General features: G+C 41.1%; 3 protein-coding genes across 5 annotated transcripts; 2 read left to right on the top strand and 1 right to left on the bottom strand.

Moving 5' to 3' along the window:
• Positions 1-15,346: 15,346 nt before the first annotated feature.
• On the top strand, positions 15,347-62,588 carry mboat2a (membrane bound O-acyltransferase domain containing 2a). Of its 2 annotated transcripts, none has more exons than XM_039786569.1 (13): positions 15,347-15,783; positions 40,301-40,446; positions 44,946-45,023; positions 51,416-51,511; positions 52,616-52,671; positions 54,726-54,780; positions 55,904-56,090; positions 56,670-56,862; positions 57,328-57,431; positions 57,524-57,588; positions 57,997-58,129; positions 58,815-58,966; positions 59,966-62,588. In XM_039786569.1, exons 1-13 carry the CDS (start codon positions 15,562-15,564, stop codon positions 60,147-60,149), a joined length of 1,671 nt encoding a protein of 556 aa, XP_039642503.1. In that variant the 5' UTR covers positions 15,347-15,561; the 3' UTR covers positions 60,150-62,588. The 2 variants fall into 2 exon arrangements, with proteins under 2 accessions (XP_039642503.1, XP_039642504.1); XM_039786570.1 differs by lacking the exon at positions 15,347-15,783 and adding an exon at positions 39,069-39,087.
• An 855-nt stretch (positions 62,589-63,443) lies between these two features.
• On the top strand, positions 63,444-110,865 carry kidins220a (kinase D-interacting substrate 220a). 2 transcript variants are annotated; one of them, XM_039785816.1, is made up of 33 exons: positions 63,444-63,590; positions 68,307-68,465; positions 69,063-69,161; positions 69,871-69,969; positions 71,869-71,967; positions 72,422-72,520; positions 72,761-72,859; positions 74,266-74,463; positions 74,594-74,654; positions 74,994-75,130; positions 75,571-75,669; positions 75,844-76,021; positions 76,276-76,440; positions 76,663-76,842; positions 77,308-77,473; positions 77,747-77,898; positions 78,483-78,583; positions 78,690-78,875; positions 79,061-79,201; positions 81,375-81,612; positions 81,744-81,829; positions 84,653-84,797; positions 85,340-85,502; positions 98,657-98,835; positions 101,552-101,763; positions 102,321-102,428; positions 103,045-103,104; positions 104,971-105,003; positions 106,292-106,408; positions 106,634-106,732; positions 107,612-107,830; positions 108,615-108,836; positions 109,233-110,865. In XM_039785816.1, the coding sequence occupies exons 2-33, from the start codon at positions 68,334-68,336 to the stop codon at positions 110,151-110,153; spliced, it is 5,193 nt and encodes a 1,730-aa protein (XP_039641750.1). In that variant the 5' UTR covers positions 63,444-63,590; positions 68,307-68,333; the 3' UTR covers positions 110,154-110,865. The 2 variants fall into 2 exon arrangements, with proteins under 2 accessions (XP_039641750.1, XP_039641749.1); XM_039785815.1 differs by lacking the exons at positions 63,444-63,590; positions 68,307-68,465; positions 69,063-69,161; ... (5 more) ...; positions 74,594-74,654; positions 103,045-103,104 and having other exon boundaries at positions 74,978-75,130.
• A 1,402-nt stretch (positions 110,866-112,267) lies between these two features.
• id2a (inhibitor of DNA binding 2a) lies at positions 112,268-114,806 on the bottom strand. Its single transcript, XM_039786893.1, has 3 exons — positions 114,323-114,806; positions 113,951-114,011; positions 112,268-113,068 (listed from the first exon to the last, which is right to left on the bottom strand). Exons 1-2 carry the CDS (start codon positions 114,674-114,676, stop codon positions 113,955-113,957), a joined length of 411 nt encoding a protein of 136 aa, XP_039642827.1. The 5' UTR covers positions 114,677-114,806; the 3' UTR covers positions 112,268-113,068; positions 113,951-113,954.
• Positions 114,807-121,043: the final 6,237 nt, after the last annotated feature.

The following is a 121,043-nucleotide window of genomic DNA, read 5'->3' as shown; positions in this document are numbered from 1 at the left end:
GGATAGCTCAGTCGGTAGAGTGGGCGAATATACAGAGGTTCATTTCTCGACGCAGAAGGTCCAGGGTTCGAGTCCGACCTGGGACGATTTCCTGCATGTCTTCCCATTTGCTTTCCCTATCATTAAAGGCGGAAATGCCCAAAAAATAATAAAAAAAAAAACATGTGGCTTAAAGCTGGTATGTGTAGTGTTATGTACATTTAGAAAGCATAACTGACACTAGCCTACTACTAAATACGTTTAAGTATCTCAATAACACTGACAAACACTGCTACTAATGTGGGAAATTTGGTACATCTTTAGCTTTTAATGGATGTGACCAGAATTTTTCAGCAAACAACAAAAGTCCGACAGTCAGCACTTTAATATCTGTATTAGAAAAAAAACATAAGGAAGAACAGATGGTATAAAAATATTCAACACATCAAAAATGAGGAGAACGCCAGATGAAATTTAAAAATGTTCTCCATCTCACAGTGTTAACATTACTTTTCTGTAAAACCTGTGATTACGTTTTGTTATAAGCTTAATCGACTTTCAGTCTTATAGTGGTGTGTCTTAAACATGGTCTTAAAGTGCTTATGTTTATGTTTTACAGCACTGACTAACTGTATGTTTAACTGTTTCATAGTATCAAACTATTGCAGTGCAAATAAGCAAGTTTTAAAGTTTTCTTGACTACTAATGATTCTAGGTCTGATTCCCAGTGGGGAAAACACTTTAGGACCTGTGTTTAGTTCTCACATTGCCAGACCGTGTTTTGTGACTCTGGTGCTGTTATGGTCATCTGTGAAGGTGTTAGCTAGCAGCAGTAGGTTAGGCTACATATCCTTGGAGTAAATAACAGTAGAGCTGGGCAATATATCGATATTATATCGATATCGTGATATGAGAATAGATATCGTCTTAAATTGTGGATATCGTAATATGGCATAAGTGTTGTCTTTTCCTGGTTTTAAAGGCTGCATTACAGTAAAGTTATGTACTTTTCTGAACTTTTCTTACCAGACTGTTGTAACTGTTCTATTATCTGCCTTTATAACTTAGTCATTGCATCCACATTACTGAAGATTATTTATCTAAAATCTCATTGTGTAAGTTTTTTGTCAAAGCACCAATAGTCAACACTACAATATCGTTTCGGTATCGATATCGAGGTATTTGGTCAAAAATATCGTGACATTTGATTTTCTCCATATCGCCCATCCCTAAATAACAGTGTATTTGTCTGTAGACAACGTTAATGCCCCCATTACTATGTGCATTCAAAGCACTTTTGGGGAAAAAAATAGAGCCTGTAATAGTGGTAACTTGTAGGTTGCTATTCAGTATACTTTCCAAATCAATCAGTACAGACTAACTTTCTGTTGTAGTGTTGGGAAGAAGACACTTGATGAAATTCAACTGATGTTTAGTTAGTTTATTTTCCAGTTGTTGCTACTTATGTGATAACCTATGTTAAATGAACAATTTAAATTAAACATAGGTTATAAGTAACAAAAAGAAAATACAATATACAAGAGTATCAAATCTTTACATTCGTTAAACTCACACACCCTCCATACTCTAAGAATCACAATTCACTGACTCAGATTCATTCATTTGGGCACTTGATTAATCCATTGCAATACAGCCTGTATTTAATCAAAATATTTCCGAGGGCACTTAAAAGCAGCATTTTGATTACAGCACCACTAGTGGTTTCTTTCTTAAGTTGGAGATAAAAGAAACAGCACTATGTGAAAATTATGCAGTGCCATGGTGAAAGTCTGTGTTTCTGTGAAAATGTCTGTGATGTAGACATTATACACTCAATGGACATAACATGTATCAATACAGAGACCACAACAACACAAACTACTGCCTCGTCTTTATGCATAAACCGCTGCACAATACTATAAATTATGCATGCTTCTTTTTAATTTTTTGCATATTGTCAATAGATTTGTGTCAACATTTATTAAGACAGCTGACTGGAGATCATTTTTATTACACCTTTTTTAAAGAGATGAAAAGGATCCAGACTTTTGTGACAACCCTAAACAGGATCAGCACTGATGCTGGTGTTCCATCACTGATAGTGTGCCATCACAATGTATCAGCTAAAAAGGCTTATTAGACCAGTAATGAGCAGAGTACTGTCAACCTTGTGTGTGTGCTCCAGAGTTTACATGAAAGTAGATACTGCATTATGTGAGAATTAGTATTACCAAGTAATGTTACATTTAGATTAATATGTTGTTGCTTGATTGGCTTGAGTTTGCCATAGTATGCTTTCAGCATAATGTTTGAGCATACAGTACTGGTGAGGTTATGCTGGAGAATATTCTAGACAGTCATGTGTTGTGTCATGTTTTGGATTGTCGCAAAATAAATATACATGTGCATAAAGCAAGCATATTTGTCCGCTCCCATGTTGATAAGAGCATTAAAAACTTGAAAAATATAAGTACATTTAGAACAGATAAAAAAATATGCAATTCATTTGTGATTAATCTTGAGTTAACTTTGGACAATCATGCAATAAATTAAATGTTTTTATCAATTGGCAGCCCTAGTGAGAATATGTTTAGTATTTTGTGGGCCACACAGCCAAGACTAAATGTAATGTAATGTAGCCAAAATCCTGTTGGGAAAAGGCAGACGAGAAAGAATCTATCATTAGGCGCCGTCTGAAACTTGTGAAGACTCCAGCGCTTCAATTTTTGTTAACAGGAGCTTGAAATAACTGCAGCCTCTGCTCCCAGGGCGCTTGTGTTTTTTACTGGGCTTTGGGATGAAAAATCTGCTGATGCTTCCCAGCTCATTCAGCCCCGGCAGGACAGCTACCGGTATAAATAGTATCACAGCGGCCGAAGCAAAACCCTGGGCAGCCTTTAAATCACAAACTGGGCAGTGTTCACACATTCTTTCAGCTTTGCAGCGTCTCCTGGCATCTGCTAAATGAAGAGCCTGAGACCCAGGCTGACCCTGACTGGCTACTCAGGCCTCAACTCCCTTATGATATGAATACACACACTCCTGGCGAACATCTGCTATACAGAGACAGGGTGGCTCAGTCAGTGAAATCAGCAGAATCAAACAACACCAGCCTTCCTTTTCACCACTGACATGGCTTTATATTTCCAGCAACATCTGCCTTTTCTAAATGCAGGTCTTATCCTTTAAATCAAGACCAAACCAGCCTAAAAATATCTGAACCATTAGTGATGCCTCAGTTGTATTTTCCCTTTTCTGTGGCTAAAGAACAGCACTGGAAACCAAGGTGAATAGGGTCATCCAGCAGGTACAATTTGGGAACATAATATGAATAGCACATTGTTTAATATTTTATGGGGCCTGGAAAAGCACAACCGGGCATATCAATGAGGGATCATAAAAATGCAGCTCAAGGAAACAGTGTGAAAATGTACTGTGTCATGTGATCTTTGCATAAATAATCTATACTACTTTTATTGTATCATATAATTATCAAAGCCTCATAAAGTTTAGATTTTTAAATTTTAGCCAAGGTGTATTTGATGCGGTCCACCAAGCAGGAGCTGTCATATGCTTTGTTAAACGGAACATAAGCCTCATTCCAGCAGCGCCCATCTTCAATATAGACCTTGTTTGCATGCAATAACAAATAAGAGTGGTAGTTGTTGGATGTGCTGTGGTCAAGGCTGATTAGTGATTTAGTGAACCACCAAACTCAAAATGTTCATATTATTCACTGCTTTGGTGCACAATGTGCTATTTTAACTTTCCTTTAAGCTGATTTGGTGATGAAAAAGTGAAACCCATGAAAACCAGTCAGCTGCAGACAGAGCAATAGCCGAAACAGATGTCAGACTGTACACAGAAACCCTCTTGCTTGTAGATATAGATGCTTGTAATTTTTATTGTGAAATTCACCAGAACAAAACACAGGGTGTGTCAAACAGCCATTATTGTTTTGGCATTTGAATGTTAGCAGGAACAGACAGCATTGCAATAAAGGGGACTGAGGTTTTTTTTTTTTGAGTTGGAGTCACTTTTTCCTAATTGCACTGCCATGACATCATGATTGTGTAACAGGTGGGATAACCTCACAATCCAGCTTTTTATGTTTCAAATAAGTGGAATGAATGACTTCTTTGTTTAGAATAATTAGCATCTAATGCTAACCATTCTGCAGCTGAAAACTTTCCAACACACAATTGGATGGAATGGTATATTCTGGGCCAAGCTCATGTCCACTACTCAAACATTATCTCAGCTTCTCATATATCATAGACAACATTACTAACTAAATACAATAAAGAAGGAGCTTGTTACACAAATGAGGTGGCTTCACATAGGCATGAACTGAACAAGCAGTGCCTGGTGAACCTGAGCTGTAGCTGCACACTGTGGGACTCCTAATGTAAGAGGGGGATGGAGAAAAGAGGGGAGGGGAAGGGCAAAGGAGCAAATGGAGGGAGCGGAGCGCTAAGGGAGGGCAGTGAACTGTAACCAACTTTGTCCTTTCTCACAAACTTTCAGAAAGGAAGCCCAATAATGAGTTCAGGCAAAGGTTTTTTTTAATCAATGCTCGGTACAGGAGTAGCTTTAAAGAGAGTAAGTAAATTTACCACCACATGTGGCTATTTTTGTTGCTAAAGGGCAATGCGCAGTGTATTTATGTGACTGGAATAAAGAATACACTGAGCTATTGAACTGTGGTATCTGGTAAGCTGCAGATGTTAGACATCATTTCATCATCACCAGGTTTTGGGTTTTTGCAGTATTCATCCTTGCATGTTGTACTGACACATGCCAATCACAGTTCTGAGAACCAGAAATGGAAGAACAATTATTTTCTACTGATGCTTTTGGGTAGTTTGACTTGTATCAGGCCTGCACTGGTATGTTCTGTCTTCAGGAAATAGCCGCATGCTCGCACCTAAAGTCCTGCACTGACAAAAGTGCTCGCATGAATAGTTTTCCCCATGTAGTAACTTACTGCAGTAATTCAACGGTAGTGATGAATTCTAAGTCACTCACAGACTCGTACATTATTTTCAAGCCAGTTGAAAACGTCAATAGGGTCAAAGGTCAGTGTTGGATGTAATTACACAACGTTCAATCAACAATGGAAATTCAATTAGCTGGTGAAGATTAAAAATGCTCCTGTGCTATGTGGCTGATGGTAATATATGACCTGTACACTGCAATGCATGATTGATTGTGTTTAATTTTCTTCACTGGATAGCACAGAAAGGTGGTATTTTGATCACCAAGTGATTAACAATCAACCAAACTATCAGCAATGATAGACAGGTTTTATAATGCTAGCCTAATTCTGAGTGCTACATTCAACAAAGTGTCAGGTTTTTCTATAACATCCAAATCTGAGCACTCCCAGACACTTCAACCAAAGGAAGCCTCTGGCTAATGGTTTTCATTTAACCTTGCCACCCTGAAGGACACCAAGAAATAACCTGTGAAATAATTGCATGACATCTTAAGCCAGCCCCCGCCACACACACACACACACACACACACACACACACACACACACACACACACACACACACACACACACACACACACACACACACACACACACACACACACCACACACACGCCCGCCCCCCCCCCCCACACACATTCTGAGTGATGGGGTTTGCGCTGCTTAAAATTAAAGGTAAAGTTAATTATTGCTCCTCTTAGGATTTGGCACTATGAGCCTGAGCGTGTCGACTGTCCCTGTACTTCATTATACCCTGACAGGCAGCGTCTCAACCTGCCCCATCTTTTCTTGGTTTCCTCTTTACCATAACTCGAGATGCTTAATCAAGCATTTTACTTTCACTTCGCAGCCTTAAAAATTCTCCACATTGCAAGAATGTACATTTTGTCTTGTCTACTGCAGCAAAAATAGTCCCAATATTATTTCATTGTATAGTATGGGATCCCTTTTTATATGTGCCCTGAGACTGTATAAGGATTAGGACACCTCTGGTGTACTCTCACTGGAGTGGCTTTGAATTCTCCCACTGTGTATATTCAGTATATTGCTGATTATCTCCTCTGGTCCCCAAACAACAGGATATTAATCGTTAAACCACAGGACAAAAAACACAAACACACACACACATCTTAGCATTTCATTCCATGTGCCCCTGTGCTGGGAATATACAGCTGGTCACAAACATTGCTTTGTATTGAGCAGGTAAACTCCTTACATACCAAAGAATACAGATTAAAAATGACATTACATTCATTTGGCAGATGCTCAAGAACAGCAACAGCTGGATATAAAATAATGGACCTTGCCAATAAACAATTAAAAGTGCATGTGCAAAAAACTCATACGCTATACACTACAGGATCTAAAACATCACAAGGTCAGTGCAGGTAGCCTATTTGAATGTATGCTCACCAAGCAAAGCATCTCCCTTATCACAGCATCATGTTTTTAATGTTCACAATTAAATATGCATTCCTCATCTTTATTTTAGCTTAACAGCCACACTGAACACAGTGCAGGCTCAGTGGCTCTTCTACATCAATCTATGTCAGGATGATGGAGGACAGAAAGAGATGAGCACAATCGTGACAAAAAGTGACACTCTTGGTCTCTCCTGAGTCAAGTCACTTAGAAATAAAAAAGATAATAAAAACAGTCCTGTACCCAGGACCTCTGAGAGGCGACCTATCAGGCTCTTGAGCTGTATCTCTCTAGGTCATTCACACACATTTAATTTAACCCAGGCGTAAACATTCAACCAGACTGTAGGATCTCTGCAGCACAGTGAATCCAAATCAGCCTCATTGACAGTCCTGCAAACTCACCAAGAGACTACTGTCACGGTGCAAATTCCCAGGCTGTGTTGCATCTCTTCTGCCACCACAACAGACGGGTGGAAAGCCTCTCAGGCATTTGAACTAGCTGTGTTAAAGATCCAGAGTGATGGGATCATGGTGGGAGATAGTAGTGCATGAAAGTGTGTTTGTATTCTGCTCTGCTTTGCCTCAATAAAACAATCACAACCTTGTATCCCAATTCTCATATCATTTAAAATGTCCGGTGAGTTCAAAGAGAATGGCGAATCGAGGCTACAGTATGGAATGCCACACACAGGAAATAATAAAGTATAACCAGCATCGTGTGTGTGAAGCGAGTCTGTCTGTTTCCTCTTGGGAATGCTAATGGAGGGGCGGTGAGTTCAGTCCATGTAACTCAATGATAGTGTCTGTTCCTCCCAGAGTGAACCGTTCAGACAGACTGTGTGTAGAGTGTAGCATTCACATCCATCAAGTTCATCTATCTTCCTGACTAGATAGAATTTTAGCTATATGGAAAAGCTAATCATGGAAAATCAGTTATGCAGTATACAGCAGCAAGGGAAAACACATAGTGATAAATCTTTTCTGTATCAGATCAATAAATAAGCCAACGGAGACATTTTACATCTAAAAATGATCCGGGATGACTTAATTAGGCTCATCAGGTTAGCCCAAAGATTAAGCTATGTGACTGACATCAGCTGAATCTCTATGATAAATCATTGCCTTATTGGCCTATTGCTTTTATTGCTGCTTTTATTGCTTAAAGTCACCTTGAATGAAAGCTGACTATCTGTCATTAATCTTATTCTGTTATTGGAATGAAGCATCAGTGAACCCCAGCAGTTTTTTTTGCCCAATTTACAATGACATTTAAAGGTGCACTATGAGTTCCTGCATGGTTTCAACGCAATTTCATTTTGGTCTCAAATGGTAGGCATCTCTCATTGATCCGCTAGCTGCCTGCCCCCTGAATACACTGTGAAAAAGCCCGGTCTCAGGAGACAACACAGGGGTCGTAAATGTCAAACAAACACTAGAGGCAAAGGATAGGCACCAAAATACAACAAAGCACTCGAGCCAATCACTGACAAGATGGTTGGGGGAGGGGGTGATTGTTAGTGACAGTTAAGGTCGTTTTATGCTTCTGCGTCGAATCGACGGCGTACCCCTGCAGACCCCTCTGCGTCTACGCCGTAGCCTGACGTGCACCTCTCGAAAAATGTAACTACGTCGCAGCGACGCACGTCGCAGCGACGCACGTCGCTCGGCCGTGGCTTGGTAACATTGCATTTCCCCCGACTCATTTCCTGGTTCTCCTTCTCCATAAACAACATGAAATCAAGGAGAGGGTTAACTTTTCCTGCTAAAGATGTCTCACCTTGGAACGCACAGGGGAGACACTTTATTTCTCTCACAAAATACAAAAACTCACAAAAATAAATACATTTTTAACAGATACTGTCCTGTGAATATTGCCACAGAGATCAGATGTCCCGACCCGGGTTCGGGCAAATATCTTTAGCTCTAACTGTTACTCCATTTTAATTAATTAAAAAAATTTTTTTTTTTTTACATGTTTTTTTTTTTTTTCTTCTGTTTTTTTTTAAGGGGGGTTTTTTTTTTATTATAAAAGCCTTGTGATAGCATTAAAGGATGTTGTTATTAATGAAACAATTAATATTGATATATTATTCATAGTTTGCATAGACACTGAGTCCATTATAATGTGAAATAGCTGATAAGTCCAGTCAAACATAGCGGCATTGCATTCCATCGCATGTGAACACATTCAATATTACATTTAAATGATTAAAACACTGTGCTATTTTTCCAGATTGTCAATATTTGTCATACTGTGGGGTATATTGTACTGTAGCAGAGCATGTTAAAAGCATTATGTGCAGGATGGTATCTATAGCCTCTTTCCGACCAAGTGGTTACAGGAACATAGTTATAGGAAGAGTCCATTTTTTAAACGGGTTCGGTCAGGAAATCTCATCTCTTTGGCAATATTCACAGGACAGTATCTGTTAAAAATGTATTTATTTTTGTAACAGTGTTATTGTTATGCATTGAATACAATAAGGTATATCCATGAAATATGTCACTTAATCAGGAATCGTCAGTTTACCCAAGGATAGTAAAGGGGTCACAAAAAGGTTGGGAACCACTGAGGTCCCCCCTCCCTGTGTAGGCCTACAGGTGATGTGGAAGTTTCATAGTATTTGTGGTTGTCACTCTTCGTTCTTTGCCTTAATATTATACTTCAGGTAGTATTGTTGGACTTCTTGTCAAAAAAAAAGACAACCCTAGCTTTTTGAACAGATTAAACAAACATGAAACATGATATATATTATGTTATTTAGTATTTAGCTTTAGAGGTGCTGATAGGCAGAGCCAGGCTAGCCGTTTTCTAATGTTTCTAGTCATTGTGCTACGCTAAGTTAATCGGCTCCTCACCGTGGCAGAGGAGCCACACAAATGAATTGACAATATTTATACGATTATGATTATCAATAAAAATTCATTCAAGATATCAAGTAAATGTGTGAAACTTAACAGGTCTCCTTAAATTCTGCTACGCTCCCTCCCATTTACACTCCCATTCCTTCACTCCCCTGCATCCTCTATTGTGTGTCCACTCTGGATGCTGCATTGGTTTGTGCAGTGCTGCCGAACTTTGGTGCGCTGGCCATAGAGCGACTATCATCTAATCAGGATGTGGGAAAAACAAGAAAATAACTGTCTGAAATTGTCTATGGTGTTAAATTTTATAAGTAACCATAGCTTTGTGCATTTGTTGCCAGAAGCCATTTAAAAGTACAGGTAAGTGTGGAAAATCTGGCTGAAAATCAAGCTTTAGAGCCATATTCCTGTTTGGGAATATAAAGTTTTTTGATCTTAGAAGATATTTTTCTTAAAGCACCCTGAAAGGGGCCAATGTGTTGTTTATAGGTGGCCAAAGACAGAATAAATGAGAAAAAGAGAAATAAAAGAGAAGAATAAGGCATTAGGATACATAAGTTCATTCTGCCCCGCCCTTCAGTTTACTGTGGGCAGAAAATGAAACAATGAGCTGACAGAGCTCATGTTTCTGCCACTGAAATAGATGGTGGTTACGGAATTGACTCCACACTTTCCAAATGTATTGTTGACGTGGGAAAAAGACGGGAGTGCATGTTTTTATGCACTCGGCAGTCTAGCTGGGTTAAGTAATTTAGGGTCTCCTCGCTTCTGGACCATGTTGTGAAATAAGCAGATCACATAGTGGCCAGCAATTATGTCAAGGGACCTTTGCTGCCTCATTTATTATTAATGTAAAGTAATATAAGTATATTTCTTGGTTTTGGATATTACACTTTAAAGTTTAACAACTTTAACTTTATCATGCTGGACAGCAAAGTCTTTACACTGATATTCCCAGTATCCCAAAGCTGGGATTTGTCAGTAAGTAAGAGCATATTGATTGGGTAATAATGTTTATTGATTGAAAAATATGGCCCTGGTCTTAACCAACATCTCCCGCAGGTTGTACTGCTGAACTAGTTTGAGTGATGATGATAATGTGCTCCTGGAGAAATCCCAATGGGAATGCAGAACCATTAAATGGTCAACAGTCTGCTTGCTAAGTAAGCTTTCTGTTTCTGCAGGCATTGCTAAACCAAGATGGAAAGGAAGAGAGGGGAGGGGAGAAAAAAAGTGCAGAGTCATAACATGATTTTTAGACATACAGGATTGTTTTGGTAGATAAAAAGTGCATGTTCATCTCTGCGGACGTTCTATTTCAAGAAGCCTCATCCACTAAGGGGGGGGGGGGACGACTCTGGCCTGACCCCCAAACACAAAGACACTTCCTGTCTGATCTGTAAAGAGAAAGGCTGCATGTCCCTGGAGGAGCAAGCCTGAGTGCAAAACATGAACTATTGACTATAGAAGGAGCTTATGAACTTTGTCACCACAATACAGATCAGCCATACAGCTTATCTTATAAACAAATGTGAGTCACACCATGATAGAGAGTATTTTTGTAAGAGAAAAAAAAAACAAGAAAAGGAAAAGCGAAATGCAAAGCTATCACACATGTATACACTTGTGAGCTGCCTGACCTTCATTATGTATGAGTGGGAACCTCCGGTAACTCATCCACTCATTCACATGCTGCTACAGCCTTTTAAATAGATTAGCGGAGGCTTTGTCTCGCCCTGCTCTTTCTCACCGTCTCTTTTCTCCCCTCTAAAACCGAGCTCTTTAGGTGGAGTATCAGTCTGTGAGAGAGGCAATGAGAAAGGGGATGGGGTTGCCATGACAATGCCAACTTAACGAACTGTGTCTCGCTTCATGATTGTGGGTTTAATTGGATATCGTTGAGGAAGGACAAAAACACAGTTGAGTGAAGTGACATGAATGCAATGAAGCTCAGTCTCCCTAGCCGACTTAAAGTCATACTCTTTCTTTCTTTGTGTAGTTATTATGAATTTAATGCTGACTATATAAGAGCTGTAGTACATGAAGTGCATGGGGAGTGTTTCAGAGAGTGTAGTGATGTAGTCCATGAGGAAGAGAGAAGGGACTGCTTGGCATTAATGAACACACACATGCACACATACACACACACACACACACACACACACACACTATGCGCTGAATCATTCTTCCACATACAAACAAATTGACTTGGATTCAAAATCAGGTTCCCTTAAATGTATTGCTCCACAGCAAGTTGCAGAATGTTTTGACACAAAGTCATTTAAAACAAAAAGTGCAATTAAAGCAGAGTGTTGGTGTGGTGCACAATTACAGGTTATATCACCACTGGGACTGCAAGCACAAAATAATTGTGCAAGTGTAAGAAGAGGGTGTGCCAATGCTACAAACACACAGACTGTTAATGAGAAAACACAAGTCTAACAAGAACATTCCTGACACACACACACACACACACACACACACACACACACACACACACACACATCTTTGCTTCACAAATAACAGCAAGAAGTTGAAAACATATTGCACAAACACAAAACAAGGCCAAGGTAATATACATTTTTCACAGCAGACGTTTGGACTTGTCATAGTAGGAAAAGCACAGCTGAAATTGATAACCTTAACGATGGCTCAATTCCATCAAGTGTCCCAGTAAGCTATTTCAGTGAGTCAACATGCACAATACCAGGGCCTCTCCTAAGTGGAATGCAGCCATCATTAATGGTTTAATACCAGGGCCTCTCCTAAGTGGAATGCAGCCATCATTAATGGTTTAATACCAGGGCCTCTCCTAAGTGGAATGCAGCCATCATTAATGGGTTTGAATACACCTGTGCATTTCCTACTATGACATGTCAACCGTGTGCCGTGAAAGAGGTCTATTCCACTAAAGCTGGCTCTGCCATCATTACATCTCTATGGTGAAAATATCTGATAAAACATGATGCTTACAAACACACAACCATACAATGTGGCGGTCACGTTTATAACAAAGTATAGGCTAATGTATATCATTAATCTTAGCACTGCATGCAAATGAACAAATGTTCTGTTTTGCAGTAGTGAAAAAAGTTATGATACTGTTAATACCTGGCCATTTCTACTCATGCTCATTCAGTATATTGGTTTTAATTATATAAAGTCATGTTATTTGATGTCTTTCGAGGGCATATACTGGTCATCAGCCAGTTTTTAAAGAATCATTTTCCACTAGCTTGAGCTGTTTACATGTAATGCCCTGCCTTACGTTAGCTCATTTGATTATCTAGTTGCTTTCATTTATTATGTGGTGGAGCTTCACTTCCTTATTTTACTTGAATTTGAAATCACATTAAATTTGAGTGTATTTGTATCAAAATGCTACTTGTGTCAGTGTCAGTATGACAAATCCATCTACATTCAGAGCATTTTAAAGTGATGTTTTGCTGATGATAAGCATATTGCAACAATGATGTAGTGACAGCACAACGCATGGTGCAAAACTTTCTGTCTTGATTCACAAACCTTATATTATTACCTTTCTGTCTTGATTCACAAACCTTATATTATTACCTTTCTGTCTTGATTCATAAACCTTATATTATTACCTTTCTGTCTTGATTCATAAACCTTATATTATTACCTTTCTGTCATTGTACATACTTTTGAAAAGTTCTAATGTTGCAGGAACTCCCTGCCCTAAGTGAAAGCAGATGAGTTGGCATTGGTAAGGTATAGTGCTGCCCTCTATTGGCTACTGCGCCTTGTTGCAAACCTTCTTCAAACTAAACATAACTAGTATATCAGAGATAAAATCTTCAATTACAAAGTCACAACTTCAGAGGAATAATGCAGAATTTATGGTAAAAAAATAAATAAAATCATAGTATAAGTTTAAACAGTTTGATGAATTATGAATATGGTATAACATTCTTCTGTGAATGTCCTTAAATTTGAATTGTTTCTTATGGAAATATTTCCTGTTTTATTAAGGAAATTCAATATATGTATTTACTAAATTGTATCTAAGTAGGTTTCTGGGGAACATACTTTAAACCATTAGGTGGTTCTTATAGACAGTGAATAAATGAAAAGCTGCTGCCAGAGGCTATTGCATAACAATCCAGATAACCAGTAGCTATCTGATTGATCACAATAGCTTAATTTTCATAAACAAACTGTAGTGCTCACTTTATCCTGTCTTTGCAGCAACTTTATTTTCAGATTCATTCATTTACTCTTAGACCATACATTGTGGTATGGAGTAGAAAACATCAGTACAAAGATAAATAGCCAAAATAGATCCTTAACACAAACTAAATCATTTAAAGAGGGGCATGTTGCTCAAAAAGGCAACTAATCCACATACTAGCCTTAAATCATATACAACACAAGTTTAAACATGGACGGGCGGCTTATAAAGCATTTAGGCAAATATTGCTTGTATTTTCACATTCGTGCTGTTAAGGATTTTAATTAATTAAACTTTACATTTTCTGGCCAGCCCCCCCATTAATGTCCAAATTTCCACACCAGCCATCACTGTTCATGGGAGTGTGGAAGCCCTTACAGCGCAAATAGTAGCCGTGTAACAAATAAAGCCTGATAACGTAAAAACCGAAGTAGCACACATTTCTTTTAACGGCACAAATCAGCACAAACGTAGCACAAACGATTGAGACCATTTTGGGGTTGATCTTGAGGTTTGTATTAATACCCAAAATATTTGTAGGTGTAAGTGGAACTGTAATATCAAGTATATGTTTAATATCGCTCATTAACCTTTGCCAGAACACCTGAATTACTGAGCAAGTAAAAAATATGTGAGTCTGATTTGCTTTTCTCTCACCGCATCCTCTCCAGCAGCTTGTTCGCTCTGTTGCTGTGTTTGTTTTACATCTATCTGGAGTAACACAATATCTTTGGCTTATTTTCCAGGCATATTCCTTCCAGGATTCTCTCCACTCTTCATCTGAAATGTCTATACATAACTCTTTCCACCATTGTGTCTTTTTCTTAATTTCCATAGCTGTTGCATTTTGCAGGATTGAATAGATACTTGTTAATTTTAGGGTGCTTTTATTTCTATTTTCTGCTATGAATTGTAATATATAATTGTCTAGCTCCCCAGTGCAATCAATATTATGCAGGGAAAGGTAACATCCTGCCCTGTGTTTATGTTTATTTAGCTTCTTCTGTCTTACAACAAAAAAATACAATGTAGATTTGAATATTTTTAAATATTAAATTTGACACAATAAATGGGTTGTGTCCTATGATCTATTGACAAAATACATCTAATAAAAAAGTGTAATAGGCTATATGTTCATGTCTAGATTGTTAAATGTTTGCACAATGTCAAAATGTGTGTGTGTGTGTGTGTGTGTGTGTGTGTGTGTGTGTGTGTGTGTGTGTGTGTGTGTGTGTGTGTGGTCACCATTTAAGAGCTCTTGATCTCTTTTAAACAGCTAAAGATACCAGTGCAGATAGTGCAGATGCAGGTATTTCGCTTTGAACAACCATCACTGGCCTCATTGTAGTAATTTCCTCAAATAAGATTGCCAAATGCCCCCTTACATCACACTTTTGTCCTTCATGTGTGGAATGCGAATGTGAAAGGGGTGGGGCAAAGGGTGGGGAGTGACGACAGTCACCATTATTCAGTTTCAATTTGCCTTGAGGACTGTAAATCAAGACCCTTCTTTCATTTACAAAGTGGTATTGGCTGATGGATTCCCTGTCTCCACACAATAGGTCAAAATATATGGTTATAATAACGGAGGGTTGGGCCGCCATCTCTCCACCCACATTATCGCCATTTCTATTGTTGTCAAAGAGACTCTGCTATTAAGATAGTTCATGTCTTACGCTACTATCATAGTAACCATGGTCCAGTCGTGGGTAGCGTACAAATATTTTAAAAACTGGATGAGTAGGCACCAAAAAGGGTAGCTAGCAAAAGGCATGATTTCTTTTTTCATGTAAAAACCGGCGCAAATATTGCTTTTTGACACAAGACATACTACAAATGCTCAAACAGGAACGCTTTAAAACGAGAAATTGAGTATATGTTAACATGTTGTTGTCAGTAGAGTAGGCTGCTACCTAAAACGTCACCGATTACGCTAATTCAAAACAAATATATGTGCTACAGCGAAAAAACTAAACAAAAAAAAAACGCCACTCTCGCCGACTCCTATTTAACAATACGACGTATTTTGCTCCTGACGAACGTTAGACCGAAGAGAAAGTGGTCGAGCAGTGAAAATCTTGTCGTGATTTTGTACTCTTTGTTGGATGTGCGCTGTGTATGACAACCGAGCAGCCCGTCGCAACAACAGCAGCAGCAGCAGTGTATTTATCATCGCAGCAGCCGAGGGGAGCGAAAGGAACAGGAGGAAGGAGAAAGAAAGGATTTGCGGACACCGACCAAGCATGGCTACGCAAACGACAGCATCATGCACTGGATCTACTCTTTTGCAGCCAATCAGCGAAATTATCAATCTCCCTGTTGACCAGGTATGTTTTAGGATGGAGAAAATATCAATACACGAACCGCCTGACTTGATAATACATTTTACACAGCACATTCATCGTAGTTAGCTAGCACAAGTGCATATAACAGCAGAGACTGATAATGCGCAGCGCTGTTCTTCCCAAACGTTATCTTAGCCTTTAACGTCTTATCGTTACATTGCGGATTTATGAAAACGAGTGCACAAAATCAATGATTTGTTTCACTATCATCAGCTAGCCCCCTTCCAAAAGCTACACTACAGCTAATCCCTTTTGTCTTTTCCCATCGATGCCCAAAAACCTAATCCAGTGGTTCCTAAACTGTGGTCTGAAGACCCTCGGAGAGGCTTTGATCTGCCTTTCATTGGATCACTTAATCTAATCTGGATTAACTAGTTAAATTTCACCCAAATTAACGTTAGCCATAATAGTGTGTAGGCCGCAATGACCCATCTGCTATATTGTAACAGTTTTCGCATTGCTAAGAAACGGACAACAAACTCTACTTTATGTAAAATGGTTTCCAAAGAATGAAAATGTTAGGAACCTGTAACGTTAGTTGGTGATGAAATCAGATGTTGGAGTTGGCATGACACTATTCAGTTCAAAGGCACCTGAAGCACTATTTGGAGAAAGCCATGCAGTTTATATGTTGTTTTCAGGCAAAGCCTATGTTTTAGAAGTCCAATCCTGTAGGAATTACAGCTCATGTAGGTTTACATTTGCAAACCTAAACCAGGTCAAAAGATAAACATGTGGTTCATGGTTACAGATTACTTTGCTGGTCACCATTGCTCATCTGTAATGACAGCGAGCACCACACCTTCTCTGTCTCTGTCTTTTCACATTTTGAGGCAGCGATGAAATGGGTTGAGTTACCACTGTAGGTGAGATTAGCCTGGAATTATAATTAGCTAGCGATAATTTTCTGAAGTGGAATTCATTGCAAAATGTTTGCATTGCAAATACAATTTCGTTTTCACATTCACAGGCACCACACCTACACAATCGCACATGCAAATGCAAAGTACATTTCCATAGCAATGATTCCAAAGATCACAAGAGGCTGTGGTGGTGTGTGGAAGCGTACAGTCAGGGTTTGTCTAGACAGGCTTCTGTGGATACATAAAAACAACAACACAAATTTTAAGTGCCTCTTTGGCTTGTTTAATTTAAAGATATCCCATATTAACTACAGTGGTGTCCTCCAGTTATTATAATTTTCATTGTTTTAATATGGTGAATTCTAAAATGTCCCTCTAAATGATCTGATACCTAAAATGTGTTAGCCACATAGTAGCAAATATTGTTTTTATTGTAAGAACATCAGGCGGTGTTCTCATGCACTAAAAGTATATTTTCTGGAATGAAACTCAATTTATGTTTCCCAGTATAGTCAATGTGAACACCAAGAATCCACTACCCATCAGTATGAGTAACCCTTTCTTGTATAGAGCAAGAATAGATTTTTCCTCACAAATGAACTTCTTTTTGATTCTTCTTATGCTGGCAATGTTTTACCCTGTGTCATTAGCGGCAGAATCCCTTATTTATGTTACGCTTTCCTTATCAGCATGAGGTCACATACAGATGAGTCTCTTTCCTGCTCCTGCCAAGCACTCTTAGATGCAAGCCTCATGACTCACTCTTCTCTTCGCACTGGAACTCCGCAAAGCCTTGCTGTACATATTTATATTTGTATTCTCAACTCTGTGATAGTAAAAGTTTGCATATTTGAAATCATTTGAAAAAGTGTGACCACCGCTTTTGGATAGAATGATTTTAAATGTAATGTTCAAAATCGTGTTAATTTGCCAATGAACTGTGTGCTCATGTAAACGTGGTCTCTTTATCAGCTCACAATGTACACACTGTGACTAACCTCTTAACTACTTGTCTTGTTGTGGATCAAACAGCAAACGTATGCAACCATCTTTCATTTTCCATACTACCTGCTTGTGCAGACTGGAATGTTTGATTATGACTCTCTCCAGCCCGTGTGAGGAATATTGCTGAGAGAGGATTCACCTTTTTAAAGTGATCTGTCTGCATCATAAACTCAGAAAGAGTTCAAGTGCCTTCGTTACTGTGCCTCTAATAAGTCGAACAATGAGTATACATTAATGGAACCCCACAGTGTCCTCTACTTTGTTGTAATTTGTTATTACAATAAATACTTACAATAAATAAGTATTACACTCATTATTATAATGTCATTTGTAACAGTTTGGAAAAAAAAAAACTTATTAAAAGCACTCTCTAAAAGGACACATAGCCAAAGTTTATGTGAGAACAAACTTGTGTTTTGATTAAGCTGCTGCATCTACAGAGCATGCCACTTTCTAAAGGCCTTTTTATGCTTCTGCGTCGAATCGACCGCGTACCCCCGCAAACCCCTCTGCGTCTACGCCGTTCACCTCTCGAAAAATGTAACTACACGTCGCAGCGACGCACGTCGCAGCGACGCACGTCGCTCGGCCGTGGCTGGGTAGTGTTGCATTTCCCCCGACTCATTTCCTGGTTCTCGTTCTCCATAAACAACATGAAATCAAGGAGGCGGTTAACTTTTCCTGCTACAGATTTCCAGACTGATCTCATAAAGTGGCGTATGTATGACACGCCAATTAGTATGCCGTTTTTGCGTGTTATCAAGACGCATAATCGCTTTTTAGCGTGTTTATCAACGCCGTTTGGCCTCCATTTGACCTACATTACGTGTGAATTTTCGCCATAGCGAGTAGTATGAAAGGACGTAAGTCCGCGGATGGGTAAAACGCAGGACTTTCAGAGAGCCGGGATCGCGTCCCGTGTGTGGTGTTTTTCAACTGTTTTTCTTCTTTTTTTTGTTAATTGTTTTTTTTTAAGCCTTCCTCAATGTTTCTTTCCTAAACCCAACCATTTATTGTTTTCCGAAGCGTGTGACGTTGGTCACCGTCGTGTTTTTTTTTGTGTTACTAAAACCTTTCCCAATGTTCTTTTCCTAAACCCAACCTTTTTGTTTTGTTTTTTAGGACGGCACGTTCTCGCGATAAGACGCGTGTATGTTTACATCCGCTGTATACAGCGTAGACATACACGTGGATAGCTCAAAATGCGTACAGATAACGCGCCATTTGGCTTTAGGAAAGTGGCGTGTATGTTTACGCAAAGTCATGATGCCATGTTGAGATTTCCCACCGTGGTCAGAAAACACAGGGGAGACACTTTGTTTCTCTCACTATGACTCTAGAGTCGGTACTCATTCCGAAGCTAATTGCCGTCACTCTCTCACTTCTCCCTCGCTCTATAACACACTCCCCACACACACACACACATGCCGGCTTGACACACACACCAGCGCACAAGTATAAACATCAGGCCACTTACGTTGGCTACGGCGAAAGCTCTGCGTGGAGCCTGCGCAGAACCATAAAACGGCCAATAGTTTTTGCACGTTCTTAAGCTTATTTTATGTCTAGACAGTTTCCATGCCCTTTACTTTAGTGCCATAGCGTTGTAGTCCGAGGAAGTCAAGCAATTGCCATTCAGGAAATGAAAAGTCACCCACTGTGTCATGTATTTGTTTATTGAAACATTCATATTGATTTATTCTTGGCTATGCTTAGTTGTTTCTCTATTTTAAATAAATCTTGGCTGAGTGGCATTGTACAAATGTGACAAATAATCACGAGTCAGACTGCTTTGTTGGACAGGTGTCATCCTTGCGAAAGTGTGGTTTGTTAGCCTCCGGCCAACTGGGTGCCCTACTGTGCCAGGGCCGCTGTCAACACCACAAAAAATCAATACAGCCAATCGGATACAGTATGATCTGTGTGTGCCACGGACATTGACACTCATTTTTATGAAGCTGCTGTAGTGTGGCAGCTCACTGTATGTTGTTAGTACTGTATGTATCCCATGGGAGAGACAGGCCTGGGCATTGGCCTGTGTCAGACTCAGAGCTATAATGGGAGATGTGAAATCTGAACTGACACTGTGCTTCTCCTTCTCTCTTCTTATCTCCCTTTCTTTCTCTTTCTATAACATACACAGCCTGTCCCCTCTCAGTAACATGCTGTTACTACTTTGACTAAGTCATCCTGCATTTTTGTGCACCCAGACTGGTTTAGGGGTTCTGGTATGAAAAATGTGATTTATAGGCTCAAATTACGTATATCTTGATCCCGAACTGTGTCTAACCCAGATTTGGTTGTATTGAGCTGTTGTTCTGCTCGTCATAAACCTTGTGGAGTGAAGGCCATACACAGTATGAAGTGCTGCTCATAGCCTTGAAGACATTGACCTGACAGTGTTCATCAAGAAAATCCTTGACATGTTGCTGTATCTCATCTGGCCTCCCTCCCACCCTTTAGTTTAAACATCCACTTGTTTGGCTACTGCTGTAGAACTGTATATGTCCACTGGACTCGCAAAAGATAAGTTTAGTTATATTTAAGATCACCACATGGCACGCAAAGACTTACTGTACTGTTTTTTTTTTTTATCTCAATCCCTTTAGGACTAGAGCTGGCCTTGTGACTTAATCAGGTCCAATTGGGTGGAACTTTTGCTGTCAGTGTGGATGATGCATGTTAATATCACACTGGTATTCTTTTCATGCTGACATAATTTGTGCTGTGCTGCAAGGATTGCCTTTAGGTCCATTTTTGTCCCCCGCCCCCCCAATAGTGCAGCCAACAGGCCAGACATCTTAAAGAATAATATTGAGTTTTATTTGATAACCAGTTGACTCATACAGCCTCATGTCTTGCAGTTATCAAGTGTTAAATTGTCCTATTACATGACTCAAGCAGTCCCTCTGAAATGTAAGAGTCCATGCCAGAAACCTGGGTACTTTTATTTAATTATTCAAAAGGTTCCGAAAGTTTAGTATCCAAGTGAAACATCGGCATTTAGCTATTTATTTAATATTGATTGATCTTAAAATGTTTACTTCCTCCGAGAAGTGACTTTTGTATCTCATTAGGTTGTAGCATCAGCTGAGAAGTCCTGCCACAGCTGCAGCTGTTTCAATATGCAGCCGCTGGGCTGCTGATGAATCCCTCCACTGGCACATATACAATGAACCTTAACAACTTGTTGTTTGTTTGCGCAGCTCTTCATTGTCTTTGAGTGATTGATACATGCCCTTCCAAATTGTCCGTTGAGATGGTATACTGTATCTTTTGTTTGATGTATTGAATGCTCTAGGTAAAGGTGGTTTGACTTCATGGAAGCTTGCATCCAGCAGGTTGACAGCACTACAGGATGTCTCGTTGGAGCATGGCAGTGTGGAAATTTCCACCTGCACTGTGTTGTCTTTGCTAGACAATCTACACCTCATAAGCTGACATTAATGATGTGGTTTAACCTTAAAAAGTCAGGTTTCTTTGTTCTCAGGGTTACTTCTTTTGACATAATAATTATAAATGGTAAATATTTAGTATTTTGGATGATGTGATGTTTGTAGTGTCAGCAATGACCTTAAAAACATCCTGATTATTGTTGACAAGAGTGTGGTGGTACTGTAAACTGGCTATACCTGACATATACGTTTCTACCTCACTGAGAAATGATGTCCAGTGGCTGGCACATTGTTCTCTCTTGTGTTGCACTATTAAATGACAAAACAAAAGAAAATATCAATTTCAGCTTCGCTATTTTATCTCAGAACAGCAGAACTTTAATGTTTCTATTGAGGAATATGCAGTCGGCATGCTGGTGTTGTAGCTCATACATCATTTCATTGTACCAACAATGTCTGATCCAAAGATGCAGTCTTATTGGCACTAGCTCGCATTGTACAGGCGGTGCTGCTGCTGTGTGTGTCCTGTGGTCACAAAAGGCTCGCTGCCCAGCTGTACAATCGGTCTTCTGTTTATGTGACATATTGGATTGCAGTTTGTCACAGTCAACGGCCATGTATTTTATCACGATAACAAGCCCCCTTTTGTTGTTGCTGTTGCATTTTCTGCCAGGCTATTGTACTGCAGGCCTCTGAGCCCACACAGTGCTAAGGGTTTGACCCCCCAGCTTTTCTTTTATCCACTGACAATTCCCTGCTATCAGAGACACACGTCTAACCATAGATATAAGATGTTTCATATCTATGCGTCTAACGCTGTAACATACCGAATGGATAGGTTAAAATGAGTTTAACTGAAGTTTGAAATAAGTAGTGAAAAGATGTAGTGGTGACTGGCTGTTACTGTAAAAATCAGGATGCTGATATCTCTGGATCTTTGTAAAACAGTCAGAGTACGTATCTCATTAGCGCTGTTAATAGTTTCCTTCAATAAGTGGATTTGAAGTGATAAGGTTTTGGGGAGCTTTACCTAAAGAATCCCATTTTGGCTTCCCTCTGAGGTACCCTGCTGCTGAATGAGTCCCCAAAGCCCCTGGCTCGGGACCGCTGGTCTTAATTTTAAGCCCTCTGGTCCCCTTTGGCTTTAATTGGCTCTCTCTGGGAAATCTTATGCCTTCAATTGATTTCTTTCCCCTCGGCTCTCTCTAATAAAACGTGCTGGCTCCTGCCATTATTATTATTATTATGGTACACAATCAACACAAGCGTGTGTGATTTCTCCTGGGAAATATGGAAATATGTGGCTATGTTGTTAACATTACTGGGTGGTTGACAACAGGCTACACAGTAGTGGTTTACACACAATGCAGATCTTCATGAAGGTGGCTTAGGCTTTATGATTATGTGTTTAATTAGGCTTGTCTGTGTGTGACATTTAATCCAGGGAAAGAGAAGAATTGATCATAGAAGAAGAGTCAGTGATATCTATAAGAAGGCCAATCCACATGTTTATCCAGCACAAATAGCATTGTGTAATAATTTATCTTGGATATAAAGATAAATATTCTGTATTGGCTGATTATGGTTCATTCCATAATATTAGAGTAGATATGTTTGCTCCAGTGACCAGTGGATACTGTAGTATTCATAATGTTGTTACTTCATAGAGAGCTGAAGCCCTGACATCACATTCTTTGTAATACTAAGCTTCTGTAACTCAATGCAATCTCCCATTCAGCATTTCTTTCATTGGGCTTTCTGGAAAAATTAAGCATATTCTTTAGGTTTATTTTCCATATTCAGCATCCACTTGCTATCCAAAATTGAAGCCTTCTTGATTTTAACAAAGTTATACAGCTATTAATTTGTTAGCATACAAAAAAACTACATCACCCATGAAAGGTAACTGCATTTTATTTCTATGGTATTCACCATTTTCTTGCCGTTATACTAAAAGAATCAATAAAATGTTAAATGAGGCCTGTGTTATGTTATGGGGGGAAAAAGTATTCGTTTCTGTATCTTCTGCAGTGCATTGTCCCTTGTGATCGAACAAAACACATAGGCGGGGCTTTCTTAAAGTAAAGATAGGCAGGGGCATCTGTCATTCCTCTTCACTCTGAAGTGCTCTGTATTGCCTCGAAAGTGGATGTCCACATGACTCAGCTTACTAACTTATTAGTTCCGTTGGTAATGCTGTCGTGTTATGGATTTGGTTTCTGGTCACAGCGCATGGTTGGTTGGTACAGAGAATATTACAGCTTCAAATTACAGGCCAAGCAACTAGACAGATCTGATCTTGTAGATGAATGCTAACAAGCAAGCCCAGTGTTGAAGATTTGCCTTTGGGTATGATAGGGCCATCACAGTTCATATTCTTTCTTTGATAGTTGTTAGGCATTTTACAGTCTGAAATGTTGGTAGCTATTATGCTCAATTCCCGGCCAGGCCACCAGTGTCTATGTCTAGTGTCTAGGCCTATAATTATTTTTATATAGAATATTATTATTTATTTTTTTTTTTTACAAAACTCTTATGTAAAACATCTGCTACTTTCTGGGTTATTCACTGGTTAGCCAGGAGTCCAATGGGATCAAGGAGATGCATCCACTATAAATGAGAGGACATGAATATTTATCAGTCGGACTTTGCCCTGTCACTAGTAATTCCATTGAGGTAAGTTAGTAAGGGCGTTCAGCTCATTGTCCTTCACAGGAACAGATAGACTATAACACATTCACCAAACCTTTGTCACCTTACTTTTCAGTGGCTCTACGCTCCAATAAATGGTCAAGCTGAGTATTGATCAATCACTAACCACAAATTGCACTGTTATCTGAAAAGTCAGGCCACTAAATGCTGAATTGATTCACGATGTTTACTCCTCAGGGCTTTATGCCATTGATTCCCTTGAATCTGGTCACCTGTGCCACAAATGGCTATATAATCCGTGCTTTAAGTGGTACACCACTCAATTTAACGTTTTACATAAATTCTCTCTATAGTCTAAACGAAACACAATCAGTAACATTTAGGCTAGATGATCAAAAATGCAAGGCAAGTTTACTTGTATAGTACCTTTCAAACTGAAATTCATGGTGGTTTACATAAGACAAAGAAATGCAATACTGAAAATATAAATATCGCAATGCTTTCATCAGTGGGCCATAGGCTCAATATGTGTGTGTGCCTGCTACTTCTGTGTTTCTGAGTTATATCTTCTGCTACTTTTAATAGAAAGTGACCGCAATAAAGTAAAGACTGACTTTCAGTATCGGTTGTTGTTTCAGTATTGGTGTTGCACTCGTTCTCTCTTGTGAGGTGTGAAATAGCGAGAGGGATAAAAAACGTACTGTAAATGATTTGGATCAAGCATGTGTACCTAAACCAAACGGCATGTTTTAGTGTGCTACCCCATGTCGTTAACTCCTTCTTTTTTTTGGGCTGTAAATCACACTCATAAAATGGGACACGGCTTCAGATGAAACCTCTTCCATTGGCCGTTAAGGGAAGTTAATGCTGTCAGTAGTGACGTATCTGAACAGTGCCATTGTAGAACAACTGCAGAACATTCACCCAGCCAGCAAATGTCATTTGCTTAACATGCTTATGTAACATTTACAGTCTTTTGTAACATTACAGAAAAACTTGCTTTTTGTGCTGTGTTCAGTTCTGATACTTGAGCATTATTGTGAAGTTTTGAGTACTGGATTTTGAGCGGATTTTTGCTGTGAATTACATATAAAGTCTGCATGCTCCACTGTAGATCAACACTTACAAACTGAGTACTTGACTACAGATTCTTGCCAGAGTGCAAAGTCATTTGTACAGATCAGCTGCTTAAAGGTTGTCTCCTCACTCTTAGCGCACCATTGAGGACTTACTGCATATTCGGTGCTGTATCATAGCAACTGACTGCTATATTTTTTCATCTAGGTAGTGGTTGCCAAGGCTGGGAGTTTATTCTCTGAAATCAATGCCATTTCCAAAGTCATTAATTCACTCATCCTACCTGAGCTAATGAGCAGATAAACACCTTTTGTAACACACATAAAACCGACCTTCAGTTGGAATAGGGCAGAAGTAGTGATTCCAGTGGGATATGGCATGTTTATATTGTTGAGGACTTGGGCTTCAGATATTGTACTATTTGTCTTACTATGTGTCTTTTTGCGTCCGTGACTTGTAAGTTTTCACTAATCGTCACAAACAGGCAGTTGTTTGAGCTTGTAATGGTCTGCTTTACTGGGCAAAAAAAGACTACTCTTGAGGATTTAAATGAATGGACTACAATAGTTCTCAAAGAGGCTCAGTATTCATTAATGATGCTTTATATTTTTGTTGGGAGTTCGGTTCGTGCGTCCAACCCCCAGGGTACATTCTTCACCATACCATTATTCCACCAATCCCTTATCTACGATGTTTGACGATGTTTTTGAGATTACAGAAAATTGTTCTATTTTATTATTTGAGGCTGAACAGTTTCAAAGCCTGATAATTGGACCACTGTCTTTATATGTGTCATGTTGAGGAGCCTCAGCCGAAGCCCCATGCCATGTCCAAACAACATGATAGTAGTTAAAGTGTGGTTAAAGGCTGTCTCAGATGTTGCTGGCAGAGTCCTGGCTAGCCTCAGTAATTTTGCCCTTGGTGAAGAACACTCTGACTCACTGCCTTTTAGCTGCATTCACCTCTCGCACATCCGCTGCTACTGTACCTATCATCACAGCAAGAAAGTCCACCATATAACTCTTTTTCTAAATTGATAGTTATAAAGTATCTTGCATTTCTAGCCTAACATTTTTGGTTTGTTTTTCTGGTCAAATGTAGATGTAACATCTTGTTGAGATATACATATTAAATGTCAGATTTGTAGTCCCTCACATAAAAAGCAACAGCTTCTTTTTAGACCACCCAGTACCAATGTTCAACATGGAGAAATCAATCCGCCACAATAATGACATGTTGCACTTTGCAGAAGGGACACAACTTGTTCAGCTGTTTGTATTACTGATTAATAACAGCAGGAAAGTATTTGCAGGGTATGAGACATGGCCACCTGGTGATGTCTTCACCCGTCTTTGGCCCCATGTACATTTTTTGGTTATCTGCTTATTTGTTACATAGTGAACATAAAGTATACATAAGACCTGGGTGCCGTGAGTATCCAGTGACCCTCTTTTACACTAGCCAAGAAAACCGCAACCGTATCATTTTCATGGTTGTCACCCCAAGTCTGCATGGCCCACACAGGACCTTTTCTAGAGCATTGGCTAATTATGCATACAAGATTTTTTTTCTTCCCTTCTGTTGCTCTGCATTTGTTTTTTCACTGACATTGTAACCTACTGTTTTGTACAAATGCCTGAGTGGATCAAGCCAAGGTCACTCATCACTGTGTAAATGCATCCAGCTGTGATAACTTATATTTATATAAAATATATTTTATATATTTCATCGTTACACTTTCCTATTGGGCACCAGGATGACTGCTCAGAGCACAGATGGTGTCTCTGACCAAAAGCAGCCCTGTAATCTTTGCTTGCTGCTTGAGTGAGGTTCACATGTTTTAAGAAAGTAGACACCGGTTCTGGCCCGGGTAATGGCTGATTGTTTAGCTTTTAATAGCCAGTCTGACCGTAGAACCTGACTGGGATCTGTGGATCAGCTCAGAGAGGAGAGTGCCACACTGCAGGCTTTAACACTCCACGTGTGTGTGTTTCTGCATCAATGAGTGCTTCCTTTTTTGTTGCTATCTGTTTGGCACTTTTCTCATTATTTCTAGCATCAACACCATACCACATATTTGTGATTCCAGTAAATCATTGGCTGCATCTGCGTAAACGGGTCAATGATGAATAAGGGTTGTCAAGATGAAAAATCTTTGAGTTTTGTTCAAATGTATAATTTGTGTTATTGTTCATTTTATCTCATTTGAAATAGGATTTGCACCATTTTAATTTTTTTTACAAAAGGTAGGCTCAAATGGACCTAAAACTGTCAAGTGGTGTAACCACAAAAGAATGATAAATATTTACTATTTCATCCACCACATTGTATGTGAATGTACTCATACGAATATAACTGTGTATGTGTGAACAGTGTGTTTGTGTGTGAGAAAGAGGTAGATGTAGATGGGTCGTCTCGCATTGCCAGACCTTCCTCCACAGTAGAGCTGTCAATCTTCCTCTATAATACCATTTTTTTTTTTTTATATTTAAATAATATTCGAATATTTAATGCTCAATTGCAGCCTGTAAAATAACTACACTACTCGGGCATTGTCGATGGCATTACAAGCATGTGGTTGTTGTTACACGTTCCGTCCACTAGAGGGGCTTCCAACATTAGCCTGGCCTTGAGGGGACCTGCTAGCCTAGAAATCTAGACGCACCCTATCGGCAGCAAATGTAATTTGCAGCCAAAATCTTGATGTGGGTCTGGCTTGTCAGGCTAGGGACCTGCATGCAACTTTCTTTACATTCATTTTCCACCACGCACACAGCTACAAACACAAAGTGTAGTGAAGCGGCTCTGTTGTAAAGGCTAACAGTGCTCTGTTAGCACAATGACCTCATGTTAGTTTTGTCATAAACTAGCTAGCTAGGTAAGTAACAAACGATGCTAACTGCAGTAATAACGCCGCTGTCACTATTATTTTTGTGATTTATAAGAAACATGTTTCGACTTGGTGGAAGTCGATTTTAAAGTCATGTTAAAACTATTTCCCGTCCTTCTTACGATTTCCAGCCACAGCCTGTCACTCCCCCGTGTACTAATGTTAAACGGTATGTAACGTTCGCTCCGAAATGTTGTACTAGCTAATGTTACTCGGTACGTAACGTTAGCTCCGTAATGTTGTACTAACGTTATCTTAGACCTCACAATGCCTTGTGTTTATCACTCCCGCTAAGTTATTGTTCATAACGTGACATGCGGGTAGGCCAAGGCGAGAAGAGGGAGATTAGCTAACGTTAATCAACATATTTATAAAAAAAGTCACATTCGAATAGTAATTTCAGCATCCAAATAGTATTGATTTTTTTTACTATTCGAATTTCGGCAGCCTTCTTCTTCAGTGCTGCAGAGAAGGGTCTGGCTAGTCCACACAACATTCTGTGATGGGAGAAAAATGTGCTAAGGTTTCTAGGTATTTATTTAAACAGGTCACAATCGTCTTGGGCGGCGCTAAGCGTTGGATGCAGCGATGCAAGCTTAGGAAGTTAGCTTGACTGACAAAATTCCCCAAATTATTAGAATAAATATAAAAATGACTTTTTAATTATATTTATTATGCTTATAATAATCTTTAATTTAGGGTTATGCCAAAGTAGTTTATTGGATGTATTATTAAAAAATGTGCCCATTTTTAACAATTTTTTGGTTACACTTACACCACCTAGACATTTTTGCCATTATCCTCCAAGTGGTGTATGTATGACATGCCAATTCGTATGCCATTTTGGCGTGTTATCAAGACGCATAATCGCTTTTTAGCGTGTTTATCAACACCTTTTGGCCTCCATTGACCTACATTACGTGTGAATTATCGCCGTAGCGAGTAGTATGAAAGGACGGAGAGCCGGGATCGCGTCCTGCGTGTGACGTTTATCAACAGTTTCTTTTTTTTTTTATTATTATTATTATTTTTTTAATAAAGCCTTCCCCAATGTTATTTTCCTAAACTCAACTGTTTATTGTTTTCCTAAGCGTGTGACGTTGGTCACCGTCGTGTTTTCCTAAACTCAACTTTTTCCACGCGTGTGATGTTCTCGCGATAGCACGATTCAACGCCACATGGTGTGTATGTTTACATCCGCTGTATACAGCATAGACGTACGTGGAAAGCTCAAAATGTGTACAGATAACACGCCATTTGGCTTTAGGAAAGTGGAGTGTATGTTTATGCAAAGTCATGATGCCATGTTGTCCAAATATTCTCTCAAAATTGATTAAAACCCCAAACTTTAGAATGCAGCCTCTAAAAAAAAAAATAATACATTTTATTTGACCTTTTTATAGACACAAAAAAATGTGCGTCACGTCATTGACCCAAACACAAAACAATCCAACCAACCCGTAATTTTCACTTTCTTAAACATGGGTATCCTAAAGCCCTTATTCCACTATCTTTATGCATCCACAGTTTTATCAAGCAGACAGGCTTGTGGCTTTACTTGAGGTGAAGAACTTTGACAAATTTTTTAATTTTTCTTTGTGTTGTGTGTGTGTGTGTGTTCAGTGAATACACACACACACACACACACACACACACACACACACACACACACACACACACACACACACACACACACACACACACACACACACACACTATCTGCGGCCAGACGAAGACACAGGTAATGTGATGACTACTTTAGTCCTGGCTGGCCAATAAATGTGGCACAAGTCATTCAAGTCATGACTCCGAGAGACAAATGGACTTTTGTGTGTGTGTGTGTGTGTGTGTGTGTGTGTGTGTGTGTGTCTGTGTGTGTGTGTGTTCAGTGCAACTAGATAATGCTGACAGCACAACAGTATTCTCGTTCTTTGCACCAATACAACAAAGCTTGACTCGTTCCATGTAACTGGTGGTGCCCACACCAACACACACGCTCACATGCACACAAAAGTCCATTTGTCTCTCGGGAGTCATGACTTGAATGACTTGTGCCACATTTATTGGCCAGCCAGGACTAAAGTAATCATCACGTTACCTGTGTCTTCGTCTGGCGGCAGATAGAGAGTGTGTGTGTGTGTGTTCGCACGCGCATGTTTGCGAGTGCGTGTGGAGAGGAGAGAAATGTTACAGTAAATGACAGCATAATGCAGTAAAGACTCACACTGAGCAGAAATGGAAACACTATGCTGCAACATGTGTCTTTCGATTTAATTAAAGGTTAACATTTTTAAGTTGGCTACAGTAATAGCTGCCATGCAGTTTCTATACCATTAGAATAGAAGCATTTATATATAAAATAAATTTAAAAAACAGAATACTGAGATATATATATATATATATATATATATATATATATATATATATATATATATATATATAGATAGATAGATAGATAGATAGATAGATAGATAGATAGATAGATAGATAGATAGATAGATAGATAGATATCTCAGTATTCTGTTTATTAAAAACAAATATATATATATATATATATATCTCATTAGCGTCAGTGCTTCAAATTATACCGTGATGTAAAGTTTAGGCCATATTGCCCAGCCCTACCATATATGCTCCACAGCCACTTTTTGCCTAGAATGCAGAGTTGAGTTTAACTTCAAGGCTTTGAGTCCCTCCCTCACTCTGTGAATCTGCATGAGTCATTGTGGACCACAGCTGATGGAAATGAAATGAGACTGTGCAGAACAGGACTGTAGCGTCACATGGGCTGTGCGGGGGGGAGGAGTGGGGTAGTGGGGGAGTGGGAGGTAAGGAGGGGTGGTGACTTAATGACATGGAAAAATGGGTTTTATGCTAATGACCATCTAAATGTATCTTCCACTTTGTGCAGACACACAAACAGATGCAGGGACACATTTACAGACAGGTACCCACCAGTCAGTCACAAGTCAGGCTTGTATAGGAAGCCCCATACTGCTCTTTGCAAAAGGAACTATTTTAGTCGCTGGGTGTTAAACATGGACCATGCACAGGGAGAGAAGAGAGGAGTACTATATATATGAAAAGTAATATTACCCCAGTAGCATGGGTGTGTTTGTGTGCTCATTGAAGGAGTGGAAGTCATTACGCAAGCAAAGCAAGAGAAACAGAGAGCAGGTCAGACTCAACAAGCCAGTTTTATTGAGATGTTTATCTGTCTTAGTGCCATATGGAAACCTTATGCACTGCTTTTTCTTCAGGCCTCTGATCATACACAGACTCACACAGACTACTAAAGGCTAGAAAGTGTCAGTAGGCAGGTTAGTTAGATTGGATAGGGATCCTAAGATTTGTTTGACTCTTTTTAGACTATTGGATTAACTATTTATTTCTTTATAGGCCTTACATAGATTTCCACACAAACACTTCAAAATGATAATACTTTTTGTACCCCCCCTTGAGGTTTTTTAATATTAAGCCACTCTGTCGTTCTATTGGTCAGTCATACCACCGCTTTGGTCCAGACTGAAATAACTCAACAACTATTGGATGGATTGCTATGTACATTTTCATGTAGTGCCACCAGCATGTCAAAGGTTTCACTTTTAATCAGTGAAATAGCTTGACATCCACTCGATGGATTATCAAAACAATGTGTACAGACTAGGCCTGCACGATTCGGGGAAAAATATGAATCACGATTTTTTAGCTTAGTGTTGATATCACGATTCTCTGCCACGATTATTTTCTCACGAAGTGTAGGCTAATGTTTATTGCACACATGAACCATGACAAAACAAAACAAATTGGCAGTACCAAACATAGATTTATTTATTTTTTTGGCACCTATAGCACACAAAGAAAATAAAGTGGCTTACTATTTAAGTACAGTAGACTACCAAAAATAGTGACATATAACACATTGAACTACATATGGCCCTGATGCAGGCTCTATCTGAACTCCTTGAACATGTCTTTACATAATTAAAACATGTCAATGTCAAATGCTTTCAATAAATTAATTGAAGGAGAAAAAAAAAAAATCTAAGTCATTTTAAAAATGAAATCGCGCAGGGGTGAATCAAAATCACGATTTTATAACGATTTATCGTGCAGGCCTAGTACAGACATCCATGGTTCCCAGATGATGTATTCTACTGACTTTGGTGATCCCCTGACCTCTAGTGCCACCATCAGATTGTCAATTTTTGTTTTGAATGAAATATTGAAACTATCGGATGGATTTGCGGTGAAATTTGCTTCAGATATTTAATCTCTCAAGGATATGTGATTTGTTTCATTTAGCGCCACAATCGGGTCAACTAAGTATTTCACAAATTAAAAAAATTGTGAAATACTTTAGTTCCAAATAACTGCAGAACTAATGACATTATCTTCAGCCTCAGCTCTACTTTGTGTTTAGTGCTAATTTGCAAATGTCAGCCTGCTAATTAGCAAATGTTGGTATGCTAAGGCTGCGTTCAGACAGGGAAACGGCGATCTGGCGGTTTGCTACAGGGTTGTGTGGCGGTGTGAGTGTCGATGAAATGGCCTATTTGTGTGACGACCTGTTGTGTTCTTTAACCCCCCAATGTAGCACAAGTAGACCTTATATTTCACAGCTACTGTTTTCCCTCAGATCGTTTATAGATCTCGCCGTTTCCGACCGCACTTGAAAGCAGCTTCATTTCACGGAGAAAGAGAGAAAGAAAAGAGGCGAGTGAGACAGATGGACTGTGCTTTGTTGTTTTGCAAACATTCAGCTGTACCGTAAACATCTGGGCAGTTCAGTGCTTGTGTTTTAAAACTTTCTTGTGGCAGCGATAGAAGCCGTGAGGTTTCCTGTTTACTGTACGGATTTCTCACACCGCCTCAAAACCGACTCACAAGTCTGATCGGCGGTTACATGATTGGCCACTGCAGTGGGACGTAGGGTTGCGTTTTCTCCGCTGCAGTTTTTTTACGTCTCCCCCCTGCAGCAACCCCCGCCGCAGCCTAAACGCACTACCCCCATTCAAAATGAATGGAAAGACCTGCTTTTTTGACCGGTGGCCGACGCAGGCTGTGTGAATGCCCACTAACACTAACTAACGTCAGTGTGTTAGCATTGTCATTGTGAGCAGCATTGTGCGTTATCATGCTGACTTTAAAATTGAGCTCAAAGCACAGCTGTGCCTACGTACACCCTCACAGAGCCTGACTGTAGATTCTTGGTCCTGTTTTTATAGAAAAGGAAAGAGGAAGCTATGCCCAGACAGGGTTTTTCCTGGCTCAGAATGGGCTTTTGGGGGGGGACACTTACTAAGCGGGGGGGGTCATCCCCCAGGAAACGTTCAGCATCAAAGACTTAATTTCCTGCATTCTGGCACATTTTTAAGCATCAGTTTATGGTGAAAATGTCATTATTTATGGTAAACCCAATATTCTGTTGGCAGCTAACAATTCAAAATCTAAAAATATAATGCAGTAAGGGGGCTTTCACATCCTGGACATAGGCCCAGATCAGACTACACTTGACCCCAAAGTCCAGTTTGTTTAATTAATATGAACAGGGCTTTATGGTAACTTTTATGGCACGTTTTGCTCCTAAGTTGAAAAATGTAGGAGTGACTTACATAAGGTAACTGAACTGTTGTAGCTAATTTGTACAATAAAACAATAGTGGAACGAATACAAAATGTTATGAAGTGTAATGTTTTCTATTTTGATTCTATACATTTTTAACCGGTTATGAAACTGTCTCAATTTAATACTGATGCCATCAGACGGCAGCGCAGCCCGCCGCTCAGACAGACAGCCGTTGGAGCTCCAGTGGAAGCAGCTCCGCTCCCGACGGCAGCAGGTTCTCGCTGCGCTGCTGGTCCCCCGGGGCAGCATGATCACTGGGAGAGTCCGGTACAGCCTGACTCTGCAAACGAAGATCCCATTAGCGCTATACAGCGGAGCGTTCAAATCCAGTCAAATCAGCGCCAGCCGCGTGGGTAAAATATATATAATATGGCATGTGGATGAGAGGCTGGCTGCTGAAAATCAGACGCATTTTCCTTTGGCGCTGGCTAAAACCTCTTTGGGGGGCGCCAAAACTTTTTCTATGCAGTAAAAACCCTGCCAGAGGAAACATGACTTGTCATGTCATCCATCTGTTCCCTTCTGCGCCACCACTCCTTCCTTTCTTCACATCCTGGCTGATGCTGCTCTACAGCATGACCTCTTTAGCTAATAAGTTAGATTTTAACACGAGTAGGGACAGAAGGAGAGAAAAGTTGGGTATTAAGTCCCCTTTAAACTTTGTAGTAAAAGCACTTACTTTGGTGCTAATTTCAGGACTAACATATAGAAGAAAATCAATGGGAAGTGCAAGCCAAAAGGATAGAAAAAACGGAAGAGTGGTGTCAGAAGGTCATGAACATGAGCAGTGCTGTAGCCCTGAAGGCCTTCATGTTATCATCCCGCACACTTACACAGACTGAGAGGCACACGCACTGTATTTCACTTCACAATGAGCTTGAGGAAGCTGCCTTATCTCTGTCTTCCACTGCATCCACAATGACTTCCTCAGCTTCTTTCCCTCTGCCAGTCTGTGTGTCAGTCTATAATGTAGCTTCTTAAAGCTGAGCTGAGCATAGGGCCGCAGCTGCCAGGAGGAACTGCCCGACAGCTTATTGCCCTTTAGGCGTTAATCTCTCACTGGCGCCTGCCACCATCAAATCATCTGGATTTTGTCTGTCTCCCGTCTTGTGTCTCTGTCTCCATACACACTGTAATGATGTGTGATTGATCTGCTAAGACACTATGGTCTGGTACGGAGATAAAGTGATGGTGTTGAAGAGGAAGGGAGGAAAGAGCTCTTGTTGTAGCTAAAAGGGTTTATTTGAGCTTTTGGAGTAAATATTGTGTTAATGTGGTTTGTTAACACAGGTAAAAATAACGGAATAATGGTCTCTGTCCTCTGCCAAGGAAACATTTATGGAGTTTATTAGAAGTGAGAGTGGCAGGTTACCAAATCACGACCAACGTTTGTTTACAAGCCTTGGTTTGCTAGTATTTGCATAGTTTAATGGTTTGAACCACTGTCACACCTAACATTCATTCAGTGTTTTTGGTTCTCCCACCCTTCCCAAAATTCAGTCCTTCTCCCAGTCTATTTGGTTGTTTTTCCCAGTGACATATTTCAGTGGGTTTGCTGCAGTGCATTTAGGCTAACCAAAATAGTGGCTTTTCTTATTTCTGTGGCTCTCTTTGAATCTCTTATAAACTGTTCTGCAGCACTGCTTTTCTTACATTCTGAAACAAAAAGAGCGCTCTACCCCAGGGTAAGGTTGACTTCAGAGTGAATCAATAATGGAAAAGGAGATGCATGTAATATGAATGAACAAACAACGCACCCTGGCACAGGAGCTTGTCTATTGCAAAATGTTTATTCAGTAAACTGCTATCCCAACACTGGCGACAGTTTGACAGGAAACACATTTAGCCTTGCCTTTTAACAAATCCAGTGAATATTAAGAATGATATTGTCTATTTAGACTTTCAGGTCGTATTGTTTTTGTCATGCAGTGCAGTATCTAACATTACCACAACTTGGCTGTAAAGTAGAGCATGGACCCATCAGGCAACAGTGGTTGCTAAAAATCCCTCAAGTCTTTGCAATTATGTGGAAGGCCTCCTTCATGTCAGACCAAATTCACAGCCAGGATGCTATGGTGTTAGTTTACAGTGTAAAATCACATCTGTGAGTGGAATGTAGCAAGTCGACTAGCATGTGGTCTCATTATAAAACTGCTGCTCGACGAAAGAAACAGTTGTGTTTACTTTGACAGCTGATTTCTCAACTGACGGACTGATGTCAGTGTACTATATCACAGCGTTTTGTTGATCTAATGAATTTAGATCCATTCAAAACACTGATGAAGTGTTGCTCTGGCATTCGTTGCAGTGAACACTTTGACATCTCACTAGCTGAGATGGGCCTTGAATAATCTGAATCCCTGTCATCTACTTTAAAAGCAATTATCTCGCCAACTTTCTGCTGAGCTGAAGTGACGCAGAACATAAGGTGGTGAGAGATACTGCAAAGGTCTGAGTACCTCCAGTGGTATTGATATCAAAGCACAAACACTGGGAATGGTATGGGAATGGAAATGTTAACATGTGGATTGTAACGAAAGTTGGCATGCAGTTGCTCTTCATGATATGCTAGTATACACAGTGAGTGCTCATGCACGTGTGCTAACCTGTAGCTATAAGTATGTTCTCATGCGTAGTGAGATCATATGTTTTTTTACAGTGAACAAAATAAGATTTTTAAAGTTGTTTCCCATTTATTTTGGGTCGGGAATTCAATTAAGTGTAGAAAAAAAGGCAAAATCCAAGGCACTCTTCTTCAAAATTATTTAAAAAGCTTTTATTTTACTGGCTATTTCATAATGGAAAAATGAAAAGACATAGGGAGAAGCAACCCACACATAGCGGCACAGACAGCCTTCTTCAGGGTGGGCTTAAGAGGTTTATGTTGGAAGGTAGCATTTTAAAGTATTGTTCAATATTTATTGTTTGCCCCCGTCCATATTGACTTCAGTTGCTCCTTTTCACTGCTCTTTTTTTTTGGACTGATATGTGCAGTTTTGGGCAAACAGCTTCAAATCTGCTTCAAAATCTCCAGTTCCATGCCACAAGTATTTGTTCTACCACAGTCCTCACCCTGATTAAGTGGAATACTGCTCTACAGGTTTTTCATGATGCCAGCTGCTGTTACATAGTTCCAAGTTCTATTTTACTCTATGTTATAGTAGAACTATTTATGCTTTATAATCAAAATGTTGCACCTGTAAAAAAAAAAATACTGCAATCGTATTTTTCATATTACATGAAAAGCTTAAGAATAGATAATTCACAGTTGATACATTGCTTAGTCAGAGCTTTTGCCACAGAGTTAGCTTTCAAGTATTCACCCACGGCTCGACTTTGCTGCTGCTTTGAACAATGCAGCTCCTCTGTCACACCCTTCCAGTCTCTCACATGAAATTCCTTCCTTACAAAGCAATGTGTTGATAACCAGGGAGGGGCTGATTTTGCACTCACTTGCTATCAGGCTATTGCAAAGACAGAGTTGTAGTTCCTCAAGTTCGACTTCAAGCTTTATAAGTTCTTTTTTTAAAATCTTTAAACAACATATTATATAAGATATGTTTTTGTTTGTTGATGTCTTTGCTGTGGAGGCAATGCATGCACATGAATATGCACAGGAAAGCTTGATTCATGTTGCAACCATCTCAGTTTTTGCCAATGCTAGCTATTTTTGCCTCTGTGGCTCACATTGACAAATCAGTGACTGTAATGATTGTGGGATGTTTGCTGGTTTGCAAATGAGCCAGTCAGTCATTATTAGTGCAGGCGCACAGGCTGGCAAGTCAGCTTTTCATTCAACCAACAAGCAATGTCCTCTTCACCAAGAGAGCAGCTTGAAGTAATCAAAGCGTGAAATGACATCCAAAGCTGTGGGTTGGGTAAATGCTGTTTGAAAAGGAGGCTCACGTGAGAAGGGGTAGCCAGAGGAGGTCTATTTGATGTGACAGGTTGTCATTTCCAGGCCATCATATGTTATTTTTAGCACTATAGATTTAAAGGGGGGATTAGACCCAGAACCTGGGTCTAATTTTGCCAGATTTGTACACTAGGGACTACCAATAGTAAATCAGCACAACACTCAGTTATTTACAAAAGGAGGAGGAAATGGATTGAGACTAAACTAGGCCTCCTTACTGTATTATGTCTATGGTTGAATGATTGAAATAGCTGCCAGTCTGAATAAACACTAACATTTGGCACATAGGTGGATTGGGTTGTTTGCCTTTGATTCATAACCGCCAAATAGGTGACTGGTAGTTTGCTTTAGATACCATAGGAACACTATCTGCAGTTTAATTGACACACCTTGACAGCAAACAATTGCCAGTGGTTACTATATTTTGTTTGCTTTTGGTTTAGCTCTGACAGTAGCACCAGGACCTGCTCACAGCCTTTTTGTTTTAGATTATCCTGCTGGATAATTTTAGTTCCAATATGGGTTCTTCCCTTAAACAATACCAGCCACGACAATAACGGAACAAAAGATGCTGGCTCCGGTTATCAAGGTTCCTGCGCTTTTTGTGTGTGTGTGTCTGTGAATTAATGTATACAAAAACCCCAATGTTCTAATATGATACACTCAGGCTAATGCTGCTGATGATTTGTCACCACATCTGTTAGTTGTGCAGACTAAAGGACCTAGATACTTAAAGCTATATCTGTTCCTCTCTCTATCTCTTTCTCATTAATCATGCAGGATCCATAGATAATGGATGGTGCTCATGGTGTCTGTAGCCTTTCACTGCTTACTGGCCAGACAGATCTGTTAACACGACCTATATACATGGATTGGCCATTGTGCCTTCAGACATGCATCACTGAATGTGACATCAAACAACAAATCTAACTTATTAGCTAAAACAAGTGTTAATTTCACAGTTTTCAGTATTTAGTATGTTTTTTTCCAATTAGTCCTGTGTCTGCTATGCATTTTCTGTTTCTCGTCTATCCCAAATCAGCCTTTAAATACTCTGTAATTTAGATAGGGTTTTTAAAAAGATGTGCACAGTCACTGCCCATGTATGACCACAAATGTGAGGTGATGTCATTGCACTGGAATAACCGCTTCTGCAAGGCAATAAGTCATGTAACCTTGGGTGTTATGGCTGTGTGTGTGTATATTTTCAAATTTAAAGGGAGATTGCAGACAAAGAGAATGGAAGAAAAAACTCTGGAAGCCTTTATTTTGTGCTTGTATGTGTGTGTAGTTTGATGCTGAGAGTGATGAATAGCCTAGCCCCACGGGACATATAGATCCTCAAAGGAACACGCCGACTTATTGGGGTTTTGTTTTATTCACCGTATCCCCCAGAGTTAGATAAGTCCATACATACCCTTCTCATCTCTGCGTGTCGTAACTCTGTCTGACGCACCCACCGCTAGCCTCGCTTAGCACAGATCCTGGAGGTAACCGGCTCCATCTAGCCTACTGCTCCCAATAAGTGACAAAATAATGCCAACATTTTCCTATTTACATGTTGTGATTTGTATAGTCACAGCGTGTACAAATAACAAGGTCACATGAGACACAGTCATCTTCTACCGTATACATACTGGGAACTATATTCTCAGAAAGGCGAAGCACTTCTACTTGGGCGGAGTGATTTGCTCGTAGCACCTGAGAAGCCCCGTGGTGAGGAGCAGAGAGTTGTTGGCATTATTTTGTCACTTATTGGGAGCAGTAAGCTAGATGGAGCTGGTTACCTCCAGGATCTGTGCTAAGCGAGGCTAGCGGTGGGTGCGTCAGACAGAGTTACGACACGCAGAGATGAGAAGGGTATGTATGGACTTATCTAACTCTGGGGGATACGGTGAATAAGCTAAAGTCCCAATAAGTCGGCGTGTTCCTTTTAACCGCAAGGCCCATCAAACATCATACCTGAGTCATCACTGTGCATGGGCTGGAAGGACATATGCAGACATGTACACAAACGCAACACTGTGAGTAATAATTGTCTACAGAGAGGTAGGCCGCGGTCATAATGATAATAAATCAAATATTAATTAAATAGATAATCAAATTTATAGGATAACACAATCCAGTCAGATCAATAGGACATGATATATGTGCCCACATTTATATCTTACTCCATATGTTTCAGGATGAGTGAAGATAAAGTGTTAGTAATCAAACAGAGAGGTTTTCTCCTCCCCTCGATGGATCCAGTCAATCTCACTATTGTCTGGAATAAAGCCTCTTTACTGTGCCATTTGGAGACATTAGAAGATGAAATAAGGTCTCAAACCCAGCTTTACTATGACCTGTTAGACAGTGTATTTTCTAAAAAATTAATTTCTATACAAATACTGTATAACGCAATTACAGTATTATTAGAACACATTGATATTAATGCAGATATTAAGGTATTGTTGGTTTTGAGTTTTATCCCATTTACTACAAAACCTTCCCATATGAGTGAAAAAAATCATATGGATGGCAGTCCCATTACTCAGAGTTGTATTGGTGCACTACAACTGAATTTACCTAAACAATGATTGTACTATTTGTTTGTTAGAATTAACATTAATTGATCAAATACATTACCAGTATCTACAAGGTGCCTAACTGGCTCATACATGCAACATTTTAGATTTATTAGTAAAGTTACTGTCAAGAGACTTCTTGCAATCTTAAAGTGACAGATCTTGAGAAAGATAGTTGTGACTTTGCAAACGAACGTAGCTTGCTACCAAGCTAGTTATCCACTAGCTAGTTACAAAGACTTAATTCCTGTTTCAACTGACATCTGGGATTTGCCTTGCTGTTGTGCATTCACAGTTCTGCTAATAGCCTCTGTTTTTCTACAATTTCCACCTCTCTACCATAGAGGTCACCTATGCGGCTTCCTCTCTCTGATTACATTTCTGTATTTCTTACTATTCATTCATCCGTCTTATTATCGCTCTAATTCCAGAACAGAAGAGGAGTCTTTTTGAATCCATCCTGCTTTCTTACTTCTATAACATTGCTTTTGTGTCCCTCTATGCAGGTTAACTTTGTGGCATGTCAGTTATTTGCCCTGCTGATGGCTGTGTGGTTTCGGATCTACCTCCATCCTAGTAAGACCAGTCCTTTCATCAGACATGTGGTGGCCACTCTGCTGGGCTTCTACTTAGCTCTCTTCTGCTTTGGCTGGTGAGTTACTCCTCTGTTTATCTTGCAGCTCTTTTCTTGTCATTGCTGTCCTTTTATACTCTCCTTCCTTCCTTCCTTCCTTCCTTCCTTCCTTCCTTCCTTCCTTCCTTTCTTTATTCTTTCACTCACTCACTCACTCACTCACTCACTCACTCACTCACTCACTCACTCACTCACTCACTCACTCAGGATTTGGATAGAAAACTGACACACATTTTGTAATAATTAAAGTAACACGCCGACTTATTGGGAATTTAGCTTATTCACCGTAACCCCCAGAGTAAGACAAGTCGATACATACCCTTCTCATCTCCGTGCGTGTTGTAACGCTGTCTGACAGCTCCAGCATTAGCTTAGCCCAGCACAGATCCTGCAGGTAACTGGTTCCAACTAGCCTACTGCTCCGAATTGTGACAAAAGTGACAAAATAACGCCAACATGTTCCTATTTACATGTTGTGGTTTGTAGAGTCACAGCGTGTACAAAACACAACGTAACATGAGACACAGCCATCTTCTAACAGTAAACAAACTGGGAACTATATTCTCAGACAGGCTTGCTACGAGCATATCACTCCGCCAAGTACTATATTCTTCCGCCTGAGAATATAGTTCCCAGTTTGTTTACAGTTAGAAGATGGCTGTGTCTCATGTGACCTTGTTTTTTGTACACGCTGTGACTCTACAAATCACAACATGTAAATAGGAACATGTTGGCGTTATTTTGTCACTTATTCGGAGCAGGATTACTGGAACCATTCACCTGCCTGTTCTGTGATGGGCTGATGCCACTGGAGCCGTCAGACAGCTTTACAGCACGCAAGGAGATGAGAAGGGTATGTATCGACTTGTCTTACTCTGGGGGTTCCTTTAAATGCTGAGCAGAAAGTGAATGATAAGGCAGTGAACTATACATTTGTCAAATGAAAAAATAAATTGTATATATTGCATTCATAATGTCACATTCAATTTATTTTTTTTAAGAATAATTTGTATTATAATGTTTGATTTATAAGTTGAGTTATACATTCTTAAATTGAAACAGAATAATGAAACAGAATTATGACTTAACACATTCCCTAATTGTGTCATTTAATGTGAATTTAATTAACTGCTTTCTAATAGAAAGCTTTATATTTCAGTGTTAATAATTCATTAACCATTCATTAATCACTTACACTGTCTGAAATGGCTCGTTGACATTATTCATACATTTTTATCTACATTTGGTTGGTCATCTGTGGGAATAGATATGCAGTACTGAACAACATGAAGGGATAGTAGCTATTTCTTAGAGGAAGAGTTTTAAGTCTCACAGGGGCTGCAATGATTATTTTCATCATCAATTAATCAAAAATTTTCAGGTTCATTGTTGTGTCATTGGTGATAGTTGTTTGGAGTAATAATTATGATATGTTTCATTCATTGTCTTACTTTTAAATTCAGTATCTCTATTGAGTTTGCCATTTCCTATTCTGCTTCTGTTCTCCTGTCATCATCCTATAAAATTTTCTTTGTTTGTTACTTGTCTGCCATCACTGTCCTTCTCCCCTCTCATTGCCAACCCCTTCGCTGACCTTCCCCTCCTCATTCTCCCTCACCCAGTCATCATTCTCTTCATCGTCGCCAAAGCAAATAGTTCGATCAAGCAGTAATGGATATACAATTATAAAGCTATTGCCCTGTAATTGACAGCTCACTGTACCTCTGGCAGAGTGCCTCTCAAAGTGTGTGTGTGTGTGTGTGTGTGTGTGTGTGTGTGTGTGTGTGTGTGTGTGTGTGTGTGTGTGTGTGTGTGTGTGTGTGTGTGTGTGTGTGTGTGAATAAATGAGTGCAAATGCAAGTGTGTGTGCATAGATGCATTCATGCATTTCACAAGAGCAAGCTGCACTGGAGGAGCTGTATAGGATCCTATAAACAATTAACATGTGCACGGCTCTAAGTTACAATGACCTTACTCTGCTTGAGCAGTTTATCAAATAATTTGCACGTTTTTTTCATTTCAACTTCTGCATAATACTATGGTTTGGTATTGTAAAATCAGAAATTTAAGTGATAAGAACACTATCATTCCTGTAGTTAGGGTCGAACATAAGATCCTTAGCTTGGATCACTGTGCCAACCCCAATGAATACCACATACTACCTTTGTTAAGGGGCTTGTGCTCTTTTAATTGCTGTGGCGCATAAAACTCTTTGGCAGGCTTTCACAGACACACATGTATTAATTGTTAGGCCCACGTGGAAAAGGAGATGTTAAGATGAATGGTGTTTTTCAAATTGAAGAGACCGCAAACATCGGAAACATTAGCCAGACGTCTAGGTAGTGGGAAAATGCTAACCTGGTGAAATCTTACCTGGTCATTAAGTAATAGGCGATAGGGTTTTGTTACATCACCTCGCAGACAGACGGTTCGACCCTAACTGCAGGAATGATAGTTTTCTAATCACTTAAATTTCTGATTTTACAATACCAAACCATAGTATTATGCAGAGGTTGAAATGAGTGGTTACAAAAAAAAAGATGCAATTATTTGATAAACTTCTCAAGCAGAGTAAGGTCACAGTATCTTAGAGCCGTGCACATGTTAATTGTTTATAGGATCCCAAACAGCTCCTCCAGTACAGCTTGCTCGTGTGAAATGCATGAATGCATCTACAACTTGCATTAGCAATCTTTATTCACACACACACACATACACACATACCCCCCCCCCCCCCCCCCCCCCCCACACACACACACACACACGCTTTAAGCTTTTGTTGCACACACATTGTTCTTTCTTAGAGGGCACCTGGCTGCAGCCCTAGAGGATCTGCCTTGCAGATGCAGCAGAGTGTTGGTTTATTTTAGGATGTATTCCCTCTCTGTCAGACGCACAAGCTTATTTCTGGATGTCACTGGAGAAAACAATTGAACAGTTAACATTTCCTCTGTCATAGGGGACTGAGCTCATTTTAGCTTTTGTTGACATATTGACAGATCAGTTGATACATCCTATGCTAACCGGTCAGAAGTTAACAATGTCGTTTTTTTCTCTCCCTACATCAGATATAACTGCATTCTTAAAACCTTTTATTTGCTAAGCGGTTCATCTAATTCACCCAGCTTGTGCTCCTTTGTTCTCTGCCAACCAGTGATGCCCTTGTTCTCTTTGTTGAATCACTACTAGTCTATATCCTTGACGTTCCACTTCCGGGATTGCTCCAGTGCCACAGGAAATTCCGCTGGATGCATGTATTTTCGCCGATTTCAGTTTGCTTCCGCTTTCCGCTTTCTTCCCTAGCCCCTAGACTATCTGTCCAATCTGAGTTTTCTCTCGCATGACTATTTTGCAGTGGCTCCATGCGAAGCTTAGCACCGCCCATGACAATTGTGATTGGTTTAAAGAAATGCCAGTAAACCAGAGCACGTTTTTCTCCCATCCCGGAATGCTGTGTGAGCCAGACTCTCCTCCGCTCCGCAGCGTGTGGATGGTCTGGCAAAGCGAGACTAAATCACTACTAACACAGTGTGGCATCTCTCCTCTCCTGGAGGGCCTGACGTGGGTAGCATCACACACGGTGCCCTTCAAAGACCCATCTGGTAGCTGCTGCCGCTGTTGAACTGCATGTTTGTGTGTGTGCTTCACGAGAAGGGAGAGAGGTGGACATAAGTCAGAGTTAGGTCAACACACACACATGCACAATTCACTGTAATGGTGCGATGTAAGGAAACTTGCAGCTTGAAGGCATGGAAATCAAGAACATAGTGTGACGGTGGTCATCACTATCCTGCCCTGTGACTGAAGAATGACACGTTACTGGTTACTAGGGTTGGGCATCGTTTGGATTTTAACGATTCTGATTCCAATTCCGATTCTTCCTTTCGATTCCGGTTCTTATCAGTTCTCGATTCCAATTCTTTGAGGGGTGGAGTTGAAACGGGTCACATGCCTATTTTCACAAATAAGAGGAAAGATTTATTTTGATTCAAAGGTGGTTTGCGGTTTTACAGCTTTTTCAATGTAAAATAAAGCCACACTAGAGCACCGCTTACTGTGCTCCATGGCTGCAACACAACAAGCACCTGGCCGCTACGGAAACCCAAACTTGCGCGTGTTAAATTGGGATGTGATGATCGGATTTGAAACCAAATCCTCCAAACGATTCCAAAACGATTCCAATAAAGAAACGATTCCGATGGAATCGTAATTTTTGAAACGATTCCGATTAGGAATCGGTTCTCGATGCCCAACCCTACTGGTTACACAGGTCAGGCTTGACATGGCTGATGGTGTGACTGTGGTTTCGTAATGCTGTAATTTCCTCTTACTAATGAAAAATGAAAAAAAACAGGGTGTGGATGGTAATAAAGGGAGCAAATAAAGTCTACTATAGGCTATAAGGAAGGGCCTTGTGTGTTAGTGGGAAAATGTTTTCAGTAAATAACAAACCAAGGAAATGTTAAAAGTTGAATATGAGATCAATTAAGTAATTTATGGCATCTGTCTCTTCACAGGTATTCCCTCCATTTCCTGGTGCAGAGTGGTCTGTCCTACAGTGTGATGGTCTTTGCTGGCCTGGAGCACATGCACAAGTAAGTGCACAAATGAAATGCAAAATTTGATTAAATAATATACAATGTTATATTGCCTCATGGTTCCTGGAAGTGTCAGAATCACACAGAATTGTAAAACGCCTCATCATTTCCCACATACTGTAATAGACCTCAAAAGGGCAAGTGGAAGCACGACAAAGACATATGTCAAAGCCATTAAACCAAAATCTTTTCATGAGTATTAGATGTTAGATATTGCAAATGCTTCATATCAGTTGGAACCATCAATTATGGAACAATCTTCTATTGTTATATATGTATATGTAGATGTGTGTGTTTTTGAGGCATATGAGCCTGGGTAACGATGAAGATGCCCCCCCACCCCCGGCTTCCATCTGTGACCATGGCTCATCAAGACACACACACACACACACACTGTCTTTTGACTTGTTATTTTTTTACCAGAATTCAAGGTCATAAGTGCAGGTGTAAAAATGAGATTCCCTCTCGGGAGAGCACTTTTAATAGATCGTAACAAAACAAGAATTACAATAGCCCTCAGAAAGGACTCAAAACTCAGTGACGGAGACCTAACACACAGGACATGTTCCTCCAGACTAGAATATGGGATTTCAATGTCAATTTCAATATGTTCAATAGCAGTGTTTTACATCACATTATTCCTGGATGTCTAACCCTCAGCATTAGTGTAATTTTAGCCTGGTGTTCTGTCCCTTGTGTTTGTGGTTGGATATGCTGCTCCGTCTTACAGTGGCTCTTATGAAACTGAGAAAACTGTGGCTGTCACCCAAACCAAACTAACACACCTCCATTTCATTCAGAGATAAAGTTCCCCCTCAGGGGCAGAGAGGAGGAGAACCACAGAGGCAGGGGACACTAAGATGTTCATGTATGCAGAGGGCGTTAAACCCACTGCCTCTGGTTTTGCGTAACAAATTTATTATTATCTCAGCAGCAGGTTGTGATTTAACTAGGGCCATGGGCTTTTGGTGACTCAGTGTTTAATCCATGGCCTTTGCTCTTTGAGCTTCACTCGAGTTGGTTACATAGAAGACTTGCAAATGTTTCAAGACATATGCATGATTGTGTCATGGAAAATGAGGCCTCGGACCCAAAAATGCAGAGTAGAGGATTCATTTAACAAAAGACTTGGAAATGACGTTGTCCTGAGGCAGGCAGGCAGACAGGCAGTCAAAACCAAGACAAACCAACAATCAAAAACCACTAGAAAACCAGAAGACATGAAAAGGGGAAAAACAACCAGGAAGAAGCGACACAGGGAGGGAAGACAATGTATCGACAAGAGACAAAGACCGAACAGAGACTAAATACACAAGGTAATAAGGGTGAAACAAGGGACAGGTGAAACACAACTGTGGGGGGTGGGGGGTGGGGCAGACAATCACAAAGGCGGGAAAACACAAGGCAGGAAGTAAAACAAGACATGACAAGGGAGAAACAGAGACTACAAAATAAAACAGGAAAATGAAGCATAAACATACACAAGGATGAAAACAGGGTAACACGCAACAGAGAACACAAGAGACAGTAAACAACAAGGAACTATAACAGACAACCACAACCATAACCGCATGCATATTCATATACCTAAATGAGACTTACTATGGTTCCCTTTCTCTATACAGTTTCTTTCTCCTTTTATAATTATTTGTTTGGCTCTCTTTGGTTATTTGTATGTTCACTTCAAAAAGACAAAAAAGAAACTGCCAATGTAAGCCCAAGATATAAACGGTTTAAATGGTCTATTCTCTCAATAAAATATTTCAAGAGAAGTAGGCCTTTGGTGAAACCTTCACTTTGCTCCATTTTAACCCACGTCCAAAATAGTACATGTCCCTTTTAACCCTGCATTTGTTCCTAGTGTGCATTCCTTTTAATCTAATTCTGATAATTAAGTACTTTATCTGTCATCTCCATCTCCCAGTCAGCCATCTCTCCTCTTTATGTTTTTACAGTATTAACAAACACACTGTAACCCTTGCTAATGATAATACTGCTGAGTAGAGATACAATTAATGAATAATGCTTGAATTATGGTTCTGCGTTGAATCTACGGTGTAGGTACGTACAAAGGTACGTGTAGATACGGACCCTACGCCGTACCCTACGCCGTACCCTACGCCGTACCCTACGCCGTACCCTACGCCGTACCCTACGCCGTACCCTACGCCATACTCTGATGGCCTCCCCAGAAATGTAACTACACGTTGCGGCAACACAGACCGCAACAACTGTGATTGGTCTGCTTGGCTGGGCTTGGAAGAGTTGTATTTCCGTCTACTTATTTCCAGGTTCTCCTTCTCCGCGAACAACTTAAAATCAAGGAGAGGGAACTTTTTCTGCTACAGTTTTTGCGACCGTTGTCGGAAAGCACATGGGAGACACTTTGTATCTCTGTCTCTTCCGCCGAAGTTGGTACTCGCTCTGAAGCTAATCCCTGTCTCTCTCACTTGCTCTACCACACACTCCCCACACATGCACACATACCGGCTCTGCTATTCTCTCAAAGACATACGTTAGAATGACGCAGACACACCAGTGCACAAGTATAAATCCTCACAACGGCATAGGCCACTTACGTAGGCTACGGCGTAGGCTCTGCATAGAGCCTCTGTACAGCCATAAATCAGCCTAAACATCTTCCACTATGAGACTTGCTTGCTGCACTTGGGGAACACGCTCTGAACAGCTCACCACTTCTAAGACCAGTGTACTATGTGTTGTTCTTTCACTCAGATACCCGATCCTTGGGGTGGAGAAGTGTACAGTGAGTGCAGAGTGACAGCTTTATGGAGTTGCTAAAAGCTCTTTTTCTGGACTGTGGGAATCTGTGATGTGGCTGACCACTTTGTTAAGCAGCGAGGCATCGTATATCATCTCTCACTCTTCCCCTCTTAACATTCCCTCACTCTCTGACAGTTTGTCTGTTGGAGGGAAGAGACCTGTGAAATCATATGGGTATGGTGTAACCAAAAAAGAAGGCTGTGACAGTAATGCAAGGGCCCTCTTTTATTGATACTGAAGAAGAACCATAACTAAAATTATAAAAAGTCAGGCTGACAAGACGTGCTATCAAGCGATCATTGTACTCTATAGCCTATTTTGCTTTATTTTTTTAAGGGATACTCTGTCAGTTGGTATCTTTCTAGGTCAGTGGTTTCAAACTTTTTGGCTTGTGACCCTTAAAATGAAGCAATGTCTGTTTGCACCCCCTCGCCACATGTCTACTGGTTGTAACCAGTTTAAGTTTAAAAAGAGGTCAAATTAGACTGTAATGCACCAAGAAATTAAAAGCAGAAATTATAGGAAAGTCTGAAAAACCAACACAATTATGTGTAGTATAAATATCTTTTTCTTCTTTCTCATTCTGTTTATCATCTTGCGACCCCTCAGATGTGTCTTGGGACCTCTTGTTTGGGCGCTGACCCACATGTTGGTTATCACGGTTAAAGCAAACGATGCTAGTATATGTCTGTTCGAGTCAATTTGACATGTGGACGAAAGGATAATATTGACAGTTCAAATTCGAAACAACTTCATTAATCCCACCAGGGGCAATTAGTTTTTGAGCAGCTTGTACAGAGAGAAACACAGTAAAATACAACTTCAAACAAACATACACAGTGGAGACTTAGCCATCTAACTATTTATCAAGTATCTCAGCCCTGCTCCCATCCTAGCAGCTGAAGAACACTAAAGCAGAGCAGACACTTTGCAATGCAGGAGCACTGAACTTCAGCTGTCTAAGAGGGTCTACCAACTCATGAAACCACTCTACTACCCTATAGACATCTCCAGCTCCAGTTACAGCTGACTTATCCTCAGGAGGGCCTGAGTTAAGGATTCAATTCTGTTAATTGGAATTCATATTAGTTTTGGTGTGAAAACATGAACCTGACGGTGATAAACGTGCAAATTACTGACTCAGTCTGTGTATGCATTTGAGCAAGCATGAAGTGTGCCTCGAGGCATTTACTATGGGTGCACTGCCTTAGAGAGAGGTCTTGGAGTGTTCAGACATGTATTTATAGCCAGTCTTTTCATTTTCATTGCGCGATGTGCAGTGTGTATCCATACCTGCGGCTCCTGCATGGTTCCTTGTCTGCACGTTGACCTGTATACTGCTGTCCCACAGTGGGGGGGGGCCAGCTACAGGCTGCATCTGATGCCTCTTGTGGAAATGGAACACACACCCCCCCCCCCACCCCCCCTCTGAGCTGTGAATTACACAAACACAAATCAGAGGAGGATAAAGACAGGATCCCTGGTGGGCCCACTGCAGATATAGCACATATAGCTCATATTCTCACTTATGACTACAGCTGTGTGCTGCCAGTAGAGAAAGCTGCTCTTGGTGAAATAGGATTGTTGCTAAGGATTGAAAATGTTAGCAGAGTCAACAGAAAACCTTTAAAGCGCCCATATTATGCTCATTTTCAGGTTCATAACTGTATTTTAAGGTTGTACCAGAATAGGTTTACATGGTTTAATTTTCAAAAAACACCATATTTTTGTTGTACTGCACAGCTCTCTCTCACTGCTGCAGATCCTCTTTTCTCCTGGTTTCTGTTTTAGCTACAGAGTGAGACCTCTTTTCTTCTTCTTCTTCTTCACTACTATCTTTGATGGCACTCGCACATGCTCAGTAGCTCAGATGTAGAGCATGTCAGCTAGCTAACTCTAGAGACAGTAAAAGAAAGCCTGTTTCTCCAACTTTGGTCAGTTACAAGGCAGGATTAGCTGGGAGACTTCTAAATGAGGGCACACATGTAAGTAGTTCTTTTGTAGATTATGGTGAACTTGTGTGTGTTGTAGCAGTGCTTTGCTATTGAGAACGACGTAGCATGCTAGCGTTAGCATGCTAACGCTAACGCTACGAGCTAACGGTTGTGGTTAGCCAGCTCATTTCGGACTGTGACGTCACAGTCCGAGCCAATTTTGAACAGCTCACTAGGAGACTGAAGGCAGGACACATTCAGAAACCTTATCTCACTCAAAACAGCATGGATGGATTTTTTTCAAAGTTTGTATGTGTGTGGAAGCACCAGAGACACAAAAGAACACCCCAAATCCCAGAAAAAGTGATTTTTTTCATAATATGGGCACTTTAAGCTTTCTTGCACTGCTTGTGGACAATGTTAGCAAAAATACCACTTAGGGTGTCCAGTATAGAAAGCTCCAGAAAGGGGTGCCCTAGTAGCCTAACGGCATGACACATAACTGCTTTGTTCGTGGACCTGTGTTGCATGCAATACCCCTCTCCATCTCTTCCCATGTTTCCTGTCTGTCTCTCTGACTCAAAAAATAAACTTAGAAAAGAAGAAAAAGGTCTATAAATCCCAGGATTGTTCCAAAAGTAAATGACCACCATGAAATTGACATTTTAACTACTATTACTGAATGTGTCCATGTGGTACATTTAAATGAGCCCAGTTGCTATAGGGCTGGTCTGAGAATATAGAGGTCTTTGTAAAAATAAAACATGTAGTCTTCCATATTAGCAAGATTCTGAAAAATAGTTTGTACACTGAAAAACATGCCAAGTGTGGGTTGGAAACACAGAGCACATAACAGGATTGTATTATACAGTAATTATCTCCCTATTCACAGTGCCTTCTCTGAGGATTCTGTGATCAATAGTAGTATGTCATCTTTGAGTTTTTAAAGACCAAAAAGATCTTGAAAGGTCTGAAAATATTTCATATTGCACAAGTGTGATTGGTTTATTTTATTTTGTGTTGTGTTATAAATGCATGACAGTAGAGATCGGATGATGTCTTCAATGCAGATACAATAATAGGCTCTCCGAATCAAGAGGTCCTGTTGTGTTTTTATCAGCAATGCAGCATAGCTGGTGTGTTGTATTCCCTAACACAGCAGCACAATCCTCTTATTGTTGGCAGAAGAGGAATGCTATCTAGCTAACTTTGACTTGGGCTGACTGCAACACCTTTGCACAACAGGCTTTAGTGCTGCTCAGTCCTCTATGTTGTCCTCTGTCTTCAACCACTGACCCTGACACATTATTGGAGCCTCCTCTGCTCTTTCATCCATTTTTTGATTCCCCCTCCCTCCCTCCCCTTCCCATAGCTCTGCCCTGATGCCATGGCCACTGTCTTTTGTACTGTACTGGGAAAAAAAGTCCTTGTTCGCCACAGATATGAGAACAAAGGGATGGACTAAGAAATCCGAGGTTAAACACTCACAATATGTGTATGAGAATGGCAATTAATGTTAGAGCATATGCACCAAGATTTTACTGTTTTTGACTTTTAAATGCAACATTTCTATATATATTTTTTTAAACAATTTTTTCTTTCTTTTTCATCTACATACATTTGTAATGATGTATTTCTCTAATTTCTCTTTTTCTTCCTTTTTCTGCACAGGTACTGCTTCATTGTGACGCTTGGCTACCTGCTATTATGTCAGATCACACGAGTCTATGTGTTTGACTATGGCATGTACTCTGCAGATTTTACTGGGTAAGCTACGCTAAGGCTACAGAGCTCTTTATAATCTTTTTGGTTGTTAATTTAAAACCAGATACCTCCATTGGCCTTCATTTTGAATGCTATAAGGAGTACAAAGCTAAAAAAAAAAAAGAAGTTACCAATAAGAGCCAAGGGAATATTGGCTATGACTCAACCAGTCCCTGCTAAACAGAAACAAGAGCGTGTCACACTGCTGTGTCCGCAGGAGGACATCGATAGCGACTCTTGTGGTTGGTTCCCACTCCTCCAGACTGTCTGACAATTCAAGCAGACAGCTGCACTCCCAGCAGGGTGGGGGTGGCTAGTTGCTAAGCAACCCAATGCAAACCCATACTGGCTTTGGGAGGGCAGAGATTTAACCCTTTCAACTACCTTGTCTGCCATCCCTCTGTTTTTCTTGAAAAAGTTCACGTTTTCCTAAATGTCAGTGTAACCCTTATAGTCAAATGTGCTTTGTTCTATAGGGGCAGATAAGTCTAAAATTTCACTCAAATTTTTATTTGAAGACCAGAAAATCTCTGGTCTGTTTCTTGTTTTTGACTGTGTGGCTTAACTTGATGCTGCCACCAGCAGTTTGTGTTTTAATGTATAAAATGAGTCAAGAACTTGTACTTGCTGATGAAAAGAATGGTTGTGTATATTTAAAAGCAGGTTAAAGCACACACGACTTAACACTGTTCTTAGAGAATGGCTTTATTAACCAAGAGGAAAAAGGCTGAGTAGCATTAGGACCGGATTGATCCTAAATAATAGAGTGAGTAAAGAAGAATAGAAAGAATGGCTACAGGAAGTTCAAAAAAGGCTGCAATTATACTGGAGGAAACTTACCATTGTGCAGATACCACTGCAGCGGATAGTGTTACTATTATTACTGGGTAAATTGGCATCTAAGGCCATTAGTTACAAGATGCCACCAAAACTTAAATATGGGCTAGCAGTTCATGATAAAAAACAAGCATGTAAAACTATATTTATCAGAGAACGTCAAACAAAACACAGTGATAAGCTTCTTGCTTTTTGGTGCTGCACTGAGTGGAGTGTTTTTGAAATTCTCAATATTAATATTGCCTTTTTCTGTTTGATGCTCTTTATCAGGCCCATGATGGTTATAACACAGAAGATTACCAGCTTGGCGTTTGAAATACATGACGGTAAGACAAGCATCAAAGTGTCTCTAAAGTGTGTGTGCGTGTGCGTGTGAAAAGTGGCAGAAGTGAAAATGGTTCATTTCTCTTTGGAGTTTCCAAACAGATCACATGGCCATGTTTCCAAGCCAGTAGTCAGTTCTGACAATGGGCTAGTGAAGCAGAAAGATAGCAAAAACACAGTTATGTAATGGAGCAATGACCAAAAATGCACTCTCTCCCCCTTCTCTCTCTATCTATCTATCTATCTCTCTCTCTCTCTCTCTCTCTCTCTCTCTCTCTCTCTCTCTCTCTCTCTCTCTCTCTCTCTCTGTATCTATCTATCTATCTATCTATCTATCTATCTATCTATCTATCTCCCTGGAACAGTTTAAGGACTTCAAACAAAAGCTGATTTGAACTAGAGCGCACACTGTTAAACATTGGATATTAATGCTCTAAACTAGGGGTCTTCAACGCTTTTTAAGCCAAGGACTCCTAACTAAAATTGTGACGGAGCAGGGACCCTCTACTACATACATATATTATTTTGAAGTTGCATAATGAACTGGGCCTACAATAACGTGTAGGGGGACCTAAAGCCTTTATACATATTTTTTTTATATAGAACATCAAGCTACTAATAATTGAATGCATGATTTTATAAATCATGTTTTAATGTTAAACATACATGTAACACAGTGAATCCTTAGGATTTACTGTAGCTGTGGATGGCCTTAGTGACTACCTTACCTATAGGCCAGTAAGCAGTGGCTTATATTTGGTCAAATATGTTGGATTCATGGAAAAAATAATTTGGAGGCCCCCTATCATTGACTCTGAGGACCCCCTAGGGGTCCCGGACCCCCTGTTGAAGATCCATGCTTCAAACATTTATTAGCAAAATGTAAGCAAATGTACAGTATATGTAGTTGGCCAGTCGGGTGCCGTGCTAATGCTGAAGTCAGCTTTTTTGAATCGAGATTGACACTAAGGTTAATATAAACACGTGTGATCAAGTATCAGAGAAGCTTAGAGATTGAAAGAACAATCAGCAGTCTAATAGCAGTTTGTGTATTGATGTGTATGTTGGCGGGTTCATGCATGTGTAGGCAGTGTAGAGTAAAGTTGTGTTTTAAATTCTGTTCAGGTCATTGATTCTCCTTGCAACTGTGAGTCTAATGAGATACTAAGACTGTAATCCCCATCCCCAGAGAACTGTCACACTCTGATACCTGCTCTCTCACACACACACACACACACACACACACACACACACACACACACACACACACACACACACACACACACACACACACACACAAAAATTATTTTGCAATATATTTTTGTGCCATACAGTAAAATACTTATGAGACTTCCCAGTTCTCAAGAATACAGTTACTGTATTAAAAGCACAGTGAAGCTGCTTCACAATTCATCTTTTCACTAATTTGATTGGGATCAGATGTTTTATTGTGGCCTTGTAACTAAGCACAACCTTGCACTATGAGCCATACACTCAACCTTACATACACCCAATGATGCCAAAGCTGGCCAAGAGTGTTGCAAAGCTGTAGGTCTTCATAAACAAGAGCAGACTGATTAAAACTAATTCACCCAGACATTTAGCCCAAAGAATAGATAGCAGAATTTTACTAACCTTCTCAATAACAACAGTAACTGCTATCAGGATGTCTGGCCAAAATGTGATTTGTTATGTTTGAGTATTTATCAATATTGATCTTCCTCTCACTCACTCTACTCTGCTAACTCAGCAGATGTTAGTTGGCCATTCACACACGTCCTTCCTGGCCTCTGAACCTATGTGTTGCAATGACAGGTACCTCTGGCACTGGCTAGGTTTGGTTGATATACCTGCAAACATTGAGAGTCAGCACTATTATGAACTTCAGAGTTGTATCAGAATGTAATGCCTGTCTGTGTATTCTGTACTATTATGCTGTTATCCGTACCCCGTTACCATTGGATGAGACGGATTTTCAGAGTATGATTGGCAGGTGTACACATACATAAATTAAGTATATTCTTTTGGAATGTGTCTATATTGTGTCTGTCTCTAGGTTTGACCAAGCGGGAGGGGCAGCTGACTCCCAGTCAGAAATACCTAGCTATCAGGTACGTGACTCAGGTATGTTTTTACCGCTTCAGATGATGGGTTCATTCAATCTAGCTGAATTCAAAATTTGACATGGTCTTAAATCATCAAGTTAATGAACTCGGTCTGAACTCGGTCTAAAAGAAATGAAGGTCTTTATTTTAATAAAAGCTTCATTGCGTTCTGCATAGGAAATCGCCACACTGCCCCCCTTTCAGGCTCTTTCTGGTGTTGTCAAGCAGTTGGTAGGCACTCGGTATCTAGGAAACCACACATTCACCACTCTCATGTGAACTGTACTGTAGGAATGCCCTACCCTCCACTTGTCCTGCATGACAACTACAGATTCCTTTCCCTGACAGTGACTATTGGAGGTGGTAGTGCAGCTGAGCTGCAGAGACTATGTAAAGAGCAGGATTTGAGTGGGGAGATGAGTTGCTACTGTTAGCTAACAGGGAGCTAATATGTGATTAGATAGCTGAACAGAGATAAGAGACGGAGCAGAGAGCAGCACTGACATCATGACGTAGTTATTGCAAAAAATTGTTAAGCACAGCTTGGAAATACACTGGACTAAAAAAACAAACAGTAAATGCACTGATCAAAAGAAGAAACTGTTTATTATTCACATACAATTGTACAGTACAATGTAGGGAAATTCAATCCCTGCATTAAACCCATCCTAAGCTGAGCTAGTCAGTGTACCAATAAGGTCCCAGATATGAGGCACCAAACCTTTTGTTTCATAAACCTTTGGTGGGCTACTGTGAGTCAGCCGCTACCTCTAAGATGGCTACTCGGAAGGCCGAGGAATTAGCAGTCGAAACAAGAGCTCCTCTTAAGGGCAGTTAGATTGCTACCTCACCCAGGAGATTCAATTCAGCAAGGAAGGGTAAGATACAACAAAAGCTTCAGATTCAGTCAAAGCACTCCGGCCCTCCCTGTACTATATAATAGACCAGACTGGTTTCTCAGTGGACAGGAAGCCATCTCTACACATGGTTATGTGTATGTTATTGCATTATACTGTATTTTAGATTGAAGGATTGGGCACTACGTGAAAACCTCTTATAATTATAATAATATAATTTCAGTTTTTCCCCCTAATATATCTGCTCTTATATCTTCTGTGTGGCCCTTAAGTCGGATGCCCAGCTTACTGGAGTACTTGAGCTACAACTGTAACTTCATGGGCATCTTGGCAGGGCCCACCTGCTCTTACAACGACTACATGGCTTTCATCGAAGGCACTTGCTACCAGCCACGCCACCAGGAGAACGCCAACGGCAAAGAGAACGGGAAGTACAAGCAGAGCGAACCCTCACCCAAGGTACAACATCGTTTTTATCACTTTAATAGAAGTGCGTACATCACGTGACAAACACTATGGTAAAATATATACCGACGGGGTGTGCTGTGGTGGGTGAAAACATTCTAAAATGTTTCAAACCCTCAAAGAGAGTACTTGAATGAGCTGTTATGATATTACAAAATATGACTTTAATAGTAATAGGACTATGCAAACCCCCTTAATTGCATATTTTGGGTAATGTTTGAAGGCCCATGCAGTAGTGGAGCCGTTTTAAGGTTTGCAGAGTAATTAAAATGTTTTTGGATCCCTTTAGAGAAACAGAAACTTACAAATGTCTATTTGTGTTTTCTTACTTCATAATGCATTCATAATTTAATTACACTCCAAGATTTGAGTGTGTATTCATCTCACAACAGAAAAGAACAGAGTGGAACACAGACGTTGCTGAACATGAAACACTCAAGGACTTGAGTTTAACCTTGAATCAACTTAACTGAGTACAAGTATCACGCCTCCTAATGTTGTTCTTGAATATGGTGGTAATGGGTTTTAATAGGGCTGCTTCTTTGTATCCCACTATCTTGTTTCACCACCCAGAATGACGTCATTGCCAAGCTGTGTACATGTGCCATCTCGCTGGCCATCTATCTGTCGCTGTGCCAGCTGCTCCCAGTGGAGCACTCCATAGACGATGACTTTGTCAGCTCCACACCCTTTCACCTTCAGGTCATCTACCTTTACCTGGCAATGTTAGCTCTGAGGCCAAAGTACTACTTTGTCTGGACACTTGGTGAGTTTCTTACTAGAGTACAAATTTATTCCCACCCATTCTATATTAGATCCAAAATATACGTATATTTTAAAAATTGTATTCTGTTGTTGGTTAATCAGACTGGCAGCGTGACTGTGATTTGCCACTGCTTTGGTTTTTTTCAATGAATGCTACTGGTTAGTTAAGTGGTATGAACTCACTGAGCTGTTCTTGGTTCAGAGAACTTGGTTATTTTTGAAGTAGTCTGCACAGTATGTTGAGATGCAGCCTAAAAAAAAACTGTTTCTTGACGCAACAGTGCCATCTAGTGCTGAGTGGAAAACTGCAGCTCTTCATTCTTACCAATGACAAAATGCATGTGATGCCAGATCTCCATCTCTTTCTGTCATTGCTTCACAAAATGTATTACAATGATATGGAGCTGTTGCTATCCTTTACTGTTGCTGTGTGGTACTCAGAAACATATGTACCTTTCTACTGCAGCTGATGCTATCAACAACGCTGCCGGATTTGGCTTCAATGGATACAACAAAGATGGCTCCCCACGGTGGGACCTGATATCAAATCTCAGAATTCTGGACATTGAGGTTAGGCTCTCTTTATGAGACTTATTATTATATCCACATAAACTTCCTTTTCAGCTAAAGCCTAAAGTATATTGTTTTGGGTCCAATTTCAGTTCGCCACCAGTTTCAAGATGTTCTTAGACAACTGGAATATCCAGACAGCTCTCTGGCTCAAAAGGTAAAAGCATTCCGATTGTAATACTGAATCTTGCTCAGTTTGTGTGGCTGGCTGTAGACGGTTGCTGAAATGTATGATGCATAATATCTGCATATCTCAAGTCTAGCATTTAGATTTTTAATCCTACTTGACTGAAACCACAATTTTAACAGTTTGATTGCAAAAATGCCACATAATGATTTTGCAAATGTTTACAAGTTTCATCATAAAATGCATACAATACACAAGTGATTCTGTTTTTATAATGAAAACAAACATTGATGACTTATATTGCAGTACATAGTGTGATTCAATTTGATAACAGCTATCCTGTTTTTGTGTGTGTGTTTTTTTGTTTTTTTTTCTCCAAATGGCCGGTGGCTTTTTATTTATTTCCAATTGTTTTGACGATGTCAATCTTTTCCACAGGGTGTGCTATGAGCGCTGTCACATCAACCCCATGGCTGCCACCTTCCTGCTGTCGGCCCTGTGGCACGGGGTGTACCCCGGCTACTACCTGACCTTTCTCACTGGCATTGCCATGACCATGGCCGCACGTGCAGTGAGTGCACACACTGGTTCTGTCTATACAGTACCTATTGTTGAAGTTGTTCCTAGTCAGATTCAGCCAGATATCATTAATGGATAAAAATCATTAATTACATTATTTACATTATACTCTTGCAGCTTATGAATCACGATATTGAGTTTGAATCCTACAGTCGTTTTAGACCGCTTCACTCTAGTCTTTTGAAAGCGGGAGACAAGAGGATATTTCTGTAGAGACGTATGTGGAGTGGTGCTACAGGGGGAAACTCGCACTGTAATTCTGGATAATCGACTCACGATGATTAACCGAAACGCCTGCACAGTAAATTTACTGTGCAGGTAAGATCCTGCAGGGACTTTCTTCTTCTTTGTCTAAAGGAGGACAAGGAGAGCACTGACCCAGTTAGACTATAAAACCACTGGCCACTGCCCACACAGACATGATCAGAGATAGATTTCTCAGAAGAGTTATGAGATGGAAAAAGAAGCGAGAGAGATTGGGGAGGATGAGCAAATTGCAAGCAGAACTAGGCAGTAATGCCTGCTGCTGAAATATTTCAGGAACTAGGTCAATTGGTTCAATTTGAGTCTATTCTATTGTACAGTAAAATGAGTGGGGTGCAATTTAAAGTTTACAGATTCATTCACCTGAAAATGATGTTGGCAAGTTCACACAGGATGTTTTTCTTCTCTTCCAGGTAAGGCACAACATCAGACCATACTTCCTGGTCTCAGACTCGTATAAGCGCATCTATCATATCATCACGTGGGCATGGACTCAGGTCGCCATCAGCTACACAGTGGCGCCATTTGTCCTACTCGCTGTGGGACCCTCACTCAAATTCTACAGGTTTGTGTGTTTGACTGACTAGTATGTTGATATTGAAACAGTATTGCTTCCAGCTGTATTATTGACACTCTGAAGTCCATTAAACAAAAAATCTGAGTTCAACAGAGAATACTACAGCCTGTGCTTTTCTGTGAAGTAATTAGTGGAGTGAGTTGTGTACACTGCTGTTGTGTGTAAAATGATTGTTATATTAAGCATGTAAATGAAGTTACTGGCCACAGTGTAGAAACACTTCACTTTCATTAGCCGGGTTCCCTCTTTTCAGGCTGTAACAGTTAACGAGACAGCTTAATGAGCGAAGTTAGGGGAGGATTGATGTAAAGGAATTAAAATGAGCAGCCTTAGCATTACTCGGCCACTGCCATGAAATAAAGGCCCACCAATGCTCAGCGTCATTCAGATGGGAACTGCTGTTAAATCACCACCTGGCTGCTAGACAGACCGTATAAACAGACTCATTAAAGGATAAGGCAGACCTTTCCATATTTAAGGTAATTTGACACAGAGCTGTATTGTCTCAGCAAAAATTAGCTATTTAGGTAAAAAAATTTTGTAACTAAACCTAAAATTTAAAAACAAATTCTCCTCATATGAGGCTGTATTTAGGTACAGCGCTTATACTAACATCAACATGCTTACAATGACCATGCTAAAATGCGGCTGTTTAGCAGTTATAATGTTTAACATGATACCCATTGTAGTTTAGCGTGTTACGATGCTAGCATTTGCTAATTAGCACTAAACACAACTCTCATGGTGCTACTAGAGGGAGCATGAATGTCTGCACAGTTCATTCAATAGTTAAGATATTTTAGTTTGGACCAAAGCGATGGAACAACTGACCAACATTGCCATCCCTAGTTTTTTTTAGCTAGTTTTTAGCCACACCATGGTTAAGAAACTGACTTACAGTTTTATGGCCTGCACATATTTCTGGTTTTATTCTACAACTACTACTTATAATAAACTTTGTTGAGATAAATTGGGATGTCTCTGCAGGTCCTGGTACTATTGCTTACATCTCCTCTGCCTCCTGGTGGTACTGGCCCTACCTGTCAAATCGAGACGCCGGCAGGCCAAAGAGCAAGAGGACGGCACACAGAAGGACAGCCTACAGGACAACCAGACAGACCACAACAACAGCACAGACAACAACTGCAACAAGAAAGACAAAGCCACATGAGGCTCGGGACAGCGGGCAGCAGCAGAAACACTGAGACAAACTAGAAACCACTCAGAGCTGGAGTGTGGCGAGTCTGTTTACCTGACAAAGAACCAAATATCGGACGCTCTGAGAATCCTAACAGACAGACAACACAAATCAATTTTCTGTCAAAACTTCCAGTAGCAAGGATGACAGCAATCACAGTTTCTGACATGGATAAGAGACCAGGATGTAACAATGGCCACGGGGTAAACTTATGAGAGATAGTGGTTACTTTACATTACATTAGTGGAAATGAAGACTTCAAAGCTGCCTTAAACCCTCTATGTACTCAGCTAGTGAAATAATAGTTGGGTGGCACGCTGCAAGAACCTAAATGTAGTTTCACCATTGTGGTGCCAGGTTAAATACAAACAGATTAGAAGTGCAGTATGTGGAGGGTTTTTGTCATTCTCTGGTTAAAAACCTCTGTTAGGTGGAAATGGAAAATGTGTTCATGTAAAAGAAACATAACCTTTATCATCAGCTGCCAATTTCAAACAGGCCTTAGGATCCTCAGAACATTGTTTGATTTCTATGTCTTTTTTAAAATCTTTATTGGAGAAGAATTCACATTGTACATTTTTTGTATTTAGATGTTCTTGAAAACACTATTTCAAATCCATTCTTAATGTTTTTTGTTTGTTTGTTTTTTTCCTGGGATGAATTCACCGACATAGAGAGTCCCAAAGTGGAATTCAGATCTCGTCCGTCTCCAGCAGTGGAAAGTCTAAAAGAGGCACTAAAGTGTTATTAAATGGATTTCTTTTTCTTTTAATATTTTTCATATCTGCTGCTTTTTTGACAAACATGACTCATCAGAAAAATGTGTATGTTTAAAGGGAGTTAATTTACCCTGTTTTGAATTATGAAAATGAAAGATTTTTTAAGGATTTCTGACCTGGTTTCACAGGGGTGGCATTTTGTTTTAGCCCTTCTTTTTTTTTTTTTTTTTTTACACAACAGGTTTCCCTGTGTTTAAATGTTTTGCCTCTGTAATACAAGTATCCAAAACTATTTAATTAATACAAGTCCTAAGTAATGAAATTGTATAATTGGGAAAACACAGTGGATTGTTACCATCAGTGTTGAACACTCGTACAGTTTAATTCATTGTCTTAAATCCTACAAATATAATGTAAATGTAGTCAGATTACCACAGTCCCTGAAGACTGATGTAACTGTCAAAAGATTCTGTAGCCATAATTATTACAAGCCAATCAAAATGTAAAAAAAAAAAAAGTTTCCAAATTGTTGCACAGTGCATTAAAGCACATATTGTGTTCAAGCTGCAAACTATGTATGTGTGCAATTAGCATGTGTCTGCGAGGAAATCTGATTGGGTTATTTATGTATGTGACATAATAATGTAGAAAATTCACAGACATAGACCAGCTGTTGTGGTAAATGGTCTTATTTCATATTGTGTGAACTTATGTTAGAATAGGAGATGTTTAAAGGTGCATTTACTGTAGGTTGAAGGAGACACTGGTTCCTCATGTTGTTTTGGTTTGCACCTTAAGCCTTTCAAATCATCCAGTTAACTCTTTATAACATGCAGCAGTTCAAACAGCCACCCCTGTGATACAAGTATGTATCATTAGACATGTTTAAGGACTTGAAGAAATGTGGTAACCTGAAAGGCAACCTCACTGTTGTTTAGACAGTCAAAAGTCACATTTTTACGTATCTATTAGAGCAGGAAATAGTCTGGGAATTTCAAGCCCACAATATCATAAACGCTTTGAAGTCGTACTTTTTCTTTTCTTCTAATTGTCAGTAATTTGAGTTGGTTTGGTGCATTTGTGTTAGGTAAAATAATAACAAAGAAGCAGAGGTGAGCTTTTTTTATTTCTTTTTAAGATTTTCTAACATTTGCATATTCCTGCCATAACTGTGTGTGTACAAGTATTCATGCGATCTGTACATGTTGATGTGGTCTCAACTATATTTGTAGCCTGGGCCCTGTGTAGGCGAGTGTGGCCCACCTAAGGGAAAGAGATGTCATTCTACAAACATAGCGATTATTGCGCTGCATGGCCACCCAAACCAGCAGATCAATGCAAAACGGCTCCACATGTCCAAAGTGCCAAATTCATGAATGGCGCATTTTTGTTTTGTGTGTGTGTGTGTGTGTGTGTGTGTGTGTGTGTGTGTGTGTGTGTGTGTGTGTGTGTGTGTGTGTGTGTGTGTGTGTGTGTGTGTGTGTGTGTGTGTGTGTGTGTGTGTGTGTGTGTGTGTGTGTGTGTGGGGTGTGCACGTGTGCAAATGTGTCCATGTAGTATGTGTGTGTGCGCCTGTGTAACATAACGGTTATTTTTCTGTCAGAAGGAAATTTATTGAAAGATTTGTATAACAGTACAATAAAATTCTGATTTATGTGGCAAAATAAAGAGAAATTATTTTTAAACACTAAAACTGATGTTTGAAAATATATATGTCTAATTGTTTTTTTCCAGTAATGGAGATTATTATTAGGCGTAACACTGATGTAAAAATGTTAGCATTTGATCCAGGGCATGCTCATGCAGCAAAGAGAAAATCCCCAAAAATGGGCAGCGTATATTGTAATACAATGACAATTTTTAGGTCCCTCATGTATTTTAATACACGCATGTACATAATAGTAAATATAGTATAGGCTTGTGTGTTAATCAGAAATTACTAACCAATACAGAGCAGAGGAATTATCAGCTACATTTACTCGAAGTATAAAACGTATGGATTATGCAGAAAAGTTACCTCTATGAGTGTTGTATAGGATTTGATTATTGTCACTGATTCATGAAGCAGCATTTTAATGTTGTGGCTGGTTGGCTTTTCCGCCTTTATTTTGATAGAGGACAGCTAGGTGAGAAAGGGGGAAGACATGCAGGAAATCGTCACAGGTCGGATTCGCACCCTGGACCTCTGCATCGAGGCATAAACCTCTCAGTATATGTGCGCCTGCTCTACCCACTGACCGTACCCGGCCACAAGCTGCAGCGCATTTTAACTATTTCATACACTGACTATTGAGATTAATGTACTGGAAAACAAATAATCATATTTTATAAAATATGAATCTGCTTCTTTCTTTTTTTTAGGGAATCTGCAAAAATAGTAAAAAGTACAATATTCCCCACTACATTTAAAATGTTTAGTATGAAATCCCAATTGCCAACAGTAATCCTGTCAGATGGGTTCCTTGTTCTAATCTAGACAAAATACGGTGGGGGTTCCTCTCTGACCCGCTTCTGGCTTCGCCGCATGTGACGCCACTGTAACCAGGGCTAGTAGTAGGTGGAGCTATTGACGTTACTGTAGACGCTCTGTTAAACAGACGCAAAGAAGCCACACAAACATGAATAAAAGGTATTTCTGACTATATTCTCCGGACGGTAATCAAAATACAACAGGTTCCAGAGCAGCCCACCCTAGGTAAGAGTACTTCAGGTTGTGCACTGTACTTTGTTTTCCTTTTGGAGGCGATAAAAGTTAGTACCTGTTGGAGAGTTAGCTAGCCACTCTGAGTTAACGTTAGCCTGTTAGCCGTTGGGAGTTTGGCTAGCGAGTGTTTTGCTGTTGCTTCCTAGTGATAGCAACGGGAAGTCAGTCTGCTTGTAACATCCTTGTCAAAACCCGTCCATTACAAACCAGAGACACGAAAGTATATTATGACTTTACTTTCTTTATTAAGTCACATTTGATGCCACTCGTGATGTTTTCTCTGTGTGTGTGTGTGTGTGTGTGCGCGTGCGCGTCATCCAGATGTTTATTTTTGTTGACAACACGAAGACGGGCTTATCCGCCATAGCTGTTGTGAACTTGCAAGTGCAGGCAGGAAACATGCAGCACACTGTTGCGAATTTCTTAGAAAGGAGAGGCTTGGGTCCAATGAAGATTTAACAAAAAGATTTAGTAATGAAATGACTGATCAAAACATGAAAGTACATTGATATAAAAAATCAGCATTGTTTTAGCATGTTTATCACCACTATGTTGAAACGGTGGTTGGCTGTTTGTCAGACCTTTACAGTAGTTTCTCTCCAGCAGCTCCTGTGACCAGGGATTAGTTTCAAACCGAAGGGTCACGACGTACTTAAATGCATAACCTAAAAGTAAGTAAAAACCGAGTAAAACCCCAAACCGCCTGAACTCTTGGCCATAGGCTGATGTAAAAAGACCAGCAGGTTTGGTTTGGTTTTAGAAGTTTGCAACACAACTCAGTAAACCTGTGTTTTGGAGCAGGCCCTGGTATGTGGCAGGGAACTGAATCCTCAGCAGTTTCATAACCCACGTGACAAGCCATGAGGAGCTGACTGGTTAAATTTAGAGATCCTATCCAGTGTTATCTGGCAAGTTCATGTTTGTGTGTTCAAATAACAGCACAGCTGACAAGGAGTTTTATGAATTTCATGATGATATCAAGTGGTCTGTGATTTTACATAAATACTAGGGCTGTGCTTGATTGAAGAAATTCTTAGTCGACTAACACTCATTCAATTGTATCGACTAATCGATTTGTTGATTTAATCGACAGATCTGTAAATCTAAAGCACCACTTTAACTCTTGTGTTTACCAGAGGTGTGCTCATACGTTTCTTGGAAATAAGTCATTCAGCATGAAAAAGGGCATAAAACATGACTAATCGACTAAAGAAATCTAAGTTGACTAAGACCAAAACAACCGATTAGTCGACTAAGAGGGAGCAGCCCTAATAAATACTGGACCATATATGACCTGAAAGTAGATAGATGAGTATTGATGTAGTACAACCAGACAAGATATCATCTGGGATTTTAGTTGCCCTACATTTGTGTTTTCCTGAGTTATGTAAAGTTTTGTGAAGACTGGAAAAACCTGTTTGGTCATTGTTTCCACTTTACAACTAAGTTCTAAATTTAAAATGTCTTTTTGTGTGCCTTGTTCTAATTTCTTCTTGTTCTTCTTGTAAATGTATGCTAAAAGCACTAATACCTTTGTATCAGTGCATTGATTGCCCTATTGTAACCACATTCTGTTTGAAACAGACACATATAACTGTGTCCTACAGGTTGTTTGAGGCAGTCCACTTCATTTGTGGAAGTGTATGTGCCTGATATGACAATGAAGGCAGAACAAAATGAACAAAACAAAATGACTTTCTGACAGTCTGCATTTATTAAAAGTGAAAATAAATACAAAAATCTATGCATGCAATACCTTTCTCTATAGAGCTGAAATTATTTGTTAATTAATCCATAAATTGATAAACAGAACATTTAGTAACCTGAAGGTTAAGGGGTTTCTTGTGGCCAATGGTAGTAATTAGTTTAATTAAACTACAGTGTTTCAGAATTAGTTTAACATGTTGGCTTAAATTGGTCAGCAATTAAGTCATTGTATGGCAGTGGTTGCCTAAAGGTTAAAGAAGCACGCCAAGTCAATCCCCAGACCGGCAGGATAAAATGTGGGTGGGGAAAGTGAAAGAGCATCGCTTGTCCCTCCCTCATTACCACCACTGAGGTGCCCTTGAGCAAGGCCCTTAACCTCCAACCGCTCCAGTGGAGCTGCTCAGTGGCCATCAGATCAGACTGTGGTTGTACTGGGCAGCTTCCAGGTATGAATGTGTAACTGTGTAAATGTGACTGGTCGTCGTTGCAAATGAGAAATTGTTCTCAATCGACTTACCTGGATAAATAAAGGTTAAAAAAACAAACACACACACACACACACACTCAAGTGGCAGGAGTGATGATCTGCCAGGGACAGTTCCCATTGATATCAAACAAATGTTACTTTATTGTGTTACTCGTTGGATGAAATCACACAAATAAAGCCAGCGCCTTAATTGTCACTCCCCTTCTATCTGTGTAATTTGGTGCCGAGCCAGTGCATGTAATGAAAGGAAATCTGGTCGCGTGTGTCTATTGTGTTGGGAAGAGATGGGCGTAGGCCAGCCCCCTCATCTAATATTCAGTCTTGAGTGAAGGGGGGATGCTGAGCGTGAGCCCGGCAGTGCTTGTTGATACTGTGTGCGAGTGAGCACGGGATAGAGATTGGTAATAGCAAAATAGCTTAACCCTACACCAAGGTAAGGGGCTCTTCTGTTCACCTTTTTAGTGTTTTCTAGAGACCATGTGTCTCTTTTAGCAGCTTTAATTTATTAGTTTGAATGGCTTTCACTGTTTTTATTGGTGTCTCTGCTGTTTTTACTGGGTGTGTGTTTTGTTAAATGATGTGTCTGAGCTCCCATCTGATCATTGCTCAACAGAGAGCGAGCTAAATGTTTACTGATTGGTTATTGTGTGGTGATCATCCACCCATTGTACCCATTTGAGAGACAAGGAGCTGAAGAGGGTGTGTCAACAGGCTCATATTTCCCCCCTATTGTAACAACAAAGGATTTTTTTTCCCCCATTAGTGTCTGATATGGGAGAACAGTTCCAAGAAAAAGGGTCAGACTTTAGAGAAAGGGGGGGAAAAAAGAATATGTAGTTATTTATTGATTGGCTGCTCTAAATTTGACTGAACTGAGTGTTTTGGGCCTTTGTACTGACAACCCAACAGGCATGTGACATTTAAGCGTTTATTGACCTGAGCCTGAGCTGCTTGTCTCACAGATTATGTTGAAATAGAGCAGGAAGTTGCTAGTTTTTTATTTAAAAATCCATTGCCAAGGCAACTTGCAAAGCAATCAAAAGCAATGAATGCAACTGATTAATTATGTGTTGCTCTGCCAGGAAGTGAGTCTGACCATGATGGAAGAGCCCAACTTGATGAATCATTAATGAGTTTTTCATCGATTGGTTGAATCCCTACTACAGCTCAAACAACAATGTTTAAGAGGGGATTCTTTTGTCATGTGAAATTATACATGTAATGTCTGTGAAGTTTTGATGTTTTACAGTATATTAGAGGAGAGGAGATCTAGTCAGTGCCCAATAATTATAGAAATGTCATGTGTGAGTACTACTGTTGGACTCCAGGGTAAAATGGCTAAAAATGACTCAGTTAATAGAGGAACTAGTAGCTTAAATAGTTCTTTAGAGTGGTGGAGCCTCATTATAGATAATCTCTCTCCAAACGGGGCTGTCTGCATTGATATACTGTATGTCAGATGCAGACATTTGCCTAACTGCATCTTACTGCTATTTTCCCATCAATGCAGCCGTTTCAGCCACAATTTTCAGCAGTTTCAGTGAAATCGTGTGCACCTATTGTACTTTCAGGCACTTAACAAAACAGCACTTTTCTTGTTCAGTGTACACAACTTCCACAAAGTCCAATTTAAGGCAGCGGAGGAGGGTAGATCTGAGGTCGGTCTAGATATAATTGGAGCACACAGTTGAGTGCACCAATTGTCCACATCATCATTCCACCAAAGAATCAAAGTTTGAAGACTGTTGTTTTTCTTCAGTGGTATTTGATGACCTAGTGGACTTTCTTGAGCGGAGCATTGTGATTGCTCTGCCTTCATTACTGAGCAGAACACATTTCAGTTCAAGTTTTCAGCATGAGCAGGCAAACTTAACTAAACTGAATCAAGTCGTGCCCCTTTTAGCTCTTGTGTAATGAGCATGTTCAGTGCATTGATTGCCCTATTGTAACCACATATGAAACAGACTGTGGTAACTGTGTCCTACAGGTTGTTTGTGGCAGTCCACTTCATTTGTGGACGTGTATGTGCCTGATATGACAGTGGAGGCAGAACAAAATGACTTTCTGACAATCTGCTTTTATTTTTTAAAGTGAAAATAAATACAAATATCTATGCATGTAATATGCATATGCAAATACAAGCCATGAGCACACAAAGGCAAACAAAACTGAGGCAGAATTTCCATGTTTTTTATTTTCCAATTAGACTTACATGTTTTTGTTTTTTTAAATATGACCCTCTTTTCTGATTGCATGTTGTGATGTTTAGAGCAAAAAAATGCAGCCTGTTTTTTTGTTTCTATGGGTGAGTTTGTGCGTGTTAGCTGGGTTTAGACTGTACTTGTTTATTGCCTTGCATCACTTCAAAGGTGAAGCACCACACCCTCTTCCTGGCTTCAACGTCTCTGCTTCTCCCTTTGTAGTGCTGTACATTTAGCTGTGCTGGCCAGATAGACACCATTAGTATCTTAAGCCTTCTGTGAATGCTAATCTGCTTCTCTCTCGCTCTGCAGTGGTGTACAGGTGGTTAGCAGTCAGCCATGGATACCACCACCTCCCTGAAGATGACCTCTCTGGCCATCCAGAGTCTGTTCAGCTACGTGGAGGAGGAGAACCTGGCTGCCATCAAAGCACATTTGGACAAGTTCAGAGATGTGGACAGCAGGAGTGATGTAAGTCAGCCATATCACAACAGCCCTCCGGTTTGCTCAAGTTGTTTATTTTGGGGAGCAGTATGGAGTAACCAGAGGCTCTTTGAGATCATGTATCAAGTGTGTTGTGATAAAAGGGATACTACCTACTGAAACTGATTGTAAAGCCGTTTTGCAAAGAGAAGACTTAGTGCTTGATATTGTGTTTGGCATGTGAGGGTTATTAGGTAGAAGTATTTTCTTTTAAATTGTCCAAGTATGAGATATAGTGCCTATAAAAAACATTCAACCTCCCCCCCTCCAGGCAGTTTTAATTATCATTGTCACTTTGTGGAGATCTGATTTCACTTTGCCATTTAAGTCTCTTTTTCTGTTGATCAATGTAAAAAAAAAAAAAAGAACATAAAACATTAAACCCCTATTTAATTTAGTAAAGAGATAAAATATGAAGACTTATGTGGGTGATAAATATCTTTTGTAGGCACTAAGTACTCATGCCATTTCTTTTCCTAATTATTTCTCATAGGGTTACAGATAAAACAGTGTAATTATTTGCCTTGATGGTGTGTTAAAATCTTTATCACATATTTAGTTCCTTTGCTGTCTCCTTTTTTTCAGAATGGACAGACTCCCCTGATGGTGGCGGCAGAGCAGGGCAATCTGGAGATAGTACAAGAGCTCATTAAGAGAGGAGCCAACGTTAACTTGGATGATATTGTAAGCACGCACACACATCATACCCTCACACACAGGCCCACGTGGCGTTTTATTAAACATTGAGATCCAGGCACAGGTGAAAAACAATGCGGTCATTTCAACCACATTATCCACTTGACAAAGAAGACGTAGCTGAACTAGTGGCCTTGATGTTCCATCTTGCTGAACTCACCACACTCAGGCTTAGTCCACAGCTATTACGAGCAATCATGAGCCATAATGACAACTTATTACATACTTTTACCTTCGCTCTTTTGACTAAATGACAGGATCCACTTGCTGGCCAACACCCTGTGCCTTCAGAAGCCAGCCCCCCCCACACACGCACACACTCACACATGCATATACCCTCCCACTTAGGCACACGCATGCATGCTCACACCATACACCTCTCATTAACATCTCACGTCCATGTAACCTGCTATTACACACGGAACACTCAAACTTGTGCTCACTCTCCCACTAACGCAGAAGATAAAGGAGAAGCATCACATACTATAGTTGCACTTGTCTTTCACACTTTACTCTCTGACACTCCTGTCTGTCAATGCGACACCGTGTTCCCATGAGCACCTGGTATGACCAGCTGGTAGGTACAGTGCTTTGAGCATTCCCGGTCTGTCCCAGGTAGAGCTCGGACAGACGTTTGTCCAACTGGATTTGGAGGGTGATGGGAGTTCCCACGGTAACAGGTTGTCTGTGTGTGCAGGACTGCTGGACAGCGTTGATCTCAGCAGCTAAGGAGGGCCACATCGAGGTGGTGAGGGAACTGCTGGAGAACAAGGCTAACCTGGAACATCGAGACATGGTGAGAACGTGGAGAGTTAATAGAATGTTTTTTCAATCATATTAATTTCAATTCAAATCTGCTGTATTCTGCTGTCTGCTAATTCTTTTTGTTTTAAATATGAAAAAAAAAAAATCCTAACATGCCAGTATCTAAAACGGTATACTGTACAATAATATTATATAATGATATCATTTTGTAAGGAAAGGCCATACAGTTGTATCAATATTATATAAAAAAATAGTAGAAAAGAAAAGTGAATTAGGTTTGAAAATTGTGGTGTAAAAAATCTGGTCGGCCATCCTGTTGGCCAAGTGGGTAAGATGCATGATTATGTAATTACGTAATCGCAACGTCCTTGGATTGATTCTAGGTACTTTTTGTTGCATGTTCATTTGTCTCTCCTTGTTTCCTCTATGTCTATACTATGTACTATCAAAAATTGGCTGAAATGCCAGAAAGTTGTGTAGGGTGGAGCAAGACTAAAGGATAGTAATGTATCCTCAGTGCCAAAAATATATGTTTTATGGGTATGTGATAACTAATCAACATAGAACAATAGGACAATGTGTCAAACTTCTAAATGTACTTGAAACATTAAACTAAAACTTTAGAGGTTAATTAACAAACTGCTCAAACTTTTAAGGTAAGGTGACCTTTAATATGTTGCCTTTATACAATTCAAAACATAATAATGTCTTGATTGTATGTGCATTAGTGGTTTCCGTAAAAAATGTAATGACCCCAGTGTTGCTTGAACAGGATGATCCATTAGCTTTGAAATGGACATTAAATGAAATTACTTTATGTGTGATGGCTCCTCTCTACTAGTAATACCATTTGCTGAGCTCTGGTTGTCTCTGCATCGGGCCATGATATGATTTAGTCTTAGGATCTTAGTCTCGCATTGCCAGACCTATTTCCACAGCGCTGTGGAGTAAGATCTGGCTATACCACAGATACATTCAGATGAGATACACATATTTATTACCTGGGTGCTGAGCATGTTTGGTATTAGTTGTGACGTAGATGTCCCAGCGTAAGAGGCAGTGTGCATTTCCAGCACCCAGAAATGCTAACAATGTAATTCTAACCATTAGTTGGTAGTGTAAGTGGTGTATTTAATTTCTATATTGGCACTCAAAGATGACACTTTTTTATGACCTCTGCTATTCTATCATGTGTGATGAGACATTTAGAGTGAATTTTACATCCTTGGTCTCTGTGACTCAGGACATCAACTGACTCGTGCATCACTTGCCGTGCGAGGCTTGTCTAAGCTGCAGAGGACAGATCACAGCCAGTCATCACAGTGGGATTATAATAAACCACAATGTGTGATACTGTTCACTCACTGGAAAGTGTGTCACGCCAGCTGTAAATAGCACATTTTCCTACCACAGAATCTGCTTTGATTTGTTGCTTGAATTTTATACTGTTGTTACCCTTACACCTTATTGTGATAAAATAAAGAATATTACATACACAGTATAAATTATATATGTCCTGTAGAGGTTAGGGGTGGGGGAAAAAATCAATACAGCATAGTTTTCCGTGGCAATACTGTGTCGATACACAGACGCCAAGTATCAATCTTTTATTATACTGTATATGTGTTGGTCAGTTTGTCTGCTTGACAATCCCATTTTGCAGCAATAAAATTGAAGTGAGATCGACAAACAGAGAAATCAGATGTTGACAAAGTTTTCTTTTGGGGAAAAATTTGAAGTTGGAAAAAAGGTAATAAATTGCAATCTATTGCAAAATATTGCAATATTTTTAAAATCGCGTGATGTATATATTGTGATGATATCGTATCGTGAGGCCTCTGGTGATTCCCACCCCTAGTAGAGTTTTTTAGTCATGAACAAATTATCTTTTCTCCAACTTAACTGTGTTCTGTGTATGTGTCCTACTCAGGGAGGTTGGACTGCTCTCATGTGGGCAGCCTATAAAGGTCGTACAGATGTGGTCCAGCTGCTCTTGGAAAAAGAAGCTAACCCCAACATCACTGGTCAGGTACTGAGACCAGACACTGTATTTTTGTAGTTCCCCCCCATAATAATAGCATCATTTGCATCTGTTGTTCCTTTATATCAGCATAAAGATAACATGTATGTTTACAGTACATGAAATAAAAAAAAATATTCTCTGAATGAGGCAGATTATTTTAAAGAAAGTATTCACATGATGTGTTTTACTCTGATCGCTCCATGTAAATGTAATCCATTGTTTCAGCTCACTAGTTAAAAACTGATAGAGTTGTAAATGTCAGTACACATAACTTGAATTGTGTTCACAAAAATGTGAACACAACTACAACCCTGCTCTTCACCTGCACAGTGCGATGCCTCACCCATCACCTGCTGTTTCAGTCATGTAAGGTGGCTTAAAGCGTTAGTACGACCGCAGGCCTGACACTGATCATTAGTTACTGTCAGCATGACTTCACCCCTCTCCTCTGGCCCAACAGTACAGCGTCTACCCCATTATCTGGGCGGCAGGTCGAGGCCACGCAGAGATTGTCCATCTCCTGCTGCAGCACGGCGCCAAGGTCAACTGCTCGGACAAGGTAGCTACATACTGACAGATGTTCAACATTAACTTGTTTTTAATCACACAGAAGATATATTTAGCGGTATGAGCTAAAAATATTTAAGTGGTCTGCAACCACCTTCCAGATCTCCAAGTCCCTCTTCCTTTTATTTGTTATTCCTTCATGATTATTCACAAGTCCCTTGGTTGTTGACTGAATAGTATCTTGCCACTCATGTCTAATGCACTCTATCATATTTTCTTATTTTCTTTGTAGTATGGTACCACTCCTTTGATCTGGGCAGCCAGGAAGGGCCACTATGACAGTGTGATGCACCTTCTGGCCAACGGAGCTGATGTGGACCAAGAAGGAGCGGTAAGCAGATTGGAGATGTCGTGTGAATGGTTGTAGACTATACGTCAGTATCATTCAATAGAGATCCAACACTAGTAGAGTAAGTAGAATTGCAGTTTATAACTGTAGTGTACACAATTCTAAATAAGACCATATTGATTGATTCCTGTACATTGTCTGTCAAGATATTGATTAAAGGTGCTGTAGGTAGGATTGCGAAGATCCAGGACTTAGCCAAAAAATTTGAACATCGATAACTTCTCAGTCCCTCCCCCTTTTCTGCTAAAGTCCAAAACGGTCTCCTAAACCCCTCCCCCCACAAGGGAGAATGAATGCATGTGCATGAGCAGTGATTGACACAAAGTTAGACACTCCCCCCAACCCTGATTGGTGCATCTGAACAGGGAGCTGTGGATTTTTGCAAATCACACTACAGGCTGTAGGTGGTGCCAGAGGAGCCGGATTTGTTTTATTTTGTATTACCTGCTTCATGTAGTTCTAATAGAACATAGGGTCAGTTTCAGCAAATATGACATAAAGTTAGTTTTATAAGTCTTACCTACTGCACCTTTAAAGTACAATATGATATAAATATAATAAAATAATAAATATTGTTGATTAATAAGTTTGATCACAGTATCTACACAATAATCTAGATTATGATTGCAGTTTTTATTATCTGGTTGCTTAGATATGTCTTTGAAATCCTTTAAAAGTCTGGTGCCGATACCCACATTACAATGTCTTCTGTATGGCTTTGCACCCACAATTGTTTGACATAGCATACTATTTGGCAGTGTTTCCTAAACAATGTTAATATTTGATTTGGTAGTCTGAATAGACATCTTAGCAGCTGAACAAGTCTAATTTTGTTTTGGGTTCATCGTGGGTGCCATGACACACAAAGCGGCCTGTTCTCGCCAGTGTAGTTTTCACATAATCAAGATTTAATGCTCCCAAGCACCACAAACTCATTAGTAAACTGCAATATTAAATAATTGATTGCATCTATGACGCAGCACATCTGTGCTCCTTCGAGTCATGTTGCATCTGTGCTGTCACAAATTGAACGATGTGATAGTTCGATATGTAGCATCAATAATCAGATGCAACTATGGTAGCTAATGTTGCAGAGCAATTCACATGTGATTTAGAAACTCTAGTGCCTGGAAAAATACATGAGTTAGCGGGTTTGCTAGACGATATAGCAGTGATAAATTAAGCCTGTAGTGTCTCCCAGAGCTGCTGAAATAAACTGATAACATTTGGGAAATACAAATGGTAATCTTCACCCGTACATTATTGAATATTTCTCATATTAAACGCCAACTAAAATCCTAACCGCTAGTTAAGCAGAGAGAAACTGTTTGGGTTAGATAGACCCTGAAATTTGTAAATTTAAATTCCTTGTTTCTGTGTCTTTTCAGAACTCAATGACGGCTCTGATTGTGGGAGTAAAAGGTGGCTATACAGATGTTGTAAAGGAGCTCCTGAAGAGAAACCCAAATGTCAACATGACGGACAAGGATGGCAACACAGCCCTGGCCATTGCTGCCAAGGAGGGTCACACCGAGATCGTACAGGACCTGCTGGATGCCGGCACCTATGTCAATATTCCAGACAGGGTGAGGCCACCATACAGCAGCCTTACAAGCTTGCTAGTTGAAGATGTAGAAGAGTAGTTGATAAGAAATACAATGTGAATATAATGCAATTCATACATCTGTTTTTCCTTTCTTTCTCCATCTCTGTCAGAGCGGGGAGACAATGCTGATTGGAGCAGTGAGAGGAGGTCATGTGGAGATAGTCCGAGCTCGGGGGGAAAAAAAAATATATTGGGGGGGGGGGGGGGGGGGGGGGGGCCCTTCCCCCTTTTTTTTGCGCTTTTTGTTTTTTAAAACATGCATTAGTTTTTTTTTTTAAAAATTTGGGCCTTCTTGTGTTCTCTATGTGATATGTCACACTGCTACTCAATACTGTTTAGTTCTGTTGTTTCTTGGTAAAGTGAACTTTAATCCATAGGATTAGACAAACTATTTCTACATAAACAGTCTGTTACACATATGCTACAATAAGTTTACTATTCACAATACAAAATACATTCACTGCATTCTCAGTTATGCACACTTGTCCACATGATGTTTTGTATGTACAGTTTGCAAGCTAGTATTTGCCTTGTCCTTTCCACATCAGGATGGAAAGACTGCCCTCTACTGGGCAGTGGAGAAAGGTAACGCTACCATGGTGAGAGACATCCTGCAGTGTAACCCTGACACCGAGAGCTGCACTAAGGTACGGCACACTCTTTAGTAAAGGGGTAAAATGCACTCTTTCTTATCCATGACATTTCTTGACTGTTAGTTTGAAAGCACATTTCTTTATTTCTCCTAATTTCTTATATACTAAGTTTGAAATGTAAAAGTATATCCATCCAATATATCCATTCACTGTATTTAATAAGAACATTGTTAACAACATAAATCTGCTGTTTCTAAAATATCTGTAAAAATGCTATTGAACAAAAATGCAGACAACTATGAATATTGCCATAACAGCCTAAACTAGGCTTTCTTTAATTCTAAAAGACTGTGTGTTTGCAGTGGTATTATTTTTCACGTGTGTACTGTTGATTCATTGAAAATGTAAAGGTCCAACGTGTCTGTTCAAAATGAAATTCAGAATTTGTATTGTGTGAATTGTGGGATGTAATGTTGTGTATCTTTGCGTTTTAGGAAGGAGAGACCCCACTAATCAAAGCAACAAAAATGAGGAACATAGAGATAGTGGAACTCCTGCTGGATAAAGGAGCCAAGGTGTCTGCAGTGGAGAAGGTACTTTTATATTAAAAACACACTTCCACATTACACACACTTGTACATATAAATCTTGTAATAACAGTACTTTTATAGCATTATTTTGTTAAGTAATTTGGAGGTTTCAATTTTTAAAATGTTTTCCAGTCAGTAAGTTACTTTTCAGTCAATTCAGTGTAACTCTTTCTTAAGAAAGGAGACACGTCCCTCCACATTGCCATCCGCGGGAGAAGTCGAAAGTTGGCTGAGCTGCTGCTGAGGAACCCTAAAGATGGCCGCCTGCTTTACCGCCCAAACAAAGCTGGAGAGACACCATACAACATTGACTGTACCCACCAGAAAAGCATCCTCACACAGATATTTGGAGCCAGTATGAACCATTTTTCCATTTAATTCAGAAAAAATAGTGTGCCAAAACAAGCTCATTGCTTTGTTTGTTCAGAAATCACAAAATATCCTGAAAACTGCTTTACTTTGTATTCTCTTATCTTCCTCTGCACTGTTTAACCTTCTCTCTCTCTCTCTCTCTCTCTCTCTCTCTCTCTCTCTCTCTCTCTCTCTCTCTCTATATATCTATCTCTCTTTCTTTCTTTGTTTCTTTGTTTCTTTCTCTCTCTCTCTCAGAGCACCTCTCCCCCTCTGAGTCAGATGGAGACATGTTGGGTTATGACCTGTATAGCAGTGCTCTAGCAGACATCCTTAGTGAGCCCACCATGCAGCCACCAATATGTGTTGGACTGTACGCTCAGTGGGGCAGCGGCAAGTCTTTCCTTCTTAAGAAACTGGAGGGTAAGTAAGCCCACAGCATAAAAAAATATCTCAAACAAAGACGAAAAGTACCGAATTGTCAAAATTAGCTTTTTTGAGAGTGCCTTTCCACAGTTCAATCAATGTATCCATTTCAGTTAGGCTGTTAAATGGGTTTATTTTCATATTGCTTTATATCCTGACTTAGTGTTTTATATTTTAATATTTTCTAATACTTCCTTTCTTCTTCCTCTTGTCCATCAGATGAGATGAAGACCTTTGCAGGCCAGCAGATAGAGCCGTTGTTCCAGTTCTCTTGGCTGGTGGTCTTTCTCACCCTGCTACTTTGCGGCTCAGTAGCCGTGGTTCTGGGCTTTACTGTTGATCCCAAGCTGGCAATTGCTGTCTCCCTCACCCTCCTCACTCTGCTCTACATCTTTTTTGGTGAGGAGACAGATAAGCTAGAAATGCAACACTGATACTATAACTGATGACTGTATAGAAATTCAGTTTTCATTTGACCTGCTCCACAGGGAGAGCAGCCTCCTTGGAAGTGTTTGAAATACATAATGGCATATTTTTATATTCTGTTTTTGTGACAGCAAAATGAGTTCCACACAGAAATGCTTACACATATCCTTATACAAATATAAATGCCCCCTGAAATATATTTTTTTAATTATTAAGAAAATAATGCTTGATTCATTTGTACAAGATGAACCTTAGCTGTATGATGCTTTTGAAACTGATTTGCTCACTAGAGCATGCCATTATACAACCAATTTTAAATATGATGACATGAGCCTCCTAACTTACATTTTTATTGATATTTAAGAGATAATTTACTGATGTGTATGAATATAACTTAACCATTGTAATCATGAAATGAGGATTTTCTACTCTCTCCAGTGTTGGTGTACTTTGGAAGTCGACGTGAGAGGGAGAGCTGGAACTGGGCGTGGGTCATCAGCACCCGTCTGGCTCGCCAGGTCGGTTACCTGGAGCTGCTGCTCAAACTGATGTTTGTCAACCCCCCTGAACTTCCTGAGCAGACCACCCGCGCACTGCCTGTCAGGTGACACTGACTTACACACACACACACACACACACACACACACAGTCAATGCTACTGAGTTCCAAGATAAAAAATGTAAACACTTTGCAATTGCACTCTCACTCTGCATTTATTATTTGAACCTCAATTGGTGGGTTAGTACCATTCACTATTCCATCTATTGCAATGTTAACAACATTGCTAAAATGAATACTTTAGCCCCAGTCCCATCTGCATTTTGCTGTGTAATTGAGGAAATCACAGCATCATTTCTGTTTCTCACATTTCACACAGGTTCCTGTTCACAGACTATAATCGTCTGTCCAGTGTTGGAGGGGAGACCTCCATGGCTGAGATGATTGCCACGCTCTCTGATGCCTGTGAGAGGGAGTTTGGCTTCATGGCCACCAGGCTCTTCAGGGTTTTCAAGAAAGATGAGATCCAAGGTGACAATGCTATCTTTGGCTTTATATATCAGTCATGTAATGACGTTTCAGCCAGCACACAAAGTCACAATCAGACCTGTAATTGATAATACAACTCTTATATTTGCAATTACGAGCTTGCATTAATATCTATTAATGGCTGACAAATTAAAATATGTATGTGCGCTGTACAGTTTTTGAAAATTTAAAGAAGAGAAATATATTTCTGTTTAATAACACAATAAACCATCCATCCAATCTATCCATCTTCGTCCGCTTATCCAGTAACCAATAAACCAGGTCCCCTTATTCAGGTCTCTGTCAACTGGTGTTTAATCTAATTTTGCATCACCGAAAATGTAGAGAATTCTGTTTAAAGAATGACCCTCTTAGGCATAACATAGTAACTTTCGAAGTTGTAAGTATACCTAGTGCTTAAAATGAACAGTTTAGGCAGTCTTTTCTCTATATACTACATCTGTCCTCAAATCATCTTAATATGTGCGAAAATCGGGTAATTCATGTGCATAGAAAATATTGCTTTTCTTAGTTTTGTAATCTAAATGCTCTCTCACATTATCCTCTAACTTTCTCCCATACCCCAGGTAAGAAGTGGAAGAAAACATGTTGTCTTCCTTCCTTTGTGCTGTTTTCCTTGACACTGGGATGCCTGATCACTGGTATGGCCCTGTTGGCCATCTTTAAGGTGGGTTAGAGCAAATTAAACGGTGAATTTGTGTTTAAACAGTATACCTTCTAACCACTTGGTCACTGGACGCCTTTGTAATCCTTTTTAATGCTTTTATTCCCAGGTGGACCCTGATAACTTGACAGTAAATGCAGTGCTGATAGCCATGGCCAGTGTGGTGGGCCTTGCCTTACTGCTCAACTGTAGGACATGGTGGCAGGTGGCCGACTCCGTCCTCAACTCCCAGAGGAAACGGCTGCACAGTGCTGCCAACAACTTGCATAGACTCAAGAGTGAAGGATTTATGAAGGTAGACTAACACACTTTATTCATTGTACCTAATCAAGGACGAATGCAAATCCTTCGACATCCTGTTGTCATGACTAAAGGGGCATTCCATTTGTCTATGAAGTTATGAAGCTGTAGTTCCTTATCCAATCAATTTCCTTTGTCCTTATTTTGAGCCATTGATTTTCTATCCCTATCTCACACCAGGTTCTGAAGCATGAAGTGGAGCTAATGTCACAAATGGCCAAAACCATTGATGGCTTTACTCAGAACCAGACACGCATGGCTGTCATCATCGACGGACTGGACGCCTGTGAGCAGGACAAAGTTCTGCAGATGCTGGACACGGTGTGTGTTTGCACATGCTTCTATGCGTGGTAACATAAATGATGAGCACAGCTTCCTCTTGACTGATAACAAGATAAAAATGAAGCAATTAGATTTTTTTAACATCTGTCACTTAAGCAAAATTCTAACCATGAAACAGACTATTGTAAAGCTGCTGCCATGTGGCCTCCACTTTCTGTGGGCCTTTCACCTGTGCACACAGATCCCACACATCTCCAGTATTGGGCAGCCATCCTGGTGTTCCCAGCTGTCTCAGCACGCCTCCAAGTTTAGATTCTTCCTCCCAGATGCTGTAATAAAATTTCCTTTAGCCAAATGTTATTATTTGATGGAGTAATCCCAGAGAGGATGGCAACCTCCTGTGTGCTAATGTAATCTTCTCATCTCTGCAAGCACCTCCCAGTCACTCTGAAACCATCTTTTGTTCAGAGATTGAAACACTCTGAAATCAATTTTTTGTAGGTTACACAAATTTTGTCTTTTTTTTTTCTTCCGTTTGTGTACTTTTCCTACCAGATTATAGCCGCTTTCCGACTGGAGGGATTTTTGCAGTTCCTAGAACATAAAATTCCTAGAACCTTTTTTTTTTCTCGTGTTCTGATTGGGCCAATTTGGGGATTTTGAAGTTCCTCTGACCGCAGTTCCTGTAACTCTTTCAGCTCCTACTTCAGGGAAGGGTCTTTTCGCTGTTCCCTTTTTTGCATTGAAACCTAGGTCAACGAGGTTGGGGTTACCGGTACAGACAGACCAACAACGGGACAATTTTAACAATTTTCGCCATCTTATTCATCACTAAATTCCCTTCTGACAACGTTTTAGGCGAGAAATTAACTGTTTAGATTTCGAATATAGGCAGTCTTGGGATAATTGATGCCGAATTGACAATTTGCTTCAAAGTTGTCGGAGTTGAGAAGCTCCATGAAGTGAGGCGACAGCCAGCTAGTGCCTGCCCCTGGCCGCTCATCGCTCGTCATGCTTAGAGACCCCGCTGTAAGCTGGAGGTCTCTCAGACCGGCCTCGTAAATAAGAGGCTTTTAAATCGCCGTTGACGGTTCGTTTGTTTAAATATCACAACACATGTCCATCATAAGATTAACGGGAACCTGTGGTTAACTGCCTTTTTGGAGTTAAACTCCACAAGCATGCCCTGCGGGCTTGACAACCTCGCTGCCCGACGGACACACACACACACACACACAGTCAGAAACACACACACACACGTCCACAGCACAGCAGACAGAGGCGGGGGAGAGAGAGATACCCGTTTCTCTTTGGGAGACTTGTTTAAATTATGACAAATATGATATATATATATATATATATATATGTATATATATATATGTATATATATATATATATATATATGTATGTATGTGTATATATATATATATATATATATATATGTGTATATATATATATATATATATTATATATATATATATATGTGTATATATATATATATATATATATGTGTGTATATGTATATGTGTGTGTTTTCTGATTTCAACGCTATAGATAGACCATTGCCGTGCTTGCATCACTCCCTTACCCCTCCTATAGTCCCTATGGCCACTTGGCCTTTGCGAATGCAAATGGGAAAAACGGTTTTGGGGGAGAGTAGTTAGTAGATCTGCTTAGAAGTGGACTTTTCCTATAACTACGTTCCTGTAACTACTTGGTCGGAAAGCGGCTAATGTGCGTTAAAGATGCAGATCATGTGATGGCGCCTTAGTTTATGGTGCTAACAGCAGCTGTAGGGACAGAGGTTCATCATCTTGTGGGGCAAGGCTGGGGGTGGTGGCCAGGGGTTAACAAACCATGTATGCATAAAGCACAAATCAATGTCCTGTGACACTTAGACAATGTCCCTTAGTTAGAAGAGTGGAAATCCCCAACACCATGTGCTGCGGACAGTAAGCTCTCACAGGAGTCATTAAGTATAGGTACTACAGCTGACTGTTGCCTCTAGCTGTGATGTTGTTGTTGATTGATTAGATTGTAAACTACCCATTTTGACATTAATTAGTGGACATGTTTTTCATGTTTTTCACATGACTGAAACAAATCAGTCAAGTTTGTTCATTTTATAGTTTGAAAAACATTACATGGAATAACACAAAAGGTGGTGAAAGATGTCATTACACAGTAACTTATGGTTCCTTTCTCATTCCAGGTTAGGGTACTTTTCTCCAAAGGCCCTTTTATCTCCATCTTTGCCAGTGACCCCCATATTATCATCAAAGCTATCAACCAAAACCTCAACAGTGTGCTGAGAGACTCCAACATCAACGGACATGACTACATGAGGAACATCGTCCACCTGCCAGTATTCCTCAACAGCAGAGGCCTCAGCACGGCCAAAAAGCTCTGCATGGCAGCCCCCATCAATGGAGAGCCATTGCCTGCTGAAGGTAAAGGATAAGGGCTAATATACAACGTATTGTACAGAATGTGTACACATATATGGAGGATTGCACACAGTTTGGGGCATTAATTGACAAGTTATCGTTCTCTTTGTCTCTTCCTCTCTCTCTCTGTCCAGGATGGCATGAAGACATCGACAGGAGGATGTCTCAGACCAGCCAAGACCAGGCCAAGTTGGGCAGCAAGAACGCCTTAAACCGCAGGGTAACAGCTTTTCAAGTCAAGTGTATTTGTATAGGCCAATATCTCATACAAGCTCTCGAACTAATGAACACATGGAGAACCATGGCATATAGACAAAGACTACGGGAGAGGCAATTCAAAGAGAATGTAGAATATCCATGTGTAGGATTATGGCAAATCCAAATTAGATATACCAACACCAATATATCAAGCACTGTTTATTCTACTTGTCACCCTAAGTAGACACAGTTCACACCCCCACCCTAACCCATGACAATCATAAAAGCCAACATATTGCAGAAAAGGTTTTGATACTAAATTTAAATGGAGACAGATGTAACGTTTATAGAACAATATAAAATCTATTTGTTTTCCCACCACACTTATTCCCGCAACACTCATGTAATCCGGAAATATCATACAGCTGGAAACTAATGCTTGCCGTCTTGACATTAATCAAACAAAATTAAAATGCAATTAGTTCACCATAACGTGACTAGAAAACCTTGGATAAGGGTTAGAGATGCTGCTTAAGAAACCCTCACTGCTCTCTCTTTTTGGCCTCCTCCCTGAAGCGGTGGGGAGGGGGGGAGGCGTTCTGTACAGTCGTGGTGTTGGCAGGCAGTGTGCAGGCCAGAGGACAGAAGGAGACACACAGAGACAAAAAGAGAGGTGCTCGGTGTGCGGCCAAGGTTCCTGGTGTAATTGATGTAATGACTGTTTATCCTTCCTGCTGCGTTGCCACAGCCTAATGACAAGGCCTAGCAGCAGTGGGTCCCTGTGACAAAACACTGGCACCAGGTCTGCTGGCAGGAGGCTAAGTGACTCTGCTGCTGTCGCTGATGCCTTCCTCCCCCCTGCGAGACCTTCCCACTACCCCTTCTTCCTTCCCGCCTCCCTCTCTTGTTTGTTTGTTTGTTTGACATTTGTTTGTACCTCGGGTTTATCTAGTACCCTCAATTATTGGTGTTGGCCCTTCTATTATGGGGCGGCATGCTCTTTTTATTTGCCCTCTGCCACTAGCTAGCTCTTGGCAGGAGGGCCCTCTTTCTACAAGTGGAGATTAAAATGAGGGCAAGAGGGGAAAATGAATTAGTGGCTCTCCATTTTCATGTGGCTTCTCAAGTTGTGGATGACATTAGGAGAATCTCTACCATTTATTTCCATGTATTAAAATTAAATGAATCCCCATTATAAGAAAAAACATTATTACCTGGAACTCTGCATTCAGTTTAAAAAAAAATACAAATAAAGCAAACCACCTTTTTCACAGAATGGTTGAAATGTGTATCAACCATAGACTGTATATAAAATTAGGTATCAGCAAGGAGAGGAAGAACCAGTAGACATAAGCAAATACAGAAACAATCGTCTAAATTAACCAATAAAGCTGTAAAGCTACAGTAAAAATCAATATATATTGGAAAGTCAGCCACACAGGACTGTCTTTATGATGGACCTTTTCAGTTCTGACTGAGTGATGGCCATATGTTTCATCTCTCTGAGAAAGAGGTCATGAGACTGGCGTTACGACTTCAAAGTCAACCAAAAGCCTCGCCTTGGCTCATGACCATGGCAGCTGTTTGATATCATCACAGATGTTCTCTTCTAGATCTGTGTCAACAGCTTGCCTGCTTGTCATGACTGTTGCATTGGACAGTGGCTCTTTGATTTTTATTTTCAGTCACAGGGAATTATACGTTTTGCTTATGAAAAGATAGATGACATAGAAGGGAAGGCGGATGAATCTGATCGTTAGAGTGATAAAATTGCTTTTAATTGGTTTCACTCACGCCCTATTCATAAGGTTAAACTGCAAACCTTTGCTGGATTATCTTTACAGTCAGTAACTGCTGCAAAAGTTGTACCACTGACATGCTAAAATAAAGTAATTTAATTTTGATTGAGAGCAAAATAGACCATAAATGTATAATTGGTTGGTTGGTAACTATTTCCAATATACACTTTTTTATATATTGTTTAAAATGGTCTTTACACCCCGAAAGCAATAAATAACTTATAGGCTCTGAAAAAAGAAGCGAAAAAGATCCGTCATCTGTAGCTGCTGTAATCCTGTAAAAATGCCCACCAATCACTGCCTTGCGGTCCGCTTGGAAAGAACCAATGAAATGTCTCCCTTCCCCGCTGCGAGTAGTCTACCCCTCCTGTGTACAAGCCTGAGCTCAATGCGTGTCGTTGCAGCATTGCTAACATTAGTGATGTTTGTTTTAAACATTCGGTATGATTTTAGGTGTTTGCTTACTGGTGAAAGAGACATGAAGTAAAACTTTCTCTGCTCTGCTCTGAATCAGCGATGTAGCGTTGCTTGTACACGTCTGTGTGTGGGTTGGAGCCCCGAGGGCAGGGGGAGGGGTTAGACGGAGCCCCGAAGAGATGCTACTTTCAAATCTTACTAGCTTTACAACATTACCAACCCTGCCTTTAATACAGTTAAACATGAATAGTGTGCACAGGAAGTCAAGAATATGATAATATGAGGCCATATCCTCCCATCTACATCTAATCTTGACTTTTATCTTATTTTTAAGACTTCCCCGTGTAGTATTTGGCTGGAAATGTCTCCTCTGGCTGTATTGGTTTTACATTTGTGACTGTACAAACAGTGCCTGCTTTCCCAATTTTTTGACACAGGATTTAATTCATAGAGTTCTGATAAAATGGCATTATGATCCTTTTCAAATGTCTGATACATTAAAGTTGCTTTACAACAACAAATGAGAACGTCTTGGAGACATATTAATCTTGCCAAGCCAACTGAATCCAAACATGTAAAATGTGAAATGTGTTTTGTTCTTTCTTTGTTTCCTTGTCTTTTCTGTTAAGGACACATACCGGCGTCGGCAGATGCAGAGGACCGTCACCAGACAGATGTCCTTCGACCTGACCAAGCTGCTGGTGACCGAGGACTGGTTCAGCGACATTAGCCCACAGACCATGAGGCGGCTGCTCAACATTGTTTCTATCACAGGTAAAGAATAAACCATATTCTGCTTTAGCACCACCCTCATCTCGTAATATATTAAAAATTACATTTTGTTTATACAGCGACATCGAAGTGATTTACTTCTAATTAAGCTTATTGAATGGTTCCCATTGGGAAATGTTACTTGAGATGGATTAGGGGAAAAAAACACAAAACAAAGCTCTGATGGGATTTAATTCTAGACCAGCAGGAGTCAACGTGTGATTGTAGAGGCGGGCATTTAAATTAAAAATAGATATTATTTTCAAAATGATGGACACAAATCCCCCAATATATAGACAACACATTATACAAGGGTAACCGAACCGAGCAGCAGTTTGAGGAACAGTTAAACACTAGTTTGATGTTGGCCAGCTTCTGTTAAAGTTTAAACAGCAACCCTCCATAGCAGATTGGTTTGTGAGATGTTTAGGGCAGATTATTAAAGCGATGATCAGGAGGATGCACAATCCTGCAATGCTGGTTTTCTCAGGCAGAGTAGACCAGTGACTTCCAAGGCCACTAATCCTCTGCACCATTGTTTACAGGTCGTCTGTTGCGGGCCAATCAGATCATTTTCAACTGGGATCGTCTGGCATCATGGATCAACCTGACAGAAGAGTGGCCTTACAGAACATCGTGGATCATCCTCTTTTTGGAAGAGTCTGACGGAGTGTCTGACCAGATGGCTCTGAAGACCATCTATGAGAGGTACACACACACACACACACACACACACACACACACACACACACACACACCCTCTTTAGTTGCTTTTCTGATCTGTCTTCTGTTCTGATTTCTGTCTGTACAGGCTTCTTCAATACACCACCTTTCTTTGTTTTATTCTTTTTACCTTCCTTTATTGTCTTTCCATCACTTTCATTCTAACTTGGGGCATGACATTAGCAGAATGAGGCGACCTGTTACATAAGATAAAATGGAACTTATGTATGATGAGTTTAGCGTTGTTGGTAAACCGCTAAACCCCTGCAGAGTTGCTCCTGTGTCCTGACCTTTCTGAGGAGACCAAAAAGCCAAAACAGAATTTAAGAGCTGGAGTCAATGAATTATCACATTTCTTGATGTTCTGTCTTTGAAATACTGAAATAATTACCTTTGACCAGCAGGTGGCAGTAGAGGATCTTTGTTTTCTGTGCGAGCTACATTAGTCCACAGTCACTGCCAATGGCTTTGAGTGCCACATTAATTGGCAACTGACAGACATATTTTGTAATTGATCACAATGCACTTGTTTTGTGTCTCTGTGTGTGTATACAGTATGACTGTCCATGTCTTTGTATGTGTGTGGTCACGGATGCTTTAAGGCGTGCTCACCGCAGACAAGAGGAGGAGACCAACTCAGGCCGAGTCACTGGGTTTGGGTGCTGCTGTGCATCAGTCGATGGCCTTTAAAGGTTGCACTCTGTCACAATACACTAGTGCCTACGACTCCTGCGGCAGGGAAGCGTCACAGGCAGTTACTGTCAGCCAGTCAGCCAGCTAGATTCAGCAGACAACCCTGCCTCCCCCATCTCCAAGGCAAACCACTGCCTCATTAGACCAGGTTTTTGCGGTTTGGTTTTCAGAGGACAAAAGGCAATACCTTTTTTTTACCATTTTTTTATATGGCAGTGAAGTGTTTCATGGGATGTGTACAGTATGAGGGGCGGACAGAGTATGAGGTATTAGATGAAGCATCTTAGTCAGAAGGCTGTAACTGATTATTTTGCTGGATATGACGATCTCTGCCTTTTATTATTGTTAATTTATGTGGAAAAAATATGTCATCACACTTCTCTGTTGTATATCTTTATCATGTTTGAGTATAGTGGACATCCTAAACGAAATGCCCTCACTTTTGCCATAATTATTGTGGAAAATGAAACTGTGAGATATAATTATACACTAGTATAGCCATAAAATTCTGCAGTGTTTCTACATCTCACCAAAGGCCTGGTTTCAAGGGCCTTCACCACAGCATTGCATTGTGCTTACACTGCTCGTTAGACTTAATATAGGCATCATCTTGTTTTTGACCAACGGCCCTGTCTTTCTTCATCTTCCTCCTCACTGGGTGTCTTTCCAAATGGCTGCTCTGTTCTGCAGTGGCCGTCGGAGAAGCGGCCTTAATGATGATGACAGGAAGCCTGAAACAGGCTAAACACAACGCCTTGCCTAGAGGCCTTATCTCTTGCACTAATCTCCCGCTGATAAGACTCAAGCCTCTGTCTGTGTATCTTTTTATGTCCCTCTGCTCCTTTCTTTCCCTTCTTTATGATCTTGGGCTCTTTAGTCCCTGTTTTGTTCTGAATGAGATATTCTGTCTTTTTCCCATAGCGATGGATGAGCACTTGACTGGCCTCTCAGAACCTCAGGCTCCTTCTCCCAACTCTGCTTGAAATGGATAGCTACTTGTCTTTGCTTTCCTTTTTAGCAGTGCATATGAATACGCACACACATATCTCTTCTTATTTGATAGCTTAAATTTAACCAGTGAACCATTTCCTGTAACTTTAGTTAGCATCTTTTTTTTGTTTCATTCTGTTACTGCAACACCAACGTGGTTCAGACCTCATGTCCGTGCTTTGTTTGTGTTTTAATATGAATACATGGGACGACTTGTTGTGCTCAACCATTTTTACACCGCAGAGCTGCACATCCCCTGAGCATTACTAAGTGAATATATTAGTGGTGAAGTGAACGTGGGGGTGAGTCAGCCCCTTATAGGTCAACTGTCGCCCTGCATCTCAGTCACAAAGCAGCATGCTCTTCCTCTCCTTTACTAAGGCTTACTACTGCTCAGTAGGCCACAGTTCACAGAGCATTAGAAATATTATATTTTGTAAACCATAGTCTAATTAAATCATAAAATTAAGGTGGGTCTAAAAAGATATTTTCAGTTTCCATCTCCATCTTTTTAAATGTAAAAATAAAATTCAGGTTTGCCTGTGGTCCTTTGAATTTTTGCTCAGTGTCAAGAGATGGTCTCAGTTTAGACGTTATGCCCTACCTAGCCTACTAAATTGAAAACAAATTGACCCATACACTACTAAACAATGGTAAAATATAGCATGAGTTACATAGAGTGCCTCTTAGTGATGAAGGTGACAACTACTCTCTATGGCATGTACCTGAACTCCTGGAAAAGAGAGAAAAAATAGAAACACTCGCCCACCTTCCCTCATATCTCACACAAACACACGCTTTTAAAACAGCTAAAAGCCATTTTTAGCAACTTGCCTGGCAATAACAGGTTCCATGAAGGGCTGTGAAGTGTCATTGTAGGACAGGGCGTGAAGAGAAATGTGTTGCGCTAATTCCCGTAGCGGGAGTGGGGCCGGTACAGCCTTCCTAATCTGATGGAGAATGTGTAATCGGTTAATAACCTTACACACACAGAAGAGTGTAGCTAAAATGTTTGTCTCACTAGTTCTGCAGGGAAAACTACAAATTACACCTCGAGCAGTGAGCCAGCGTTGCGGTCTGCCCAGCACAGTGAAGCGGAACAGAAAACAAAACAAAAAATGTTTTGGACCGACCCTCATATTTGTCGCTGTCAAATTAACAGTCTAACTCTGTGTTTTGAATGTTTTTTTTTTTTTTTTATCACTAGCAAATTCAATTTGGAGCCTGCAGCCTTGTGACTATCATTTTCAGCTGTATCATTTCTTCCATCTCAGTATCTAGGTCTCTTCTTAGGAGTCAGTTGTTCCTTGTTTAGCTGCCATTAGAGACTTAACGACTATAGCTAACCTAGCTCTCTCCTGCTTCATGGTTATTGCTTTAAAGCAGAACTGCCATTTCCAAGGACTCTTAATGGGCTTCTGTATGTTTATTTCCTTGATGTTGTTTAGACGCATTACATTACAGAAAAGCTTCCACTAAATAGCTAAATGTAGAGTGATTCCAACTAAGTGACTGAGCAAGAACAGTAGTAGTTCCAGGTAGTCTTCCTGGGGGCCGTTGTGTGTGTTGATGTTTTGTGAATTCAATAACGACCACAATTCAGTTCAGTTCAGTTCAGTCACTTTATTATCCCAAATGGGAATCTTGATATGTCAGGAGTGAAAGATAAAAAAGAAACACATTCAAGCAACATACAAATAGAGGCAACAATACAAGATATGAGTACAAAAAAGGTTTCCTGTATGCAATACACACAACACAATTTATCACCACTGGAACAATCTCTAAAAACAAAACAAAAAAGTACTACATTACATGTGCAAATTAAGCTGAGTTATTGCAGATGGGACAACAGAGTTTTTACTCCTGTTGGTCTTGAACTGAGGTACTCTAAATCTGCGACCTGAGGGGAGTATTACAAACTCAGAGTGAAGGGGGTGGTTTGTGCAGTCTAATATAGACCGGGCCTTACGAAGTACTTGCTGGTCAAAGATAACCATCAAGGGGGACTGTGGGAAACCTATCACCTTGCCAGCCACCTTTACAATATGGCTGAGGTGGTTTTTGTCCCTGATGTTCAGGTTACCGTACCAAGCAATCATGGCAAAAGTAAGAACTGATTCAATAAAAGATTTATAAAATAAGGACATAATTTTCCTATCTACCTATCTATCCCAAGGAAGTACAAACGTTGCAGTCCCTTCTTACAGACCGTATCACAATTCACAACAAACGTCAGGTTTTTATCTATGACGGTTTCCAGATACTTGTACTGTTCAACAAATTCAGTTTCAGTTCCCTTAATGAAAGTCTTAGATGGTGGGAGGGATACTTTCCTAAAATCAATGACCATATCCTTGGTTTTTGTGGCATTTAATTGGATAAAGGCCTCATCACACCATTGGACAAACTCACCCACCACTGGCCCATGCTCAGATTCATCTTTACGGAGCAGGCTAATGATGACCGTGTCATCAGCAAACTTCAGAATGTGCCTGTCCCCATGCTGGCTTCTACAGTCATTTCTGTTTTCTAATATTTTATAGGATGAATAATCCACTAACTGAGAAGAAGAATTGGCAGATTAATTGATAAAGTATACGTCAATCCAAGATCAGGGGACATGATCATCAGCTCCTATATCTATGGAAACACCTTCATGGGCTTTTAAAGGACTGTTCATGCAGTCTGTAGGCAAGAGTGTCAGTCAGTGTCTCTAATTATTAGTTTTACATTTTTTGACAGTGGTAATTTGTTTGAAAGTGAAATAGATCTGTGTTTCGTTTGAGGGGTTAACATGTTTGGACCTAATGATGTATGGGGGCGGGTTCAGTCGGCCCCTCAGAGAGTTTATTCCTGGATGCCCAGATCCCATTTTCAGCAATAGAAAAAAAAAGTGTCACTGGTCCACTGAGCAGGTTCCTGCACTGCTCTGACATCTGGTGCCCTGTCTGTGCCAGGATGCCCCCGCCGCACTCAGGAGTGTGTTTCTGGCGCTGCACCTGAATCCTCTGTTCATTACACACACCCACACATGCATACACACAAACTATTGCATATAGACACACTTACTGTACATACACGCATGCACAAATTGTGGCAAAATGCATGTACGCTGTAACTGAAACAAGCACACATACAAACTATTTTCCACTACAAGCATTGAACATATGCATGCACACACCTCAGATCACACATAAAGCTAGTGTTTGTGGTACACATGCAACACACACAAACACCTCTCACTCCAGTGCAAGAGCATATGTCACCCCCAACTCCTCTGATAATCAGTGTAATTAATCAGACCCTAAGATGCAGACTGCATTCAGCACACACACACACACACACACACACACACACACACACACACACACACACACACACACACACACACACACACACACACACACACACACACACACACACACACACACACACACACACACAGTGCAGGGGGCAGAACACAGCAGAGAAATTGTTGTCAGGTAACATTGTAGTGTTTAGAAGTGCTGTTCATTGCATTGTCACTGTGTTTGTCATTATTTGTATGTAAAACAAATCTACAAATCTTGATGTCACAGCTTATGAAAACTATTTATACTATTTTTCTCTTCCCTTCATCCTCTTTTACTCTCTGTTTTGTTGTTCTGACCCTACATTTATCAACCAAACAATCCCCCTCTCAGAGAAGTGGCTAGAGCCAGCTACTTCAAAACTTTTGTTTTCTTACTTTTTTTCACTAATCGCACTCTGAATGAACACATAGCCAGGCAATTCAGTCTTAATTAGAGAGGCTCTTATCCCAAGTACTGAAACATTAAGATGACACTCTTCATTCAGGATTACTTTAATTGGCACAATTATTGTAATTTGGTTGCAATTATGTGCCTGGATAAAAGTGCTGTTCCAAAGCTCATGCGGGTGATTCCCTTTATGTGGAATCCTTTAATAAGCTCCGGCCGCCAAAAAGAAGGCAAGATCCTATTCTTTTCTCATGATGAATACTTTTGAACTTTTCCTGCCCTCAAATGAAAAGTCTTTATTCTTTGCAACGCAACCTATTGTTCATGTGAATACCCGTCGTATTTGTGACACTTTCTGTCATCTAGATGCACGGCAAATGCTCAAAACCCCTAATTTTTTTCCCCTTTCTGTGTCCTCTTCTGAGGGAGCCCATTGTGCCTGTGCTAACTCCCTCCAGGAGGTTTCTCCGTGAAAGATAGAGTAAAACTGGTAATGCCATCGCTCATTGCACTGCCATTTGCCGAGAGGCCTGAAAATGTGTGTGAATCTGTAAAGGCTGGTGTGAATCCACCTATGTCTCAATAGAGTTCTGGCTCCATCACTGATAGGACACCGGCTTTGATTCTACACACCAGTGTGCAGACAAACCCCTGACTGACAAGTAGACAGATAAAGACAGAGACAAAAAAAGGAAGTATGGTAGGTGTGAGATAAAGATGGAGAACAGAGATGGTTGGTATTAGATAAGAAAGGGCATTAAGAGAGACAGAGTGAGAAGAAAAGAGAGTCCAGTCTCAGGAGGTAAAATGGGCTAAAAGAATTAGTGTGTGTTAATACTCTGAAGGATCCGACCAGATACTAGCAGGATTACTGCAACGAGTTTGTCATTGGTGTGTTTGTGTCTCCGATGTATTCAAAGCCTCAGGTGATGCTGCTGCTCCAAGTGAGGTAGTCCAGGTGGTGGACACACACAGATTCATGCATATGTCCCCTGGGTTCCACATGACTGTTTATACAGTAAAACTGGTCCTCTGCTGGTTCCATGTGAGTGTGTGTTTGTGTCGGCCCGGCTAGCATTGTCGTTCTTCCATCCCTCAGGTGTTTGGCGGTAGTGACTCAGACATGAATCAGCCACAGCTAGCTCCACCACCACTCAACCCCCGCTGAGCTGCTCGAAATGTAGAAAAAACAAACAAAAACATTGCAGCCAATGCATTGTGCACAGGTGACACAGGAGGAGGTGTGTGTGTGTGTGTGTGTGTGTGTGTGTGTGCGTGTGGTGCGTGCGCAAGGTGAGTTTTTGATTGTGTGTGTGCGTGCAAGGTGTGTATTTGTGTGAAGAGGCTACCACGTGAGGACGGAAAGAACGTCATGCAGCATTCTTTGTTAGAAAATCCTCAAAGCCCTTTTCATTTCTGCCTGTAAGCCGAGGTTGAAGGATTAGTCTAATTGGTCTGAAACAAGAGAACTACTCTGTTCCCTTTTTTTGTGCAAAGCATAAAGAATCATTTCAAATGCAATAAAAGCCTCCACTACACCTCTGTCTGGCCTCTGCTGTTTAGTCATAGAGACGTCCATCAGTGACCACAAGGTTGAATTAACATTTAAGTGTGACACTGAGATGGATGGAAAGGAGGGCTAAGAAGCAGACAACTGCCTGATATTCTGGTATTTCTGTGGTGTCAAGCATTATCGGTGATATTTCCCCCGCTCTGCTGTCTCTTTGTGCCGGAACTGTGGAAGGTGGGGGGCTGATTATAAATAGCAGGCAGGGTTGCAAGAGGGTCAGCGCTGACCTTTAAGTGGACAACGAGATTTGCCACTCAGCCGCCGCAGGAGCCACGGGCACACTTGATAGTTACACATACACACACACACACACACACACACTCAAATGTACACACACATACACACACACACACGGATGTACATACTCTCACACACACACACACACACACACACACACACACACACACACACACACACACATAAAAACACACACACACACATTTGGGCCTTAACTAACGTTCATATCCTGGCCCTTCAAAAGTCAATGGAGGTCAGGCCCTTTTAGGGTGTGTGTGTGTGTGTGTGTGTGTGTGTGTGTGTGTGTGTGTGTGTGTGTGTGTGTGTGTGTGTGTGTAGAAACCACACTGAAATAGCAAAGAACGACTAGGCGAGCGAGCATGCCCAAAGAGGGCCGTTTAAAGATTGAGCCTATCCAGCCTATATTCAGAGGGATCACAAGTGTCCTTTTCTTCCCCATCTTTGCTTTCAAAGCAGCTTTTAATTTGGCATGTGATCATGCTTCCAACCACTGTACAGCTCAAGCATTTATTTATCAGATTTGTCTGCTGAGGTCTCTCGAGCAATGTGCTTCAGAAAGTTCTTAATTATCAGGCAAGGCTTTTCCTCACTGCAGCAAACTCAGACACAAATCGCAGTAGAGAAGCTTTTTGTAATAATCAGTTTTACTATATAACATACTCTCTCTGTCTAGCTCTTTCTCTTACATTCTCTCACATGCGCTCCTTGACATTCTTTTATCCCTCGCTCATCTTATTTCTGATGCACACATCCTACTCTGTGAAGTTAATCAAAGGATTACTGGTTCAGCCTGAGTATCCCAAGCTTTATTTGTCACATTCATCCCTCACTATGGATTTTATCTGCAGACTTATTCCAGATGTATTCTGATCCTATCTGCTGCAAAAGAGCACATTTGTATTTACTTTTGCTGTCCACCCCACTTAACTTAATACCATACTGCCCTTAATACCATCAACTGACCATTTCAGCTATCAAACAACCAAATGCACTGATATGAAGTTCGTGGTGCAATTAGTGTCACAATGACCGAACTTTACCATGGCCCTAAGATGCTCCAAACTCTCCTCTGTCAGCAAGCTGAGGTTTTGCTATTTGTCAAGAATGAGGCCTTAGTTACTCAAAGTGGAGAGTTCAGTTAAGGTTTTTGGGGTCTGGAACAAGGAGGCTTCGTTTGAGCGCTACACATGAGTTTAATCAGCATTTCAGGGAACCACTGAGTCCTGAGCCCGTCTGAAAAGAAAGTCAGCTTGCTCCTAAGCAGTTTGGTTTTTATCAGCCTGGTGTGTTTCCCATTAGCCTGCTTGTCTCTGTGGTTTGCTTTGGGATGCACAGGTCCAGTTTAGTACAAGAGAATTTCAATTATTGGACTAAACTTTGCCACGAATGTATATGGAAAGCAGACGCTGCCACAAGATGTGTGTTGGCACTGCCAAGACAAGGAAGCAAGAAAGGGAGAAAGTTAGAATCAGAGAGGCAAGCAGAGACGGAGGGTGTCCACATTACTTGAAGCATTTGATTCAAATCAAGGAAATACTTCTGGATTTTAAGGAGACAAAGAACATGGCGTCATCTAAAGTGAAACCATATTTTGTTCTCCCCCTCTGCCTCTGGGGTGGTGGAGGCTTTGGCAGCTTCAACCGTAACAATAACCTCTCTCAGCATTGATGCTGCAAGTCCACGTGCCAGCTTGCTGGTCTATCCGCCTATCCACTGTTTTCCCAGAGAGGGCCCCGCTGGGTTCATCCACACGCTTGGCAGACACTGTGCCAGCGACTCTGACCAGGAGAAGAATGTGCCGGACCCAGGCCTGGTTAACTTCTTCACCCACTGTTGTACTGGTCACACAGTGTCTGACATCGGAACCCTTGAGCTTCTCAAACACAATGTGCACAGGCGTTTGTCTGTTCTGCAGGCATCTCTCTCTGTCTTTGGGCCCCTTTATGGAAATGTTTGGCAGCAAGACCACCTCTTTGTGGCGTGTGTGTGCATGTCGCCCATAAGCACAGAGGGCAGCTGTAAAGCAAAGTCAAGTGGCACATTCATACATTCAGCGCCCAAATAGCGGATGGAAGGGATAGAGAGATGAATTCTGCTCATTCCTGTCAGCTGCAGCGTGTGGGAGGTTGAGAGGAGAAGAAAGGCTACGCTCCAGTCAGCTTTGGGACCTATTAGCATTTGGATAAGCTCAGAAAGCTCCCAGTGGCCACGCCACACAGAGTGGTTGGGCCTAAGCGCCTGCGCTGCTGCAGCTATAAGCTGGGTCCTGTCAATGGACCCATTGTGCCGGAACGACTGCCGGGCTGCCCGACAGCCTTTATCACACTCATCCCTGGTCTGATGAAAGTAGCACGCCGGTTTCCTTGGCGCTCCAACCCGAGCATCCATCTTGTCATTTGGCAACTGATTGCTGATAAGAATGGCTTTGTTCATTTTGTCTGTATCGTCTGTTCACTGTGAGGATGACTAAGTCTAAAGTGATTTGTGTCAATTGCTTAATGCTAAGGGCAACAACTCAAAGGATGCAAAGGATGTCATTTAAACCTCATTGACAAACTACTGTTATCATTCAATCGGTACTGGCTCATCATCATATGTCTGTTCATCTGTATTCCAGTAATTCTCTTTCTTCCTTCCTTTTTGCTTTTCCATAATTCTCCTTATCAATCATCTGTTGATGGTTGGTGCTCTCTGATCTTTACCAATGATCTTACAGGGCCAGTGTTCAAGTGTGAGCACCACGTTGTGTCTCTGGCCAGCCACTCCAGCAGACATGTCTGTCCAGTCAGCTGGGAACCTCAGGAATGGACCTCTTTCTCTCTCACTCTACCCTTTTTTTCTTTCCATCTGTCTGGGTGTAACTCAGTGATGGATGTCCTTGATTTATTCTTCGCACCAGCTCCCGGTTGTCTTTGGAAGATGCAGCTGTTTGTGCTACTGCATGTTGCACGACAGCAGGCCAGAGCAAACATGCAGGTCATCAACATATATGCGATTGTAGCTCACTTCTTGGATGCCATTGTTGTTGGGCCATTTGTATGTAGGGCATGTCTCAATTCCAAAGGTACTCTGATAATAAAGCAAGATGGATGAGTTCTTGAAGTATTTAGAATAAAATAAATGTATGAAATAAAGAATCTGAAGTAGCCAAAATCACCACAACTAGATTAGTCGATTTTCATTATTATTGTCCATTATCAGTTATGGCACACCATTGATTTAAATGGTCCTATAAAAAGACTCAAGATTCATTACAAAATCTTTGGAGGGTGTTCTCTTTATAGCAAAAAGGAAGTGCTGTGTGTGTGTGTGTGTGTGTGTGTGTGTGTGTGTGTGTGTGTGTGTGTGTGTGTGTGTGTGTGTGTGTGTGTGTGTGTGTGTGTGTGTGTGAGTCACTGGCTCCTGTTGGTCTGTGTCTGCAGACCCACAAATAAACAGCAGTAAGCCAGCTGGAAATGGGGAAAAGCACAAGCTTCTCTCAGTCTGTATACGGGTTAATACAGTTCATGGGAAAAAGAACCAAACACCCACACATACTGTACTGTACATGTGTTTGCACATGCGCACCAACACACTCACTCTTCACCTCACTCATTCATCCACCCTTCATCTGTGCCTTTGAATTTCCCCATCCCCACTGCCCAGGTGGATGTGGTGGACATTACGCAGTTGTTTTTTGTCGATGTTGTTTGAAACAGCATCGGTGCCGTTCACGAGTTACTGTTTGTGTGTGTGTGTGTATGCAGGTAACATCTGTGCCTTCAGAGTCCCACTCATCCTCCCCAGCAGAGGTCACATGAGCGGGGGTTCATTTGTGTGCCAACATGGAGCTTCCTTGACCTCTTGGGTCTTGTTAAAGGTTCGAATGGAAGAAAGACTGAGAGGGCTTTGTCCACTGGAGCCCAGCTGGGCCTCTGTGTCCTCCCTGCTCACAGCCTATTCTCTCTTCTTTCAGTCTATGTGTGTCTGTACTGGCAGTTGGGTGGGGACAGTGGGGTTGGGGGTGACCACCTGGGCTGGTCTGCTGAGAAGTGAATTTCTGCAGGAGAATCAAACCGGGTTGGGGAGATGCAAAAATATAGATTTAGTGTCAAAAATGAATTTATATTTATGATGTGCTTTTTCGCCACTTAAAAATGTATAGGTCATGTGGGGGGGGGGCGAACATGGGTGAAATGAGGCACTGCTTTCCAGGTAAAAAAAGAACACCACAATTGCATTACTGTATTTTTTACATTCGTTTAGAGACATCCTGTAACCACAAGGTCACAGGTTCGAGCCCTGCAACAGCAGATGTGTCCATCACCAGCCATCTGTCCTGTCAAAATGTCCTTGACCAGAGGACTGGACCCCTACCTGTTCACTCACTGTATGCAGTCTGGATAGGAGTATCGGCTAAAAGCCTAAAATGGAAATGATGTAACTCATAACTGAGTGCAGCGTGGTTCTGCAGTCTTGTTTTGTCCACCATCACTGAGGTTTGAGAGCCTCACTGGATTGGGCAGACAGGAAACATTTCGGCCAGTTTGTTAACTGGATTAGTTGATCTGATTGTTTGGATTATTAGCTAACAGTGTGCTGTGCTGAACCCTCGCCAGATGCTGACCTCACACTGACTTAGCTAGCGTGCTGCAGCGATGGTACTAATCATCCAATCAAGTCACAGAAAGGCCAGCCTGTGCTCACTCTCAAAAACAGATCAGGCCCAGGGAAAAACCCAACTCATCTGACCGTGTTTAGCAGAGCATACCAGTACACAGACTGGGTGTATGTATGGGGGAGAAGGGAGAGTTTGAGTTAAACTGGAAGGAGGGAAGGTTAAGTACGATGCAGGGAGAGAAAAGTATCCACTGAGAAAAAGATGGAAGGGTTCAAATGAGAAATGGAAGCAGAGATGAAAAAATGTCTGCTCTCTGCTGGAGTCTCCCTATTCATCTGATAAGAGCGGCACATTCTGGTGATGAATGGCCAGTTTCATAAATCACTCCTGAGTTTCATATTTTCATGTCTGAATGATGGGATTAACAAGATGTAATGATTGCTCTGGGTTGTTGGTGTTTGCTTTTCTTGTAGCCTCTGCCACATGTTAAACTGTCCTTGATTAAATTGATATCTTTTTTAACCTTGTGCAGCTGCAATTGGATTTCTCACCTCAACATTTCCGTATTCATGTTCAGCATTCATCTTTTCAGATATGATGTTGCCACTTCTGAACTACTGGTTTAAGCTTTAGTTTATATCGTATGGTGCCAGAGTTTGTGCAGTTCTTTAATCAGTTTAAACTGAACACTGTCTATAAATTGTTTTAATCTGACATTCTTGATATAATACAATGTTGTTTTTTCTGCAGAACAATCTCCAAACATGGTGTTTACTTAGAGTCTGTGATAACAAACATGTTAACTGTAGCAGCGCATCATGACGCGCTTCCGTCTGCTGCTTGCTAAATTACCCTGATTGTCATCTTCTCAGGTTTCCTCCTCTGCTGAGAAAAGATAACATCCCTCACTCTATCTGTCCTCAAACATCCCCCCTTTCACTATCTTGCCTTCTCTAAATCCAGTTATCTCTCTGCTCTCATGATGATGATGACCGTTGCATATCTCTTCCATCTTAACAGTACTGCTTGCTATTTCCTCTTTTTTCGTCAGAATGTGATGCTTTGAGCTAGCAGTCAGAATTAAGTGTAAACTGACATGTTGACATATTTGTTTAAAATGTCAATAAGACGGAGTGTATTGTCTTTTATAAGCATTTGGTTTTCCACAGAAAAGAGTTGTCAAATTTAAATAATCATAATTATTATTATGATGAGCGGATCTAGAAAAGCATCATTACATAAACTCCTGCTAAAAAAAACTTTTCTTTTTCTTATTCCTCTGAAGAATCTCCAAGAACATCCCCACCACTAAGGATGTGGAACCGCTGCTGGAGATCGATGGAGACATCCGCAGCTTTGAGGTCTTCCTGTCTTCCAGGACCCCCGTTCTCGCTGCCAGAGATGTGGATATGTTCCTGCCCTGCACCGTCAACCTGGACCCCAAACTCCGAGAGATCATAGCAGGTTCATACATACTCAGTGTTTGTACAGATGGGTGAAAACATGAAGGAAAAAACAGCATAAAATGTCTTAGTAAGGTTTGGGCCGCCAGAGCAGCTTCATTGCACCTTGATAGATTTTACAAGTATCCAGGGCTCCGCTGCAGGGATTAACATTCTTCCGAAAAATATTCCCTCATTTGGTTCTTTGATGATGGTGTTGGACTGTGCCGAATAATACATAAAATGTGTTTTATTTGGTTGAGATCTGGTGACTGCGAAGGCCACAGTATATTTAGCATGGTTTATTCCGACCTTAGACACAGCAATTTGACAAAAAAAACCTTAATACAAGTTTCAACTCTATTGTTTTTCCCAAAGCTTTCAACCACATCTCATGGCCTTCCTTAATGAAGAGATGTGGCTGAATTGTCATGGATATGATTTTGTTGCTATCATGTGACAACAAAAAAACAACTAAACCATCTCCGTGACAACAACAATAAGTTGGACCTAAGAGTGACCTATATTCAGTATGGAAGTCATAGCCATTTTTATTTACATTTAGCTTCATTGTTCATTTATCCTTACAGATCAACTTTTACTAAGTCCAATAAGTATAGAATTGTTAAGCTTAAAATCTTTAACATACCCTCTTTCCATGTAAATCAACAGGGGTACATTAAAAAACAGCTCTAATTCAAAACTGAGGCATGCCATTCTTCTAAAAAAGACTGACGTTTTCCATTGTGTAAAATCTGATGGTTATTTTTAGAAACCGTTAAGATCCTACTAATTAAAAATCTTAACATGCGGTGAAAACAGATATTAACTTCTATTTCTTTTGTTTATTCAAAAAAACATTTAAGTGAAGAACTAATTCTTTTGTCTAAGTTTTTTTGGGTTAGCTAAAGATGACATTGTTCTCACGCTTTTAATTTGCCATCTTGTTGAGGAGTTTGCGCATATACTGATTGTGTTTGTTTTTTGTGTGCTAGAGAGAACAAGGTTAATTGTACAGTTTTGTCTAAAGTACATAAAAGGGTTGAATATACAATAGCATGGAGAAACAAAGTAGTGTCTTCTATGTGATGTGTTGAATTCAGTGCCAGCTCATTTGGCAGTTACATTACTCATAACATTGCAGCAGGGTCTGCTCTAAAATCGGCCACTGCAGGGGCTCTCAGAAACCCACAGCTCGCTTCTCATTTCCAAACAATCAAATGTCGAGCAGGTTTCCACTACAGCACTGTGGGATCAGGACAATATTTTCACTCGCTGTCACCAATCGGCCACCACTGCTGCACCAAATCTCACAGTTCACAGTTAAAGTGACGTAATGGTGCATCAGTATTAAACCGTAAGCCAGAGCGGTACTTTTGCTACCGTACGTCAGTGTCCATACAGCCTAATACAGGAGTGTCAATGACGCCTAGTGTGAAACTGCTGCATCATAGTGTTATGAGACCACAGAAAACACTCACACACACAAAGTCTGTTCCATTGAGCTACAGTTGAGTCATGGGGGCACAGCTGACCAAGCTCTACAACCAGACGTCCAGTCTGTAAGTCCAGTGCTCCTGTCTCAAAAGTGGTTAGGTGTTTATATGTATCCATGGAACGTGTTTATTTGTGTGTGTGTGTGTGTGTGTGTGTGTGTGTGTGTGTGTGTGTGTGTGTGTGTGTGTGTGTGTGTGTGTGTGTGTGTGTGTGTGTGTGTGTGTGTGTGTGTGTGTGTGTGTGTGTGTGTGCTCAAAAGTGTGTGGGTGTTTTCATCTTCAGGCGTGTCCCCAGGGAGCGGAAGGTGACCAATGCTCTTACCCAGTGATCCTGCTCTCTCCACTCCCTCCGTGGCTAGTCGGTACTTGGTGCCCGGTGTCCTGTGGCCAGCCAGTGGGCAGTGCTCTCAGTGATACCCGCCCATTAGCCTGACTCACATCATAAGGCCCCCATTGTGTTCTCAGGCTGGATTGGGTCTCACTCAGCGTGTCATTCAGCAGCCACTTGTATAACCAGGAGACATTCTGGTGCCTGCTTCTGTGTCTGGTTCTTACTTTCTTGCCAGCCACACAGAGCCACTCTGTTCTGTCTCCGGGCTTATTTAACTTTAATTTGGGAGGTTTTACCAAAGCTCCTTCCTCTGCGCTGATTCTACTCCTCTCAAAGTCAAATTGATTTATGCAAGAACAATTGTGGCAAAGTACTTAGACAATAGTGTCTATGAGTTCACATGGTCTGCTTTGTTTGTTTACATGGGTGAATTGATTTGTCAGGGACAGCAAGGGCCTCCCTGTGCCAGAATCATCACGTGGCTGGCATATCATTAGGAAAAGACAGAATATCAGCCCGCCTGCTGATTTATAAATCAAAGTGAGAATGAAATTCACATTTGACGATCGTTGTAATCGTAACGTCTGCGTTTGTTTTCTCTCCAGCGTTTAGTTTGATTGTCTTCTCTTTTGGTTAAGGAGAACATGTTCAGGAACAACCTTCTCGTTGTATTCTCTAAAGTGCTTAGAGAAACCATTGCTGTCGTCTATGTCAATTGTTTGATATGTTTTTTTCTCTGTGGATTCACTACTGTCTATACTCTCTTGAAGATGATGAAATAAATCTAAATTATTGATGCGTGGGTGGATCTGAAGGGTCTTTATAGTCATAGCCAAGATTTGATCATCAGCATCGCAGATAAACACTCTCCCTCTCTTGTTCTTTTTCCCCCCGGCTCTGTCCTCTCTTAGATGTGCGGGCGGCCAGGGAGCAGATGCACATGGGAGGAGTGACCTATCCCACGCTGCCCCTGCAAGACGCGGTGCCACGTCCCCAATCAGGTTATGGCCAGCACTTGGCCGCCTGCTCCCCGGCGGGCTCCTTCACCGGATCCCTGCCTCCTCAGCCTCACAGTGCTTACTTCAGTGGGATGACTGGCCCTCAGCACCCCTTCTACAACCGGGTGAGACAGGAAAGGGACTTATGTTTGGATAATCAGTCCTCCTTCTACTTTTTAGAAACCATCAAGTGTCCATATTAATGTAGGAAAAGCCCAAGTGAGAAAATGATCATGATAATCTAAAAATAAACAAAGTAAATAAAATTGGAATCGCTGGCCACTATCTAACAGCGACAGAAGGAACAGTTCCTTCCACCTGAGTGACACCCACTGATCCCCCAAAACCACACACAACCACACTGTTTTTAAAAAGGCCCTTTCTGAGTTTAGCTGCTCAGTCCTCTTAACATTATCATTATGTAGCATTGCATTGACCCACTTGGCAGTTACACATGAATAAATTGTGCAGTAAACAGGTATTTGAATGTACCATAGACCATGTTTTTAAATAACCCACACCTCACTTTACTGAGAAAGAATGAGCAAGTTAGCATTAGTGTCTTTTCCCTGCAGCATTTGTGTTTACATGTGCCTGACCTCCCTCATATGATTTTCATTTTATTTTAACCTCCTGTCCTCTCCCCATCCTCTTCTCCACATTCCTTCCTTTCCCCTCATAGCCTTATTTCCCCCATCATGTGTATCAACAGCCACGGCCTTACTCCCACCATTACCCCTCATCCTCGTGCCCCTCCATTAAACCTAAGGACAACACCATTGGAGGACTTGTAAGTAAATAAGTAGTGCTAGATCCATCTGATGTGTGCCTCTTATCTCACACTAGATAATTACATCTGCAGATGTACTAATTGTAGTAGTATTTATAATATGCAGCAACATTGTTTCTGTGGTTGAAAGTTTAAATTATTAGTAGTGCTCTCATGGCTCTCTTGTCTCCTGTTATTTTCTTTTTAGCAGTTGCTCAGTGTTTCTTAACAGTACCCGTTAAGGGAGATCTTGTTACATTTTTATCATTCTTTATATAACTATGATTAAACTTACAAAGCAAGACTTAGGTTTAGGATATAGTGCTATTGTTGCAATAATATTAATGTTATCAGGTCCATTGTATTGACGTGCAGCAAGCGCCTCTTTCCTCCTTACCCTTGTCTCCCTTTCCTCAGTGTGATGTCATATGTTTTACATTTACATTTCACCTCCTGATGATGTTAATATCACCCCGTTTGCCTCTGTGCCCAGCCATTGTCCAGCTCTTGATGCTGGTGGTATTTCTCAGTTTGTGAGCCCAGGGTGAAGCAGTGAAAGGTTATTCCATAAATTGAGTGGTAATGAACTCAACCTTTCTCTCTATACAATCTTGTCTCCATTCTGTGCCCATGTCAGGATGTTATTGCAGAGGATGCCAGAGAAGGCCTCCCCTCCTGTCCCTCTGATCCTAGCCTGGTAACATTTAGTTATAGCTGTGGAGCACTACGGATATGCAAATATGCAACCAGTCCTAAATTGTCTGCCTGTTGACAAACCTCATTTGTCATTTGTTCTGTTGCATGTGTAAAACGCACGCCTATATGTTTGACAGACAACTTACTTTGTTGCTGTGGTTTAAAAAAAACTGAGAGAACAAATATAGACTGGCACACTCGCTGCTTGCTGCAGAATGCTTACATTAAATGTCTGGTGCGACTACGACCGACCTCTAAGCGCCAAGAGTGTTTCATTTTGTCACATGCAGCATAAGTAAATATATTATGCTGAATGAAGTTCACTCTGGTGTTGGCATAGTTAGCCGTTCCCATTCTCTTATAAATGGAAATAAAAGTGTTTAGGTAATCCACTTCAGGAATGCATGGAGTTGCACTGACAAGAACTGAATCTCTACACCCAGATATTCCCACATTTTAAGAGAGATCAGCCACTATTGGAACAATTTGATGATAACACTACTCAGGAGATTTCTGCTCCACAAAGCCACTTATCAGGGCGCTGCCAGCAAGCATTTAAAGGAGCTGTTTGAAAGATTTAAATATAGATTACTATGTAATGTTCCTTCCGTTCTCCGTCTGTATTTTTGTGTCTTTTACATTTTTTGCTTCAATCCTACTCCTTTAAACCATCGCTGTCTTTAATTTTTCCAGCCTTTTTTGTTCTGCCTATCTTCCCTTACGCTTTTGTTTCCTTTTCTCTCAAGTATACATTTCTGTAGTTTCAACCCATTCTGGCTTTTATATTAACATTAGCCCATCTTATCCCCTTTTTGGTTCACACTTGATCTCTTTGTGTAGTGTTCACATGTGCCTGTATTTCTGCAAATCTGTCAATGTGGATATGTGTTTGTGTGTGTGTGTGCACACTCACTCATTTGTGTGAGTCTTTGGATATGTAAGCGGGGCGAGCCCAGTGTAATTGCTTGGCTGATATATGTGTGAGTATGGATTCCTTGGGCTGCCGGGATTATCATCAGAGCAACTGTTGGGGCTGGCGACACACACACACACACACACACACACACACACACACACACACACACACACACACACACACACACACACACACACACACACACACACACACAGACACTGACAATGAGCCCAGCGCTGGTAGAGCTTATCTCCTTACCAAGACGCTTCCTCCCTCACAGAGCTCTGTTTCCTCTTCCCCATCCTTCTGCCCAGCCCTGAGCTCAGCCCAGCTGTAATTACAGTCTTATCATACACACACACGGGGAGGGTTCACACAAACACACGCAGACACACCCGCAGACATTTACGCTTTTGCTCACGTTCTTAGAACACACGCTTGCAGTCTAAATCGAGGAGTCATATTCAAGGCCTTCCCTGAATTGAAACTTCTGCTTTTTGAGAGTGAGAGATGTTTCATTTTCTTTCTGGGTCTTTCTCTCTGTTTCTGTTTCTCTCTCTGTCTCGTCCGCAATCCCTCCTGTAGGCAAAGATTATGACCACAAAAGCCTGCTGACTCCAGCGAAAACAAAATCTCTGTGTGTAATAATTCTACTTCCAGTAGCCTCTTCTTTTCCAGTCTAACATGCGGCTGCTGTAAGGGAGCCGTCTCCTCTCCTGCTGCGAGACAGATAAATGTCTGTCTGCTCTGTTGTCAATGTCTCTCCTGTCCCCTGATGATGAGTTCAACATGTGTGCTAGTGTCTTTCTGTTTGTCTGTCTTTTCTGTCTTAATTTCTGCCTCTGCCCCCCCCTTTTCTTTTTTTTTATACAGGAACCTACCGTTAATAATGACTGTGTGTATTTTTGTCTGACTATATGTTCGTCTGCTTCTTTTTGTCTCCTTATCAAGCATTTAAAGTCGCTGCCTTACAAATTAAAGCAGGTATACCTTTGGTTTCATGGCTACTTTCATCTCCACATTCAACCCTTTACTCCATCTTCCATGTATCGCTACCTCATTTCTAACACACTGGTTCAATACTAGCAAGCATGCTCTAGAAAGATATTAGAAGCTCATCACTTGGAAGTAAATGCAGAACACAACCTCACGTGTATTAGTTCAGTAGATTCACTAACATAGTTTCATTCTAAAGTAAATCCTCTACCTTGTGGACATTAACAGTAGCTTAACTCCCTGTTGTGCCAGTCTTCATCCTCCTGCCCACCAATACAGAAAGTTGGTGGTTAGTATTGTGTACTGTATTGTGTGCGCTGTTTTTTTGTTTGTTTGTCCAACAACCACTTACAGTCCAACTAAGCTCTGCTCTTCTCTCCCTCGAAACCAGAAACAAAGCCGGGGAGCTTAGTCTGAAGCCATGTCTTAATGGTGTTAATAGCCGAGAGAGAGAGAGCAAAGATGACGAGGGAGGTAGTAGGAGGGAGAAGAGAAACAGAGTGATGGAAAAAAAGAGTAGGTCATTGCAGGAGGCTGAGAGGGAAGGAATGTGAGAGAGGAAGGAAAGGAGGGAGGGATGGACGGACGGACAAGTGAGGGCTCATAAAAACAAGCAGAACCAGAGGGAGAGGGGTGAGTGAAGAAATGGAGGGTGGATGGTTTAGTTTTTGTGCCAGTGGGTGACATGTTTGCTATCTGTGAGGCTTTAGACAGCATCAACAGGCCACCGGCATTAGTCACATCAAGCCTCGTAGCTGTTTGGCGGCCGCCACTTCAGTGTGCCTCGGCTTAACAGCAACTCGCAGACTTACAGACTCCATCCCTTAAGTGTTGTGCGCTCGCTCTACGTGCTTGTATATACACTGAGAAAAAGAATAAGAGCAGGTAACATTGTATTTGGATAGGTTGGCAGCTTTGCTTACTTTTACACTTACACTGTGACTGATAGAGAATTACTGTGTGGGATTGTGGTTTTGCACCTCTGTGTTCCTCACAGTAACAGGCCTGCACGTCTCTTTGCCAGGGATTGTTGCTCATTTTGCCCTAATCATGCGTTAGGAGTGATGAGTTGGTCTAACCGAGTGCGTGAGTTTGCCCTGGTAACCTTAACTCACAAAAACAATGAATAAGTTGTTTATATTCTAAGTGTGTGTGTGTGTGTGTGTGTGTGTGTGTGTGTGTGTGTGTGTGTGTGTGTGTGTGTGTGTGTGTGTGTGTGTGTGTGTGTGTGTGTGTGTGTGTGTGTGTGTGTGTGTGTGTGTGTGTGTGTGTGTAGGTCTCTCCTGCGGTCCTGCTTGGCTCTATGAACACAGATGCAGTGTGTGAGCGTCTCAGACAGATAGATGGAATCGACTCTAGCATGCTGCCTCAGTACACCGCCACCATCAAGAAGGTACGTCGGTCAATATCAGTCAAAATTGGATCTAATTTCTGATACTTTCTCAGATACCTAGTGTATGTTTTCTTTTCATACTCATCGTGTGGCTTCTTTTCCTCATGCAGTTCCTTCTACACTGCCTCCCTAGTTTGATTGATTGTTTTTTGGCCCACTGCAACTTTGCACATGTGAATAAAGTTCAGTGGACAAACCAGTCAGTCCCTTCCCTGTCCACTGCAGGCTAATATAAATGGTCGAGTGCTGTCTCAATGCAACCTGGACGAGCTGAAGAAAGAGATGGAGATGAACTTTGGCGACTGGCAGCTCTTCAGGGGAATGGTGAGACTAACTTTCTCTTCTGGGGAGTCTTGACTTTCCTCACTGTCTTGTTTAATATTGTTGCTATGGGCATTAATACAATTTTATAAATAGGATCCATGTTTTGTTTGTTGTTTCATATCAAAAGAAGTGGGCCATCGGTAGACATAATTAATAAAGCAAGCATCAGTCCACCAACAACAATCGCTAATGACTCCTTCATCACTCTAGAGTCCTGAAATAGATTTATAATTGCATACATTCTCGTCCCTCTGTGATACTTTGCAGACACTGAGCACTGCCAGGGCCCTCCTGTTGATATATGTCAGCTCTTGTTTATTCCAAAAGAAGCAAGACAGCATCTCGTAATACGACATCTTGTGCTGCACTGAGACATTGGGATGGAGATTTTATAATCCGTATTACGAGAAACTAGACAGTCAGCCAGGAGTCCAGTCGGCTGAGCCGAGGCTGAAATCACTTACACATGTAGCCGGCTCCACTTCATCAGATGTCTGTCTGTGCTCCTAATACCAAACCAGAGCCCTGGATTGGTCGTGTTTTACCGGAGATCCAGTGCAGAGCTCTTGTAGGAGCAGCTGGAAAGAGCAGTGGCCTTACAGCACTAACCAGTGTTGTGTTGCCAGGACGCAGCCAGCACAGACATCTGGTTCAAGATGGCTGACTGATATGTGGATGAAGGGAGGTTTTGTCGAGGAGGAGTGGACAGCTGAATAGCTCTTCTTAAGCAGCAGCTCACTCTCACAAGCACATGTTTTTGTTGTTGCTGTCTAACATACTTATTTTGTATGTCACGTGTGGTCTATGTGTCCTGACTCCTGAAACAAAAAGTAAAATGATGCGTCGATCTGAAATAGTGAATTGTAATGTCTCTCCCAGGTGATGGAACAACGGCATGCTGAAAGCCAGGCGCTGCTTCAAGATGAGTCCCGAGCTGCTAGCGAGCAGGGCAGCAGCGTGCACCACGGGGAGCCCAGCAGGCGCTCCGGGGGGGCCCAGCATGAAGCAGCGGCCTTCAGCCTCAACCTCAGCTTCGAAGAGCTCAGCGGAGTGGGGCTGGAGGAACCTCCGAGACACAGCAACAACTCGCACTGGCCGGTCAGTCTTCCTGTCAGGAGCTTAGTGTGAATGTACCGCCACAGAAGATGGGATCAGACAGACGCTGACTGTGTGTATGCACATTATACCCACCCATATAAACGGGCAAAGAGATAAGCGCCATTAAAGTTGCTGGTGTAAGCATACATGTGAGCGTGTAACACTTGCAAATGCACCCCAAACTGTCACATGGCCACAAGTCCTCTGCACCAAGCCAGTGTGTTGGTGACCTCACTGGTTTCACATTAATGTGGTTTTGAGTGAGAAATGAGCATGGAGGAAGCTTATGGTGTTCTTGAACATTGCAGAATTAAAAATACCCACACACACTGCAGTGCACCAAAAGGTGTCAAGGGGCCCCGTTTGTTATTTTTCACATTCCCTATTCCTAATTTGCAAAATCTCTGAGACACGAGAAAACACTCACACGTAGACAGCTGGCTCTGCTGCTATTTTATATGATCTGACTTTGAAATCGTTTTCAAATTCAAATCATCCAACACCGAAAACACACCACAGCTTTCATTGCCACTCCGTCTGCGACCTTTGCCATTAACCTTTTCACTGTATCCAAATCTAATGTTCTGAATGTTTCATTGGTTTTTAATGTAATTACAGCATATTTAAGTGCCGCATTTTTATATTTATTATATTCAGGTGTCAATTCAGGGTCTCAGCCCATAACCATACAGCAGTCTCACTCCTTATTTACTTAATAAATGTATTCCTCAACAAACTCACGTGGATGTTTGCACACCGATCCAACTTTTTCTCGTTTTGTCAGGTGGTGAATCTCCACACCTCAAGCATGTCCAGCCTCAACTCTCAGGAATCCTCTAATGACATCTGCAAGCTGACAGACAAGCAGCAGGCTGAGTATCACGATGCCTACAGGGAGTACATCTCTCAGATGGCCCAGCTGGAGATGTCCGGCGGTGGAGGAAAGAGGCCCGTACAGCCCCACCCTGGACAATTCCTCCAGGCTGCCAGCTCAGAGGACAAAGGGGTGGGTGGACAGTCACAAGTACACTGTTGAGTTTTTGCCATCACATCACTGACAGCATAAATAGTGTAGAAGCTCCCGCTGTCAGATTACAGTGTGGTAACTGTTGTCATTAACTTGTGTAGACATAGTTTCTTAACCAGTATGTTATGTCTTGCTTAAACTTGTGTTTTTAAATGTTGTATTCCTCTGGCTTGTGCAACGGCAAAAGTCTTATTCTGGGCTGGGAAAGGGGAGATCACTGCTTCTTGCGTTTCTTAATTATTGGCTTATAGTCTTTGCTTCTCTTGGCACATAAAGGAGAGACAGGAATCCCCTCCTCAGAGGCCTCTTGGCCAATAGCATAAGATACTGTATTTATTCATGTTCTTCTCATTGAATGTGATTCCCTCTCCACAGGCCAAAGAAGGAGCTGACCAAGACAGCCGCAAGTCCTTCACCAAGAGAGGCTCCAAGACAAGCGATGTCACGGACTTCCCCTCAGGGACCGATGCCCAGCCTCTAGACCCCATCAGTGAAGAGGATGAGAAGCTGGACCACGGCACATCGTCTAGGACTCCAGGCACTAGGAAGAAGGGAGCCGGGTCATTGTACCACAAGCTGCCTAACGACGAAGACTCTGGCCCAGAAGAAGCGGACAACACTACACCTCTCCTCCACCAAGAAGCTAGAGCTCTGTTCTCCCACTGCGGCTCCCAGCCCACTGGGCTGCTGACCAAGCCTGGCTACCTCAGCGAAATCATCCTGGATAAGAAGGACTCGTCCGACTCAGGGATGCGCTCCAGCAACAGCTCCTCAGACCGCTCTCTGGAGGAGGCCGAAGGAGACAGCGAGAGAGAAGCACTGAAGCCCAGCCTGATCGAGCTGGAGCTGGAGGGCCTGGTGAAGAAGAGAGGCCTCCTCCCCAGCAGCCTGAGCGGCCTGCAAGACGCGGCGGTGGCCCGCATGTCCATCTGCTCCGAGGCTCCGTCCGAAGCCAGCCTGATGGCCAGCAGCCCAGATGACGTGTGGCCGTCCGGCGGGGTCAGCAACCTCAACTGCAGCGCCAGCAACAGCACCCTTAACAACAACTCAAACAGCCCTGACGACACCACCAACACCAACACCAACACCAACACCAACAACAGTCATCAGCAGCCGGCTAACATCACAGGCACAGCGTCCACTACCTCCTCCTCCGGCATCGACGTCTCGCCAGCTGTCCTCATCATCACCCCCGGCAGCAGCAGCAGCAGCACTGACAACACCACAACTGCCGCCATCCACAACCACAACCTTCGCACCATCAGCCTGGGAGATGAGCGGGAGAGTGTCCTCTGACAAGCTGATCGTTATTCTGACAAGGGTCACGTAGACTGTTGTTCTCGATGTTGTTGCTGACATTATTAGACTGTCGGTGTTGTGACATGTTTCAAAGAATTAGAATAGATATGTGTTCTACTGTTAGAAAAGGAAATGTGGCGAGTGTTGCTGTGAATCAAGAGTAGTGCATTCAAAAGCTTTAATTAGTTAGTTAGTTAAATAAAAATCACCTTTATCAAAGCAATTACAAATCTAAAGACATTCATAATTACGATTGGAATTTGTACCAGAAATGCTTCAATCTGGTCAAATTGGGATTGCTTTAGCTGTCCCATGCGTCTGGATAACTTATGTTTGATATCTTTGTTGTGTGAATGTGGTGCGGTTATCAAAATAGTGTGTTTCTAGTGATCAGATGTTACATGTCGTGGACACGTGTTACAGAAAAAGAAGTGTTTTTCAAAAAAAAAAATGTAGTAACGACTGAAAAAGCTCCGTGTTACTGAGGACTTTGGTCTCAGACGTGTTTTGCGTGGCGCTGTTGTGTGGTAGTTAGACTATTTCAAATAGATAGCAGTGTAGACAGAGGTGCAGTGTGTCGTGTTGGCAGTTTCTGTGTTAGAAGAAGTGCATGCACAAGTCTCCAAAGGGATGATTGTCCGTTCCAAAGTTCATTGTGAAATTGTGTTCTTGTGAATCAATAAACATTTTGCTATGCCGACCCTTAAAATGAGTCTCATGTTGTCTTTTTTTTTCTTTTTTTTTCTCTCTTGCAGGAAAACCAGCTGTTTGTAGAGAGAAGCCTCGGTGGACTTGGATTAAGCCTGTAAATAAATCAGAATATTTAAAGTAACCTACAGCAATTTAATATTTTACCAAATGTAGTTGAACAGAAGAAGAAGAGGGTGACATGCATGGGGAGGGCGTCACTGAGAGGATGTATATTCTCCGATAGATGGCGCACTCTCCATACAAACGTGCTGCAGGCTGGTGTCACGGACACTGGCTGTCAGTATAATAATCTATTGAAGGGAACAACTTCAGCTCAGTGACTCGACGTGGGGTGCGTGGACCTGCAGGGGTCGTCTGGGAAGGTTTGAGGTACTTTGGCGTTTAACTAAAGCAATAGTAAGTTTACATATAAATGACTCCTACAGCTTATAGGCCACATTTAATCAAGACCGATCCCATAAAGTGGTCCCTGGGGTACAATCACTGTATAGGGGTCCATAGCTTAGTTGGCGGGTCTGTGGTGTGAACATATTTGAGAAGACATGCTGTATTTTAGGAAGGAGATGATTCACAGTTTGGGTTTCACTTCGGGGTTGTATTACCTGTTACCATAGACATCTAAGCCTTTGATAGCACAGTTACAGTACAGTGCTCACTGCTTTATACTACTTTAGAGTGTTTAAGACTGTCATCCACTAGAATATTTGTTAGAAGTTGAATTATCCAAGCAGTACATCCCTCCATCGCTTGGTCCGCTGTGTTCATATTACCTGGTCATTTTTTTACTGGCAACAAGCAGCAACGGTTATTGTCACCAGGTGCTTCCACTACTTTTTATTTTATTTATTATTATCTGAAAGTCAAACATTTGACACCAGTGCTATTTGGTCTAAGAAGTGTAACGTTATTAGGCAAACGTTAGGAATAACGCAAGGCAACACAGGCCCAAACAAGTTAAGGAACCACCTCTCTAGTAATGGGTTGAATATTACTGTTGGGATCAGTAACGCAACGCCGGCCTAGTTTCACCTCAAGTTAAATTTCCATAATTTTCCAGTTTTGTTTTAAAAAACAGCCTACAGCCCAGGGCTTTAATGGCTCAGCCTGTCACGCTAAACCATTTAATCCTATTGACTTTAACATAGCATGTGAGAAAGTAAAAGTGCAGCCTTAAATAAGCGTTTGCAACTGTGTGCCTCCAGGTCGTGCGGACGCTGTGTTTTAGACTATTATAGGTCACATAGGTCAGATGTTCACTGTACACACGGTCATGTCCTTCTACTTCTATAGAAAAATCTGATGGATTCACAGCTGGGAAACCGATTTTACGCACTGGTTTGAGGTCTTCTGAACCATTGAATTATCATTCTTTCCCCACCCACCCCAAATGAAACATGTTCCAAGTTGCGTTTTTGATTTATTTTGTATAAAAAAAAGGTACAATTTACATTACTTTTATAAAAAGTTTCAGCATAATTAAGTACAACATTACACTTTTGCAGAAGTTTCAAATTCCTGCAACTATACAAGATAAACTCCCGATAAGAGTTCACATGGTTTCATTCTTTCATTCTTAACTTTTTTTTTTTTCCTTTTTAAACAACGTCCAGTCCTTCATGTGCCAACAATTCTGACAAGACAAGACTAAACTTTTTACAGTAACTAACCAAGTTGTCTTTTCTATTCACGTTCCCACCTCCGCAAAAAAGCGAAGAACAAGGAGAGGGACAGGGGTGAGGGGGCGGGAGGGTGTGGGGGAGGGGGGGAATAATCCTTGTGACAATAATCTCGTTTTTCCTCCCACTGTCGGGAATATAGCGCGCCTTCCGTTTCCAGAAAGGACCCACAAATAAAAAAAGTCTTAAGTTAAATAATGAAGTGTCCAAACAGAAAACACATCACATAAGATTGTCCCATAATAAGCAAAAGTCTCTTGATTTCAGCGTCAGAAGAAAAAAAAAAAAAAAAAAAAATCCAGGCCTGGAGGACAGAGGTTGGAGAGGGGAAAGTCCTGCTCCCCAGGTCCTGTGTGTGTGTGTGTGTGTGTGTGTGTGTGTGTGTGTGTGTGTGTGTGTGTGTGTGTGTGTGTGTGTGTGTGTGTGTGTGTGTGTGTGTGTGTGTGTGTGTGTATATATATATATGTGTGTGTGTATGTGTGTATGTGTGTGTGTGTGTATGTGTTTTGCGTCTTGACCAAACACCTGCAAAAGATTGAGAAAGAGAGGCGTGTTTAGAAAATGCAAACAGGGCAGAGATCCGGACAGACTGGCGCCAGGGAGGAAGCCGCAGTTTTTAACATTTAACCAAACACTCCCAATACTAAGCAAACCCTGCGCTCCAGATGTACACACACAGAGAGAGAAGGGGGGGGCGAGGGGAACGCACACACGCACGTTTCGCACAACTTCAGCCTACAATCTGGGGAAGAATCAGCGTAATTGCAGCTCAGCTGGCGCCTACCCACTTCTTGTACCAATTATGTGCAGACATCATAGTAGCAGTAATCCAAACAGCCATTATTTTTCCTGTTGCAGATGCTCTTCATTATAGACACAAGAGGGTATAATACAACCCTGACGACAGCTACTTATATACAGTAACCCAAGCAGCCTGGAGCGAATATCCTCCATTCCAGAAAACTCCAATGCAAAATTTGTGCCAGCAAAAAGGTTTTAAAAACACTGATCAGTCACATAATTATTCAACCTTCCTGACACATTACAGTTCTGAAGGAGTCACATGATGTGATCTTTTTGTCCGAGATACGGCTCTGCTTTTTTTTTTTTTAAGGTTCTGCTACAATGATTAAAAAAAATCATATATGATAGAATTTGGATTAAAGTCAAGCCAACTGTCCGCGTCCGGTCATAACTGCCGCCCCCCAGCGATGCAGCGCATTCTCATGCAAAACATATTGGGACCATTAGAGCAACGTGAGACGTCAACCACATTAGCAGGAAACAAATGGATTGGTAAATGGTAATTCTAGCCCATTCTGCTCCAGCAGACTGGGAGACAGGCTGTAGCGGAGCCTAAAAGCCCTGGACAGAATGCAGCAGCAGACATGAGGACAGCCTACTTACCGCTTTAACGATGCAGAGTCCGGCTGTCATCTGTCATCAGCTCTGATGGCAACTCCGGGGACTGAAAACAAACAAACGGACCAAATGTTATTTCTTTACACAGCATCCGATCGAGGTGTCTGGCGTTGCACAGTGTTATGTAGGTCGAATCGCTTCCTCATCTCATTCTGTACAAAAGAAGAAAAAAAAAAAAAAAAATACATGCCATTTTCTTTTCCAACAAGCCATTTTGTGCGAGTTACGCATAGGCTACAAAGGCGCACTGGCTACGCGCACAAATAATATAAATATAGATATACACACACATCTTCCACAACACACCAGACTGCCGTTTCCCCAATCAGGAATCTGGTTTAGCTACAGTGTAATTACCTGTAATGACAAGATGCTGATATCTGTGTTGAGGGTGGTCAGAGGGGTCCTGGATGGAGCCTGCCCCGGCCGCGCAGGGTGATGCAGGCTGGTTAGTGCGACACTGGAGTCCAGCGCAATCTGCAGGTCCAGGATGTAGTCGATGACATGCTGCAGGATTTCCATCTTGCTGACGTTCTTGTTCTGGGGGATGCTGGGCACCAGCTCCTTCAGTTTGGAGTAGCAGTCGTTCATGTTGTACAGCAGGCTGAGCGGGTCATCCACCGGGGTCTTGCTCCGAGAGATTCCCAAGGAGTGCTCTGATAAATTCGCGTTGGTTTTCCTGAAGGACCGCACGGGGCTTATTGCTTTCATTTTTTGTCAGTGTTAAGTTAGGCGAGAGGGTTTGAGTGTGTCGATGTCTTGCTTCTTTAAGGTCCTTGTTTTTTTTGTTGTTTTTTTTTGCCAGAGGATCAGCGATCAGACTGGATTACCGAGCTGTCAGTGTGGTTTATATAGGCAGCAGGCTGGGCATGCGAAACAGGCGGGTCAAACGCACTGATTGGTCGAGAAAACCATGTCACTCAACGCCTTTTAGCTCTACTATTGGCTCTTCATGTTAAAACCCCTCCCCTTCTCCGCCGTGTTACCAGTGGCAACGCATGTTGGAGGCGGAACACAGAGGGCGCTTCAGCAGCTCCGGTGGGCAATTTGGAAAATTAAGCTCTTACCTGTTTCTGATCAAGAAATTAATGATTCGCATGGCTGTCAATTGACTATGGGCATGGTGTGAGCCCTCGCCAAATACATTTTGCCTACACGATTTAAATTTGATCTTTTTGGCAAAGATCAAGCAGAAATGCATTTGGAAAAATGTAGCCTACCTGCAATTATTATTCAGAATATAATTTATTTAGGCTACGTGTACGACAGTGCAAGAGTTTATGTCTTAATAACTTAGCATATTTTACAAACACAACTATTTAATATTGTCAGCCATCACTCATTCTGCTACATTTAGTTGACGGGGTTGGAGGTGTAGAGCAGTGATGATATCAGGCGCGTGTGATGATTCTTAATTCACTCCAGCCCGGACCGGTGTGAAGGCACGTTACTGATAACAAACTGAGAGGGAAATGTTTGAGTGGCCAACTGAAACAGCATGAGAAAATCAAGCCTGGGGATCTATTTGAGCTTAGCCTATGTGGTAATGCTTGTCCGAAATATATGATATATAACCTATATTTAGTAATTTGACGCACTTTAGGGTTGTCTATTCTTTATTCACCGTCACCAGCAGTGTCTCAGATTAACCACAGTGAAGTGTATTCAGTGTGATCTATCACAATGTTAATGGTGTGAAAAGACTAATCAAAAATAAATAAATGTTCAGGAGTTGACGGACAACTTGAATGCATTGTTATTCACAGTTCAGCCTTATAACACATCTAAAAATGGCAGTAATGTAAGGTTTTGTCTGGCCTACTCCATGTGTAGTTTTACCTAACGCAGCCGTATGTAGGCTCTCCCCTTATGTTTGTAAGTGGCTGTGCGTATAAATGCATCAGTTAAGGTCCCGTGCACTTCAGTGTTAATTGTCACCTGAGTATGTTGTGTGTCAAAGTTAATTTAGTCATGGCCTACAAATGTGGCTTTCATATCTGAGCACGTGAAGAGGTGATGAACTACTATTGACACTTAAATGTTTTCTGAAAGAGCCATTTGTTTGTAGGAATTACATGCTCCATTCTTCAGCTGGAGTTGGGGGGCTGTGTGATGCTGCACTATCTAATTGCCCCCAGGGGCAGTTGTGGACTGTTGTGATGTGCTCAATGTTTTTTCTTTGTGGATTACATTTCCTCGATACAAATAAAATCACTGTTTTTTTTTAAAAGGGCGAGGAGAGGGTCACTGTTAACATTCGGGATGGAGAGAGACTTGAAAGAGGAAAAGATGATTATTTTGATTTTTTTTTTTTAAATGATTTCATGTTTTTTTTTTTTTTTGCAGGACAATTGATCTGAAAGACACAAACAAGGAAATCCTAAAAGCCGAAGTAATCCTAATGGACAAAAGGAGACGCAGTTTGAAGTGCACATCCTGCAGAGGCAGGTAGGAGCTTTATATAAAAAAAAAAAAAGCAAGCTGTTCGTCCCTATATCACTGTGAGCAGCAGAGATGGTGAAGAGAATGAAAGTTGCTCTAAACTAGCCTATATTATAATCTATACAATGATGATTTTGTGTCCTAGTCGCAGCAAATGTCATTGAAATATTTTACAGTGTTTTACAAAAATCCAGCAAAACACCATCTGTGTCATTGTTTTTACGCGCGGCTTCTATTCGCCAGGCACGGACAGCTTCTCCTTCAGCTGTCTGGCGGTCCTGTTTAATGCATTTTTAATATAACTCCTGCAGTCTGTGTCCACATCTGGTGCAATAGGATTTTTCCATTTTCTCCCCGTCTTTCTTTCGCTCCCACAGCTGTGTAGGCTACATATCGCACGGCGCCCCTGACTGATGACTGACAGGTAAGGTGATAAATTGGCGCAAGAGCACGTCGGTGCAAAGCCGAGCGAACCTCCACCTCCAGCTGCTGCAGCAGCAGCAGCCGCAGCAGCCTCTCCTCTACCTCTCGTCTTCCCTGTTTCTCTTTTCCTCCTTCTCTTCCCTCTCTCGCTCTGTCTTTGGAGCAGACTCTCTGGCGCCGGCGCCGTGACGTCACCCCATTCACAGCAGCCCTCGAGCCAGCCCTCGCGGCGCCGCTGAGGCGGTTTCCATGGAGACGGGGTTTCGGGGTTGTCAATCAGAGGTGGTTCTCAGCTGATCAACCCGGGGGCCGGGCCGGGGAAGTTTTGGCACAGGGTCGCTGCGGGTTTCTTCTTCGGTGGTGGCCGGCCACATTTTGGCTACTAAAGGCTACTGTAGGCCTACACATGTGATAGGCCCTCCTTGTAGCCTACTTAACTTACAATTCAGAGGAAATATTAGGCTATATTTTTCACCCCATTACAGAAATAGTTAGTTCCTGTTACTTCACAGATACCTAAAATATGATGATCTCATAAAATATAATGCCCAACAATATAGCCTACACTTGTTAAACTACTTACACCTTCATGCATCAGTAATAATCTATTAATTTAATATGTATCCTCATAGTAGCTATAACACTCACATGGACCTTCAGTGGATTATGGAGAGTGTCATTTTTAATGTAAGACTTTTACTTGTAGACTAATTGAGTATTCATACATGGCAGTGTTGCTACTTGTAAAGGATCCGAATGCTTCCTCCGCCAATGAAAGCCACATATTCCTTACTTTTATTAATGTCATAGCCTAATCTTTACTTTATGGTGCCAAATTAATGGCATGTTATTTTTTGTTTTCTGAAATTAAACCATTAAAATAAATGTGTCTTTAGCCCTGTCAGTCAGTTTGGGTTTGAGAATGAGTCTTTATTAAGATTCAAGATTGACAGTGAAACGTGAAGAAATAGCATTAAGGTGTATGTCTATCTCAGGGCAAAAAAAGATTCAACTTAGTTTTCAAAGGGTTGAAAATTGGGAAAAGGGTTAATTAGCCTAAATTATCTAAAGTTTGGCTCCAAGAACATTGATCTTTTATGGTGAAGCTGAAGCTGTAGCCTACTGTATACGTGTTTACTCCACTTGTTTATTAAGGGAGGACTCGATCAGACATGTTGTAGATTATAGGCTACACTATACAGTGAGCTGTTTGTTTCCAGATGTTTCAGTATTATGACCTCAGTTAAACTTGACCATGTATGCTGTCAAAGTTCATGAATGGCAAGTACATGTGTTTATAAGCCTTGCAAACTACAGGGGCGAGAAGCTGAAAAAAAAGTTTGTGAACACACGGCCAAACTTTTCCCATGCAGTCCTCGCATAAGTAAAGAGCTACAAGTTTTCCTAAAGTTGTTTTTTTGCCCCTCCAAGTCTCAAAGGCAATCCTCAGTCGCAGTGAACAAATACAAGCCTCCGTGCCCCCCCGCCCCCCCCCCCGGTCACCATTAGTTTGGGTTCAGGAGATAAGGTTTAAAGACAACAAAGCGGAGCTGCCAACCGGCTGAGGAGCGCCGCGCAGCCTCGGCGTCGGACTGTCTGCGCTCCGGTCAACTTGTTGATCCTCCGCCCTACAGCTGCACTTCACACATTCTTCCTGCAAATATTAGGCTGCTTTGCAAATCAAAACTCTTTTTTTTTATAACAGAAAATAATAAGAAACTAACTTTTTACGTGACCTGATCCTGTTAAACTCCACATGACAGGATAATAAAATAAGACTAACCCCATACGCCTCAAAATGCTGATGTGAAACATTTACTGTAGGAAACAAGGTACCAGACGAATAATATTAGTACGAACCGTACAGATAAAAAAAAAAGTGCGATTAATTGTCGCATTGAACGCGCTGGGAGCAAACACCGTCAAGTCCCTACCAGTTCTAAAGCTGTCGAGTCGACTTGTTTTTCACTTCATTTCAACTCACTGCTTTGATTTAGACTTTTTATTTGCCAACCCTGCTGTACAAACCGCGTACTTTTACACAAAATACATTGAATTCCGCCTGTTAAACAGTCCGTGTCCTTCGAAGTAATAACAGCCGAGTACCGCAATTCGCTGGTTTACTCTCCACCGTCCAAAAGTACTGAAAAGTCTCGGTCTTCTTCGCCGGGCTGCCACGCGCCTGTCGCGTGGAGGAGTGGACACATCAAAGAGTGGCGCAGTGGCTCTTGTAGCAGCGTCGACCCTATGGGGCGTGGTCTCCTGATGTACACCCCCCAAACAGCAGTGATGTGGTGTCACCGGGAGTAAACGCAAAAAGGTGTGAACTGTGATCTCCACTGGGTGAACATGCAGCTGAAATACCTCCAACAAAATCTGACTTTATATTACATTCATTGGTGTTAAAGTTCTTGCAATGCAGTCTGCTGCTAAAACTAAAATTATTTTCATGATCTATTAATCAGCCAATCTTTTTATTTTTTTTATTTATCGGGTAATTTTTGTGTCTATAAAAATGCCAATTATAATGTCCTAGAGCCCAAGATAGTATCTTCAGATTCCTTGTTTAATCGAAACAATGTGTTATTGGACACATTTTATGATCATTAAAAGCTCTCTGTAACAACCACAATCACAAATTCAGCACAAGTTCATCTGTTTGGAATGCGTTTTTTTGTCAAGGTAGAAAGTAGCTCTGATTCAATCAGTCTTTGGCCTTGACTAAAATACATCTGGTCGGTCACTGTCTTCCTCCCTGTCCACCTACCGCCTCTCTTCAGTCTCTCCTGTGGTCCAGATGGGACTCTCTTTGCTCTCTGAGCAACAGCCATCGAGGCCTGGCTCTACTGTAAAGTCTACTGAGAGGCTGCAGCAGGCACACGGGCGGGCAGGAAGCACTGGGAGAGATGGATGAATGGATGGGAAAGATGAGGTGGCCAGATTGGACCGGGAGACAAAGGCACCACGGCTGCCCGAGTGCCTTCCAGGCTGGTCGTTGAGTGGCCACTCCAAGCCTCCCTGGAGGCTGGCCCTCCTCTGCCCCGCACACACCACTCCTCCACAACACACAGCTGGCTGCAGGGGACGAGACAGGAGGGAAAGAATGGAGGTGGACAGCTGAGCCGTGGAAATATATATAATGCTATACCCCATATAGCATTATATATAATGTATAACTACATCTAATGTAAACAGCTATACCCCGTATAATGTAGACAACTCAAACAACTAGTCATCCAAAGTTGTCAAAAATCTACTCTTTTTGCGTTACAGTTAAACCACTCGGATCTTTTGGCCAGTGTGACAACCACCAACCAGTTGGCAGTGTGGAAAAGTTGGCTGCAGTTTAACTTTTGGGCAATATTGCCCGTTGGCATACAATCACACGCTAACATTGCTATGTCGCCCACCTATCACGGCGGCACAGCTGTCACTGCAGCTAGCAGTCTGTACCCCAGTAATCAGATATCTGCATATCTCCACTTTCACACAGGGAGTTTGACAGTGTGGTTTCTAGTCGAAGGCACTGTCAGAAGATGATTGTTGAAATCAGATTTGTTTTGATGCAGCAGGGAGAAAACCGTGGAGTCTTTTACTGTCACAGAGTTATGTTGCAGAAAATTATCAACATTAGCATTTGGTGCTAATGACCACTGAGTCAGTTACTGCATGGATGTGACAGGTGCAGTAACAATATAATGTCACTTTACTGGACCTTTCCTTGTCATCTCTTACAGAAGCTTCAGTGAGCAAATTAATGACATTGGTGTCGTTTCAATCCCAGTATGCAGGCGCTCAGGTTCCTCTATTCCAAGGGGAATTGAGAATGTATATGAGACCTGAAACTAGCTTCTGATACCACCTTGGCCTGAGACTTCTTGGATTCTGTGGTAACACCGTTTTGTGTGTGTGTGTGTGTGTGTGTGTCTTGAAGACGGTGTGCGTCAAACGGTCCACTCGGAGGTTACATTTCATTTCAGGGAGCTTCACAATTGCAAATGTCATTGATCGCTGCCCTTTCACAGTTTTTGAATTTAAGACCAAAACAAAGAGTGAATATAAATATGATGTTGACAATTAAAAGTTCATTCTTGACCGTTGAACCGCTAGACAAAACCATCTCACCACAAGGTTGCTTTTCTTGAGCTTTTTATCGTATCTTCCTCAGCAGACTTCAGTTCAATAATGACCAAAATAGACGAGAAGTACATAA

The sequence above is a fragment of the Perca fluviatilis genome, chromosome 20 (assembly GCF_010015445.1).
Source record: "Perca fluviatilis chromosome 20, GENO_Pfluv_1.0, whole genome shotgun sequence".
Classification (NCBI taxonomy): domain Eukaryota; kingdom Metazoa; phylum Chordata; class Actinopteri; order Perciformes; family Percidae; genus Perca; species Perca fluviatilis.
The sequence above is the reverse complement of the archived record's forward strand: the minus strand, read 5'-3'. Positions and strand labels throughout refer to the sequence as shown.

Excerpts from the sequence above, each read along its gene's own strand:
- mboat2a (XM_039786569.1), top strand. The coding sequence starts at position 15,562 with ATGTGCGCTGTGTATGACAACCGAGCAGCCCGTCGCAACAACAGCAGC. Across the intron at positions 57,432-57,523 it reads TCAGAATTCTGGACATTGAG|TTCGCCACCAGTTTCAAGAT; the intron begins GTTAGGCTCTCT and ends GTCCAATTTCAG. Across the intron at positions 58,130-58,814 it reads TGACCATGGCCGCACGTGCA|GTAAGGCACAACATCAGACC; the intron begins GTGAGTGCACAC and ends CTTCTCTTCCAG.
- kidins220a (XM_039785816.1), top strand. The coding sequence starts at position 68,334 with ATGGATACCACCACCTCCCTGAAGATGACCTCTCTGGCCATCCAGAGT. Across the intron at positions 78,876-79,060 it reads AGAGTGAAGGATTTATGAAG|GTTCTGAAGCATGAAGTGGA; the intron begins GTAGACTAACAC and ends ATCTCACACCAG. Across the intron at positions 79,202-81,374 it reads TTCTGCAGATGCTGGACACG|GTTAGGGTACTTTTCTCCAA; the intron begins GTGTGTGTTTGC and ends TTCTCATTCCAG.
- id2a (XM_039786893.1), bottom strand. The coding sequence starts at position 114,676 with ATGAAAGCAATAAGCCCCGTGCGGTCCTTCAGGAAAACCAACGCGAAT. Across the intron at positions 114,012-114,322 it reads TCAGCATCTTGTCATTACAG|TCCCCGGAGTTGCCATCAGA; the intron begins GTAATTACACTG and ends GTTTGTTTTCAG.